At 39.0% G+C, this 144,179-nt stretch overlaps 1 protein-coding gene across 2 annotated transcripts; it reads left to right on the top strand.

The window, feature by feature from the left end:
- The first annotated feature begins 66,629 nt into the window (after positions 1-66,629).
- NECTIN3 (nectin cell adhesion molecule 3) lies at positions 66,630-118,417 on the top strand. 2 transcript variants are annotated; one of them, XM_065649317.1, is made up of 6 exons: positions 66,630-66,926; positions 93,141-93,479; positions 99,411-99,707; positions 101,650-101,767; positions 106,907-107,058; positions 115,690-118,417. In XM_065649317.1, the coding sequence occupies exons 1-6, from the start codon at positions 66,707-66,709 to the stop codon at positions 116,280-116,282; spliced, it is 1,719 nt and encodes a 572-aa protein (XP_065505389.1). In that variant the 5' UTR covers positions 66,630-66,706; the 3' UTR covers positions 116,283-118,417. The 2 variants fall into 2 exon arrangements, with proteins under 2 accessions (XP_065505389.1, XP_065505399.1); XM_065649327.1 differs by lacking the exon at positions 66,630-66,926 and adding an exon at positions 70,552-70,616.
- Positions 118,418-144,179: the final 25,762 nt, after the last annotated feature.

Raw genomic sequence — 144,179 nt, 5'->3', positions numbered from 1 at the left:
GCTATCATTTCCATTTGAGACATCCCTTAGCCATGGAAACAAATCACCAAGTCAACTGCAGTCTCGCTTCAGAAGGCTACTTTTAGAATGGGACCCCAGCTCCAGTTTTATAGTTCCCATTTGTTTGGGGGCATAGGTTTTCATTGCTATGGAAGCAAACAAATTTTCAAATGCTGCTTGGGGTTTGTTAGTACACTAATGAAATACTCTTAAAAGTTTGTCAGAGACCGATTCCCCTTTCATCTACAGAGGGATGCTTGGCATGCTGCTACTCTTCCCACATTTACCTTCATTTAGGGAGACAGCTGACACTGCAACATTGTGCCACTACAACATTGCGCCACTACAACATTGCAGTTATAATTAACAATTTGCATTTGCATGGTACATTTCTGATTGTACAGCAGATTCAGTTCTTTTGTCTATTAATTTTCACAGAAACCAAACATAGCAGTGTAATTATGAATAACTAACACTACATTTTCAATATTATCTTATCACATCTCATCTTATTTTTGCACTTTCTTTTCTGGCCTTGGGTCCTCTCTGTTTCTCTTAGAATTCCACTTCTTAGCTATATATTCTTATAGCCTTAGTAATTTTCCTCATTTACTTCTAAGTTACAGGTGTCTGAAACCTAATAACTTATTACCTTCCTGAAACCTTGTCTCCCTTAATATATTTCTCATCCACCTGAGAGAAAGGCTCAGAGCTCAGGGAAGTTGCTGTTCAATTAGCCTGTGCCTGAGATAACAGAGGCCAAAGGTAGTGTGCTTAACTTGTTTTGCAACTACTTCCTTCGTGTCCACAGCTTAACCTGACCTACCTTGAACTTTTCTCAGCTCCAATCTGGTTATTAATCAGTGGAATCACATCTAAGAGGTTTTGATTGGAAACTTGCCTTTTTGGTGGCCAAATGAATTATGTTAAACCTCACGGAATTCTGTTTTGATCTTTTAACTAGTAACGATGAGGGGGTTTTTTTACAATAAAATTGAAGTAATGATTTATTAATGGCATGCTTTGGATTGTTTCATTCTTCTTTCAGTTGATTGTATCTATTATAGCTCTCTCATTTTTAGGTACTCTATATTAGGTGATTTTAATATATTAATAAGTGGCATTGAAAATCTTGGTATTCCTGTAACATTTAGCAACAGGTAGATTTTAAGCTAGAAAGAAAAAGTTTATTTATTTTATTTGGCTGGAAAATAGCAGTTTTTAGGACACACTGTATAAATAGCCAAACATATTTTAAGACATTTGAATTAACAATAGTCTTTCAGTATTACCTAATATTATTAAAGATCTTAAACTAAAATAGAACCTAGGCCCAGCTTATAAATGGTATTAACTTGCAAGTGTTTTTTTACTATCCGAAAGCTTGAAGTGGTCTCTGAATAGATTTTCTCTTCCTTTATGGACAAGCTTTTACCCATTATTTTCACTGCCTGATTTTCCTGCATTCCTCAGTTATGAAAGGGTGTATTTATTCAGATGTAATCTTTTCAGACATTCAGTTCATCAGGCTGATTTACCTGTCTTAAACAATAAATGGAGAGGTATGGCAACAGATAGTGTACATGCTACAGATCAGCTATGAGCTGCAGGTTTTCACTGTGTCCTGTCTCATTAAGTATTGCAGGTGTACACAATTAATTAATATGCATGAATTAATAACAGATATTAATGAACTTAGACCTTCACAGATTTTAATCTAGCAAGCTCATCTCAAAAATCTTGCTGTAGTAATGCAGCTACAGAAGTGGAAAACAGCCATAAATGCACCCTCACACCAATCGTAGGATATATTCTACCTTTATTCCCTTTATTCCAAGTTGTCCATACAACCACAACAAAATTTCAGTACTAGTTCAGATTACATCAGGCGTTTATGCTATTCTTTTTTTTTTAGCCCTTGACAGATTTTCATGTACGAAGAGCACTCCTGCTGTCCAAGATGAGGGACCTCTGAAAGTGCAAAACAGTACATCTGGCATGTTACACTGTCTGCATTTAATGAAATGAAGTCTAGGTACCTCATTCAAGTCTAGCTGCTTCAGGAAGCGTAATGTTCCTAAGGTACATAGGTAAGGGCCATTGACAAGTGGTAGGTAATTCTAACCATCCATCCTTCATCCTACAGTCTACAGATTTTTAAATAAATTCTCGAGCAACTAGCAGATAAAATATATGTGCATATCTTTGTGTTGTGAGAGGAGGAGAAAAAGTGCAGCGAGTCAATGTTATAAAGGATCAAAATGAATAACTAAAAGCAACAGTAGGAAAACAAGGTGGTTTGTTTTTTATATACCCTTGCCTATAACACTTCCTTGGTGCTAAAGAACCATTATAATCCTTCATTATAAGCCAAAGTTAACATAATATAACAAGGCTTTTCTGAAAGTTTACTAGCTTTCTAAAGGGTCACCTTCTTAAAGTCATTCCATGACTCTCTCAAGCGTGAAAAGTACAGAACATAAAGGCTATAATATGAAGGTAATGCTGTAGAGGGAAAAGTACAGAATGGTCTTTTAAAAGAGTTTGGTTACACTAGAATCACTGAACTAAAGGAAAGCTTTTATTCAGAAATGGCTGATATGAAGATCCTTAACTAAATTTTTTTCATACTGTGCTCTGAGAGGAATTTTCTGTTGCTTCAGACAACAGGAGTTTCTTCTAGGAGTTTGAATATCAATATTTCATTAACTAGCTTTTGTAAGTGGGAATCGCCTTCAGATGTTAGTATAATTAAGCTAGTTTGAAGGGAAGCACAAATATGAAATTCAAATAGACTTTACAGTTCTCACTTATTAAACACTCCTAAATGAGGTAATGCACTTACCTTAATATGAAGAAGATAAGATACATTTAGAAAGAGCTCCCTATTTGTATTGAAACCACCATACCTATAAATTCTACTTTCCTGAAACAATGCATGACTATGGACAACACAATGAAAATTAATGCAATAACAATCCACTAGTGCATTCAGAAGGAAAGATAAAAAAAAGAATAATCCAGTGAAACTCTTGGTCTCCAGAGATGAGAGCTGTTTCTTCAAAGTAGGAGCAATATGGCAGCAAACCCAAAACATTCTTCTCTGCAGATTGCAAAGGATTCACACATCTACTGATAGATGTTGGCAATAAAATAAGTATTTATATGTGCATAGCACTGAGATTTCAAGTTGGAAAAGAGAAATTAATAAAGAATTGGCAGGTTGAATCAACCTGAAGGGACATCCGCTTGAGTGAAGTTGAGTAAACAGCTTTTACTCCAGAATTGAGCCAAAATTTAAAGGGAAGCAGAAAGGAAGTGGAATAAGATTACCATGCTTTTAAGTTTGGGTTGACAGGTGACAAATATTTCCTTATTGAAAAGAAAAGGAGAGCTGACATAACCATGAAACCAATAGACATGATCAGTGGGTTCACCTAACGTTTCTTTGGGAAGGGGTAGAAAAGCAACACAAAATTCTGAACAGGCACACTGGTTGTCTGATTGTATCAGTCTAATGTTTTGAATTTTTGGTACGATGAATGCGTTGGGTGCCCTTGAGGTGCAATGCTAACGGAAAAGTTCTGAAAAAAAGTTAATAACCGTAAGCACTAATTCTTCATAAAGCCCATGTAATCCCCAAACTGCAGATTCAAAAATTCAGCCCCTGTAGTCTTGTGACAATTTATGTGCATTGATTAGGATCTTGGTTGGTGATTACAATTAAAGGAGAAGACAGAGAACCAGAAACAGGGTTTTCCTTTTAGTTTTTTAAGATGTCCTTTCTGCTGCATTCTTAATTGATTCTTGTGCCTCTATTTGGCATCTCTCCTCCAAACCAAAACATGCAGATTGAAGGTTCAACACCCTATTTTAAAACGGGCTACAAAGCTTGCATGATGTCCTCAAATGACTCAAAAGTTCAATGGAAAAGTATTGGCCTCCATTTCCTTCTGTGGACTTCCGAGCCATGTAACTAACTTCTGAGACTGTGAAAAAGGCAGTGATACTGCTTTTTGAGATTGAGTAATGAAGAATTTGATTTCTTAGCAGATGCAGGAAAGGCAAAGAAATACTTAGTAGAATATATTGAATTTTCCTAACTGGGACAAAGTATTCTTGTTTCCAGTGTCTAAGCAACAGATTATGAAAAAAAAGTCTGAAAATCATGATGGAACATGAAGGAAAGAACTCTACATTTCATTCAAATGACTATGTTCGTATATTAATGATAAATACAAGTTAAAGTAACAGTTGAAGTTGTGTATCAGATTCCTGATTTACAAGCAATTATAACTGGAAATATAAAGCATTTCTTCTTCTTCCATCTTGGAAATCTTGGTCAAACTTACTTAGTTCTGCCTGAAATGATCATTGTTTAGAACTACGCAATTTTAAATTGTTCTGGAATGGAAAATCTGTATTAAATTTTACCTTTAAGAAAAAAAGAAATTATAAAAGTCATGAGTAAAATATAGGAATAATCTAATGTAATCTAATGTAATGAGGTTAATTCTGTAATTTTTTGAGATTATACAGAAGCATAGACTTTTTGGTAACTATTTGAACAAAAATTAGTGGGTTAGTGCATTTTTTTTTGCATGTGGGAAAGGAAGAAAACTCTAGAAATAATTAGAGTGCACTAGCTCTGTCAAATCTACCAACACAGTGAGATCACACAAATCCTTCCCCAGTGATGATATAGATGCACTACTGTGGGGGATGTACTGATACAGAATTTAAAAAAGAAAAAGCATCTCTAGGATAAAATTACTTTAATGTGACATTCCAATTTAAAACTTCCTTTCTAATGGAAAAATACAATTTGTAACTGGCCATGGGAGGAGCTTTCAGTCTGTCCTCAGCAAGGTTCTGTTTGTCAGATTGTTTATGGTTTCAAAGAAAGGATAGGAATATCTTCTTCCATTTCAACACTTCAAGTGTATTTTCACACAGCCTGAAGTTAGGCATATAGCCTTAAAAAGCAGAGTACACTTTATCTCCTCATTCCTTTTCTCTCAGATGTGCTTTCAACTATGGGGAGGGCTCGGGAAAACTGGCCAAATTGGTTGTTTATTTAATGGAACTAACACACTTCTAATTTGGGCAACAGAGCTGAGTCATGGCTCACATAACTGATGAGCTCTATTTTTCTCTTTGTTATTTGCAACTCAGGAAAAAGAAGCCCATGTGATGTTTTTTCAAATGGTGCGGATACTGAAGATCAGATACCTGGTGAGTGGAGCCTCAGCAGTGGAAATATCTTTAGTTGCAAAATTAAACTAAGAGATTATAGCTGTCACCGAAACAGGCTTATGAAAGTATTCTTATGAAATCTCTCCACAGGACTAAAGAACTAATAGGTTAGCTAGCTCCTTAAATAAAAACTGCTAAGTATCAAACCCAAGAATGAATCTCACCAGTAAATTTTGAATTGTTTCTCCAACTCCAACAAAAAGCAAAAATCCTGGATATTTACTTTTTTGTCTCTTCCTAATTGTGTGTCAATCACAGAATAAATTTGGAGTATGAAACTATTACTCAAAGGTTTGCTGAGCCTTGGGCAAGTTATTTGATGTGCCACTGCACATGCATCCACGGTGTATTAAAGAGAGAGTTAGTATGTGGTGCTGGAGGAATGCAATATTCTGTCAAGTGATGCCCAGAAATACCTCCTAGTGTTTCGTTTCAGAATGACAGTGCAATGAAATATAAATGTCAGGGTGAACTCACTTGTTGCAGAGTTTATCTTGAAAATGTGTCTCAAACCAGTTTCACAAACATACTCTAGATTTGCAGAGATTCACAAAAGCTCCTGAGGTTAGGAGACTCTGCTCAGACAGCTGAAAAGAAGCAGCATCAAGTTATTACATCTCTCTCTCTCTCTCTCTCTCTCACTCCATTTCTTTCTGGAATTCATAAATGCAAGGACAAAAAAAATGACACAACATAATACAAAAGAGTTCTGGACATGAAAGGTTCCTTTTAGGAAGGTAATGGGCCAGTAGGGGAAAGACTGAAGTTACCTGGTGAGATACTCCCCTGAGCTGCTGTATGCGTGGGAAAAAGAACAGAACAGTCCGTTGATGTGTCAAGTTATCAGCTTTTAAAATCTTTCACGGTTTTCACTGTTGGTGCCATTTTTAATGAGAGTCTCTTGTATTGTGTCAGGAGAAGAAAGGAGAAGAGCTCTCATGCTGTTCAAGATGAGCTATAAATGAATCAGTATTACAAACAAAGTTATATGACTTAAAGGTTTTGGTACAGGTGCTGTGTACATCATATAGGAGTTAGCAGATGGGAAGGGACTCTTGACAATACGCAGGCTCCTGACAGTATCAGACAAGCCATGGCAAGGCTGCTATTAGTTGTACTGCACTGCAGCACATAGCTGGCTTCAATTCTGGCTTCTGGGACTGAAGCACTGCGGGTGCTGTCGGCAGAACAACTACATATGCAGAATAACCACTGCAGAGAAGAGCAAGCATCCCCTTGTGCTGTTATTTGTTGTTTTCCAACTTAGGATAACATTTACAGATCTCTAGCATTTTATAGTACTGGCTCGTATTAAGAGCATTACTAAAGGTCCTGTTGCAATCTTTTGAATTTTAGGGGTAAAAGAAGAGGAAAAGTTTAAAAGTGACCTTAAAAAGAGAATCTCCTGCTTACGTGCCAAAGGCGAATGACGTGCATGAGCGACTACTCTTCAATTTCCCCACAGAAAAGTACGTTGGTGTTCACATCACAGGGAGGCCTGGTGGATAGCCCTGTGTCCTGCTCTTGGTTACAGAGGTTATCAGTAAACCAAATGGAGACTATTAGCAGCCCCCTACCATTAAAACCAGGCACACGTTATCAAAATGATCCAAGTACAGTGGAGGTATAGAGGTACTTAAATCAATCAGTGCAGATCTGCTGCACTGTGCTGTGGATCATTATACAAGGATTGCCAGGAATGTGTAAGGTAGCCAACACCAAATTAGCTGACTGCTCCTCCAAAGACCACTGCACACAGTGAAAGAGAGTGTTAAACAAAACTGTTGGGATAGACTTGTCATGCATGCAAAGCACGTGGCCACAGAGACCAAAAGTCAGTCAGGTGTACTTAAAACCCAGGACTCTGCTCAGAAATCCTGGATGCTGTTCTGACACATGGATTAGCAAACAAAAGGCATCAGACAAGTCAAAAGTTCAAAATTGCATTTCCACATAGCTCTATATTATACTTGTCTGTACTTTTAATTTGTTTCCTTTCATTACTCCAGCTTTTTTCAAAATAAATTATAAATTAATAGTGAAGGTCATAGAAACTATTTTAATGCAAGATATTCTTTGATTCACTTGTATTCTACAAAGGTTACTAGCTCTTTTGTTGTCCTTATTGCTTATTCTAATATGGATTAAAACAGTCATATTTTACTTTTTTTCTGTCCGGACCAGATTACCACAACACTGTTAAAGAGAAAAATACTTTAAAGAACAAGCGACCTTCAGTTTCATCACCACTATACTAAAAAAAAAAAAAAAAGAAAAAAGTAATATAGCTCATTTTTAAAACAATTCATCATTACGAGGCATGTACAGGGCATGGCCTTTCCTGCATGTGTGGTTTTGCACGAAGATTTCATTTCTTTCCTTAAACAATATGAGATTTCTTAAAACTCCACTATTAAGACAATTAAAACATTTGAATGAAGAACTGTGAGATGATATACTGGTTGCTTTTCTCCAAGTTACTCTGCCTCCTTTTTTCTTTACACCACTGGCAAGTGTGGCAGATAGAAGAGACTGGAGGGAGGGAGAGGCTGTAGTTAACAAAAATTATAACTAGCAGCAGACACTGGTAAGCATAAACAGAACTTGATTTTAAGGAGATTTTCATTAAAAATTTAAGTTGAGTCAAACCTGCTTACAGCCCTGTAAAAGCATAAACAGAGCTGTTGTCAACTCTTTCTTAGTTTCAGTTCCATGCCTGCTTGCTTGGTCTAAAGTTATTTATATGTTATAACTCACAGACTGAAGCCTCTTTTTCAATTCTTTGCATGTACTTTATTTGCTTGTTTCCAGTACTTTAACACGTTTATCTGTACATTTAATAGTTACAGGATTTTAAATGAAAGCTATCAAAATGTCTATTATATGTCTATAACAAATGTCTATTTAGGCCCACTGATGAATGGGGTGGGTGCCCTGGTGACAGAAGATACAGAGAAGGCAGAATTACTGAATGCCTTCTTTGTCTCTGTCTACTCTGCCAGAGGCTGTCCTGAGGAGCCCCGTACCCCTGAGGCCCCAGAGGAAGGCAGGGCAATGGAGGAGTTTGCCTTAGTTGATGAGAATTGGGTTAGGGACCAGTTAAGCAATCTGGACATCCAAAAATCCATGGGTCCAGATGGGATGCACCCGCGGGTGCTGAGGGAGCTGACTGAAGTCATTGCTGGACCACTCTCCATCATCTTTGCCAAGTCTTGGGAAACGGGAGAGGTGCCTGAGGACTGGAGGAAAGCAAATGTCACTCCGGTCTTCAAAAAGGGCAAGAAGGAGGACCCGGGCAACTACAGACCGGTCAGCCTCACCTCCATCCCTGGGAAAGTGATGGAACACCTTATCCTTGGTGCCATCCCAAGGGGAAGTCATGCTTGACCAACCTCATAGCCTTTTATGAAGACATAACAAGGTGGATTGACGAAGGCAGAGTGGTGGATGTGGTCTACCTTGACTTCAGTAAAGCATTTGACACCGTCTCCCACAGCATCCTCATGGCTAAACTGAGGAAGTGTGGACTGGACAATTGGGTAGTGAGGTGGACCATGAACTGGCTGAAGGAAAGAAGCCAGAGAATCGTGGTCAATGGGAAGGAGTCTAGTTGGAGGTCTGTATCTAGTGGAGTCCCTCAAGGGTCGGTACTGGGACCAGTATTATTCAATATATTCATCAGTGACTTGTATGAGGGAATTGAGTGTACTATCAGCAAGTTTGCTGATGACACCAAGCTGGGAGGAGTGGCTGACACACCAGAAGGCTGTGCTGCCATCCAGCGAGATCTGGACAGGCTAGAGAGTTGGGCGGGGAAAAATTTAATGAAATATAACAAGGGAAAATGTAGAGTCTTGCATCTGGGCAGGAACAACCCCAGGTTCCAGTACAGGTTGGGGAATGACCTATTAGAGAGCAGTGTAGGGGAAAGGGACCTGGGGGTCCTGGTGGACAGCAGGATGACCATGAGCCAGCACTGTGCCCTTGTGGCCAAGAAGGCCAATGGCATCCTGGGGTGTATAAGAAGGGGGGTGGTTAGTAGGTTGAGAGAGGTTCTCCTTCCCCTCTACTCTGCCCTGGTGAGACCTCATCTGGAATATTGTGTCCAGTTCTGGGCCCCTCAGTTCAAGAAGGACAGAGAACTGCTGGAGAGAGTCCAGCGCAGGGCCACAAAGATGATTAAGGGAGTGGAGCATCTCCCTTATGAGGAAAGGCTGAGGGAGCTGGGTCTCTTTAGCTTGGAGAAGAGGAGACTGAGGGGTGACCTCATTAATGTTTATAAATATATAAAGGGTGGGTGTCACGGGGATGGAGCCAGGCACTTCTCGGTGATGACCAACAGTAAGACAAGGGGTAATGGGTTCAAGCTGGAACACAAGAGGTTCCACTTAAATTTGAGAAGAAACTTCTTCTCAGTCAGGGTGACGGAACTCTGGAACAGGCTGCCCAGGGGGGTTGTGGAGTCTTCTTCTCTGGAGACATTCGAAACCCACCTGGACGCCTTCCTGTGTAACCTCACCTAGGTGTTCCTGCTCTGGGAGGGGGATTGGACTAGATGATCTTTCAAGGTCCCTTCCAATCCCTAACTTTCTGTGATTCTGTGATTCTGTGATAAGCATTCTCATTTTATCAGATGAGCAAAGTGTAAGGGCAGTTCATATTTCCATAGACTTTTGAAGGTGATCAGGATCAATAAGAAATACTGTGTTAGTTTCTTGTGCGTTTCTTCTATATGAACACATTTTACCACAGGATGTTTCTGGCAGTTGGTGCTGCCTGTACTACTGGCACAAGTGAACTTGATTTTGCCCTTGGTTTTCTTGTATGAAGGCTATTCAGTCTTTTCCAAATCCAGTTGAGTTGGCTTGGTTTGTGTAACAAGATGGATTTAAAGCTTCTTTATTTAACAAAAAGTTACCTAATTTTCTTTATTCATCAACATGGACATAAAGTGAAAGCAGATGGAGCTTATTTCAAACATGTCCAATATCCAGATTGCTTTCAATTGCCAAAGTGAGTTTTATGGAAGCCCAGAGAGACTATGAACTATCATGAAAGGCTGCCTAGGCTAGAGGTACAAGTGGACAAGCATCCATGACTGCAGTGCAAAATCATAGCCTTCTGAGCTTTACTTCTATTAGCTATCCCAAATTTGTTAAACAAGTGCTTCATTTTGTATGACCTGCAGTGCTTTCTGCAAAAAGTACAGATTATAAGCCTAGTTTAAGCTTTTAAGCTTTTAATTGCCAATAAACAACTCTTGGCTCATCTGACTTTTTGCCATATTAGCAGACTTTGTTTTGCTTCCAAGTTTCATTTGAGCTTACCACTGATTCACAGCTGCTGTCAGCAGGGGTGTTTTTGATACAGTGGCTCCGGAGAAATAACTTAGGAGTTTTACAAGCAAAACTTCTAAAGAGCTACATCAGGACAATTATCCAAAAGGGTTATAGGGTCACTGAGCTCTGAAGACCTGGATGGGTTGAGGAGGGGACTTCACATACATAGGTGGTAGGACGGACATCTGTAGATTTGTTGCAGGAGGCTACCAGAGAAGCCCAGTGACATTGTCACGGAGGCACCCCAAAATAAGTTTAGGTGGACAACAAGGTCCAAAACAAACTTTATTCTGGCCAGAAAAGTACCGCAAGTAAACCAATTAGAAACGGGGTTTATACAATTAGTTAGCACTCCGATAACATAAGATACAGGTTCAGATATTAGGTTAGGAGTTTATTTGGGGTGCAGCAAAATAAGAATAATGAGGATCTACAGCGTGCATATACGCACTCACAAGAAAACAAACCAGAGCCCTCTCTGCCCCGTTTTGCCCATAAGAGATAAACACTAGCCTACTGCGGCCAGGACTTTACACTCGTCTGTCCCAGACGAGGAATTTACACTTGCCTACCAGGCAAGGACTTATTAAAGCATATATTCAGTAATTTATCACTCACCCACATGCGGAGGTGAGGCGTTCCCCATCCCAGGAGGTTACCTCAGATGGCTTCTCCGTCTAAGGGGAGGGACTCCGGCAGCACAGCAGACCCGCAGCTCCGAGGAGACCACACAAAGGGGGTCTCCGGTGGGAACCCCATTTATAGTCTGCTCAGATCTGGCTGTGGGCATTCCAGAAGCTTCTCAGCTTCTCTGGGCTGTGGGCGCGCTTGGCCCCTCCTCTGCTAACAACCCTGCCCACCGACTCTGGGTCTCCACAAAGAGCCAACAGCTGCCCCATTGAAGGCCCCAGTTCTGAGAGGGGGATGTGCAACTGCCACACCAGTTCTCGGGGTAGGGGGGGAGGTGCAACTGCCAAGACAGACATCACTGAAATTCAGGTATGGTTTAAAGTTTTGTGTAAATTTTATATTGCAGAAAAATAACCATGGAAAAATACCAGTGTCCATCAGGCCATCAAACAGGGAAAAGGTCAGAAAATGATTCATTTGCTTACCAGACCCATGGGTGAGCCTCAGGTGATGATTTTACTCACAGTAACAGAAGGACAATATTTTCTAATCTGTGTAACCAGGAATTTAATCCCTTATCTTTGCTGGTATAAATGTGAGGTTTTTCACTGTAAGCTTGTGTAAATGTATAAAACAGACTAAAATAAAACTGACAGGCAGTAAGCATTCTGTGTTTTCCCAACACTACAAAATGCAAACCCTCAAGGACTGGCAACTCAAAACAAATTAGACGTTCTCAAATGTTGGTCTGTCTCTCCAAAAAGGGACAAGAATCATTCTGAAATAAACATTCATGAATAATTCTGATCTCCAGCTCAACTACTTACTTGTTACTTGGGCAAAATCTCAAAAAGTAAGCATTACTGTTCCTTCAGAAGAAATATATCCTGCTCTTTTAGTAACTTTTTGAATATTATTAAAATATTAATTGTTAAAATATTAACTTTTAAATTTTGCCACTCATTTAGGTACCACCTAAGGGACTGTCCGCTGGTGCTCACACTGAACATGCTTGCTGTGTAACCAAGAGCATGGCTAAAAACACTTGTGGTTCTCCTCTTAGGTATCAAGACCATATTTGTGCACCTCATCTGATGTAGTCCAGTGCTCAAAACCCATTCAGGAAGGCTCTATTTTAGGATTCAGATTCCGCCTTTCAGATCTTACTGGACAGTTGTGTGACCCCTGATCTTCTGGTTCAGTTGGTTCTTCATTAAAAGCTTGGGATTCCCACCGAATGAGTAGGATAGAAAGGGTTACTGAGGACTGTTAGCATGGCAGCAGGCAGAATTTTCTTCCAAAATGTGGAAGCAAAGGAGCAGATGTGTTGAGGAGGGATGTATTCTTATGAACTGCACGATATTCATGGATGACTTGTTTGGTGTCTCCACCTTGTAGTGTCAGAAGCTATTTCTGGTAACACACCTCCTTTCAGCTCTATGCTAATAAACCCTCCTAGTCCAAGCGTGTTCTCGCTAAGGTTAGTGTATCAGCTCTAGTAACTTCTGCCAGCACAACAGAGGCTTGAAACTAGTGAGACAGCAAGGAAGGATTTTCCAGCTATTGGACTTCTGGGTCACACATTTATTTCCTCTGCAGAGTCCAACCTAAGAAACACCTTTGGCATCTTAGACTGTGCTAGAGTGGGTGAAGATGAAGGGGACAGAGCTTAGAGTCTGGTTTTTGTGGTTTTGTTTTTTCTTTACCTGAAAGAGGCACCTGATGCTCAAGGAAAGGAAAACACTAGTTAGGACTGACTGCTATTTATGATTTTAGGGAGCTGTGGTGCTAATTTATGCTATTGTCACTGCCTGGAAATTTGCTTTCTGTTCTACAAGGCTATGAAAGTTCTTCTCATGTACCCTTCCTACATCAAATTATGGAGACTACCTGCTCTCTTCCTAAAATCCAGTCTCCCATTGGGATCACCTTTCCCAGGTAGGTGCTACTCATACACTGGCCAACGAGATCTGCTTTGGGCCCTCAGTCTCTCTGCCCACCATACCCAGTGGCCATGCACCATAAAGAGATCCTTGGAGAGGCACAGGGAGCAGCTCACTTTCCCAGGTCCCTGAAACACCTCCTCATCTTTGCCATCAAATTCTCCAGGCAGCCTCTGCTGTGACAAAATCCAAAGGTGTCCTTCCTCCTCTCTGCTCTGAATAGGCAGAACACAAGCAAAGAGCGGTGGGCTGCTCCTGACAGATCTGCAACTGCCCTTCACCAGCCTGCTTCGCAGGAGCTATGGCATCAATCCTTGGAGTAATTTCATACAGTGGGGTTGGGAAGTAACACAGATACATTCCTAACGTGGAGGCAGTAAGTAACATCGGTTCTGCCGACTTCATCAGTTTGTATTATATATTTACAGTAAAATAAAGAATATCTGAGAAGCTGCCTGCCTTTCTGGCAAGCCGTGTGTCAGCACCAAGCATGCTCTTGGGAAGCAGAGTCATGCCTGAGGCCATTAGCAAGCATCCCGCAGTCATAATCCATGTATGCTCTGGGGCACTTCGAAATAAAGACCATAATAATTCCTATGCCTTTAAAAAGAACTACAACTTCCATATCATCTCATGTCATGCTCATTTCAGCTCAGAAATACTAACCCTGAGTAGCCCTTCTCTGGATTTCCCACTAGGTTTTGCAGCTTTGTCCAGCCTTCATGTTTCAAGATGAGTTTTGTTCTGAGGCTTAGGTGTTACCTGCCACAAGAAGGCTGGAGTCGCAGCATTGGTTCTACTGAACATGAACAGAAGAGCTTAGTATTACCTGAGATACTTTCATCACTTTCATAGTGTTCTTTTCTTTATGCTGTTCAGTTGCAGGAAAGAAAATAACAACAGCAAAAATTTCTTTTGCCCGGGATAAATGCTAGGTAGTGACACCAACTTACTCTTAAGCTGGAGAGTCAGATGGTTGCACCCTTGGAGATCCGTACAGAATCTCTTTACCATTACATTTCCAGTAGTCAATTTTTTTAAAAATAGTGACTTTCTAATGAGAAACAGCATGTAGCATTGTTAAGCTTGATTAGGCAAATTTAATTGGTTATAGTTAGTGCATTTGTGCAAAAGACAAATACTCAAACATGGTTCTTAATCTTTCAGTAATTTAGAGTAATTTAACTAACCATGAAGTCTTTAACTTTTAATGGGCTGTATTTCAAGTACCTTCCCCTTTTGCCTCTTCAACTGTCTTTTAAACATTTTATACTTCCATTTCTGACAACTGTGACCCGCAGTTTTCACATCTCAGATAGATATGGCTATACACCTTTCCCAGAGCTGGATGGTTTGGGTTCCCTTCCTATGTACCCTGGTATGAAGTACATCTTTTATGACTATGTGGCATTCTCTAGTTTAGAGTTTTATCATTCTGGATTACATCCCTCCCAGATGTAATTAGTTTCTCAGCACACCAGCAGTGCTTGCCCTAATATTTATCTCCTTCCTCTGCCTGTTCATTAAGCTGCTGCATTCACATAGCTCCTTCCACTGTAGGGGTCTGCAAGAACATGGTAATCAGAACAACTGAACCTTATACCATAGAGCTACGTCAGTGTAACAGACTTGTATGAGTATTTTAACCTTTTTAATCATCACTTTCCCTCCAGGAACTTATCTTCCTTTTTTCTAAATTCACTCTGCTTCATTCCCAATTTGGCAATCCTCAGTAGAAAGGGGCAATTCAGCAGGACACTCAACATTTAAACAGTCAGCTACAAGTATCTACCAAAGAACAACTCTCCTTAAAAGCAATTTCTTTCTTGCTTGTTATTCTATACTTCCATCCTAACTGTTACGGAACACTTCAATACGTGCCTACTCTGGCTACTCCATTCTAGTTCTAATTTCCTCTCAACAAATACCATTTACTCTTGTTCTGTTAATGGTTCTCCTATTTTTATCTTATAGGCTTGCATTAATTCTTACTTAATGGTAAAAGGTGAAAAATGCCTTCTGATGCCTGTAATTTCATTTTCTATTGTATTTTATAAAATGCACACTTCAATCAATCAACTTAAACCTCATATCATTTGAAGTGTGGATTCTAAAGAACAAAACAGCCATGTGAAAAATGGGACCCTGCTTCAACTTATTCTGTATAATTCAGCCCTAATCACATCCTAACTGAAACCAAATTTAAATCTACAGAATTTTGCTTTGTTGCTATTGAACAGTATGTCCATACCTATGGCTCTTGAAAGTGCATCTATACAAGCCACTTGCAACTAAACAAGCCAAAGTTGACTGTTGAAAGGGGCTGAAGTCTTCAGTTAGCTAGACCTGTCCCCCTGCCCTCGAAATGGCACAGAAACATGACTTTGCTAAAGGGTAAAAGTCTTCTAAATTTCCAGTGTTAAAACCACAATTTTAATACTGACCATGGGTTGTTTTTTGTTTGTTTGCTTGCTTTTTCTTTTGCAACTCAATAAAGAATAAGCAATACCAACACACACTTACTGATCAAAGTGGCACCCAGGTTACTACATGATCTATCATTACTGATAAGTTTTCTGCGTTTCCATTATTTTCAACCTGCTTCTTGTAAACCATGAGAAAAAATGTGTTCTACAGCATGTTCATCATAAAAAAATAAGAAAAAAAAAACCCAGCACCAAAAGGCATCAAATTCACCTTATGCTATCATATACAGAGGACAGAAAATGTTCCTGTTCTATCTTCTCATCTCTATTTTCTCTTGTGGTACATTTTTAAATGTACCTGCGCATTAGACATATGTAATCCTATTATTTCTGAAAGGTTTAATTAGTATATGAAATAAAACTCCTGGGTATTATACTGGTCATCCCTAGTCTTGTGTAAATGAGCAAGCTTTTGAAGCAACAGTACATAAGTTTCCCTAAATGAGGTTGAAGAAGTCTCCTAACTGCAATATACAGTGTCATTATTTCTTCATTCTGTACAAGAACACCTTTGGCAAATTCTAGAATTGTCTATAATAACCTTTGCTGCAGTCAGGCTTTTCTCCTTTTATGCCATAATAGACTGAGACTACTAGTTTACAATATTGCCTGTCATGCAAGTACAAGGCCTGGCCTTTTGTACTGTGAATTTTATTCCATTTTTCCTATATCAATTTAGTACAAAATATCCCACTTTGGTTTTCTGTTAAAGATGCCTCCAAGCTTTGTCTTAGTGCATTTCATCACCATGCTCCTAGTCATTTTGCCAAATTTATTCAATATACATATTGACTGAAGGCCTCCTGACTGATTTTTGCAGAATTTAATTAGTTAACTCCCTTTGACATTTCTAACACTTTCTGGTTTCTTCTCTTCAGTATGGATTACCTGTTTTACATCTCTTCTACTAATTTCTATCTTTGCCTGCCTTGAACCTTTATGATTGCATTGATTTGCCTTCTTACACACTGACAACTGCCCTGTCCTCCAATAACCCATGTTCACTCCTTTGTTAGGGCAGCACAAAAATGGCTGGAAAAAAATTTCCTGTCAAGTGTCCAGCTTCATCACCTGATTTTTTATCCAGCTTGGAAAGGGTTAGGGCTATTTAGTAAGACTTGGGGTTTTTAACCTTTACTGATTCTTTACAATGAATTGCAGACCTTTCTCTTGATAACAGCATCCAAATTGTGTATTATATTCCTTTCATACAAAACTTCACAAAAAACCTGCTTCATTAATGGTCTTTGATGCCTGTGAAGGAAAATCTCTATGCAACTCAGCAACATCAAGGTGCTGTAAAAAAGCAAATCCTCTAAGTGAGCTATTAATATGTTTCCCAAGAGAAATAATGAACATCCAGTGGTTCCTCTTCAAATAGACCAAGAAACTGTTTTGAGTCCTGTTTAGAGAGTTAATAGGAACTCGATAGGTCAGTTTAAAACTTCTGATGTGGATCACTGTTTCAGTCTTTAAAGAAAAGTGTCTAGAGGAAAAACTTATTTTGTATTCCTGTGTGGTGGCATTGCATGGCCTATTGCCTGACACTTTAATGATTTCCATAGTCTATGTGAAGTTTACTGCCAGGCTATTCTTCCATTTGACTCCTTCTTCATATCTTTAGTTAAGGGCTAAGATACAAACCATTATTTTAAGCTACAAAACCAGTTTAAACCGTGAAGCTGCTGCTTTTTGAAGAACTGTTTGTTCCATCAATCCATTACACTTCACATCTTGTCAAAAGCAAGTGATCCTTAATCAGAGTATGTAAGTGTATATGCTAGTGTATAGTTTTGAATTCTGCATGTTCTTTAAAAAATGATACCACTTACTTTTCTGGTATCAAATTGTTGCCTATTATCAAGCATTTTTTCCTTATTTAAATTTTCTCTTTAATCTCAACCTGCAGCATGAGTTACCTTGCCTGTTTCCACTAAATGAGGTGAAGTTTTGTGTACAACTGGTGTTTATTCACAACGTCAGTTCCAGGTATCCCTCATACAAATCGACCGCACCCATGATGTTGACACTTGTTAAGCAAAACAGTTTCTGAACAAGTTAACTATTGAAGTGTCATACAGGAATCAAATGGTTGATTACGATTGAATGACAATTGTCACATTTTCCTTAAATAAAGGGAAAAAAATAAAATATTCCCATAAAAGTTTATCAGGACTCCACAAATTCAGATACCATTTTAGAAGCTCATGCTGTGGCATATAACCTTCTTTTCAAACTTTCCCTACCTGTTCCTTTGTGGTCTCCAAGGTTAATGGAAAATAGCCTGCCTTTGAGCAACAAGTTCCCTGTTCTTGAGGGGAAACATACCTTATCTACATTCAAACTCAATATACTCAATAGAAGTTGATTTTCCATAGGATTATATATTCAGCACTTTCTAAGATGAATGTAGACCCACACATTTCCGACAGAAAGCAAGAAATAAAATAAGCAGTTTTCCTCTTATTAGTAGCACCTTTTCAACTTTTACTTTCTTTCCAAACACTATATGGCAGAACTAACTGGCCTTCATCTGGCAGCCCCATCACCTCTTCTGTAGGGTTCAACCCCTCCATCCGAGGTCGAGAGCAGGCTCAGTACCCTACAGGATACACAAACTCTTCTTCAGTCTTGCAGACCACCAGAACTGGGGCTCTTGATGTCAGGTCGCTTGTGCCATCAATGACCACTCAGCAGTAAAGGGTGCACTTTCTCATTCCTCCTGGCACAGTTTGTAGGTGGGGCTCCCTTCTTGTAACCCCAGCTACCACACTAGGAAAACACCACTGATGCCCTCTGCCAGGTTCCTCCCCACTGCCTGGTATGCCATGTTCATCTGCATACTTTGTGTACAAATACTGTAGTTTATGGGTTAAATATCTTACTGCATATCACGCAGTCTCTGTGTGTGATTAAACACTGAAAGTTTACATTTCCAGTTCTTTTTTCCTTTCCACTCCCAGGATGACGCTTCTATTCATTCTCAATTTTCTTGCTTTACAATGCGCCCTGGAAAACCCGTTCATCTAGTTTTTCAGTTTCTTCAATTGATTAACTTTTCTGTTGCTAAGCCAGGATCAGGACTGCTTTCTGGTAGCTCTACTCTGTCTTCTTGCTCACTAAACTTTGCAATATGATCGATTACACTTGAATAAACTGGAGAATAATGGTAGAATAAGCATTGTTTGGTGGCCTGACACCTGACCATTACTTCTTTTTGCATCAAGTTCCCTACAATCATGTATGGCTTTCTAGAACAATAAATTTAGTATTCAGATTGGAATAAACGGCTATATCTCTTTAGAGAACAGAGATCTGTAGTTTTTAGTGGACATCTTAATGTATTGTCTTGGAACTTGCCTAATTTTCTCTTTTGACACAGCCCACAGTTTTCATGCCAGGCATTAAATGGCAATAATTGGCATATTCTGGCAACCTGAATGATACAGGATCATCCTACAGCCAGCCTGACTCCTTACTTTTTCCTTTTTTCTGAGCAGGTTTCTAGCCAGGCTGCATTGCTATCCAAGCCAGAGGGAACAGGCTGGGATGAGCTTGGATCCATGCCATAGCACAGAGGTTCTGCCCGAGCGGCTGACTAGTGACATGGAAGAGTGCAGCTGAACCGAGGATGCTGGCACTGCACAAAGGTGCTCCCGTTATGCTCAAAGCATGAGTGGTGTGGCGAGTTCTCTGAGCTCCTTTGCCTCTGGATTCTGGCAGTCATCTCTTCCCAGAAGCCTGGGCTAGCACTTACACAGGGGGACCCAAATTTTAAATTCCCTCATCTCTTCCATTCCAATGCTTCTAGACATTAATGTTCCCAAAGACTGTCAGCTACCTACCCCCACCAGTAGTCAACCCTCATTAATTTTTCTTATAGATTCTTATCACCCTCTGAGCCATGTTAAAGAAGTTATAATTCATACGCAACAAAGTTTTTACTGAAGGACTTAGTTTTAGTTTTGCTTAATGGCATAAAAGCTAGAAACATGTATTTTTTTTCCCCTGTAGAGCTTTTAGAGCTGTCAGAATTAGTAGCTTTTAAGCATTGCTTCAGGTATGTAATTTTCAAAAGTTAAAATCTGACAATTTAACTTTACCAAAAATTCTTCTTTAGTCACCTGAAGTCTAAAATGTTTGCCCTTTCCTGCTCTATCCTGGTCTTTAAAATATGGTCAATTTGCTTAACCTTTGTGTTAGCTACATGCATAAAGCTGTATTTTTAACCTTCCTCAGAATTTGACTACACAAAAAGTCACATTTAAGTTTCTGAGCTTCACGGGATGGGAGGGCAATGTATGTTAATCTTCCAGTTTAACCTCTTTTACAGCATTACCACACATTTTTTGTGATAGTTCTTTGGGCATTAAAACATATAATTCTTTTCCTTTCACTGCAGTGGTAGCAGTAATTTTTTTAGCTCTTGTTAAGTAATAGAAAAGTCAAACCATATTATTCTTCTATTACTTCTAGAGATGCAAAAATACAGAAAAAAATTCTAGCTTTTCATGTCATTCGGGGAGGGAAAGACTAATTTTTTCTGATCTTTAGTTTGTGGTGAAATTGTGATTTGTAATTGGAATGTTCTCTCAAAATATACTGGAAATATTAAGTTGTAGAAATCTTCAACTCAAAATAATCATAATGAACACAATAATTTCAAGTTTTAGCTTAATCAGGCATGCTCTGATTGGAGAAGCTAACAAAGAAAATATGAGGTATGCTAGCATTACCAAAACAGGAACAGAAAGCTTTCTCTATAAAATGTCTACTCTTTGCATACTGATCATTCATTAGAGCACCAGAACTTTTAATAAAGTTTGAAAATATACTGACACATTTGGTTAATCTTTAATACAGTGGTGTGCTAACTAGACCACAATATGCCTAAAATACGTCGCATTCATTTTGTAGGCTTTATCTCTGAAAAATTTTTTTTCTTTATCTGTATGCTTGTGCTGCTGCTACTTACTTACTATTTCTAAGTCCTACAAAAATGACACCTCTTTGTCTATAAGCCAAAATAATTGGTACCTTTCTGCCCCCCTGACAACATTGCTTTTCCATTTTTTTAAAGATTAAGATCACTCAAAACCAGTGAAACATACATTACATATCCTGGCATTCAGTATTGCTCCATCTTTGGTACCCACATGATGACCCACTAGTTTTCCCCAAGACCTTCCTCCCTTTTCCAGCAAAATTCTTGCAGTCCTTCATGACTTCTGGAAACATTCTGGAGTTCAAGTGATAGTTCCGCCGTGTTCCATTTAAAACTCTACAATATGCACACTGAAGCTTTCCTAGTCACAGGCTTGCCACTTACCATATTTATGCAATAAGGTAGAACATTTGCATGAGCCTTCTGCAACTCCAGATCACATTTTAGGTCTTAGCAACTCAGAGACTATTTCTACCTCTTAGTTTTGCTAGAGTCAAGTTAGTCTCAATGGCTGCAATGACACATTAATTTTGTTGCTTCTTTGCTCCTATATCAGCAATTCAGGAGTCATCTTCCTACACTATCCTCATCCCATAAGATGCTTCTCTTACCTGTAGAGATTTTTTGTGTCTAGAAAGAGATTGGATGTCACATGCTATTTAAGGGCTAGTATATGCAGACCAGTAATTTCCGTCTCTTTGCTCGTGCCTCAAGAGTACTTCTTAGGTATCTAGGATGGTGGGGACGAATTTTTCTGGTGTTTGTTTTTCAAACTTACAGTGCAACGTGACTGCAGAGGTTGGCCTCCTCCTTGCCTCTAAGGAGAGGAGGGTGGGACCAAGCCCTTGCAGAAAACAGATATCACATGCTGTGTCGTGAATACAACTGCACAAAGTCACCAGCAAGATGACATGCCTCCAAACTAGGGGCAACCTCTCCTAAAATGGGATTGAAAACCCAAAAAGAACACATCATGCAGTGTACCACCTGACACTGACAAGCAGAAAACATCAAGGGAAAGAATATAACAAAATGCCAAGTACAACGCAATACTCCATCTGGTTGTAGCCTCCTCGATTCAGTCCCTAACGAGAAAACTGCAATCAGCAGGGGTCCCCCAGTGCTCAGTTGTGCAAGTTGTTCATCTCAAGGCCTGACCTTCCGTCCAGCAGAGTTATCCTCCATGACTCTGGCAATCCTTCTGAGCTCACTTAGATGCATTTTTTTGTTTACAGTATCCCATGCAAATGACTTGCATACGTCAGTTGTGTTGTGTCACAAAGTACTGCCTTCAGATTGCTTTTTAAACACAGTGCCTGATGATTTAACTAGACAGCCTGTAGTTCTGGTATTCAACAAACAAACAAACAAGCATCAGTTCCCTATTATTTTTATTCATGATATCTGTAATTTTACAGTTCTGAACTTCCACAGAGATAGGACAGAGACAACCGTTGGAGAACTGCTTGTCAAGGCTAGATGGGTTAAAATATCATAGTGGTTCTAAAGTTATATTGATATGTCCTGCAGCATCAAATTTAACACAGAAATTTAAAATATTTTGAATCATAGTCACTTAGAAAAACTAATTTTTCCACAGCTACTGCAAAGATTTATTCATCCTTTTCTTGTATTGCAGGTTTTAGATCACTAACCTGATAGCCTTAGTGTGAAAACCAGCTTTTTGACACGTATTAGAAGGTAAAATTTCCTCAAAAAAAAAGAGCATGTAATTGCCTATTTTTCCAAGACAAAAGTAATAATTACACTGCTAGGTAACAAAAAGAAAAAAAAGTTATGTTGAGCTTCCCAAAGAATAAGAGTTGTAAAGTTATAACTATTGTCTCTACACTCCTTTATGAAGGTGAACTACTGGACTTATTTGCATTTGCTTTTCCTCACAGTGGTATTATCTATTTACAGTCAGCCATTTTTCCTTTTTTAAAGTTGCTGATATGGTAGTTATCAAAATGAAAAGAGTCACTCATCTCTTGAAGCCACGGGTTCAGGTTTTTTCTGGCTCAGGTACTTGCCACACAAGGCATTCCTCATTTTTAACTTACTTTACTGCTAACAGATAATAGTGTGCTATTTCTGAGTTTCAGCTCTCAAGGACAAGCTGGCATTTAAGGGCTGGTGACTCCTTTGCATGCTTCTTTGTGCCAGACCTAGAAAGGCTTGTGAGCAAAGGAAAGCTGAACTGCTACCTAACCAATGATCCTTTAACTTATAGCAAAAGTGACTTTCATCACATCCAGGAGGAGAGTTGTAACTTATCATAATTTAGCAGGACTTGCATTTTAATCTGAATATATGAAAGTAATTCGAGGCTCTGTTTTATGTTAAGATGCAGTGTAACGTACGGGTTTCTATGCTTGTTTTATTATGTGGATTTGAATAGATCTTAGGCAGCCACTATCTCTGTCCCCTTTGTGCCTCAGGGTTTATTAATTGTGAACAATGGGTCACTGTCTCTGAGAATGAAGAGAGGCTAATGCTTCCTAAGTACATTATTGCCTATTCATTTGCCCCTAAAATCATTTGGCTAAATTTCATCTGCTCTTCCATCTGTGAAATCATCATTGAGCTGAATGGTGATTATGCAGAGTTGCTTTTCAGTTCTTCATTACTATTTAATAGCTGTGCTGTCTTTAAAAGATTGCCTTATTTATACTAGAGCTCAAATACTTGAAACAACTGTGGCTTCATCTATGATGAACCCTCTTCTTTTCTCCTCACTGAGTTGCAGTGGTGGGAGCTCTAGAGTAGATCTACTACTGGAAAGCACTGTAAGTTTTCTTGTCTCCCTGTATTCAGACCTGAAATGAGCAAGTTTAAGCTTGTCTCTCTACACCAAAGCCACCACTGTGGGTGTTGAACTATAGGTGAAACTGAGCTAGGCTTGAGCAGGGTTGTAAGGGACAACAAATAAATTTTACACCATTTCCATGTAATTTATCCATCATCCCATTTCTTCTTAATCACAGTGACCTTCTCTGGTCATAGAAAGCCTTAGATAAAATGAAATGAACATGAACTTCGATCTAGTACTCTGTTTTAATGCTTGCAGAAGTACCAAGACCACACTGTGAAGTTTATTTCTTTACTGTCTATATTAAAACCTCATCTGTACAGAATATTTTATTGTGTTCTTACTTGGGATGTATCATCATATTACCATGGTTTTGTCTTCTTTTGACGCTAGTTTAAATTTGTAGTATATTTTTTTTCTGAAGCTAGCCTTTTGGCAAAGAATTACATTCCTCTATTAATAAAACTGCAGCTGATTTCCTAGCAAGAATAAAATTTAAAAAGCAAGTGAAGTCTGCATTATCCTGCTGGTCCTAGAACAGGCAGTGTCAGGTTATTAAGCTGTTAACCATGACCAGCCTGTAACAGGTACATCGCATTCCTAAGCCACAGCCCAACCTGAGCCAACAATCCCTCCCTTATATTTGATAATCACTTGTCTCATGGCTCATCTCCATCAGTAGCTTCAGGGTACCCTTTCTGCACAAAGATGAGTACTGTCTTCTAAGGCTTTTTGGCCACTGGCAGGCAGATCGCTGTTTTCCAGATGTATGCTATTAATAATGAACAAAAAAAACCAGAAAAAAATCACAACATTTACTTGAAGTTGTATATATTTTACATTTTACCTCATCACAACTTACTCTCACATTTGAGAAGCATGATAACAAAGCAACTGATTTTAATGTCTTTCAAACAAATGAGACACAGTTTTCAGCTGCGGGGAGAAAAAGAAAAAGGTCCCCATTCAGGGAGGAAGAAAGAGTCATTTTGTTCCCTGCCACAGGCTTTCCTACCAAATAGAATTTAGGTCTACACAGCAAAATCAAACAAAATCTGATTGCAGGAGAGTTACACACATTTTATGCAGCATCAGTAGATGTCTTATGTCAGGCTTATAACTCACTGAGCATCCTGGGAACCTGCTCTGGGAACAGGCTCTTTCTGCATTTCACAGTGAAATTACTGTAGAGCTGGCATAGGCAGGTATGTATATGCCCACAGTCCCTCTTTCTGCTGTTTAGATAGATCATTAGGGGTTTTCTTCAAGAAGACATAAATACAAGCATTAACTTAATTGAGGATTTGCTCTGAGTGGGTATAATCTTAGAATAAAAAAATCTTCCTAAACTTCATATTTGGACACTTATTAAGCTTTTGGTAGACAATAATGAGATCTTCTCCTTCAGGTCACTAGTAAACTATCTCAAAATACTTTTATGATGTTATATTTGTGTAGCTATTAATAAACCAACCTTGAACTAAGCTATGTCTTAAAAGTTGCCCTTGAATTTCAGAGAGTTACGTCAATGGTCAACTACATTTAAAAATATTTACATATATCTTATATAACAAGCCTGAAAAGGTAAATATTTTTTTTCTTTTTCCACAGTCCCTTGTAGGTCTGTGCAAAGCTGTTTCTTTTTTAAAGGCAAACAGCCATATTGGTGGGAATTATGCCCGACTATTGATTATGAGACAGAATTATTTTAGGGAGATTATTAAGGCATATTACAAGCTTACTAATGAAAGTTCATATGTGTTGCTTACTGATCACACTTCTAGGATGCATAGAGATAAGTGCAATATGCCCTGTAGCTCATAATGGTGTGAGCTTATATTTTCTTGTGCATAGACATTGCAATGCTGACCTCCATTTGGCTCTGAAACAGCCAGGTCTCCAGAAAATTTGTCTTGGCAATTCAACTGCAAGAAGCTAAACAGATTAAGTATACATTTTATCTTGATCAACTGCTGGGAAAATTAATATCTAGTTTTACTCTATGGGATCAAAACATCTGCCCATAAAGAGAGTAAGGAAAAACTGAATTTGTTAAAACTGCATATCTATTACTCAGTCACAGTGGGAGTGAGTCAGCACCAATGAGACCACAGGAGTCCTCTTCATAATTCCAGTGCTAACTGGGTGTAATCAAAATGTAATCTTAACTGGTTTAGTCTATAGCATATCCTTCCTTTCCTCTACCTCCAGTAAATGAAATTATAAAGCTTTTCTTGATGTTATAACTCTATTTGTCTTTACAGAGGTACATTTATCAGTCGAAGCTCAAGTTTCCTTAAATTTGCAGGTAAAGGTGCCTGTCTTTTATTAAGGCTCATTTTTTTCATAAAAATAGTGTCACTATGAACAATCCTACAGGTTCAGTTTTGTTATTCTGTTCAGCTTGGCTTCATCTTTACTACTCTTGACTAACATCCAGCTGTTTCTGCCAATAACACTTTAATCAAACCTAGCTATCAACCTTATGTATGCCACAGATCAACAATGTGAGCTGAAAGTGACCATTAAAGACATCCATATAAATGTAATTATCTTTGCACCAAATGTCACTGGGCCAGTTGACAGCTATGCTTATAGCATGTCACCGTCTTGTGAAAAGAATGCAAGTGATGATAGTTCAGCTCCCACTATTGGCAAACAAGCTTCTCACCTGCTTCAAAAGAAGAAATAAGGACTTTAAGGAGCTTTTTTTGGTAGGGCTGTTATTAATAGTGAAATTTCTCTTCTAGTGGTCTCCAAGATTGTTATAAAGCGTATTTATTCTGCTATTTGTGTAATATTACAGTGACTGGCAAGCTAATAATTTAGCAAGATCTTTCTTCCAGCCATTGACAATTAGCCTCTCTTTAATGGTCAAAACAAGTTTACCAGGGCTCCTTGTCCTTCTTAAATAGGCATAAAATGTTGTTTTGCCCTTCTGACATCTTGCTTAAGATTGCAGCAGGTTGGAAACCACCTGGTTACTCATGTTGTTTCAGACAGGTTTTGGTGGGCTGCAGTTACCTTCTTTCTGCAAATGCTTTTTTGGTCGATTCTTGACAGTTTATCTACAGTGCTGTTATTTGCTATCCCACAGGTGAATCAAAGGGATGCATCCACTAACAAGGACATGGCTTCAATAGTCTTCCAGGTGATCACTGCAAATTGGCACATCCTAATGCCCTGTACCTGCCTGACCACTTTACCTGTTGATTTTATCTCTTTTTGGGTTTATTAATTATTAGGTCTTATATCATGCATTAGTGAGAATTTTAAAGTATTTAACTCTCATGCTATGGCAAAAACACTTTTGTCCATTTAAGAAGGGAACTATTTTATTTCAGAGTTACCAAGACAATCAAGGACCTGAAAAATACTTGGGTTTGTAATTCATGTGTGTAATATGTGACACTGTGGAGCATTGCGGGACAGATTAGTAGATTTTAAAGAATCAGTGTTACCAGAAGTGCAGAAGGGAATCTGTTACTAAGAACTTTTTTCTCTACTATTTGTTAACCTGGCAATTTGCAAAAGTCTTATCACAGTTATGAGCTCTAACACTTCTCATCAATAACCAAGGAAACAATATATGTTATTGAATATATATATATTCTCATAAATCTATAGTATATTTTACTTGTAGGAGGCCTAAGAAAGCCAGGAAGTTTCAAGTAAAAATCTCTAGTATTCATTTAAATGTCACCCATTACACCAAGTAGTGCAGTCAACTTTCAAATAAAACTAGAATTTTATCAAGAATAGGATGGCAAGATTTATTTACAGACATTTTGTGATAAAGTATTGAAGTTTTACATATTACCTCAGCACTTTTAAAACAACTAACAAGTAAATAACAATAGGTAATGTCCTGTCAAAGCTAGAGAAAAAAACAAACACACAAAATGCATGCCTGCCTTCCTTTTTCTTTTTCTTCCTACTTCTCTGGGAAACCCACTTTTGGGTCTTATCCTCTCACCTCGGCACAAAATATACAGCTAACTCTGCAGGTCTGGCTCAGTGCATCTCTGGCCTTTTAATGGTATGGTGGGATATAATGCCAGCTGTTGAAGTATAATATACAAAGATGTGGTTTACAGTGAAAAACAGTGGGGGAAAAAAAAAATATGCAAACCATGCCAGAAATAAAATAATCCTATATCCTAAATCTCTACACCACAGCTTTCCTTTCAACACTAAGGTTTGAAATTTCTAGACAAGGGAAACGAAAGAAAAAAGTTTTTGTATTAATTTTAACAAAAATAAGTCATCAGTGTATTTCTGCCCTGCTATATCAAAACAAACTTTCTGCACCTGTCCTTACTGAAAAAGAGGTGTTCCTTTTGTGTCTGATTTTTAGTGATACAGGTACAGCTTTCCACAGTGCATCCTGGGATTTGCTTTGTAACTCTAATGCCAGTTGACTTTCAATAATGACAGTGCAATATTTTTAGATGAAGTATGCACATATGCTTTTGCTTTCTGATTTCATTGGAGGATAATACTTTAAAAAACAAAACAAAACAAAACAAAACCAACTAACCAAAAAAAAAAACCCACTTCTATATTTAAGCAAACAGCTATCTCACCAGAAGCTTTGTTGTATAGGAAAGTTTATAGAGCATAAGAAAATGTTTTGAACATATTAGAGGAAATGAATTATAATGTCTTTGTGTCAATCTTTGAAACATATACACACACCCCCAAACACATGCTTAGCTTGGGGCAAAAATCTACATATGTTTCTGATTCTGGTAATGTTACTGTCTGTTTGGAGGATATATTTCCCAAACCAGCACATACCTTCCAAACAAACTCAGACTGCGAACATAGGTTCTCACCACAAAATTTCAAAATATTTACATCTTGGAAGCCAAACTATGGAGCCAACTAGTTCACCTCCAGTTTATATTATATGACTGTGTAACTTAGAAGTGAAGTCTGAAAACTGAGTTGCATTCCTTACTAATGAAGCAATTGAAAATACTTCTGCAAATATAGCATCATGGCATTTCTCTGTCAGTCATTTACATTTTAGCTGACCGGTTTTCTAGGGGAAGCAGTGATTTCAGGTCTGCTGTCTCCATCAGCCACCTCAGATGTGTCAGTCAAACGACTGCGTGTGCTCACCCTGGCTGGGTACCCCGCACAGGGTGCTGTGCTGCAGCACCTCAGCAGCGTCCCTGCGCGGGGTGCTGGTGGGGGTGGCGGGCACCTGCCCCAGCCAGGGCAGCATGTGCTTGTCACCTCTGCCACACTGTTAGCTGGCTACCTTGGCCCCAAACTCCAGGGGTCTCGATGATACGCAAGAAAGTACCTTACATTTCAGGTACGCTGAATTTTCCGTTTGCTCATAAAAATGAAATTACGACTCAAATTTTAACTGAAATACACTACAAAGGCATTTTTAATAAATAAAATTGAAGTTTATTTCAAATTTTTATAAGCCAACATCAAAATGGTGTTTTGCTAACACACAGCATTTTTCGTACACGTAGCTCAAGGTGATTCCCAGGAGAAGACACTCTTCTTTATCCCCCGTTACATGTGGCAAAATCATACATCAAATCCAACATGGGGTTCTGTGTTTCACATAGTAAGTCAGTAGCACTATGCCAGTGATCTTCAGCTGTGGAAGAAGGGGTGATACCCAGTTATCCCTCAAAAGCTTAGTATATCAAATATATCAAATATTCACTAGCAAAATACCTGTCAAATGTGTAGTTCCTTTAATTTTGCTACACTTACATGTGCAACTAAAGGAGAAAGTCATCTGAGCACAATTATAATAGGCAATATTTGTTTCAACAGAGGTGAAACACAGATCCTTTCAAAGAGTGCACACACTATGTTCATCGAGAGGACTGAAGAAAAAAATACAAAACCTAAGAAATTGAAAAAGGAATATTCCATCACAAAATAAATAAGAATGGGAAGAGGTTACCTCACTCAAACGAAAAAGATAGCTTCCTCGGAGAATGAGATGAAGCAGTAGTTTAAATCTAGAACAGTAGGCAAAACCCTATTATCTAAAAATTGACCTTGTATGTGGGACATTTTTCTTAAGCAAGAAGTTTTCTGACACCCCTTTTAATACCTGGGAGCCTGGCAATATTGTATTTTGCTGGCAAAAATGACCTTGCCCTGCCTTCATGCAAAGCACATGCAAGTTTGCTTTCTCATGTAGTGAGATGGAGCGAGTCCTGCAGCCATGTTGAGCTGCTGAATCCAGTCTAATGATGCCTTTCAGCAGGGCTGAGCTCAAACCGCTGGAGAGATTAGGAGAGGGCACATGCCTGGTTGCATGGAGGTACTCCAAAATGACTCCAAGCAACTAATAAGCTTAAACTAACTTTAATTCAGAACTGAAACGAAACGACAGAAACCAATGCAAGTGGGAGAGTTAATCCAAAATCAGTCAGCACTCCAACAACATTTAATAAACTGCAGGTTCAGTATACCAGTTGGAGGTATTACCGTACAAGCACAAAAGAATTATGATCCAGAGCATGTACACACTGACTCCAAGAGAAGCCTCTCTCACTCAAGGGTACCCAGAAGAAACAATCATTTGCCTGGGGTGGACAAGGACTCACTCAAGTTTATATGCAGGAGAAATGATCACTCACCAAGGAGGAGGTGAGGGCTCTCAGTCCTGGGAATTGTCCTTAGACGATGCCCCTGATCTAAGAGGAGGGCTCCAATCACAGTCCTGCTGCTCTGAGAAGACCACTCCAAGGGGGTCTTTGGTGGGGATCCCACTTTATAGCCAGGTTGGATCTGGCTGTGGTCATTGTGAGCATGGTCCAGAAGCTTCTCCGGGTCTGGGCACCTCCCTGGCTGAGGACTCTGTCTGTTGAGTGAGGGTCTCACCACTCCTGCACCCCCAACTGAGGGAAAGTGAACGTGAGGAGTCACTGTGCCCTGGGAAGAGCCTGCTCCTCAGTAACATGGTGGGCACAGAAAATCTGTCTCTTTCTTTTCTTTCCGTACTGTCTTGCCTACTCAATGTTTTCTCTCTTTTTTAAATGAAATCCAGTTTCCTCATTCATGTTCTTGTCTGAGTTCACAAGTTGTCCTGGCTCTCCCATGGTGCTAGGAGGAGAAGGATGAAGGAGATTCCTATTAAAGCTTTGGCCAACTTGGCATCTTGCCACAGGCTGGACCAGGAATTGAGAATCACTGAAAATAACAGGCTTCAGTGTGGTTCACTTTGGCAGCTGCCACCATCAGTGTTGCTGGTCTGTTTTCCCCTGTCACACTGGAGAAATTCACATTTACAACTTCCTCGTACTGTGCAGGGGCTAGGTATGAGCGACGAGAGTTTGCAGAGCCCTCTTTTCAGATTTTTTTTTTTAATTAGTCTGAATGACGAGAAATATTATACAGCTCCAGCATGAACCGACTGCAGTTTTTCATATATGCACAGATCGTATCAAGTTCCTTGTCTGAATATAGGCCGTGTAGAAATCTCCCAGGCAGATTAACAGCCATGTTTTAATGTCCTGGATTAACAATGTAAAAAACAAATGTTATACATATATCCTTCCTAAATTAGCAGAAGCAGAGTTCCCCAAATTCACAAGACTTACATAGACAAAGTAAGCAACACAAAACAGAAAAATGTTTTAGTGTCATTTATGCTGTCAACAATTTTCAATTCCATTTTGAAAAGACATCGACATAGTAAATGGCTTTGTCAGAATGCATTGACAAGGGAAAATGTCATGTAATTGAATATCTTTGTTTGGACTGGAGCTTTTTGCTCTTATCAGGACTGATTTATCAGTTCACATCAGAGAAGTCTCCAATACTCTTGGAATGATGTGTTGTCTTTTATTATCTGGATGAGCACATATGGTATCTCACAAAACTCAAGATAAGGAAAGTGTTTTACCACTGTACATCACCAATGATCCATCTGCAGCAAGAGTGTAGCAAAGAGATTATTCAACAAAACTGACTCTTCTATGTAGACTTCATTTGAAATTTTGTTTACAGAAAAGCAAAACCAAACAACTTGTAGAACAGAAAAATGCCGAACACAGTGGTCAGCACCATCTCCTGCCACTCAGTGATGAGGCGTATGACAGAGAATGATACTTTTCTCTAAAAGGCATAAAGATAAGAACTGCCTGTGGGATTACTCACTAACTTGTGGAAGAGTTTTTTTTTCTGGGGGAACATGAAAAGAAAATGCCTGTGCCGGCTGAACCTCGACTACTGTTTGCTTCCTTCTTCAGATGTCCTTGAGGTTATCTCCAGAGCCAGTGTGAATCTCTACAATCTTTCGGACTTTTTCTGTCTTTCCCCTTATGAATACTTAAAGCCACTTTATTTACTGATGGTTGTGAAAACTTTGAAAAGCCCAACATCACTGGCTTGAGACCCCTTCAAGTATGCACAAGTTGAAACTTCAAAGAGACCAAAGAACTGCTGAAGGACGGCAGAAAAACTTCAAAGAGTAGAAAGTACAAATTAAGCTAAAAAAACAAGAACAACTTCCTGGTCCTTCAGCCAAGTGCAGTTGTGAAACAGTCAAGGGAAACAACGGAAACTCCATTAACTAGAAAAACCTATAAAAAAGCCAATGAGTGAATTAAATCCATTCTATGACTTGTTTCATACCCTACATGCATATCTCCCACAGTACTTTAGATCAGGCTGTGTCTACATTCAGAAAGTTCTGATACCTTCAAGTCAATTTGGAAACTAGACATCTTCTGGTAGATGTCATGATGCCAGCAAAACCATTACTGTGGGCGATTGTTCCAAAAGAAAAGATCTTTACATAATTCAGGGAGCTGCCAGAGAGATTTTGGCCAACAATAGACGTCTTCCTATCTGCTGGATCTGGGTCTACATGAGAGGCTTTGTTAGCAGAGCTACATAAGCATCCGTAGAAAAGGCTTCAGCAGTTAGACCTTCAGAATAGCTGAGCTCACATGCAGTAATTCTGACCCATGAATAAAACCCATAAGACTATAGATTGACTTACCAGCATGGTACAGTGTATTCGTGCACTAAGTTTCACTTTATTTATTAACACAGTGGAAAAAGTATGCCTTGTTTTATGCAGTCCTGTAATTCATCTTCAGCAGAATTACAGCTTCATTTTTGCACATGAACGAATGCCAAGCCCTGGCATTTTAACATAATCATTTCTATCTAATTGTGATTCTAGCAAGACTGGTAAATGTGTACACATTTTACACGTAAGTAATGAAACACTGGCAAGAGCTTAAGAACACAGTGATGAATTCATAATCTAAAGCCAAGCTATGGTATACTAGTGTAATAAGAGTTCATAATTCTTTCTGCAGGCTAAGGAATGTCAATAGGCTGCTTCATAAAATAATGAATGTTTGTAGTAATAATTTCATGGGTTGAATGCAATTTAATAGCTTTTATTTCCAATATAGAGTTCATGAAGAATATCAGTGGTAAACAGGTTCTTATGAAACATGTCCTGTCAGAAGTACTATTAAGCTATTATTGGTGTGTTGGTTGCAGTTTTTACATGCTGTTACTGTTTATGTGATGATCCGGTTTCATAAAACTTTATGTGCCAATTAAAAGCTGGACATTTGCAATGGCTTTACTGAATATTCTTATTGATCAGTTAGGAGCTGGCATGACTCTGGGTTGCAGTAGTTTCATGCTTGCCCAATACAAATTACTTCTGAGTGGCTTTTGATTTACACAGTGAGAATCCATAGACACTTCACATTCTTTGCCTCCATCTGCCTGTGTGAATTTGTGGTGTCAGAAGGTGTCACATTCACCACCCAAGGGATCAATTTCCTAGTTATTCAACAGGGACAAGGCGAGCAACAGCATCCCACACACAGGCCTGCCAATGTGCTCAGCCTTGACCTGCCCCTAGGGCAGAGCAGATAATGCATTCTCTCTGCTGTTGCCTCTCTAATAAGAGCACCAAGAAGAGTGAAAATCAGTGCTATTAACACTCTTCTGCTAAGAAATGGACCTCAGATCTTCTACCTGTGATTTGAACCGATGACATAAAGACAAAGACTTTGTATACTTTTATTGAACCTTTGAGATATCTGGGTTCGGCATTTAAGCTATATACTCATTTTATATTCAGTATGTCTCTGACACAGCGAATTCAGTGATATATTCAAGGATTTTTTTTCAGTAGCAAAGCTGGCCATGGCAGTTCCTATTGCCTATTGCCACTCCCTCACAATACCCCACTCTCTCCATTGTGTTTTAACAACTGTTTGTGCAGTGAACCGGGTTTAAAAACGGAATGCCATGAAAAAATTACACAAGGACAAAGTGAAAGCTACGTAAGCCAGTGCTGATGCCAAAAGAAAAATATATGCTACCGTGTTCTTGGTTCATCCTGTACTAGTTCTGATGAAGGTGGTCCTAAGTATTTAAAAATTAACTACACTGAATAGTACAGAATTATTTTTACACTCCAAAGCTTGCAGAATAAACCTATATAATGAAGTAACAGATCATTCTGCAACTGTCATAAACTTATGCTCTGTGTACGAACAACAAAAAACAAACAAGAAACCATTAAACTGGTAGTGAGAAGGATGCAGCAATGTATGACAACGACAGCAGGAGACTGACCTGAATTCTGACTCAGCTCTGCGCAAGTCATTTACAAGTGCTTCATTTTTTCCTTAAAAATCTAAATAAAGAAAAAAAATCACCTTTCACTGTTAAGAAGCTCTGAACTCTAGAGGAAATGAAAGGAGTTATATAAGTGCAAATTACTGTGCTTGCTCATTTATATTAAGAAAATGTCAGTTTTTCATTAAATGTTTTGCTTTGTTCAGAAGAATGAGATCCATATCTTGATGTAACAAACCTTATTGAGCCCGTTCAAATGTCCAGAATGTGTGATTCATTCGCTGTGTGCAGCAGCATTAAGCTTTGCAATACCTATTTCTGTGCCACATAGTGAGATGGGCTATGATCTCAAAGCCTGGCAGCCTAGGGCATGATTCGAGCTTGGATGGGAGATCTTACGAATGCGTGTTATATAGTCTTTTTGCCTCAGCAGGTGTCACATTTCCCTGAGTCAGTGTTGAATTAAGACCTTTATTTGTCATTAGGAAGCAGTGTGCTTTTGGAGGTGCCCTTTACCCAACCACAAAGTAGTACCAGGAACACAGTCACATGGGCAAACTTCAATTTCTGTGGTGGTGTTTTATCAGGGATACTTGTAGGGCTCATAACCCTTATTAGCTGCTAAACAACATCACATACTTGTTTTCTTTTAGAGAAACACCAAATACTATGAGGTCTTAACTACTTTATCTTATCTTAATCCCCTTGGAAAACATATACAGGGTTTCTACACCTCTTGGCTGTAAGACTAGCCAGTCTGCTAATTCCTACACAGTGTGTCTTGCCTGGCCAGCCTGTTGATCAGTGTTTCGGAGATTGGTAACCATTCTCTCTTGGTCTGTTCCATTTTATTACTCTCTCTCATCTCCATCCCTATTGGGAAACCTTAGATTTGTTCCTCCCTAATCCACTTCAATGTAACACCATCCACTAACTGACTCACCAGTTAGCAACCACTGTCCTGTTTTCAGGGCAGCTGTTTCCAGCTGTCTGAAGTAGGATTATCTGTAGAGCCAGTCCAGAAACATTTAGGGACTGTGCATTCCAAGTAGTCAGACATTGCCTGCACATACATATTTTAATTTGCTATTTAACATCCTCTAATGTGATGGATAGTGATATTGCCAACAGTAAAAATGAGCTGTACTTACTATTATAGAATGGAGACAAGAGATTGAAAATTTGAGCAGACAGCTCCTCCACACCAGTTACAACATACTAAAGACAGAACAACAGGACAGAGAAAATAGTCTCAACCTGCTCAAAGTAGTTTTGAACCTACTTTGTGACCTGCCCCATCCAAGTGCTGATCTCTACTCTAGTGCATCAGAATAGCCTCAGAGCTGCCAACATCAGCCACTTAGAGCTGCAAGGAGTGAATCTGTCTTCACCGGTGACATCCTACTAACTTAAGACATGCCCACTGGGCACAGAAAAACAATCTGGAAGCAGAGTGGTAGCTCTGGATCACCTGGAAATCCAGCAGTGGAGGGGTATGCTCTGAGGAGACAGACACACCACACAGGGGAGTCATGAGTAGAAGGTTGTAAAGCGGTTTGTATCTGACCTCTAAATCTCTAATGCAAAAAGTGTTTCAGAAAAAAATGTCATGTAAATATAATGTATTATTAGGTTTCATCTAGTGTTACTTAATTTCTCACTTTTCTATTGTTTATGTTGCAAAAGGTAGATGTGCTCAGTATACTAACAAGAGTAACTAATGCCAGTGTGTCATTTCCAGTGACTTGCTTTAGGCACTCAAAAGCATGTCCTGTTCCATGAGTTCTAGCAAGTATGCACATTACCAAAGACTTCCCTATAGAAAGCATCTTTGTTGAAGCAAATAATTCTTAGCTGCTTAACGCTTGCTGTGCAAGTTCTTGGACTTGCTAGTTCTTTCATACCAAGCTCAAGAGAGATCTAAAATCCAACTTAAAAAGGCCAAACACCTGCAAATGTTCAGTGCCTGTTAAACCAGTGTTATTGAAGTATCCTCCTTTGGATCCACTGGTGAGGCTTTTGCAAAACCTTCAGAAAGACGGCACTCCTCACTTTTCCTTCCTTAGGCTTGCAAAGTATTTATATGCTTATGGCTGATGGCTTCCCTGAGATGTTTAGATGAAAATTAACAAAACCATCCATGACAAGATTTTCAAAATTTTGCATGTCCATACCTCTCACTTCTGAGATTGGAGAAGGGATTTACACTTGAGCTTTAAATACAGGTTGGGTAAAATTGTTTGGCTGTGTCTGTGATGATGTGCATCATCACAAAGGATTCTGAACATGGATTACATCAGTGAGGAATGTAAACAAATCCTTCAAAAGGACAAATGAAGATAAACATACAAAAGAATATTGCCATGTACTTTAGTTGCATGGAGATCCAAGTCTGGAGTTACAAATGAAGTTCTGTATCAGTTGCCACCTGAAGTGCATTCTGAACTGAATCCCAATCTGAGAGAAGGCTTCATTTTGTCCTCCCCTACATCTGCTCTCATGTTTGAAATCTTACGAAGTCAATAAGCAGGTCTCAGCATTACTGAACCCAAGACTATTCCCTGAACAGGCTTCAAACTCAGACTCCTTGTCCCACAACAGCAGAGCTTTGAATGCTGAATCCATGTGCCAGAAATACCACCAGGGTTGGGAGCAAAGTGGCATTGCATCTATCAACTGTAGTGCTCACTTATGGCAGCTTATACTGATCATGCAGTTACAGCATTTTTCAAAATTTAGTCTTCAGTAGCTGTAAAGTGAAATAATTGTATTGCATGAGTCAGGTAAATGTTTCGGTAATGATCTAAATAGCTGAGCTTTGGAACAAGGCTAAGTTTTGTTAAGAAACTGAGTTAACAAGTCTCAATTCAGCAGGGAAAAACAGGTATGAGTAAAAACACCTAGGTGAGTCCTAGAAACAGCTCTGTCCCAGGGCAGGAGCTGTATGTCTTCACACACCAAGTGACTCATCAAACAAGAAGTCTGACTCCTGTCCATGGCTGAAATTGCTGAATAAATTGACAGTTATTAAGCACAGTTGCAAGTTGTGAAGCTATTAAGTTGGTCCCCTCTGCCATATCTTCTGGTCGTATTTCGGACAAAAAAATAGTCATCCTTAGAGGAGAAGCCTGAGGCTATCTGACCGGGTTAAAAAGTGGTTTGCAAGCACATGCCACTTTATCGACTTCTCTTTCATTGTTACTGGCAGCAGGAACTTGTCAAATCAATATGATTCAAACATACCAGCCCACAGACTTGTGGGGTTTATATTTTTATCAGGAATACATATGTGTGCTTCTTCGTGCTCTCCTTAGCTCATTTTTTTCACAGCAGGGATCCTCTCAGCATATTTGGGGTGGAGGCACATCAGCACACTACCGCCTCCAGTGAGTACCAAGAGGCTTTCCAACAAGAAGCCGATGAACCCGCAGGACTGGAAAAAGATAAATGTGGGAGGGGAAGCGTGGGTCTGCTTCATTGCAGCGCTGGCTTTGGAGATCATTCCCCAGGCAGCTGTTTCCAAGAGGCTGCTTGCCCCATCTCCCCGCTGCCGGAGCACCCATGCCGAGTTGGCTCCGCAGCTGCCGCAGCACCAGCCTCCTGCCAGGACATGGCACGGGGGCTGTGACACCGGGCTGGGGCGGTGAGGGGGACAGCCGTAATTACTCATTAGCAGCAAGGGAAATGTCCATGGAGAGACCACTTTGTAGCCATTCTTTGCCTTGGGGATGTCCTGTAGCAGTCACTGCACTGCAGGCCTAATTTATCGCCACCCTTAGGGTGTGATGTTTGCTCCCCGCATGTCCCAAGAGAAAACAGAGAAGACGCATACTGTCTTCAGTCATTTTTTTCACGTGTCACCACACACAGTGTTTCTCTGCCGAAACAGACCTTGGGCACTTTTGCAAATTTCGGTCGGTCACTTCCTCATGCTTTGCTGAGTCTGTTTGTTTGCAGTTTGGAATTGCTGCTTCATTCTTTGTATTGTTTCCTGCAGTGAGTGGAGAAGGCATGTTACCCTGCAAGCTAAAGGTGGTGCAGGCTGTTCTCAACAACATCACTTTAACATAAACCTGTGCAGATACAGGTTTTGTTATTTTGTTTTGAGCTTCAGGGAACTTTCCTAGTTTTGCTGCTGCTGCTTCTACAAAGCGTGCAGCTCTCCGAAATGGCTGTCTGCCTGATAGAAGCTTGCTTTCAGGAGACGGGAACTGGCATTTAACATTCATTCCAGTACAAGACTTTAAAGGAAAAGGTGCTTTTTATTCTCATGTTCACATACAGCTTTTTGTTTGCCCTCCTAGACTGAAGAAAAGGTTAAAATTAGACAACTGAAAGGCAAACAGGACACTTCACGTGCACGAATGCTGTACCTATTAGAAAATAAATGACTGGCTTTTTTTTTAATTGAAATTGTCTTTTTTTTTTTTTCTTTTTTCCTTGTGTTTTCCTCTTAATAGGGAAAGGAGGATAAAATGAGGGAAATAAAAATGAGTCAGAAAATTATGAATGACATCTAAATGAGTTGCATGGGAAAGTTAGAAAGTTCAAAAAATAAGGGCACTGAATTAAGATCACATGTATTAAGAAGTAAGTGTAACAGAATTAAAGCAAGATGTAGATTAGAAGTTCACATTTCTTGGGTATAGCACAAAGGAAATGATAATTGAAACCAAGATTTGGGGAGGCTGCAGTGCACATTAAAGTTAATATTGGTTGAAGAGAGAGAAAATAAACAGCTAGGCTGAGTTTGTTTGAACTGAAGTGAAGAAATAAAGAAAGTGGTTTCTGATTGAGGTATGATTTCCAAAGGAATGCAGACAATTGAGGATCTGAAAAAGCTGGTACACTGATGACAAGGCAGGAGGATTAAAAAAAAATATGCTGTATTCTACTTGCCTGCTTTTGCCGCTGAGTGCATGAGGCCTGCCTGATCCCTTGACAGCACAACTTCAACGCAGCTCTGAAAGGTGCAAGAGGAAAACAAAGCTGGGGTCTGAAAACACACAGACTGCTCAGGGAGCACATGCAGAACAATGAGTCAGAGCTTTTTCATGTGAGAAAAAGCAACATTGGGCAAGGCGGGGAATTACTTTCATGTATTTTGTTGCTGGCTGACAGTTCGGTTTGATCTATGGTTAATGTAAAACTTTTGGACAGTATTTTCAATCTTAGTTGTTTAAATTAAGGCTTTTATGTCCATTTTCAGCACAGAAATGGAGGACACCTGTTTTTCGAAGGTGATGACTTCAGCGAGGTTTGTTGTGGCTCTGTCAATTCCCAGCTACCTGCCAAAATACAGATTTAGGAGCCCAGCTGTAGTCATCCAAGTATGAAAAGTCCGGCCACAAAACCTGCTGCTAAAGTGTGGGTGGGTGCCTTAAAAGTTCAAAGCGAAGATGTGGAGAAAAACATGATACAACAACTTTTTGTTTGTTTTTGAGATAACTGGGCTGATCTACATGGTTATTTTATGTGTGTATTACACCACTGCGTCAGTATGTGGGTGTGCAGCAAAACTCTGATCGCTCACAGTTCCTCTGAACAGTTGGGTTTTCTCTCATCCTCCGCTAAGTCAAATTAAAACTTTGGCTTGTTAAAAACCTAGCATGCATCTTTTGGTGAGAAAAATTAGTCACTATCATGCCGTGGTCCAACCCCGCCAGCTAATCTCAGGGTAATAGGGGCAATGTGGGTCAGTGAGCAACGCCAGGTGGACAAGGCAAGCGTTGGACCAGTGTTCCCGGTACAGAGCTCCATCCCCAACCCAGCCTGCTTCTCACACAGCTCTCATTTCCCTCTCCTCAGGTAAGGCCCCTTGAGGTGTGTCAGCAGGAAACAGATGAACTCGCCCATAAAATGCAATGTGCTTTCTCTCCCGAGGTATGGTCAAAATGACTGATTTATTCCCTGCCCTTGCTCTGTGTGATGTCCAGCACAGACAGACGTGTTGTGGGGGCAGGAGAAGGGAACGGGGTGAAGCAAAGGGATCTGTAGAGTTTTCACCTGTTTGAAGTTTGTGCCCCTGGGAACACAATGCATGACGAATCCTAAGATTGCCTACATTGTTTATTTTTTATATATTGTCTTAAATATTACTTTGTTTTTCTATACATAGGGAACGTACAAATGGCTCAGGTAGTAAATTAAATAGTTATTTTCTTTCCTGAATTTCATTTTATTTGCACTGCTCTCTGGAGAATAAAAGTTCCTGTAGGCTTCCCTTCTAATGAGATGGCAAAAGCCTTTTACAATATTGAAACATTGACAAATGAGGTGAAATTATATATTAAAACAAACAAACAAACAAAAACCACACAAAACCAAACAACAACACACCAAAACCAAAACAAACCCCAAAACAAAACCAAACAAAACAACAACAACCAGAATAGTAGAGGAAGTACCATTTAGTTCTTCTGAGACAACTGCCATTAATTTATTCTACACCATTAAACTTTGACTTGTTTAAAACCTAGGATGCATCTATTTGTGAGAAAAATTAGGTTATTACTCCTTATTGACTCATGGCTTTTTCACATCATTGGCACAAACTCTCAGTCGAAAAAAAAAATGATGAAGCTTTTTTAATAGGTATTTCTAAGGTTTATCTGAACGAGATGTCCAGTTCAACACTTATTAATCAATCAAGTCTTCCACGATCCTTGAAAGGTCCAGATTAACATATTTATTTTACATATCAGCATTTGAACACCTCTTCATGTAGGGGGCTGGAGAAAATGAAGAGGACCAGAAAAAGAGAACAAAGAAGTCCAAAGAGCATATTTAATTGTCCTGTAAATAGCTGATAGAGGCTTTTGATAGAGACATCGTCCACATAAGTGCGCTAAAAGCCACGCTGAATATCCTTCAGTCTAACCAGCTGCAGGATGAATTGAAGTACCAATTGAATAGATGGTTAGCCAGGACGTGATATCCATGTTCGAATCCCTGGATTAGTCTTGCAGTTTACACGAGGCAATCCCTGAGGTCTGTGTTGTAACTGTTTCTCATCATCCAAGGATTTCCTTTGGATTAATTAAAAGATTAATGCCTGGAAATCCTTTGCATTTCCTTTCAGCAGCATAAGGAATCAGTGAAGTTATTTGCCCAATTAAACATCTCTGTTTGACTTTCCACCCTTATTTTAAAAGTTTGACAACACAGATAAATTAATATTAATGACAATTGTCCACCCTTCCTTGGTTTATCTGTGCTTCATCCTTAGCTGCTGCTGTTATTATACGATGATTTGGGATTTTGTTTGTGTTTAAACTTATGTAAATGGAAGTGCAAATTGGACAGAGTGCTGCAGTTCCTGACATGCAGCCTATAAAACCCTCATTCCAGAGATTCTTCTTGTTAAACGCACACATCTGAACAACTTTCTCTTTACAAAGTCCTCTCTAGACAGTGAACTACTGCTCTCCTTCAAAAATCTCTATCAGAGGATCTTTCAAACAGCTGACTGCTTTAAAATCCTGCTATTGTCCCTACCTGCTACAAATAGCTTAGCCAACTTTGAACCAAAACCTGAGTCTTTTTACTGGATTATGCATTGCAAAAGGCTTTGGATTATTTTGTATGACTGGACCCCTTATTTATAACAAGAAGATTATAGTATTAAACAATAAAGAATTTTTAGACTCATGAGGGTTCGGATCTTTTAATTCATTTGCTAAAAATTTCAGGGTAGAAGGCTCCTGATAATCTTCTAGTGCAGTTGACACCACAGTAATTGGTACATTTCTGAACAATAAAAAATACTATGCACAGCCCCTCTCATACTCTAGGTGGCAAAACTAGTGCCACTCACTTTTACTGTATATGTACTCACTGCAGCACTGAGGCTTGTTAATTTGGCTTCTAGTTCAAAAAATGCTTGAGAACTGATGAATTTTAGCAGTAGTTATTATTCTGTTATCAGCCTTTACATATGGCTGACTGGCTCACAATCCTTCTATTTATTCATGGTTATTTACCCATGGGATGGGTAAATCAAATGAAATTCACAGTGGTAGAAGAGGGTGCCCAGTGAGAAATCCATCATGCAGGAGGTTCCACAAGCACCAGACTCGTGAAGCTTCATTTTCTGTGAAGTGTTGTCTCATGGCTGACTGTCTTTGGCTTTTTCATTCTGAGCTCAAGGTGAAATTTCTGCCATGGATGGACATTTATCACACCCTCTGATGTGTGCATTCTCATGTTCACAATAAGGTAGGAGCTTAAATGGCAGCGTTTATGATAAAAAGGCACAGCAACGGTCTTGTTCACCTCTGTGACCACTTATTTTCTTAAGATTTGTAGGAATTGAACTATCTTTTAAACCTGTATCTCTCTATCAAAGATTATTGAAATTGGCTGACCAGTTTAAATCCACTCAATGGAGGGAAAAATACAGTGGGATTATATTGCCCTGTTTCCATAGGAAACAGAGCTAAAAATTAAGTGGCCTATTTTATATCAGTGGTTCAGATGAAGTGTGTTCCAGCACCATGACCCTGATGAGGCGAGGAACAGAAAGTACTGGAGTCAGACCTGGTGTGAATGAGAGGAGAGGAGGAATCTTGCAAGTTTTGATGATGGCCCGTGTAGCCAGGCTCGTATCCGCCTACGTGGCCAAGGGGATATGTACAGGTCTCTGAGGCTCCAGTGATCTTTGCGAGCCAAAGTTTCTCCGTGAAGAGATGTTAGAGGAAGAATTAACTGAGATCAAACAGGCAAACGAGGAATTGGTTGGGAGTGAATGCAGTCAAGCACTGCTTATACCAAATGTGATTAAATTGGTACCCACAAGGGCATAAGTACTTGAGTAGTGGCAGGAAAGCATTTTTTTCACCAGGGATGAGGCAGAATGCCCTCCAAGAAAGCCAGCTACTTTATTTATACCATCACTGAACTCATCTCAGGAAACCTTGCCCCACAGGAGTTTTGGTCCAGCCTTTTCTTTAATGAATTTGATTCTCACAGGATAGTAACCTGGAGAAATTTCTATTTACTTGTAGCAACTTGCTGCTACACCGTGCAATCTGCATTGCCTCACAATGTCTTCTCTTACTGTAATAGCCAGTGACCTTGGAGTGATTTGAACTGTAAATAACTTCTGGGGCTTATCAGACAAGAAACAGTGTGCAGAATAATAAAACCTTTACTGCACTTGATACTCTGGGAACTCCAGGTTAGCCTCACCTCCAGTGCGGCAACTAACTGCTTTCTCAGGAAAAACAGCAGCAGCTCCCTTCCCTGAGACTAGGATCCATGCTTTGAGAACAGATGGTGGTGCTACTTTTTATGCCAAGCATTCTGCACTTCACTATTTATTAAATTGGCCAGAGCAGAGCATAAGATCAGCTCTCGAATAATACATGTGAGCTGGGATGTGTGCACTGTTCACTCTGAACCCCCATTTATTCTGAGGACCTTTTATGCTGTTAAGGAGTGGAATACGCACATGACTGCAAACCAGGTCCTCTGTGATTTTTCCTCCAGCTGATTTGTCTTTAACTTGGTTTCTGGTTTATTCTTTGATTCCTTTTTATTTAAATCATTTCTGGAAGATCACAGCAATTGCTTTATTATGCCCCTGGTACAGATGGTGTCTGTGCCTAAAGCTGGTGGAGGGGAAGCACTACTGCTTTGACTTCATGTCTTTCTGGTGTCCCCTTTGAATTCCTCCTGTGATTTAGGTACACAGTTCTTCATGATTGCTTGATTTCCTCCTAAACTAAGTGCCAAAACTCCCATGCCTTCACAACTAACACACCCATAGTTTCCAGCAGAGCAGAAAGCAAACTTTCTAGCTTCTCCTTGACTCGTCTCCCCAATAGTGACCCAATATGCTGGGACACCTCACATGGGTTACAGATATTTGCTGTTCTAGAGGGAGAAATCAAGACATTTAGGTGCTCGATATTTCTTAGGATTCAGCCTAGTTGCTACCATACTAATCTTCCCAATTTCAGCTGCCTTGTCAGCAGTGTGATATACCACAGTATTATGATCTACGCTGAAAAAAAAAAAAAAAAGAGGCCAAACCGAGCTAATACCTGTGAAGCTGCAGGTTCTGGAAAAAAACAATTCCTGTTATTGATTATGGCTATTTGATATTTTTGTGTTTTAGAGATTGCTCCGAAAGAAAAGTATGACCCTGAAATAGAAGTTTAAAGCACTTCAGAATGGCCTCAAGTGCTTGACAAATGCCGTTATGCATAACCTGTAATCACTGTCTAGAGGGGGGCCTACTCTGCCCTCAGCTGTGAAAAATCACACACCGTGTTTCTTTACAAATGCCTGCAATTGCAGCGGCAAGGCTCCTGAGAGACGCAATACGAGCCACAGGCACTGGAGCTCCGGCCTGTGAATGTCGACTGCCGAAAAATGCAAGTTGTTTAACAGAGCCTATGCTCTCTTACCACTTTCGCATTCACTGCGAAAGCCTCTCTTCTTTTTCCGCTTTTACCTTTAAATAAAAAATAATTCTGCCTTGTGTTGCATAATATACCGTGTTTGTGTTTTCAGTTTGAAGACTGAAAACGGATCTTGTTGCAAATAGACATATGTTCTGGATAACCTAGCTCCTTAAGTAAAGGGATCCCAAGCCTACAAAGATCAAAGTGGCTAAGAAAATGATAAGTTAGGGAAGTTGTTTAGTGGTCAAAGTCCTAGATTTACAACCCAGTGGATCCTGCATAATTAAAGCAGGTCTCTTACAATTGGTTCCAAAGTCACATTGGTAAGTGGGTTGGAGGACATGCAGGATGGGTTTACTGAAACTCCACCACCTCTGGAAACAGCAAGCAGCGGTGGGAAGGAAGGGAGAAGGCAACCAGCTGAGCTAGTGGGGCAGCGGTAGAGGAGCTCTCACCTAAGATCTCTCATTTTGCTTTCTGTGTGGCTGGAAGCCATGCTTATTTCAGTTTAGCTAGTCCTCACTAGCCAAAAGACTTGAGGAAATCAACTCTTTTCTTCTTTAGTCAGACTCTGACTAATGCACAGACAGACCATTGCACAGCATGCTTGTTAAAAGGAAAAATTATGTACTGGGGTGTTGGCATAGAGTTGGGTTTGCATGGGGAATCAAATCTTCCAAACAGGACAATCGGTCACTGGCCAGTGGCAATGGGGGTGTCTGTTGCAAGGGTCCTTGCAGCAACATCTTCAGCTGGATCAAGAGAGACCCCTCAAACCACTGTTTAGCTCAGTTTTTATAAACGAGCAAGCCATGGTCCTACATGACCAGCTCAGCACATGCATATGTCATTGCTACTCATACACCTTAATTACATTAAAAACATCTCTTAAATATCCTATCTACAGACATAAGACTGTACCACATAGCCATTTCTGGATGAATGGTTTCTCTTGTCTATTTACAAATGTTTTATCTATATACAATCCAATCACTTCTGCAGCAGGGACACTTTGGGACATTCCATCCAGGATGTTAATAAACACATTTAGGCATACAAATTAGACGAGACACTAGTAGGAGTTTCCTTGGGGATAATTTCTAGAACTGTTCAAAATTCCCACCAGACGGGCTACAGTAACAATCAGTCAACTACTGTATTACAAAGGTCCAGCCAATCAACCAGTTTCTAGCTGGTCCATTGTCTCAAGCCAGTCCATTATCTCATCTATGATGAGGTGGTTGGGTATTCCTGAAAGACCCAAGGAACTGATGATTTGAAAATACTTGGTGTGCCTACAGACATAGCCCTGCTACCCAGCTACACTGCAAATATAACTAAAGAACAAGCTTGATTTTCCTGTTTATAACTCACAACTTAAGTCTCATAGCTCCTGCCACACCTAGCTCTCTTGGATGTAGGAGGGAGAAGATGTGGGATAGTTTTCCTGCTCTTGATGATAAATCCTCTTATGAATTAGAATCCCTTTTGCAAATACTTTTTTCAGCCAAAGCTGAGGGTGTTCACTCAGATATTTGTCTTCCCTCCTTCTAGGTAGAGGTGGGCAACTGAACTCTGAGCTGCAAGCTGGAATACGGTTTCTGATTTCTGTATTTTGAAGGGAAGATAACAGTTCTAGAATACCTGTTATTTCCTCTACTTTGAGAAAAGAATTGAGAGCATGATCTGAACTTCCATTAGGCTGCTTTAATTAAAAACATATTGAGTTTTTCAATTCTCAACAAAGCTGAAAAAAACTCGAATTCAGTCTGATAATTTTTCTACTGGAGATACGATTTATTAGTATGAAGTTAGCTTCATATTTGAGAATTACAGTAACCTATAAAGTCTATTACTCTTGGTACTCATATTTCATAATGAGCACATTTCTAAAAAAAGCCAACCAAAAAATGGTCTGAGGACAGGAGGAGAGTGTGGGGGGAGAGGGACAGGGAAGAGAAGGTAGGGAAAAGGAATTTTCTATGTATTTTGATGTAGTAGCACTTATTTTAGCAAAACTACTCTGTTTTACACTGAATGAGAATCTAAACTGACGTGACTAAATCAGTACGTAAGCTTCTGACTCATCTAAAAAACAAAAAAGCTGAGCACCCAATGATCCTGGCACTTTATCTTTTTATATGCATTTATGTAAAACAATCATTAAAGGTTTCTACAGTAGTACATTTACTTCTTCCTCTCCAAATAATTACATTCCCATGGTAATCTTTCTTATCTTCAAAGCTTTTATCCTAGCTTTACAGGATTTCTGCTGTACAACAGCAGTGTTCACGGAAAGCTATCAGCAATGCTATAATTCACCTGTAGATATTCCAGTAAATGTTCTTTGAGACAGTTACCTTCTAAGATGAAAGATGTAGTGAGTGAGAAAATAATATGAACCTTTTCACTTGGACCTGGACTCTGCAAAGTCTTGATCTCCCTCAGTTTTAACTGTTTGAAACAGGAACTTCCAATACTCGATTCTGCAGTAGAAGTGATCTGCAGCTTACAGAATCAGATACCTTGTTTTAATGTTAAAGTGGCTCAAGTAATGCACATGTAGCCAAATTACATTCCCTGTTTCCAAATTACATGATTGATTTGTATCAAAACAACAGAAAAAGTTTACTTACAAAGTCTTAACCATATGTATTCAGGCAGCTTTGTCTTTTAGCATGAATGTTCATCAGAGTGTCCAATAGCTTTCCTGTAAGATCAGTGATATTTAACTCTGTGGTTAGCTAGTAAAGTATTAAAATAAATTGCTGAATGCAAAATAAAAGCAAGAATAATTGTCTAGGGGTACATACTTCAGTCATAAGCATGTCACTTGACTGGATGAAAAGATTCCTGATACAATTCTTGGGGAATAACTCCACTTAATTCCTTCTTCCTTTAGCAATTACCCTCTGAACAGTACACCAGTCTGTGTACAGTGTTACATGTGATTTCACAGCACATGTCATTAGCTTCTTGGTTTTGCTTATTGCCAACCCTATATGATAGGATCCATGCACTCACTTAAAATACAAACCTATTGGAAGTGATTCTTATCTCAATAATTGGCAACATAGTCATACAAGAAGAAATCAGTTCAAGCTATATATCTCACTTTTTAAGCATATCTGCATTGGTACAGCTGTGAAGAAATTATATTCAGCTATTTATTAAATCACTTCAGGTAACCAGATGAGTTTGCTGGAATGAACAAATATAATATCAGTAAAACAGAGTAGACCTTAATGCACATCTGAAAAAATGCTTTTATTATTTTAATGTTTATATTATATGAATAAACCAGTTTCCTTATGGTATGTTTTATACTCACAATCGGTATAAGTGAAGGAGATCAGAGTCCTAGCTAGCTAATTGTCTTAACTAAAATTCTTTCACCAGGCTTTTGGTTTCTGCTTTTCTGTTCTTGTTATAACAAACATCTTCACGTTTGAAGTAATAAAATGCCGTGCATTCCCATGGACAAAACCAGAGCTTAAAGCTCAGAAAAGATTTTGCACAGTCCACATGTCAGACAAACTTGTACAGGCTCAAATTGCAACAGAAGACAAAGATCAGAAATTCCTAGTGCTCTGTATATACGCATTCACTAAAGTTGTTTGTAATTCTTGAGTAATATCGGTAGGATGTTGTATAGGCAGAGAGGAAACAATGAGCAGTTTATAAAAATCTCCTTTACTAGGAGTTTGTGAATACAAAAGCAAACAAAGACAATGAGAAGCCTGCATGGAGATTCCAAAGCTATTTCAGTCATGGGAATGCAAACATGGGTCAGTCTTGTTTTTCCGTAAGATGTGATGAAGTGACTCATAATACAGAGACCAAGCACAAATTAGCATGGTATTACAATGACATGGATGCTGAAAATGCGAGAATTATATACGAATGAAACACAACTCTCAAATTACCTCCACGAAATCTGCATAAATAAATGTTTGTGTGCATGTGCAATATGTGCAGACTCCCTCCCCCTATCTTCTAGCACAGAAAAGCTTAAACATAGTTTATTTTTTCTTATGCTCTTTTACTTATACGTTTTCTTATGCTGCGTCACTTTGTGCTCCCTGCCCCCTAGATTCCCACAGTAAGGTGGAAAAGGAGGTTCCATCAAGAAAATCCAGTGACATTAAACTGAATGGTGAACAGAAGTGATTTTCATCTAGCAAAGAATTTACCTAAGAAGTTTACTTTCTGTAAGCACCAGTTCTGCAACAACTATCATTCAAATGATAATCTGTAGGTGGGGGGGAGGGCACTGTCTTTTCTAGGACTATATTAAGTTGTAGGAGTGCTTCAAAAATATTGCCCATTATAGGGCTGGGGTCCTAGAACTCTCCACTTCTTTCCCAAATTTAAGGCTCCTAGGAGAGCTTTAAAGGATGGAGTCTTACGCTTAGTCTCTGTTCTAGCCCTTGGGTGTTGGGCACCCCCTCCTCCCCACAAGCACCGCGGGGTGAGGTGACCTGCCACAAACTCCCACACTTCCATGCTGCAGGAAATATTGCAAATATTGCTGCTGCTGCACACTATGTTAGCTGCTTTGTACATCTCCTGGGTCTCTGTGAATGGCAAGATAATAAAGTGTTTTTCTATAGAGTGCTTGACTGTGCACTTACATTTCTTACACTTATTCTGAAGTCCTGGACACAACTGTGATATAATTGACGATGATGGCAATGTAAATTACAGTCTGGATAGAACTTAAAATATCTAAGATACAGATTATGTTTATTATGATGTGGCTTCAAAATTATATCACTATGGTTTCAGAGGTATGATAGATATCAAGACTAACACTAACTCTGAATCTCTGATGCCTGCAGTAGCTTTTTAGGTCTGGCTTTTTAGCACACAGATTGCAAAAGGAACATAAACTGAGTTCTCGAACTTCATTCTCACATACACACGGGTATTAAGTCACACTAGACACTGAATTCCATTTTCAACCTGGTAGTTTTTTAATTTGTCCACATACTACTTCATCATGATGAACATAAATTAGACTCACAGGTTTTACACAGGTATTCACCATAATCTTTATTATTAAAACACTTTCTTATTTTCACTTACTGTCACTGTGTGGAAGGTTGCAATTCTGTACAGTCAGTACTCTGAACAGTAAGGAAACATTTTAAAAATGCATTTTAAAATGAATATCACTTAAATAATAAAGATTTTAGCTGCTCTGCATGAGAAGTAATGACCCAAATTGCAATAATAAAAATAAGCATCTGGGGTGATGCACGTAACAGGATGATTTTAATGTGATTTGTCAAGATACTGTTTTAGCATGAATTTTGGGGGGAATATGCATCTATTTAAACATCGGTATTCTCTATTTTTTTTCTAAGCCTACTTTTTAGGTTCCTGAGTAAGCAGTGACCATAAATATCAATGGGATTAAAGTTTTTAGAGCATACTTAAATAGCTATAACATATTCAACTAAGACATCTTTCTGAGCCAATATTTAACTAATTCTTTATCATGGCAACTAGATATCTTTTCTGCTTAAGTTGCTATGCTTTCTAGACAAACTTGTCCAAAGAACTCAAGTTTCTGGTCATCAATGATCATGAAAGTAACTAATGAATTAATTACAAGCACAGATTTCAATATTCTGGTCAAACACTATTTTAGAAAAATATGTTTCCGTTAAGCCCCCCTAAGTTTTTGTTTGGTTTTATTTTTCATTACGTTTTTAAAAACGTCTCAACAATGCCACCCCTTCCAAACACCCTAGCCTTAGCTCTGTGAAGTTGATCTCATAACTTAGAAGAAGACTGCTGAGGACCTCAACACCTGTGAAATGTCACCATGTTTCATAGTAGTTTGGTAAGCTTTTTAATTATTATTTTGCTTTTTGTTATTTTCTTTGGTACTTAGTTTTTTTCCTTCAACAGAAAATATCTGCACTCTATCAGAACATCAAGACATATTGTTCATCTCAATATAAATCTTAATTGTGGTAAAATGGGAAAAATGCTCCCTTTTGGCAAATCCAGAAAAGACATTAAAACAGTCAGTGAAGTCAGTTGATACTGAATCACTACTGTTTGATATGGGTATGAAATTTTCCTAATAACCTGACAAGTGTTACATGGCTCAGTTACAGGAACTACAACTCAGTGTCATGGCAGAAGTTTTTGTGTATGGCACTAAGCTGGAAAAGAAATCAGTAGGAAGCCAATAAAAAATTACTGAGATTGTATGTCAATGTGCACAGGTCTCCAAAATGTTACTCTCTCATAAACTTCATCCTCCAGTGGAACTAAAGGGTTTGTCATGTGGATTAAAAATGTAGGGATATGTTTTGTAAATTACTTCTCTAGTGGGGTGCCAGAAAATGGAGTTCACATTTGAGATGGATGCCTCTGAAGGGAGAAGTCTTAGAGTGGGAAATGGGTTTGTAGCACCATTTTTATAATTAGTTAAGGGCAAACCTCAGAAACAGCTATTTTAGACGTGAACTCATGCACATGTATGGTTATGTCCTCATACACGTGGAGAGAACAGTACCAGCACACACCATTATACCAACATCCAAACAAGCCTGTTTGTGCTTTGGAGCCTGACACTCCTGAAGGTGTGTCATTTTAAAAGATGCATATACAAAAGCTGCATATACATATTTGTGTTCGGGATTTGTGCTGGAGAAAACCTCAGCAGGGCAAGAACTCTGATGGTTATTAGAGCCTCCAAAGTTTCAACACCAGGCTGCTTGTCACTCCTTCTGTAGTCCATTAAATTGTTGGTCTCCACTGCCAGTCCCTTGGTGCTAACGGTGTTTATGCTCTAATGGGATAGCAAAATAAGAAAAAAACCTGACAGGAATCTAACTTCAGTTAAGTGTAAGTGAGTGAGCAAATTCAGAGCTTCCAAGAAGTAAAGCTACTGCATTGCTTGTGCATCTGAGAAAACAGGAGTCACATCTGGCAATTAGCGGAGTCGGTACTGCACAACGGAGCTGCTCAAAGTTTCAGCGCTGGGAATCAGATGGAAGAAAATCCTGCACTTTCCCTTCTGCAGCTGTTCTGAGTCTGGGCTGGTTACATGCACGGCACCTACAGCTGGCATTATAGCACAGTCAACAACGCACATACCTAGTAGCAACCAAAGACGGTTGTAACGTTGTTCAGAGAGTGTGCAATATCTCTTTGCCTTGTATACTATTGCACTCATTTTCGGTTAAATTATGCTTGAATACTTTTCAATCTCCTTTTCACACCTATGCAGAGGGCACTAAGCTTGTCTTCAGTCACATAAAGTCTGCCCAGGTGCATAATTTGTTCTTTAGAAAAAGACGTAAACTTCATAGGACCTGCATAAATGATGATGAGTCTTAGTCCAAAATATATTCAGGACTGGACTTCCCTTTCCCTAACTTGTATGCCTATAATGCAAATGTCTATACCCGAGCTAGTTAGCTCAGGCTTTCCAGTTGTCCAAAGTGAGAAGCAGACAGTTTTAGGCATATGTTCATCTACCCTATTTTAGTTGTCCACTTTAGGATGAGATGAATTGCATCACAGAAATGCCTTTTCCTCTCTGTTGTCTATTAAGGAAATCCAGACTGATGATAATAAATTTACATTTCATCAGATTAATCTCCCTATGCTTTTTAAGTCCAAGAACGCCTTTTACAAGACACTTCTTCTAGGTGTCCATGGTGTCATCCTGAGCCTTGGAGTCCTTACATACAATTCATGTGACAATTTAGTGGCCTTAGATGGGTTTTTCTTATCCTGTTGTGAATTTTTTTTCCTGCGGGATTACACTGGGGAAGTGACTGCTTGCTAAAGTACTAAACTTTTAAAGAAGTTATCACCTGTTACATGTCTTCCATGAAGCCATATAATATACTTCCAAGAGAGGTTGTCATAACCTTCCAAAAGGCAACCTTGGCTGTACATACAGACTGGGGAACAAGAGGCCGGAAAGCAGCTCTGCAGAGAGGGATCTGGGGGTTCTGATCGACGGCAAGTTGAACATGAGCCAACAGTGTCCCTGGCAGCCCAGAGGGCCACCCGTGTCCTGGGTGCATCCAGCACAGCGTTGCCAGCCGGGCAGGGAGGTGATTGTCCCGCTCTGCTCTGCGCTGGTGCGGCCTCACCTGGAGCGCTGTGTGCAGCTCTGGGTGCCACAGGATAAAAAGGGTATAAAGCTACTGGAGAGTGTCCAGAAGAGGGACACGAAGTTGGTGAAGGGTTTGGAGGGGAAGCCGTGTGAGGAGCGGCTGCACTCACTGGGTTTGTTCAGCCTGGAGAAGAGGAGCCTGAGGGGAGACCTCATGGGGCTGCAGCTGCCTCACAAGGGGAGGAGGAGGGGCAGGCGCTGAGCTCTTCTCTCTGGTGACCAGTGACAGAACCCCAGGGAATGGCAGGAAGATGTGCCAGGGGAGGTTCAGGTTGGACATGAGGAAAAGGTTCTTCCCCCAGAGGGTGGTGGACACTGGAACAGGCTCCCCAGGGAGGTGTCACGGCCCCAAGCCTGACAGTGTTCAAGCAGAGACTGGACAAGGCCTCAGACACGTGGTGTGAACTGTGGGGTTGTCACATGCAGGGACAGGGGTTGGACTCAATGATCCTTGTGGGTCCCTTCCAACTCAGGACATGATTCTATGATTCTATGAAAGGATGCTAGCCATAAGCTGCACCTGCATTGCCAAGCACCTATGCAAGGTTTCCCAGAGGTAGATGGACATGCCATAGGGATGCAGCTGGTTGGTGGGCAAGTCCAGTTTCTTTAGCTCTGTTCTCTGCTTTGCCCCAGGAGGAAGAAGCTGTCTCAGCCACTCAAAGGCTGAAACTGGATCTGTTGCATTGCTGAGGTTCCATCTACTAATTACCTTGAGGATTATGTGTAAGGCCTTCAGCTGAGTTTGGAAATGGTCTGGAGCCACAGGAAGGAAAGAGGCATGAACCTCTTTCATTTGTAGAAGTCTGAAGCCAGTCAGTAGAAGGTGCTACACTTTACAGCACATGAATTTGTCATCCTCACATACAGATGCAAATTCTGTGAATTATAGTAACGCTACATGGAGATAAACAGTGCAAAAATCATTGTTCTGTTTATTTTTTTAATTAGCCCAGTGAATTTTATTCATATAAAATATCTAAGTTATGCATTTGCACCTACATGAGTTTTTTAATATCGTGAGTTATCTGCTCTGAATGAATCTGATTAACTACCAGCTGAATTTTACATGGAGAGCAACAAAGTTCCTTTTGCTAGCAGGAGAGCTGGTTTCGAGTGTTCAAATTCTTGTTTAGCGTGATCTATGGGTAGTCTGGAATCCTGTAACAGGACGCATTTTGCAGAAAATAGCTGGCTGCCTGATAGAGTCAAAAAGTAGCTGCTGCAGCAGTAAATCTCTGCCATAGTTTTGCATAAAGGCATGTCTAAATGGGGAAACTGAGCATTATATTTTAGAAACACATATGAAAAATGAAAGTGTCACAAGTGACAAAAAATGGCTATTTCACCTGGGAAGGGATATATATATAAAATCAAAGCCTGCCACGAAATTTGATTCTATGATACATTTCAAAATTGGGAAAAAAACAGCAGATTAATGTTGTTTGTATATTTTCAGCAGTCCTGCAGTCACCTTGTACTTAGCATTGGCCATGAAATGATGGCAGAATCAAACTTGGTAAATATTTATTTAGCTCTAAGGTATTAAGACTAATCCCCTCAGTTTTCCCCTCTGTTTTCCTGTCACACAAATGTGAAAAAGTTGGCACATGCAAACTTTAATTCACTACTAACTCAAGGGGATATAGAACCATTTCAACTTATAGAGGTGCTTGCATAAGCAGTTACAAAATAATTATATTTTTGCTGTATTACAGGAGAAGTTGTTTAAATTTTGCAGTGCAGTGGCTTTTAACTGACTGGTGAAGCACAGGTCTTCTGTACAAAGGCCTGACATAATGTCTTTGTACCCCATCATTTCGCAGGGAGAATTTTGTACTGAGGATTTCTGTGGGACAACCAGGAGCCAACAGATGCTTGGTGGAGTTTCACCGAATCGGCTTTACATTAGTTCAGAAAAAAAGTAAGTGAAAGAACATGGTCCAAATCCTTTCTTTTTTTCTTTTGCATCAGCACAGCTTCTTTAATAGTTAACACTTGTACACCCTGGAATCATGCCATGCATCTTAACTCTTCTTTACCCAATTTATTAGTTATGCGTGTTGCACTTCCATGCCAAAGCTCTGACGTGGGGCTCTGGCGTGCTTCAAATATGTCTTCCAGATACCCACTTCTGAGTGCAACCAGCTTTCTGCTGCTGTAGCTGTCCCATTCTGCTTCTTCAGCAGATCTCCAAGTCCTGAAGAAATAAAACGAGCCCATGCCTTCCCTTGTATCTACCTATACAGGGTGGCCTTATGCCACTCTTTCCATGAACTCTGTGGGCTCCTGATGAGGTCCTTACCATGACAGTTTTCTCCTGCAAAGCTGTCGCATCATACCCTGTACATCTTTCAAAGGATGGAGTGAATTGAGCCAGGCCTCTTCAGAGCTCTGGCCTCATTTCTGCTCTAATATTCTTCAGTTCTCAGGACCTAGTTATGCTAGTCATGCATTCACACATGCTGTGCCCACCTTTACTTGCTGTGTTACCTATGAACATTGGAGAAAATATACCAATTACATTGTCACACAGTTGTGGGGTTTTCTTCCTTCCAAAATGTAAGTGGATCTAAATGGATCTGCATACACTGAGTTATTGACACCTACGGTCATTACTAATACAGCAGAGTAAATTATGATTCTTTTTAGTTAAATAATTACAATAAAAAATAAAGGGAAAAGTCTTCTGCTACACTGAAATCAAAATGGACTTTTTCTGTGTATTTTTCATTGAAACATTGCATTTTGTTCTCAGATTATGTACTTCTAATTATTTCGTCTTTAAAAAATACAGACCACTCGCCAATGAAAAATGTTGCTTGAAAGGAAAAGCCAAAACGATTCATTAAAAAAATGTCAAAATAAGCAGTTGGTGTTTCTAAAATGAAACATTTTAGGTCTTTTTATACTGCTTCCATATTTTCCAGTCGTAATTATTTGCCAAATTACACTTATTGGTGTGAACAATTTCAGTCACTTTAGAACTGTACTTTCAGTGACTTTTCCAGTAATTGAAAAAAAAAATCTATCCTTGTTGTTATAACAATAAAGGATGTAAAAATATTCACTGTAAAATGGAGCAGGAACAATAGACACAGTCATAACAGATGAATAAGAAACAGTATTTCTGTTCCAGGAAAGTAGCTCAGCAGGCATTTTCCAAGCTGTCTACACTTCACAGTTGTGAGTGGTCTATAGCTGTATCTGAAAGCAAGTCTTCTAGCACCCCACGTAAAACCTTCCTTACTCTTCCAGGTCGAGGTTCCTCTCTTGCCTGAGTTAGATTCTGTATTTGAGTCCCTGATAGCATATCCCCACATCAGTACTTCAGTGACTTCTTTCTTTATCAGTGCTCATGCTGTTTTCTCTCTTTACTGAAGATGTCTAATATAGTAAACATAATTCAGTAAATAGAATTTTACACGTTTCAGCTAACTTTTAGTCTTGAAGATTCTCATTCGCACCAGAAATTCCAGCCTTTTTGAAAATGGCATATACTCTCTTGTGAAAAATCTGATTTAAATTCATCTATATTTTCTGGTTAAAAAAATAGTTTTGGTGAAATTTCCCGATTCCCTATAACCAAGTCAGATCAGGGCTTCTATATTGCTAAGATTAACACACAGACTGAACTCTACATGTGTCAGTGACGTTGTTTTGTCACACCTGCCACCAGCCACATAAAATAAAGTGTAGGCAGAAGTCTTCCCAGGATAAGGTCACTCATAAGACAAGTTGCATCTAATGTACCCATTTAGATAAATGTATACAAGCGTAAGTAGAGAAATGCTACATGTTAGAATGATGACTGGGTTGCAACCATAATTCTGTTTTGCTTAGAACCCAAGAAATGTTCCTCTAGTAACATGTAACTAGAAAACCATAAATTACTGTCTGTCTTTTACCTCTGTGCCCCTAATTCTTAAAAGATGTACTTATGTATTACTGGTCAGAGATATACAAATATTTAATGGCATAAATCCCTGCTTACAATACACTGAAATCAAGGACTATAGCATTTTTCCTCCTGGAAAGGAGTTGCACAGTACACAATTTATACTATTTTCCACATACATGAGAGAGAATGCAATGTCTTCTGTTTATCGACTGAACAGGCAGAGACAGCATCAAAATCATATTTTCTTCTCATACAACCTGCCAGAATGCCAACACCCCAGTTCTTATGCATGGTTCATATCCTTACGAGTGAAATTGTTTATTATTGTCTCATGTAAATTGGTTTCCTCCCTCATTTCTAAGATTATTAATAAGAACATAAGCAATAAGAATACAAGTCATTCTGATTTTGGAGAAGCTTTTTTTATTCAACTGTCTTTCTGAGGGCTTATGACCTTGATGAAGGCTTCTCATGGGAAACTGAAGTGATACAATCAACAAGTGATGCAGCTAAAAATGGCTGTCAGGGCTTGGACTGAGTATTTTAGATAAGTCTCAGCCAAGGATCTATGGAAAATTTGATTACAATTGGTTATACGTTTTGTGCTATCAAAGTGTGAATATCTTCTGTCCTGGTGAAAATGCACTTCATTTCTCATTGAAATCCTACATGTTTTTGTGGGTTAATTTCTATGTTGGCATTTATTCTTGAATGCTCCCTCTCCCCAACAAATCTGTTAGAATCACTGTGCTACTCAAATAATCACAACTATTTATGCAGTTTATTTAAACCTCATGCTAGTAAAACCTTTCTAAAGCATTGCACCATTATTCAGCTCATAGAAAACCATCAGTTTCTGAAATGCTTAAAAGAGTGAGATTAGGGGTGGTAGGGCTTAAGGTTGATTAAGACTATCTGTTACTTCTCTGTATTTCCTATTTTATTTATTGTTTCATTCAATTGATTGCAAGCAGAGGAACAACATAACTGACAAAACTAAAGAGGCTCTAAAGCTAACATCAAATGGCCATTTCAGCTTGAAACGATTAAATTAAATATCCAGACCACTCAAGGCTAACGGCACAAGTCCATAGTGGGAACGTGGAGTCTTCTCTGAAAATGCAGTGCATGAACTGGATGCTGTCTCTCCTGAAACCACGTGAAGCCCTTTACACAGCCAAATTGTAAATACTAACACATTTTTGTGTTCATATAAACAGGTAACAAATGAAGAGACTAACAGAAAAAACATGCAGTTCCACAAACTTGGTTCTTACTCTGCAGAACGATGAGATAATGGGACTGAGGGCTCTCACTGCCCAAAAGTGAATACAGGCACCATCATGGTGCTTTGTGACGGGGTAACTCCAGGAGAAAAATCCGAAAAATGGGATTTGTCAGATTGGCATCATTCTTCATGCTCATCAAATTGTTTAGAGAGCTTAGCTGAAGCAAAAAGTGAAACAGGATAGCAGCTGGTGCAAAAAAGATCCTTAACATTTGATAGATGACGTACGTGAGAGAAAGCATGGCTCTTTGGCTGAGGGAGGGAGAATTGCAACAAAGACCTGAATTTATTTTTGCCATTCTACCTATTATACCTAGGATTACCGCAGAAAACAAAGAAATAATGGTGTTGTTCCTTTCAAGTGCAAAGCGTGACTGACTGCATTTCATTCTGCTCTATTCCTTCCATAGATTAAAGCCCAAGAGTTACGACTGTGTTTTCACAGCAAAATATAGATACATGAATAAATCAGTAAATAAAAATGATGATTTGCTGCAGGGCAGATGTTAACAAAGCACTTGTGGTAATGAAATTGATATCAAAACCATTTGTAAACAACTCTAGGATTGGCAACCGTCAAAAGCCAAGAGATTCATATTTAATGCTGGTACTTTTCTCTACTTCAGATGTATTAAAAAAAGAGACACCATATGCTCAGGGGTGGGAATAGGGTGGGTATACCAAACTAACATTATATAGAAACTATAATAAAATCGCTGTTGAAGAATTGATCCCACATGACATGCTGTTGAATGTACTTGGATGTAAACGAGCTGACAAAAATTAGATAATTAAATATATAATTAGGCCTTGGAAATTGCTGTTGAAGGATAGCATTGAGGATGCGACTAATTTTACAAGGCATTAGCAGGTGTGAGTTTTTGGTCAGGTGAAATATGCTTTATAGCCTTTATTTCTCAGGGTATTTACATGTACATGTAACTTAGAGCAAGTTTTCTTCCTTTTAATTAGATTCTTCTCATACTTAAAGATACCAGTTAAGCCCGTATGCTTCCTTGATTGTGTCTGCTAAAGGATGACATTAGAAGAATGTCAGGTGTTTCAGTATTGTACACCTCACTTAAGATATTCCTTCAAACTGATTTATTTTGCGTAAACTGAAAAGAGGACTTTCATATTTCTGTGGCAGGGTGGCCTGTTTTGGATTACTTAATCCTTTCTGAGTGGATTACTATAAATTAAGGGAAAAAAATTCTCAGGCCTTGTGAACTTCTAAATAAGGTGTAGGTATACCCTTGCCCCCCTCCCCTCCCCTGACAAAAATAATATTATTCCAAACATCATTTTTGCAGAATCTGGAAACATTTGTGAATTTGGGACAGTTTCCAGCAAATGGCAGAATGTCTCATTCTGGAAGACTGAAACAATGAAAGACTAAATATTTCCAAAATGAAACATTGGTATTTCACATTTAAACGACACATTTGTTTAGAAACTGACCTAATTTGAAGGGGTCAAAAAGGTTTATAAAAGCCAAAAATAAAACTTTTTTTTTTTTTGGCACAACTGAAATGACGTTTTTCCCATATTTTGGCTGGATGACCAAAGAAAAAAAATCCACTATTCATGTGCCCTTAATCTACACAGATTTTTCCCTTGTTATATAACAATTTTGATCATGAGGTGATTTCTAGGTAAAAGAGTTACATAATTGCAATTTAGATGTAGTCACTATCAATAAAGGCGCTCTTTTTCTTCACAGATAAAAGGGTATTAATTTCTCTATAAACGCAGCTTTCTCTTGTATATGGGAATAGTTGAAGTAGTGCAAGATATTTATGTAGATGAGGACTTCAACCTCAGTGATGCTTTCCATGTGCACCAGTGTACTTCTCTTCGTGTAATGACACTCCCTAGGACAGAGCAATGAATGCTCAGGTGAAAGCCAAGCTTTAAAGATCTTCTGTATGCTTCTAACAGCATCTATTAGAAAGCTGTATAGAAATGAAGCACCCTATGTGCTCGTTTTTAAAATTTAATAAGATTCCTTCAGTTTACAATTTTTTTTCAAAGTATCAAAAGTGTGTAGGTGCATTCTGGGCTACTCTTTTTAGGCTGAAAGTAGAAGAGCAAATTCTGAATTTAATTATACATGTAAAAGTGTAAAAATATCTGTCTAAAATCAGTGTGCATTCCTCTTTGCCACACAAAGTTTTAAAATGATCTGTATGCACTCAAAAAATCATTCAGAGACGGAAACCTTCATTTAGTTTCATGCCGACACTAATTTTTATAGATACTAAAAAATGGCATAATATAAACTGCACTGTATGCAGGCTTCATACAGCAGAAACCTCCAGGTATAATAAGGTGACTTTTCCTTCTCCATTCCATGGTTCACCATGGCATGTTTCAATCTTATGCTGGTTTTTGAATTCCCAGAAGTTTACATGGTTTCAAGTACAAAACATGGACGCAAGCAGCAGGAATACAGCATGTTACTGCAGTTACCTTGTGATTTTACCTTGATGCATCTTTCATACATTGCAAATTGAAGCTGTATCGCTAGGACACAGGCAGGCACAACCTTTGGGTTTGTGTACTCCACTCATCACACTGTGGAAAACCTGCTGCCTTTAACAGTCAATCCACAGAGGAAAAGGAAGCGGAAAAGAAGAAAAGCAAAGTAACAAGATTACACCATTTATAGTAGTTAAAATCTCACCAAGATGTGCTCATTTCTAAGGATAAGAATAAGTGCTCTCAAGGAAAATGAAAGGACTAAGGGAGGAGCAGTTAAGAAGATGAAGAGAATAAGTCTGAGAAGAAAAAACAGCAAGTTCCTCCAGGGAATTCTAAACCTGCTTCTTCTCCCATAATTAAGTGAAGCTAGTGTAGCAGAGCTGATACTAAAAATGAACAAAGGTTCCCATTAAAATGAATGTTAAAACTCCCTTTTCCTTGAATCAAGAACTAACCTCCTGCCGGGGCTGAGATCATGTCAGTGAATCGGGACAATGAAAATATCATTGTGAAATGTAGGTATATGCTATAAAATTGTGACCTTATTGGGATATATACACACATATATTTTTTCCCCAGAAGTCATTTTGATCCTGTAGAAAAGCAGATTCATTTCAGGTTTTTCTAGTCATGAGAGAAACATCTACTGGGATAGCAAGAATCCTCTTACAGAGCTGAACAAGGACTATCTTGGTAATTATCCCTCCTCCACCACTGTACCATGCGGAGGCTGGATGAAGTGGCGGGTCAGCAGCTCTCCCTTGTGCAGGGAAATCAGCCAGACCATGGAGGTGTGCCTGGGGGTGTCATTTTGGCCAGTGGAGAGACCACTGTCATGAGCAGGGAAGAAGGACTGCAGTATAGGGATGTCCAATTGGCACCCAAGCAGATCGGCAGCACCCTGGGCTTCTGGCTAATAGTTTTGGCTAGAGAGCAGCCCCGGGGGGAGGGAGATAAAAAGCGAGATTTAGCATCCTCCCTCTGCTACACCAGCTACAGACCAGGGTATGGTCCTCTGGGTTTCTTCCTCTCTTTCTAATTGTACCACAATGCTACTGCTTCTGAAACATCATGGCAACAGCTCCCCTCCCCTCTCCTCCTCACTCCTCTCCTCTCCTCTCCTCTCCTCTCCTCTCCTCTCCTCTCCTCTCTTGCTCTCCTCTCCTCTCCTGCCATTCCCTTCATTTTTCTCTCTCTCACATTACTGTGCTCTTTTTGCTCATTTTAAGTGTACTAATGCTTGTACCTAGAAAGAAATGTGGTAGTTTTAGAACAAAACAAGCAAACCGTGCATTTGTCCATACAGAGACATATGAATCAAGGGTGTTTTGTATTTATTAGTATAAAATATCACAATTCAATATAAGTATACATAAATAGTTACAGAAGAGAGAAAGGCAAAAAAACCAGACTTACGGAAGGAGAGCAAGATACTACAGTAAAGGGAAGCAGAGCAGAAAGAAAACAGAGGAAGCATTGTCTGACTTGCAAATATTCGTTCGAGAGGAATCCTTAAGTTTTCTGTCCTTTTTTTCAATAAGGTAAGTGGCAAGCAGAGAGATCTAATTGGAAACCATGCCGTTTCCTCATCTATTATTTTTTGTCTGTCAGAAATGCATATGAGGAATTTACTGAGTTGGCTGGGAGTCTTAAACCTCTTGGCTGAGACAACAGGAATCTCAAATGCATTGTATATAGGCTGGATGGTATGGACTCGTAACCATGGGTATGAAATGTGTTTAGGGTGATTATTGGCAATAACTGCGTTACTCTTTTGTGAAAAAAGCACGAGCTTCGTAACTTTTCTGAGATACATAAAAGTTCTCACACAAATGTGTGAGAGCAGGGCCACTCTGAGTACAAGAGAATCAGTTTTCTAATTGTACTTTGCAATGAAGAGGGAGTCAGTCACTCATATTTCTCCTTAAAGGGATAGTCTTTGATTGAAACAAGATTTAAGTATGTCATCTTTACTAAGCAAAGTACTGGGAAAATGGATTTTAAAAATATCATATACCATGCGACTGTATATATGTTATTCTTGGCTAAGCTTGCTTATGATTTGAATCAAAATATTATGATAGATTTTTCTATGAGGTGACTAATCCAACTTTACAATATATTCTTAATCTTAGTCATTTCCTAATAAAAGTCACAGTTATAGAGCATCCATCCCCCCAAAATTCCTAAGTGTATCCAGCACTACTACAAACAAAATTTACCCACAATAAGCCAAACTCTGTGCATTTTGGGCTGCTGCCTGAGCCCTTCCCAAACCCCTTCAAGGACGACCAGAGCACCAAGTCCACCGCTGGGTCAGGAGACGCAGACACATAAATATGCAGCCCACAGTCCCCAAGCCTGCTGGAACCACTGTCAATCATGCCTGCTGCACGGCCTACAGGGATGCTTTTCTGTGGACTTCTAGAGAAGGAATTGAACAGGCATCTTTCTCCGCACAGCACAGAAAATAGCAATTCTGGCGGTGGTTTTGTTGAGGCACAACCACAGACACAACTGTTCTGACTTTAGCTGAAGGATGGATGCAGAAACACAACCACCTGTTAGCGAACCGCAGAAACTCTGTGTAATAACAAGCCAAGTATCTCATCCAGCTGGAAGCACATGGAAAAAAAGGCAGGTTTTGTTTGGGGTTGGTTCGGTGTGGTTTTATTTTAAAGGGTCATAACGGGTGGTGGTGCGCAAGCATTGCCAGGGAGGCCCCATCCCATCCATTCGAATGGAAGCGAGAGTTTTCAGAAAAGCACATTGTTCTGCCACAAATCTATTTGCCGATTCCCACTGAAGTGAATAGCCCTTCATTCCAGCAGGAATTTGCGCCGTCACTTCAAATGTTATGCATATAAGATAATTTCACACTGCTCTAGGACTTTGTTTTCAAATGATGAAAAGGGTTAAGAAGGGAGAAGTAAATGCTTGCCAAACACCCTGGTCTAAATTAAGGGTAAGGGCTTTCTTTTTCATGACGGGGGGAAGGGCAGGTGGGTGGACAATGGCCAGAAAGAGAGGGAAATATGGACTGGAAATGAAGTACAGTCTTTTGTCTTTCCACAGCTCAAAAATGCTTTTGAACAGGACTGCTGCCAACTGTGGAAAACCATATTTTTATGGAAAAAAATAGCAAAGGATTTACAAGAACCAAGACAGTGTGTCCTATACGCATTTATACAATATTATGCAAGATTAATTGTTGGGAGCATCATGCCTTCAGGAGTGTTCTAAGCATCGGGGAGTCAAATTTAGCCTTGATATCATGAAGTCAAATTTCCTTTTGTATCACAAATTCCCCAGGATGCCTGATTACAACAGCGCTGAATCTGGCAGTGGAAGATGTTACCTACAGACTGGGCATGGTTCTGTTTAAATATGACAAACTGCATTTGCTTCCTTAGCCTGCATGAATCGAATTGATGTACATATTTTGGTGCTAGACCTTCAAAACATTTTATTTTAAACAGACTTAATGCCTTTTGTTGTTTTGGAATGAGAAGAACTGAAAATATTCTAGCAGATGACAATTTGATTATAGTTGTTACAAATAGGATTTTAAGGGTTGCACTCTCAATTACGCTATGGTCCCATTATATTTCCTGCGCATCCTAAGAGTGCTTTAAACTTGGTGTAAATGTAATTATGAGATGTAATTTGCTTTGACTATTAACTATAAAAGGGGATTTATCTATATAGGACTCATCTATACAGGGAAATGCAATAATTACACCCAATTACAACATCTACCTGGAATGTAACATCAGCAAAGCCATACCAGTATAAATTATTCTGCTACAATTACGCTCATCAATTTTCCCATGTAAAAAGGCTCTTAGCATAAATAAAAATTGGGCTCTAATGATTAATTCAGTATTATATTTACCTAGGATTATTGGCATGGTGGAATATACTGGTTTCCACAGAATCAAAACAGCAAAGAGTCTAACAACAAAGGGCCAGGCTTCAAAAGTATCAGCAGAGTGGGAAAACCTCTTTTTTTCCTTTAAACAAACTGTCATACGAATCTGTTTACGCACTTTCAGACAAGACCCAGTGTACCACCTGAGCAATCCTGAGTCCTAATCCCAGAGCAAATTGGCATGAGAACAGTTTTGTACTGGCTGAAGATGAGATTTACAGATTTACATTGATTTCACAAAACTTTGAGAGTCCTCTCCGTTATATTGGTTTGCATAGCAAAATGTTGATGAACATCTAATGTCCATCATGGCTAGCAGTTTGCCTCTAGTAACTCTTTGCCTGAATTCTGTTTTGTTTTGCAGTTACAAATTAATGAGGCCAGTTAATTGGCAAACATTCAGTGTAGCTGAAGACCGGATGAACATACTATTGTGAGCATCTGATAAACCTAACCATGCATAGCTTTGAGAGAAACTGCTGTTCATGTCCACCATTAAAGGAAATTATTGCATATTACACTATATTGGGGAAAAGGTAGGGCTTATATGGAACCTGCTCCCAGTAGATGTCTCAGCAGTAGGTATGGCATATGCAGCTATCCAATATTTTCCTTGAAGTTTTGCAAGGATAGTGCATTTGAAATGAAAAAGCACACCTAGATTGTAATGAAGCAAGACTCTCAACCCAATTCTTTCGAGCTTCTGTATTTTGCTGTCAAAAATCTGATTTGGGGATACACCCATTGACACTGTGCCCACATCACCAACATTCAGATCAGTGCCGAGATGCAGCAAAGAAACTGTATTTCCTAGAAGAGTTGCCTTTAATTTTGTGACCTGATTACAGCCTGCTTTAATTCCAAGACAGCCCTTAGCTGGACTCCTGGGACCTTGGGCAAAAGCACAAATCCCCTCCTCACCTCCAGAGTGGCCACTCTGCCCTGTCACCTCAGTTACAGCACTGGTCTCCGCCTGTGGCTGGGGCACCACCGCTCCCTGCGGAGCAGCTCTGCCCTCATCCATGACAGCCTTACCCAGAGCAAAGCTATGTGCTGTGCCACAGCCAAGAATCCCCGCAGGCGCTGGCGTGACAGAAACCCTCCCTGCTGCCCCCGGGCCCCCCAGGCCCCTCTGCGAGGGCTGCACAGGGCCATATTTGGCGATTTCTGTGCAGGGCTCACGCTGCTCCCTGATGGCTTCAGGCCCCCCCACTAGTTCTGCCACAGTCTTGCCTTCGGGTACAGCCATCTCTCACGGGTTTAGGATGGGGTCCGCATCTTTTCGCACCCCTGCACTCGATGCTCCCTCGCCTTGGGCTGCCGAGGCGCCGACACCAGCCACGGGGGGAGGTGCTGTGGGCACGGGTGCCCCTGCCCGGCACCCCCGGGGTCACCAGGTAGCGCACTACGTGCCTCTCACGAGGGGCCAGCCAACGGCAGAGTAACGGACGAGGGGGCGGCGGCGGGAAAGTTTACTGTTGGCAAACCCACGGCGATAAAGCCGAGCGCCCGCTGCCCCACGCGGGATCGGCTGCGCCCCGGCCCCGCAGCGGGCGGGGTCCCCGTGGAGGAGGAAACGGTTCGTCGTACGGAGGAGAGAGCTGCGCCGGCCGCCCCCTCCAGAGGAGCCCAAAACGGCCCTGACCGGACTCCCGGCGGCCGGGCGAACGGGAACGCCCGTCACCGCGCCCGGCGCAGCGGGCTGCGACCAGTCCCCGCACCGTCCTCCGGGGGACCCCGCCCGGGGCATGCGCTGCTGACCGGTCCCCAGGCCGCGGAGCAGCCGCCGCCCGGCCCGGCCCGGCAGCGCGGGATCCCACGGCCGCACAGCTCCCCTCTCTCGCTGGCTTCCCGTTGCCTCAGCCGGGCCCGCGGCCGGCGTGTGCCGGACAGCGGCTGGGTGGACGCGTGGCGGAGCTTCCCTTCTCCGCAGGGGCAAAGCGGGCCGGGAAGGGCGGAGGAGGCCGGGCGGCTGCCGGGGGCGGCGGGAGAGGCGAGCGGGAGAGGGCGGGAGCGGGGGCCGGGCGGTGAGTCAACCGGGGCGCGCGGCGCCCCCGACCACGCTCGGGGCGGTGGCGGGCGGGGCGGTGGAGGGGGCGGGGCGGGACGTACCAACAGCCCCCCCGGGGGAGGACACTCTGGTACCCCCCCCTCCCACCAGCTGCCCGCGCCGCCCGCGTTGCCAAGGGGAACCCCTCCGGCGCGCGGAGCGTCTGCGAGTCCACAGAGCGGGCCGGGAGAGGCGGGGTCGAGGCGACTTGTCCCCGGGCGGGTGGAAAAGTGGGGGGACGGGGGTCGAGGTAGACGCGCGCGGCACACACCTTCCTCTCCGCCCTCCCACCCCCCCCCCTTCCCCGCGGCGGGGTGGTGTGGCCCGCTCTGAGGAGGGCGGGGAGCGGCGCGCAGCGCCTGCCTGCTCAGTGACACACGCACCCGTTGCGGGGAGGCGGCGGCTGGTTGGGGAGCGAGGGAACGGGCAGGCGGGTATCGTAGCGGCGGCGACTGGGAGCTGAGCCCGGAGCATGGCAGAGGCCGAAGCCGCTGCGGAGGCTGCTGCTGGTTTCCCCCCTTCGCCGGCTCCTCCCGCCTGCCGGGAACTTTTTCCAGCGGCCGGCGGCCGTGCCTCCCCTCGGTGGTGGTGGTGGCAGCGGCGGAGGCAGCAGCGGCGGCGGCTCCGCTCGGCGGTGCCTCCCGGGCCGGGGCTGGGGCTGCTGGGGCTGGTTTTCTCTCGCTTCTGCTGCAGTAAGTGAAACTTTTTCCCGTTGGCGGCCGGGGCAGGGCGAGGGGGCGGGTGGAGGGAGGAGAGAAACCCGAGCCCCGGCAGCGCCGGGGGACTCGGCCGAGTTGGGGGAAACTTTGTGTGCGCGGCCGGCGGGGCGGGGTGGCGGTTGCCTGCCGGCCGCCCTCCGGACGGGCATGGCGGGGAAGACGTGACCGGGTTCACGGGAGTTTCCCCCGAGAACGACTGTGAAAGAGAGAGGCGAGGAGGAGCCGGAGCCTGCCCCGAGCCCGGGAGACCCCCGGGCGCTTTTCTCCGCCTTCTCCCCGAGAACCACCTCCCCCGCTAGCGCCGCCGCCGGGACTCACACCCGCTTCGAGGCCGTGGCCGGCCGGAGCGGGTGCCGGCAGGGCCGTTGTGCCGGCCCGTTGGCTTCACTTGCCGCGCCGGGGACCGTTACGAGCGCGGGGCCCGGGGACGGGAGCCGCCCCGCCGGGCGCCTCTCCGCGAAGTTTCTTCGGCGGTCGGCTCCGCGCCGCCCGGCTGGCTGGGGCGGCCGCAGCCCGGGGCGGGGCGCCGGGGCGAGTTTGTCCGCCGCTGGTCCGGTGGTGGGGCTGGGACATCTCCTCCTCTCCCCCGGCCTGACGGGCGGCGGGTTTTCCGCCGTAATTCCCGTCCTGAACGGCGGAATTTCGCTTGTTTGCGGAGATTCACGGCTGCTCCTCCCTCCTGCCTGTGGGAAGGACAGAACGGCGGGTCTTCGTGTTCTCCCGGTGTACTTCGGCGGAGGAAGAATTCGCTCTTTGCTTCTGGTGTTGCTGGCTTCTTTCGTTGTTTGCTCTTAATTAGGGTGAAATCGGTGCTGGTTACTGTGGGTTTATGGTTTTAGATCGCTTATCTCTTGTTGTGAAAATGTGTGTACGCTGCATCACCCTCATCTCGAGCAGCTGCTGCTGGGGCACTGCGGTGCGGGCCCCCCATGTGGTTTGATGTGACCGCTCGTAGGAAAATGCTGCCCCCACCCCTCCTGCTTTTTTTTATCTGTGGAAAACAAGAAAGCAACGTAGCAGTTGGAAGCGAAATCGGAGCAGGATTTTTTGTTTTTCTTTACTGCATGCAACGTAGCGTGTATAGTGTCATCTTTACGGCAGTGAAAGATGAGGGGGGGGGAAAAAAGTGGACTTGGGCAAGAGCTCATCAAAAACCATAATCCTGCTGTTGTATTCCCAGTGCAGTAATGAATAGTTGGCAAGGGTATTTTATTATAGGCTACACCGTGTCCTTTCCCTTGAAGGAAACAGGAACAAGTTAGAGGAGGTAGTCTCTGGAGGTTCATGTGATAAAAATACTGAGGAACTTGCAAGCTATGCCACCATAAAGCCATTGTATAGTATCTGAGAAATCCTTTTTCAGGGAGGGAGTTGAGACACTGCTGCTGTAAGATTGTGCTCTTGCATGTAATAGTCTCCCCCCTCTGGCAATGATGTAGCTTTCAGAAAAGATTATTATTACTAATTTAAGCTTAAAGACATGCATTTGTTCAAAGAGCACCCTGTGAAATTGTGTATGTTATATCTGTCCCTAAAGAAAAGCAACGACGGGAAAGACAGAAGGGTTTATTTCGGAGAAGGAAGAGTAGTTCACTGTCATTCCTTGTTCTGATGGTGAATCTGTTGCTGTTTCACTTTACTGAGAGCTAATGTGCTCACATGAATTTAGTTGAGAGGACAGATGTGGTCCTAACCAAGCTGAATAATGACTGCAATGCAAGTTACAGCATAAGAGTTCTGCGGGACTGGGTGATTCTCTTGTTAGCCAGAGATTACTGGGATGCTTCTTTAGAGAAGATGAAACATATGTTTGTGAGATGGTCTAAAAGTTGGATTGCTTATGCAGAAATTTTTCTGTGTTGCATAGAGTATGTCCTGGCTACAGGATCAGGTCTCTAAATGGGTGTCTTTCTTATTTTTTAATAGATCATCAGCTATTAAATGAAGTTGCTGTTGAAAAACTGAAACAAGATCTATTGCCTTATTGTATGTTCTCTAGATCTACTTGGCTGACTGTTTTTAAAAAAGTGTTAGAGACCTGTTTTTCTTCCTCTTTAAAATACATCCAACAGTTTAATTTCTCAGACATGAAACTTTGGAGCTCTTAGTTGATGACAAACACACACTTAGACAGTATTGGTCTTTTTTGTGGTAAACTGACTTTTTCAGTATTAGGAAGGTGCGGCATTTCAAAACCTTAAGGCTTGAAGACTTAGTTTTCATAGGGTTGGCAAACTTCTTGCACTAGCAGTGTTTTTCCTCTCCCTTTGTTCAGGGTGATTTCTGCTCTTTTCTGATTAAAAATGTGAAGTTGAAGACTTGGCCTAACCCTGCCAAGCTATTTTTACATGTAAGTATGAAGATAATAGTAACAATGAAGTGAAGAGCATGGATGTGCTGTGTCATGCGCTGGCTTACTATTTTAGACTCGATGAGTGTAATTTAGATGTCAGTCTTCCCAGATTACTTTTGGCATATGTGAACTTGACTGATAACACTTCAGAACGTTTGCCAAAAGTGGGAATGTTGTATTGAAATAATGTTCTTTTTCAAGTGCAAAATTTTGAAGTATAATCTATGGATAAAAGGAGGAACTTAAAAAAACTACTAATGACTTTAGTACTGTGAGGTAAGAAGCAGGGGAAGATGATTTTTTTTTTGTCAATATCTTAGTTTTTAGAGTACTTTATTCCCCCCTGAAATTTCCTACAATTGTTTTCATTATCTGTCACTCGTGAGTGTGAAGGAAAAATGACAGTGCTTGTTAAGAGTGCTCGTAAATATATTTTGAGCATGATTAGATGTTGACGGAACTCAAAATTTCTGAATACTGTTGGTGACCATTCTTCCTACTGCTCGGTCATTTCTGATAATGCTAGCAGAAGGAAAAATTGAAAACAGCACTACAAAAAAACCCCTGTGTAGAATAACTTCACTGTAAAATCTGATCAGTTTTTATGCAGTCATTTTGACTGACAGCTGGAAATGATGAGTTATTTGATCTATAATTCCTCAGACAAATATTACCAAAAAAACCTCCAACACTCAAACAAAAAGAAAAAGAAAGGGGAAGAAAAAGAGCAAATGCATGTGGAATCTGAAGTAACAGCAACTCCAGACTCTGGTGGAGCTAGAAGGGTTGGATTATAAAGGTTTGGATAATACAAGTGTAGGATGAATGAAAAGTGAGGATGCCAACTACCGTTTTTGGCTTCTACTGTGCAAGAACTCCCATATATATGAAAGTGAAGTGTAATGTTATTTGAGTTAAGATCTGAATGCCTTGAGTATTATAAAAGAATTGTGATGGTTGTTTAGCCACTTGTGCTACATAAAGGTTGAAGAGCTTATTGATTTAAACAATGTGTTTATCTCTTGCCTCCTTAATTTTATGTCATGGAATTGGAAGATTGCTTGATATTGAACAAAAGAAGGCTCTAGCAGGATTTATATTTCTTTTAAGATCACAGAGTTGAGTATCTTGTTTGGAAAAATGGTCAAATCTAGGCTGTTCTCTCTCCTATTACCTTTATGTAGTATTGCTCCCAGGATGGTATTGGGAAATGAAGGACTGTTCTGTAGAAGGAGCAGCAAAATATGTGCCTTTACAGAGCAGCTGTGCCAGCTGATTACCCTTCAGGTGCTGGTGTTAGAGCTTTTAAGGTATGCAAAAACACAGATGTAAATGTATCTGCTGTGAAATGGGAAAAGGAATTGGGGATATGTTGCTTCAGTAAGCAGTGTGTGGGGCTAATAAGTACCATTTGTGGAGCTCAAAGAAAAATTGAGTTAGAAGCTCTAGAATTGACAGTCTAAATCTCAATTTTTAGGAGGAAAATAAGTAAGGAATGGAAGTAGGGTAAGAGAAGTACGAAACCTGGTATACAAACTGGTAGAAGGTAATTTTGCGAAGTGCCAACTACTTGCAGTGCTGTTAGTAAATGTCCCTTTCTTAGTGTTGATTCAGTTGTCTGTTGAAGAGCAATGAACTTGAAGAGTATTACTTTCCAACCTGTGTTGCACCATGTTGTTGCTGTGGAGCAGCTTGACCTGCTGTCCTGTGGTTGAATGCAACTTTGTCCAGAGTTATCAGAACGTGTGGCTACAGACTGGTTAGGTAAGTCTGCAAAGAAGTGAGAGTGCTGAGATGGCTTGTGTCGTCCACTTGCTCTGGAGTCCTGGTATGTTGCCTCTTCAAGGTGAGCTGTGTGGTGACAGATTAATTTGCTCTAGCACTGTTTGTGTTTGTACTTGGGCTTCTTGTTTCCAACTTCAAATGAATATGTTGTATTGAATCAGGATTATTTGAACTTTTTTTTTTAATCCCGATGACTACTATATTGACTGGTATATAGATACTGGTGCAGGCATTGCTGTGAGGAATTTTCTTAGGGACCTGACAATTGAATACTGAGTGGCCGATTTTCTTAGTGGAGAATAGCTGTAGGTGTGATTAATTATTATTTGTTATGCCATGTGTTGTTGGTGTTTGGTTTTGTTTGTTTTATATGATCTTTAAAGGTATGTTCTAACCCAAAATGTTCTGTGGTGGTATGTGTGGTTTTGTGTGCGGTGTTTGTTTTTTTGTTTGGTTGGTTTTTAGGGTTATGCTATTTAAACCAAGATTTTTTGAAAAGTACCTATTTGAAGGACGTTTGCATTCAGTGCCTCAGATATCATAGCTATTTGAAATGCAGTCATGTATTTTTATTGAGAGGATGGAGAAGATGATGAATGATTGGATTGGGCATGAGATAGGTTGATCAGGCTTTCTTGTTAGAGGTAAAGGGGTCATCAACAGTGTTCACTGTTCCTGGTTAGAAAGCAGATGGATTGCGTAGAAAAGAGTATCATGGAAGTATGGGAAGAAATCCCAAGAATAACCAAGAAAGAAAAGATTGGAATGAGTGAATGTGGATAAAATAAAAGGAAATAGATGAGAAGCAATTAAACAGCAAAATGTGCAGTGAAGATGATATCAGGGAAAATGAATATTGTTTTTCCATCTATAAAGTGAGGAGAAATGAAAAAGCTGTTATGTGAGAACTTGTCTTACTCCCTTGAATGTGAAAAGACAGTGAAGTTGTAAAGTAGTGGGTTAAAACGAGGTGTAGTTATGTGTAAGTATGACTCTTGAGAGGGCTCACAGCCAATACTTACCATGGTTCTAGAAAAGCTAGACTGATGGTTGCTTACTGCACAACTTGGTACACAGGCTCATGGTGAAGCCATTCAAGGCACAGAACATCATCTTCCAAGTCACAGTAAAAACAGCAACCAAACAAACTGTCTTTAATTACCCATTAAATGGATACTGCAAATGTTATTTTTTTTCCTCATTCTTTTAAGGTAATTAACTTTTAGACTTGGTACTCTTTCAAATGTGAACTCAAAAATTGGTCTTTCTGTCCATGAGTTACCAATAGAATAAAACTAGCAGCAAGAATGAAAACCTTTCAAAGTCTTGAAGCTTTATCTCTGTCCTTTTACCTGTGTTTTCCCAAGTGTGGGGAAATGAGTAGGTAAAGTTTAACATCAGCATGTTGTCAAGAAAGTCACTGTTCAGGTAGTGAAAAGTAATGAGCTTCCAGACTATCCTCTTTTATCACTACTGCATTCTTCTGGTCAGTATTTTTGCTTTTCAGTTGTTTTTTCGAGTAGTGTGCAGAACTAAAAGCAATTTTAATTTTATAATACTTCAAAAAAGCATGGTTTTGCATTCTCAACTGAAGGCTAGTCAAGTGTGTCTTGTCTTGAGTTGACTGGTGTACTAGGATTACCTGCAGCAGTAGATGACTCTTGCTGATTTCCCCTTTCTGTCCCCACTCCTATATCAAAATTTTCATTATCTGTCACTTAAGATACCTTTATATGTCTATGGGGATCATTATTTTCTCCTTTTCTATTAGTCAAAGCTGCTATAACATGACAGTTTTTCAACTTGGCCTTAGTATATCATCTTCCTGGGGTTAGTTTGAACACAACAGAATGTTTTCCTTAAGTGACTGTTGTTTTAAATACTTAGAAGGTGCTAGTGCTATCACTGTAATGCAGTGGCACATGCAGAATTTGAAATCATTGAAATGGCAATCTCCTGCCAAAAAAACATACTCACTGAAAGTGGAATAAAGGTTATTCGAACAGGTCTCCATAGTTGATGTGCCTGCAGATCAGGGGAAGAAACAAACTAAGATTACTTGATTAATGTATTAGTTACTTTTGCATCTATTATTTTCAGTAGCCCTTGAGTTAGAAGATTACAAATTAGCGTTTGACTTAACTTTTTCTTAATCCTGTTTCATGTGGGCATTCTTTGCCCACTTCTGTTGCTGCTCTTTTACCTGCAATACCACCCATGCTGCATATGGTTAAGCTCTAAACTAATTATTGCTGGGACAGGCGCACTTAAGAGCAGCCTATTGGATGAAGGGGTGCTGGAGACAGAATGTGAAAAAGTTAAGAATATGTTCAAGTTGCATAACTAGCTTTACTTGCTTTTTTTCAGTGTACATAATCTGGTAGAACAATGGCCATTTTAGTCAGGCATAAGTTAAATTACACCAAATGCAAGGAAATTGTTCATAATAACAGAGAACTGAGGGGACAAAACTTTTGACTTGTATTAACTTGCAGTATTTTTTTCCCAAATTCCTTCTTTAAGTTCTCCTACATCACCTGTTCGCCCTTGCCACAATAAAAATGTATTTAGTCAGCTCTGCTGAAGATGGTTACGAGAGGTCAGAGAAGCAAAAATCAAGAGCTGTTAAGCTTAATTGCATTTTTGAATGTATTTATAAAGATTGATAGTATTTGCATTATAAAACCCACTGATTGGCCCTTTTCCAGTGATGCTGCTTCTGTGCTTTAAACACTTCCACGCACTCTTGACTTCAAAAGGTAAACTTTCTTGAAACAGAATGTTATGACTTCTTTAAGGTACTTTAACATTTAAAGAGGCACTGTAGATCTAAAGAAATCAACCATGAGAATGTGATGGTTGTGACCACACCATTAATCGCTACTTAGGAGGTGTAAATGCATCTTGTTGAAAGTTTCAGTGTGTTATTGGTAGCTGAGGTAGCACAAAGTAGTCTTCCTCTGGTAACTGGCAAGTGCAATATATGCATTTATCCAGGATATCCGGTGTAGGAAGAGGTATACTGAGTTCTGCGTAGCTGTGTTTCAGCAGTTTGTGGTATCACAGATAGTTCAAGCTTCTGCATGTAGCTTATATGGCAGGGGGTTTGGACTAGACAATCTTCAAGGTCCCTTTCAACCTAAACCATTCTATGATTCTATGTGTATGAGACAAGTTTAATGGCTGTAAAATAGTAAGGCTTTTGACTATAACCAGAGTAATTATCACAGTTGATGCGTCAGTGTTTTTACGTGAACATTTAATAACTTATGTTACCTTCTGACAAATCAGAATATAAATCTGTTGTTGATTAATAGTTTTGTGTAAACTTCATGTAAGATCTTCTAAAAATTCTGCTGAGAGTGTTCTGCCTTGCTGAAGACTATGGGATTCTAGGGAACTGTTAGTGAAAGTTCCCTTGGTGGTGTAGTTTGAGAGAGCTACCTTACAGCTGTGTTTGCCAAGACTCCAGAGGCATGGCTTAGGTGTGATAAATTGATGTGGCTGCAAATAAGGTGAAAACTGAAGTGAAGAAAACGAGTTGTCTACACAATTTGAGACGGCTCTGGAAAGAGGTCCTGAATTGATTGCTGTAAGTACATAGGACAAGACTGTGGACAAAGGAAGAATGGTGAGTGTTATGAACTTGAGTGGCTTTTAGCAAGGTTTCCTAAAATGTCCTTGTGGCCAAATTGGTGAGATATGGTTTAGGTGAGTGGATTATTAAGTGGGTGAAAACTTGTGTGTACTACTGGACTCAGAAGGTTCTGTGAAGTCCACCTAGAGGCTTGTTCCTGGTGGCATGCTTTTAAGGATCAGTCCAGGGCCAGTTTGTCTGCATTCTGTCCCCTCTTCCACTTCCAGCAAGTTTGTGGATGCTACCAGATTGTGAGGGGCAGTTGATATGCTGGAGACTAGGGCTAATTGAGTGGGACACCTACAGGCTGGAGAAATAACTGGCAGAAACCTCATGAAATTCAACAAAAGCAAATGCCAAGTCTTTCTGGGACGGAATGACCCCATGCAGCAGTGCAGTTGTGGTCCTAACTGGTGAAAAGCAGCTTTACAGGAAAGAACATGGAGCCCTTGTGGGTTTAGTATGTGCCTTTGTAGTGTAAAAGGAGCATACTGGGCATGGTCAGACAGTTCAAGCAAGCAATTATTCTCTACTATTCAGAGCTTGTGAGACTACATCTGGAGTACTGTGCCCAATTTTGTGCTCCCAAATACAAGGCAGATACTGAGGTGTCTGCGGAAGGCCACTAAGATAGGGAGTCAGGGGCTGAGAAGAGAGTTTGTTCAGCTTTGGGAAGAGTCTAAAATGGGGGATCCTAATTGCTGGCTATGACTGTTTAATAGGAGGTGAGAGAGAAAATGAAGACAGGCTCTCCTTAGATATGCACAGGGAAAGGGTAAGAGGCAACACACACAAGCTACACCAAGGGCAATTCAAATAATGTCTTAGCAGTATGTTTTCCTACACAGAGAATGAAGCACTGAAAGAGGTTGTAGAATCTCTGTCCTTGAAAATATTCAGAACCTGGCTATAGTATGACCGTCAGCAACCTGATCTGACTTCAAAGTTGGCTCTGCTTTCAGTTGGGGGTCAGACTGGACAACCTCCAGAAGTCCCTTTCAGTCTAAATGAGCCTCATTTTGTGCATGGGTAGACAGGAGCTAGTATACTACAGCTGCGATCCCTGGAAGAAAAGTAGAAGTGGTTGAAAGTCTTTTTCTATTAAGATTAAAATGACAAAAGTCTGAAATAAGATTTTTCTCTGAAGGAATCAGACTGCTAAAGCTTATCTTAAAATTAGATCCCATTGTTAACTCCTAGTGTAAGTAATAACTTCTAGAGAATATCTTAAAGACTTGCTTCCATGTCTTCTGTTACTGCAATAAGTAGCCAGTAAAACCAGTCCCTTATAGCACAGAGCTGAGTGGCAGTGTGACAAATACTGACAATGTAGTTTGGCAGTGAATAGAGCAGCTATTATACAACATTAATACACTTGGCTATCGGCTACCAAGGCTTACTGTCCTAATGCAGTTCCTGGACAAAAAGGGTTATCTTGCTGGAATAGCTTGTAGTAGAGCAGGGATGTCAACTCATTTTCACCCGGGGCCACGTCAGCCTCTCGGTTGCATAGTTACGTTTATACAGTCCTAAAATTACATTTGGCCCTTTGAAGGCAACCGCGAGGCTGATGTGCCCCCCGGTGAAAATGAGTTTGACAACCCTGACCTAGATCATGCATTGCTCATATGGTGGTAACTCCCACAAGTTACAATAATTTTGCATGTAATAACAGATGCTTAGATGGTCATTTTGGCACCATCAATTCAACATCAGTGAATAAATACCAATAGTCTGTACCTATCTATATTAAAAAAGGATTTCTTGGTATTACAGTTGTTTCCTGTGCAAAGAAAACAACAGCTGCTGTTCAGTGATTCTGAGATCTTTTGGATTCTCTTGTGAAATCAAGATACTTTGGCCATAAAATTTTTCTAGTGTAAAGTTTGCCAAAATATTTTCAAAGAACCTAAATATAATAATTTGTCCTGACTGTCTACAATATCATGTTGGTTTTTTAAAATGAGGTATTAGAGTACAGTGACAGTTTTAAGGGCTGAGGGAGATTTTTGCCTCAGTGGGAAAGATGATAACTAGGAAATATCTGTGAAAATAAGAATTTACAAAGGCCAACACTAATGTAATTGGAAAGCCTTTTGCACTGAGATGTGTGTGACATTCACTTGCCAGCTAGCTGCAGTATCAGACATGCAGGCAACATCAAGAAGGTAAGGGTTGATGGTCTAAGTCAAGTGTGGCCTTAAAAGCTAAAAAAAAAAAAAAAAGCAGGCATCTGCATAACTTTGTAATGTAGCGGTAACATATCAGATCTTGTCATGGGCAGCTGAGATTTAGGCATGAAATTTTTAGAGTCTGCAGATAACATTTAAACTTCACAAATAATTTAAAATGGGAAGCCAGTGTTTAGCTGTCTTCCTGAACTTATGAAACTTTGCAACTTTATGTGGTGCAAAGTACAGCCTCCCCTCTCTTGAACACCTCTGTTCTTTCTAGAGTAGGTGATATGTAGGAAGACAACATATCAACACTGGAGCAGTGGATTGCTTAAGGGAATAGGGGCTTTCCTAGGGATTGATAGTCTTGTTCCTTCATCTAGGACATCAGATGTCAGTGTTCCTGACCAGTTTTTAATTGTTTTCTAATTTCAGTGTAGGAGGTACAATTGTGGGGGGATGGAATGCTGAATACAACTGTTGCTATATGCTTAACAGAATTTCAGGTCCTTCCTTGAACTTAATTTCACACACTCTGCCCAGAGAGGGGGTGGGGGGGAACAAAACCACCACCACCAACAACAACAAAAAAAACCAAAAAACAACCCCCCCAAAACAAACAAATAAACAAAACCTATGAGAAAAAATAAGAGAATATTCTGTTACCTGGGTGCTTATTTTAAGAAATTAAGAATTTTTACTTGTACAGAATTTTTTGCTAGCTTATCCTTGAGCTTCCTGTAAGGACTCTGTACACTCAAAACACCAAATGCAGCAGGCAGTTTGTCTGAATATGCCATGTTCCTTTCTCCATTTAAAGCTGGAGCAATGTCCATTTCTGCTTGACTTCATTTTTTTTTTTTTGCTTTAATGCTTCTCTATAAAAGTAATATCCCATTAAAAAAAATTAAACATGTTAATGTAAAAGTTTTTTCCATTGTTTTTGTTTCCCCAAAATGTCTGAAATGTCCTGTGTAGTGTGTTTTGTGTGGTGTGGGGTTTTTTCGTTACCCTCAGGAGATGTTATTTGTGCTTCAAGCTTCTTTCTTAAGTTTAATAAGAATTTCCTAGACACTGCCTCTCTATATGACACAGCTTTAAATGGCCATCATTTCAGCTTGTTAGTATCAGCCAGCATTGCTGGTACTCTGTGTTAAAAGTAGCTCTGGGTTTTTTTGCTGATTTGTTCTATCTTGTGTTTATACGGAATGAACTTACTTGTCTAAGACAAAGGAGAGCAATCTGTGTACTCTTTGTTGTTACTGACCAAACAGTTCAGAAGTCTTTCTTCCTCCTACCCCTACTTTTGAGCAGGTAAAATATGGCTTAGTTCTAGAAAACTTAAGCATGATTGCTTTTTATTAGACTGTCTGTTTGAACATAAAGTGAAACAAATTGTGAAATCCAGAAATTGGTGGTTAATTGTTTCTCAGAGTCCATAGACAAAGGCAAACTTAAGCTATTGTTAGTAACGTACGGACAAGTGGACTCTGAGAAGTGCAGTGTAGTATGGGAAGAACAGAAAGTACACGAAATTATTAAGTACTGATGTAGTACTTACATGCTTATAAATATAGGCATGGAAATATGCCAATTCTTGATTTAGATCTTTATTGCTTCTCATAGCCAACTGAGTTGCCTGTTATTCCAACAAGTGTGCCATGCGGTCTTAATATGTAGATTCTGGTAAACTTGTGCAGTTTGCTTATGCTTATGTCAATACTGGGAAGTGTCTGAATGATCAGGTATTAATTCACAATTACAAAGACTTGCAGTTATAGACCAGCCAGCTATTAATACTTCAATACAATATTATTGGCTTGAAGTTATCTGCTATAACATTACCTTAGTTGCAGTGTGTGTTTGTAACTTTGCCAGGCACTGAAACGTTTGCTACTTTAAATGAAACTAAGAAAGAAAAACAGTTCTTTTTTCATTTCTGGACCTTTATGTAATAACCTAATTGAACTAATGGCAGAAAGACTTGCTTATGAAGATATATCAGTCAGCTATTGCTTTTGGTAACATGCAGGGTCACATTTTAGTTTGCTAATTCCATAGGTCATGCATTCTGCAGTATCTGCAAGGCGTATCAGCACAGTGGTACCTTTACTGTCTTTTAAAAAGGTATCAACAGGGAGATGTTGTGAAAGTGTTTTTAAAAACTTATTTCTATTTAAGAAAGCTTTTTAACTTATTGGCTACTAGCTCCTATTTGTACTGCTAGGGGAGTACCTAAAATTGTAGTCTTAGCACTTTTAGTTATCAGACAGAGGACATTAATATTGCTTAGTGGTTTCTTCATGTTTGTGGCTAGTTCTGTGCATCTGAATAGTCTCCTGTGTGAAAGACCTAGTTGTTGGAAAGAAAAGGAGTGTGATAGTTTTCAGAGGGAATTTTTTGTGAGGTTTGGAGACGCCTGTCTCCTCACCTGATTTGGTGTCTTTAGATCTTTTTTCCTCTTTCAGTGCCATTGGATCCAGGATGTTATGGAGAGACTAAGTCTGGTATTTTGACTGCTATGTTTTGCATATATCCATATAGTCACCCATGATTCTGCCAAGGGTAACCCTGAGTATTATCAAGAGTGACTAAAGAACTCTGAGAGCAAAGGCAAAGGACATGAGTGCAAGTTCTCAACCTGGGTGCGTATCCCAGTGAGGATGAAAGACTTGAGTAGGAGTGAACGCATCTTGCTGTTGTTGGAGGTAGGACTTGCGACTTCTCTGACTACTGAGATGTCTTTGAGGAACAAGATCTACTGAGCCAGAGTCAGAATCTATCTGACAAAGCAAGATGGGAGTTTTCTTTCCAATTGGAAGGCTATAAACTAGGTATGTTGAGCTGTCTTCAAATTTTCTCTTCTGAAAAGAAGACATGAGGAACAATAAAGTGCCTGAGGGTGGCATGATGGGAGAGTGTTTTTTTTTCTCTCCTCTCCCCTTGTGAAGGCAGCACAAAGGAGAACTGTGCACAACTGCAGACTTATGACCTCATTGGGATTCTGGCAATGTGGTGGGATATCTTGCATAACTGGAGTAGTGCAATTAGTTGGATCCATGCCTTTCAGGAAGTTGAGAAAGGTAGTGCTTGACAGAAGAGTGTATAGAATGCATGGAGCTTTGCCACTGAGCAGGTGACAAGCCAGTTAAGCTTATGGGTAATGCTAAGGGGACAGACCAAAACAGTTGACACTATCCGCTACTGCTGGCCTGATCAAAAAGTAGATGGCTTCTTTAGGCATCTGGAAGAAGCCTCGTGATTGCAGGCTGTGGTGTTCATGGGAGATTTCAGCCACCCTGGTGTCAGCCGAAAGAGCAATAGGGCTGGACACAAACGTCCAGGAGATATCTGGGGTATGTTAAAGATAACTTGCTGATGCAGTTGATCATGGGCTGACTAGGAAAAATTCTCTACTTGATCCATTATGCATAAACAAAGAACTCGATCATACAACAGGTAGTGGCCCTGTTGGCTGAAGTAATTTTGAGACTGGAGTTTGAAATAGTGAGAAAGGTGGTCAAGATTGATACTAGAATCATAACCCTGGACTGTAGAAGAAAGATTTTTATCTTACTTGGGGATCTGCTTGTAATGTTCTGGTGGGCAAATATGCTGAGGACAGCTGACTAATCTTCAAGAGAAACCTCTTCAAACTACAATAAATGTCCACTGCAATGTGCGGGAAGTCCAACAGGTCTGGCAGAAGGTCAGCATGGAAGAACAGAGAATTCCTCACCGAGCCTCAAATCCCAGGCCGTGTTAAGCGTGACAGCAGGTTGAGGGAAGGGATCCTTCACCTCTTTTTGGCACTGGAACATTGTGTCCAGTTTGGGACTCCCCAGTACTGGAGGGACACTGAGGTACCAGAGCGAGCCCAGTGATGATCTACCATGTTCGTTGGGGGATGGTGCACAGGGTGTGTGAGGAGGCTGCAAAAGCTGGGCTTGATCAGCCTGCAGAGGGGAAGGAGCCTTTACTGCTGCCTGATAGGAGCATGTCAAGAAGGTGAAGCAAATCAGTCTTCAGAGATACAGCACAATCGGGAATGGGAACAAGCTGGAGTGTGGGAAATTCAGAATAAATTTAAGGAAAAAGTACTTTTCTGAGGGAGATCATACACTGGAGCAGGTGACAGAAGTGGTAGAGGAATCAATCTGGAGTCTGGAAGGAAGTATGGGAGAGCATTTATCTGCCCAAACCTTCAGTTAGCAGTCACTGTGGTCTTGCTAGTATCTTTTTCTGGGCAGAATTCACATCATGGAAGCTATATTTTTGGGCGGTGCTGGGGGATAGCAGAATCTTGTCTGTTGTGCTTCCTGGAGTGTGAAGTACCCTAATTAAACATAGCTACTTGCTGCTGATAACAAGGAGTTGGAATAAAGATGAATTACACAAAGTTACGGAAGACCTTATGAAACTGAGTGATTTCATAATGAAACAAGCAGAAGTCTAGATAAATGTTCAGTGATACCCATGAGGCCTCCTTTGTGGAGGGCAGAGTAAACTTTATATATATACATATAGAAATCATCAGCTCAGAGGTGATTATACTTGGAAGCAAGACTTTGGGTATGTGATAGTCAGTTCCATGAACTGATTATTTTCTGTGTTAGTTATCTTTAAAAAGGTGTGGTAGGCAAATCAAGTGTTGAAGTAAGGGAACAAAACAGAACATGCTCTGCCAACATGTAAATAAGTTGGTTGCTTACCTGTTCTTTGAATAGTCTGTTCAGTTTTGGTACCTTGATCTTAAAAGCAAACAACAAAAAAAATTTTAAAATGACTGCTTTTAGTGTTTGTTTTTTTTTTTTTTTTTTTTTTTGCTTGGTGAGAGCATAAAGCCTTAGTATGACAAGCTATGCTGTTAGGTTTCCAGGTGATGGGGAACTATATGTGGAGTGCCGGGAAGGAATCTCAATCTAGAACTGCCATCGTGATCACAGTGTCTTCTCTTTTTGAAGCATTTTATCAAGGAGATATAGAAAGATGAGGCTACAGAGGTGGTATCAGTGATTAAACTCCCTCCTGCCCCAGTCTGCAATAATTTATGTAAATGGTTCAGGGCACACATTTATTTTGCATTCAAATATCAATCTTTTTCTGTCGTCTTTTCATCTATACAGTGAATTGTATGAGCAATCCTGCTCAAGTCAGGTTTGTCTTTGACTTAAGTGCTGCTCTCACCTGAAGGGAAATCTTCCAGTAAGCCTCACCTCCTTCAGTGGCACAGCTGAGCATCTCGCATCCAGTTTTGAATGTTGTAGAATAATGGTGATTTATTGCAAACTTGAGATATTCAAGCTATCTCTAAAAGTTTGGACTGTGGACTGGAAGCTGTGTTATCTTCTCAGTTTTGCACTCTTAAGAGGAAAGGAGAGGCTGTCTTTGCCAGAGGTCTTGCATGAAGGCAGCTGCACATACAAAGTATGAACTAGGTAGTATATTGTTTTGCAACATGTCTTCTGTCATATTATGTTGGCATCTGTGTTGAACTTAAAGTGTAGTAATGCTAGTTTTGGAACTTCTGAACTTGACTCTGAAGAGCATACTAGAATTAAAACCTTTTAAGAATGAACTGATGTCCAGAAAGTGGCAATTCTTGTGTCATGGATGTAATTGCCTCTTGGTATAATGAAAGGTAGTTGGTAGTAGGTGATGGGACTGACTTAAGGGCAAATGAAGTTCTATGTACTTGATTTACAGAAAGCAGAAAAGCTGAAGCTGACTAAAACTGAGTGTTTTGGTGTTACTCTAGATCTCCTGAGTAGAATTTCTGTCATCACCTTGAAGTCACAGCCCTACAAATAAGTGAAGAAATTGAGCTTTTAAAATAATTTTTAAGCAAGCAACACTAAACTGAAGTCTTAACCTCAGGTTGTAACATGTTAATGAACGTAACTCAGAATGAGTTACTTTTCTCAAAGCTGAAGGCTGTCTGTTATTTCTCAGAGTTTTGTCGTTGAGAATAAAAAAACTAGTTTTGAAGTGATTTAAGGATGTCACAGTGACCCAGTTGAAGACAAACTGATGCTAACAGATTTTGTATGGATTCATATACACAGCTTTGAAGAGTTAAAAGCTTCTAAAAAATACATGACAAAAGCTGAATATCTGCTTGTGGATCAGAATACAAGAAATAAGTAATAAAGACTGATTAGCTGCTGCCCCTCTGAAGAAAACCTTTACTCAAAAGAGTAACTGGAAAGGACACAAATAGAAGAAGCAAGTGATGAAAAACATTTGGTGAGAAATCAGCTATTTAATTGATGAGGTTGAATATAACATTCAAGTTAAAGCCAAAAGCAGTAGACCTGAGGAGGAAAAAAAGTAATTGAAATTGCTCTTTGAGTAAATATGTGCTAGCTAAAAGCACTGGTGCTCTTGAACATGGAACTTTTGGTTTCATAAATTTTAAGTGCTACTAACTGAGCATTAAAAATAAAATGAATTTGCCATCTTAGATGTCTTCTGAATTAACTTCTTTTATTTTTTTGGTAATTTTGTCCTGTGTAACTGTTAGTTCCTTGATTTGCAAAGGAAGTGAGAGTAGTCTTGAAATACAGATTGAAAAAATGTGAATCAGCAGGTTGCTAGTTAAGAGGACTGGGAATGAGAAGACTTTTAAAAGCAATGTAGTCTGAAATCTTCTCAGAGTAGTGAGGTCTGAGTGAACCAGTCATGAGAGAGCAAGTGGTGTAAGTGTATGGAATGGACAGTTGCAAATAAGCTCCTGAAAGGAGGGCTTGTAACTGAGTCCATCAGCAGGTGTGTCATATCAGATAACAAGAATTTGAAGGAAGACCATATTATTACTTTACTAAAAATGCCTGTTAATAATCTTATAGTAATTAGACCATCAAAATCCTCAGACTAATCATGCCTCTACCATAGTGCATGATCAGTTTAGGTTAGTTTGGATGCTTGTTTTTTACAAAACTAAACATCAAACTTTTGTACAGGTTGTGGAGGTTTACTATTTTGGCTAGTGTGTTCATTTGAGGAATTCAGTTTCTGTAGCATTAAATATTTTCTTCAGCAAGTTTTGTTGTTGCTTGTTTTGTGGTGTTCTTTGTTGCTTCAGTTTCTCCTTCCTAATCTCCACAGGCATACTCAGCAGTGCAGGCATTTTCTTTTTGCAGTATGAGTACTTCAGGATCTTTATTGGGTTACCTTCTTTGAGAACAATGGTTTCTTCTTTGTGGGTCATGTTTTCTAGGCCTTTGAGCACAATTTGTTTGCTTTCAGCCTCTAAGTGGCTAATATCTGAAATATTATGTTCAGGCTGAACAGTTCCAGATGGAGCTTCACTGATGTTGGCTAGAGCAGAGAGTTTACCTCTACAGTAGCATGTTCTAGAGTGACACTTTCGATTCTCAAAACATAATTACTCTATACTTGCTGTAACTTTCCAAATAGTCTTTGCTCTCTAACGAATTAATTAACATTCTGTATCTGTTACTTGTACTTGTTCCTGCTGACTACTATTGTAATTTGGACCCATTAGAATTTGAAGCTTTTTTCAGACTGGGAAAGATTTGTTATGTGGAACTTCACTTGTTTTTCTGTGTCTAATACAGTTAGTTGGCAGCCCCATTGAGATACAGAACAGAAGCGCAATGCTCGTTTTGACCTCCCGCTATATCTGTTAGATATTTTGGTTATGTGCTTAAATTCGATGCCACATAGGAGAACTTTAACCTTTTCCTCTAGATCAGTTTGTCAGAAATATTGACTCGACTTTTGTGTTTCAAAAAATTTTGAAGATTGTCTGGGACTCTTTAACAAACTTATCAATCAAAGGTTTGAGTTAAATGAATAACTGCTTTTTTGATCTCTTTTGATTTTCCCGTAGTATATTTATACCTATTGCTCTGGTACTTGGGGAATTAATTTTATTTAAATGAGAAAGTGAAGCATTTTATGATGTTTAGAGAGAGTGCTGTATATTTTTGTGAATCACTTTTGAACTGCTTGTTTACTCTTACTACTAGTTTTTTTGGGGAGTGGGACTAGGGATGAGATGTTTTCCTCCAGTCCTGCTTTTGAGGCTGACCTATTTTTTTGGAAAAAGAGCACCTCATAGTTTTGCTTGTTTCCTTTTCAAGGGAGTGGGATTGAGAGGTTTGTCTAGTTAAACAGAGGTTGGAATTTTCATTGCAGAAGATCTTCCAGCTGCCTCATAGCTTGCTTCACTTATTAGTTCAACATGTCTTGTAAACATCTGAATGCTTAGTATCAGGATAAACACAAATGTCTTAATTTGCTGTGTGTTAACAAACATAGCAGATTATAATGTAAGAGCATGTAAAACAGACACTGATGCTAGAGTGGTTTAAGTTGAAATTCCATATAAAACTCTAAAGTTCATGGGACTTTGTAAACATTCTTCGTGACTAGTTAGATTTAAAGCTTTAACCTTATGAAATTGGTTTTCTAAGAGTGTCCTTCAGAACTCAATTTGAATCATGTGCCTAACCTTTTTTAAACTTTCCTTTAGTGTCTTGGATTGTATTTAGTTTCCTGCTGCTTAATACTAAAGCTCTGTGCAGCGTGGTAGGAAACAGACTGTGCAGGGGCACTGTCTGTGCCTTATGTGGATGTAGTGAAACTAGAGCAGAAGCACTAGTTAACGTGAAGAAAACAGCATTGTAAGAATAGTGGGTCACAGCCGTGCCTGACTTAAAGTGCAGAGGTGTGGAGCTTTCTTTGAAGCTCCAACTCATGACTGTATGAGTTGGGCTCAAGCTATGTTAGTGTGAAACTCTGAGTTTAACTACCTTTTTTCTAAGGCTTTGTACTGCACTGGAGTAAAGTACCTCTTTCTAATCTGTTTTCTTGCTTTCTGTAATGAAAATGTCAATCTTGCTGATAGTAAGTGTTTATTGTGGCGCCATAGAGGTTTGCATACTTTATCACCTTGACCCATCTGTATTAGGATGAGAGTATTTTGTCCAGTATTGTATTACCTGGCCTTTTAACAGCTTTTGGTAGAATGGTGTGCTATGTTATCGGCTCTATGCTTGTAAGCAGCAGGTAGAGGTTCGAAGTACATTCTGCAGAATATCCTATGATAGCACTTTGAAAATTTGTCTGTCTTGAGCATGATGTTTTAAGTAAAACCCCTACTTCAGCAACACTTAATTCTTGATCGAGACAGTATGGAAATCAAGAGGTTTTTTTGTGTGTTCTCAAACTCGACTAGTTCCTGTGGCCAGTGTCTTTAACTACTAAGTTTCTTGACTTTTTTTTTTTACAGTTTTCAACTAGAAATGATGTTCCCTTTACTATAGCTTTTGTAAGCATGTAGACCACAGTCACCTAAATGAGATCTGTTTTCATGTTAGATCAAGTTAATATTTTAGCCTAGTTTTGGTCTGTTTCTAGGTATGGAACATTCAGAAGTTAATAGGTGCATTTCCAAGTGATCAATGTGTGTGAGCGACAGTACTGATATATCAATGCAATGGGAGAAACATAGGAATATGTCATTATTTAAACAGTTGTCATAATGTTCCTACTTTCCTTTTAGTATTAGGCAAAATTGACCTCTGGATTCAAAAGACTGGGTCCCTTGAACATTAATAACATGAAAAAGCAGCCTGAGATGGCCTTTCTCTGCAATTAACAGCTAAGAGGATTTCAGTAGTCTTGGCTTCAAATTGCTCAATTGCTACACCTCATTTTACCAAAATTTTTTGCCTTCTGGTAGGCTTTTGTATGCCTGTTATACTGTTGTAATAAAATCTGACAAGGTTTTAAGGATTGTTCTTCTAAGATGGAAAAAACATACCTCTGGTTTGCTTAAAAAAAGGCACCCCCCCAAAAAAAAAAAAAAACCCACAAACAAAAAAAACCAAAAACAACCAACCAAAAAAACCCCAGCAAAACAAATAAAAAACCCCCCATGATTGCCATACAAAAAAGGCCACTTGAGCTGACTCTAGTAAATGTAATGTTTACGGAAGCCAACCTCATGCCTTATTTCTGCTCCCAGCCCAACTTTCCCCCCCCGCCCTCTCCAACTTTATTGACAAACTAGCACTCCACTTCCAAGTGAAGACTGTGATAAAGCAGATCCTTCTTAGGTAAGAACATCGCTAGGTTGTAATACTGTTTCTTTGATGTACGTGCCTTTTTTTTTTTTCCCTAAGTGCTTACTTAATAATTCTAACTGCAAGCTAGAGTTGAAGCATTTTGTACTACTTAATCTTGAATTTCTTCCACTCCTTGGTTCTGATCTTTTTTTTGACACAGTAATTTGATCATGCTCTGGTACTCAAAAGACACTCACTGACTTCTTCCCAGTAATTTAAGCATATATTTTTATAAAGCCTCAAGCTGAGGTTTCAGGCTTGTTTTCTGCAGTGTCCTTAAGTGATTTGATTCTCTAGCTAAACAAATCTTAAAATGCCACTAGAATGTGTGGTTTTGCTCTTGTTGCCTCTGCATTGCCACTTGTGATTGACTGGGCAGGGAATGCACCAATATAGAAGGCTAAATCAAGAAGAAAACAAGTGAGTTTTTGTGGACATTTGGTGGGCGTTCCTAGGTACTGAGCGCTGATGCAGGAGAGGGAGGGCTGGAAGAATGAGTCTAAGCTTTCTGATGTTGGCTAAAATAAAACTGACCCTAACAATAATGCTTAGCCTGACCTTAAGAGTGTTTCATGGGAAGTTCTGCTGACATAGCAAATTGCTGTCACCAGAATGGGATATTCTTGTTGTTCTGCTCCACTCTTGATTGGAACTCTTCTTAGTTCCCCGTGTTAGTGTGTGCTAAGGCCAGATATACCCATGAGCTGAATAACTTGCTGATGTAGAGAAAAACTTTTAGGTTTTCTGCTCTTCTGCAGTTTGGCTTTGTCTTGTGGAAACAGTTGACAGCTAGTGCAAAATAAGTGGCTAGGAATTGTTAATGTGGTGTCTCTGTCTTGCCAGTGGTGTGCTGTTAAGCAGGTAACAAAACAGGTTGCTTTTGTGATGAGACTCATACATGGCTGTTCCATATAGAAAATGTCTAAATCTACTGTTTATTACAACAGGTAACAAGGCTGGAAGGGTGGAGACTACTCTTATTTCATAGCATGAGTACTTTGTTATATTAAGAAGGTCATTATATTTTCAAGATCCTATATTTCCTTGATCTCTTTTTTCAGTTAGAGAAGTTTGGTTATGGTTTACAAGTAAACAGCTTCTGTTAACATGGTCAATATTTGATAGCTCCTACTTCTGTGGTTTTTTCATACTAGAAGTGAGTTTTAGGAATTTTGTTTGTTTTCTTTAGTCTTCAACCTGTTTTTGACAAGTGAGAATGGTAAGTGCCTTGCTGTTCTGAATAAGATTCTTGCAATGGTCTCAAACTGTGTTCACCAGCTCTCCAATGTAAACCTCGTAAAAACTTTGTTTTTGAAAAAAAGATCAAATCTGGTGTTCATCTGAAATAAAACAGCTTGCACAATTCAGACTGAGATACATTTGCAGTACTGGGCCGTGAAATCTGGTCTGTGGTGATGTGAAGGACGAGTGGGGAAAATGAAAAGATACTGCAGCTAATTTTGGGGAGGGAGCCGGGGGTGTCAGAACTCGAAGGGCCAAAACCATGTTCCTCTAGAAGGTGTTTTACCAAAAATATTAGAATAAGAAGCTTATACTTTCCCTCTCTGCACTCTCAAATGAGAAAATCCATTGCTCGGCTTTGAAATTATTTCATCATAAGATTTTAAGTTGAGGTAGGGCAGTCTCCTGGTATAAGTGTGGAGCCATGAATAGTAAATGACTTTTTTTTAAAAAAGTCCTCAAGTTGTTAAAATTAGAGAGAGAGGAACTGCCACAGTTTGAGAAGCTGAGATTTGGACTGTCAGTGTCTGCATGCAATTAACAGGGTTATCTGTGAAATAATTTGAGTGTCTTATTAGCATGTATGGAAATAGATTGGAAAATAGGTGTGTCAAGTAGATCACCTAGGGGGATTAGCCACCTACTTAACTCCTGTTAGCTTTAGACACAAAGTAGTTTTGTGATAGTCTCAGATGTGAAGTATTACCAGCATGGATTGAATCACTGATCAAAAAATCCGTTAGTGCATAGGGACTTCGCTAAAACTGAAACATCTAAAGGTACTGGAGATGGCAGTACCTTGCTGCATATGAAACAGTACTTGGACAACCTCTTGCTGATCAAAACAAGGTAAATCCCCTGTCTGTTGCATGTATGATCTTAACAGTAGTATGAGTGTTTCATTAAAGGAGGAAGTGTGGCAGACTGGTATAGACAGGGACTTCTAAAACATTTGTTACAGGCTGAATTAGACAGTTGGGTACAAAGCTTTGAAATGAATGGGACTGGTTTCCATACTGCAGTATGATACTCAAGTGATTATTGTAACTCACCAGTAAAACTCATCTGTTAGTGTCTTCAATAAGTGGGTTATGCAAGTACCTCATTGCATGTTTCAGACATGCTGGAACATATGACCTGTCAGGTCACACGTGATTGAGGAAATAAGAGAGGAGACATAAGCTATTTTTTCTGTCTTACAAGTAAGCAAAAAGAAAAGGGGAAGAAGACCCACAAAAGCTATATCAAATCTAAAGAAAAATATAAGAAAACGTCATGATGCTGTTTTTTGCCTTGAAGTTATAAAATAAGAACTTGAATAGTAAGTGAATACAGATTATTTCCTTAAGGGATGCTGAGAGTGATGATAAGCAAGGACTTCAGTATTGTGCAAGTGAAGATGGTCAGATTTCAGTATTGGATTTCAAGAGGAGGAGAGCTAGGCTTTATTAAACAAGTAGATGTGTCTTATGCATCAGTACCTTGGATCAGTTAAGGAGATGAATAATGTGGCCTTAAAGTGTCTTGTTCTTCAGAATTTTGTGCATTGTAAACCTCTAAAGCTTTAGTTTGGAGTAAACATGTAGCTGTTACTCATTATGCATAGATTAATTTTTTTTATCTTGGGAGTCTGAACATGTATCGGAAGATGAGAAATGTGTCAAATTTGGTGTAATGATCTACTGGCTCTACTTCCTTTATTGGAGAAGGTCAGCAATAAGATGTAACTCTTGAATGTTCTATAGCTGCAAGTGTGTGTATATAAGTATATATGAGGCCTGCTCAGTTTGGTCTGTGAATCCTGAAAGTAGCAGTACTAAAGAAGTTCGACTTCTGAAATATTCATGCGCTTCATGTGAGAACACAATGTTCTCATGGCACAAATGAACTGTTTGAAGTGTTCTTTGGTGGAAAAAATGTTTTATTTTCATATCTTAAAAAAAGGATAACCGTTAGTTAAGTAGAATCATGTCCTGAGTTGGAAGGGACCCACAAGGTTCATTGAGTCCAACTCCTGTCCCTGCGTATGACAACCCCACAGTTCACACCATGTGTCTGATGGCGTTGTCCAGTCTCTGCTTGAACACTGCCAGGCTTGGGGCCGTGACACCTCCCTGGGGAGCCTGTTCCAGTGCTCCACCACCCTCTGGGGGAAGAACCTTTTCCTCATGTCCAACCTGAACCTCCCCTGGCACATCTTCCTGCCATTCCCTGGGGTTCTGTCACTGGTCACCAGAGAGAAGAGCTCAGCGCCTGCCTCTCCTCCTCCCCTTGTGAGGCAGCTGCAGCCCCGTGAGGTCTCCCCTCAGGCTCCTCTTCTCCAGGCTGAACAAACCCAGTGACTTCAGTCACTTCTCATATGGCTTTTTCTCCAAACCCTTCACCAACTTCGTGTCCCTCTTCTGGACACTCTCTAGTAGCTTTATATCCTTTTTATCCTGTGGCACCCAGAGCTGCACACAGCGCTCCAGGTGAGGCTGCACCAGTGCAGAGCAGAGCGGGACAATCACCTCCCTCAACTGGAGTATTGACTTTTTAAATGTACTCTGACCATCTTTATGTAGCTAAAGCTTCTATTTCAGGGGTGTCGAACTAATTTTCACCTGGGGCCACGTCAGCCTCGCAGTTGCCTTCAAAGGGCCGAACGTAATTTTGGGGCTGTGTAAATGTAGGAGTAGTTACAGTTCTATAGTCCTAAAATTACGTTCGGCCCTTTGAAGGCAACTGCGAGGCTGACGTGGCCCCAGGTGAAAATTAGTTCGACACCTCTGCTCTAATTATTGGAAGTAAAGTTGTCAAAAAAAAAAATCAAAACAGCTTGTGTGTTACACTATCTAGAATGACTTTTCATTTCAGTTTGTTACCTTCCCAGAGGTCCAAGCAGCTTTTATGGAAGTTCACTTGTAGGACTTTCCTGTACTAAATTTGTTGGAGTTGTATACAGATGATCATTATATTAAGGTTCAACACAGGTTAAGATTCAGTAGATTTAAGTATTGCAGATTGCTCATTTCTGAACAGAAGTGTCTTTTTTACTTAAGTGACATTACAGGATATTTATATTCTTTACATTCTGAAATACATTGCAGAAATGTAACTTGTGAGCCTTATTTAGATAGAAGGTAGAAAGCAATAGTTCAATACTTTCTAAGGAACATTCCACCTTATGCTTAAATGTAGCAATGACAAGCGGAGACAAAATTTGGGGGAGACTTCTGTGTGTTTCAGTGTTCAAATAGTTGCCTTCTTTCCAATGTCTGTCTTTACAGTATGTATTAGTTCAAGCGGCATAAGATGACTAGACAAAATGTTCTTTCATTGCTTGTGGGTTAGTCATGGTAGGTACTCTCTATATGAAACTTAATCCATTTTTGAGTTTTCTGGCTATTTTGTTCCCCCTTCACAAGCCTCTCTTAGTGACTGGCCTATCAACAATCTTGGTATAACATTCTGGCTTAGTTAGATTTATTTGAACAACTTAGTGGTTTCATATTATTGGCTTTAGTTACTAGTTTTGTACTGGAGAAATCCATAGCTTAATCTTTAAATCACTTATTTAGGTGACTTCATTGACTTAGTTATGGTTTGAACACTGAAAAATCAGTTGATGGGAAGTGGAAAGCTTTCAGCAATGGATTAATACAAAAAGGCATAAAGAGAATTTTTTCCTGAACACGTGGTTTCTCTTTTGTAGGAACTTGTTGACTGAAAAGGCAGCTAATGTCTCAAGCTGAATGACCTTTTCATGCTTATGAAAATGAGACTACTAAAATTTGGACTTGAATCTTCTTCCATGGGTGAACTTTCTCAGTAACAGCTTGAGTACTGATTTGATAACTGAAGAGAAAATCAGAGCAGTTGAAATGACTCTGTTAAAACTAAGGCACAGTAATAAGAAATACAGCGTGGACTCAGACTTTGATTCTTTTTCATAGTGTTAGTTTATTCCAAGAGAAAGAATGATTAAAGTTGCTGGAGCATCTGTTTGGCCAAAGAAATTGTCAACCTGTGGTTTAATGAACTGCTTTGTCCTGGTGGATTTCCTTTCTTGAAAGGAGGTCCTGTAAAATGCGAAGCTCAGAATGCAGTTGGTACTGTTGAAATTACTTTAAGTATTAAATAGAAATACATTGAATTTGAAGTGAACGCTGGACTATACCTACTCCTGCATATGTACTCTGTTAATACAGAGGAAAGATCTAGTGTGAAGACTGCAGTACAGTGTAGCAGAAAGATTGCATATGTATGATAGTACATATCTTTATTGGAAACTAGGATAAGGAAGCTGAAATTGTTTTCTGACATTGGCTGTAACTGTTTGTGGGGGCTTTGTGGTTGAGGGGGGTTTGTTTGGGGTTTTTTTGTTAATTGTTCCTTTTCTTTTTAAGTAGTTACTGGCATGGTAAGTGGTAGAAGTTTCACTTATGCATTTCCCCTTAAATTATCTTAATTGTGAGTATTATACTTCTGAAAGTTGAAATAAGTGCAGTAATTTAACTTTTTACCTGATGCTCTGGATCAATAATGACTGCTAAAGTGCAGTGTTCAATTGCTGTGGTTTTTTTAGTAAATCTGATTACATGCAATACTCATATCTAGTTAAATTCACAAAAAAAGATACACCAGTTACACAATTATTAGGTCATTTTTATAGAAAGTCGTTTATTAGTGATAGTATTCTCTGAAGAACGTTTGATCTAAACTTAGCTTTGATGTTTCTGCTTAAAGCATGCTTTTGTAATGCTGCCACACTGCTGTGAATCAGCTAGAATATGGTTATTCACAACAAAGTACGGGGAATTCTCTTTGAAAAAGGCAAGCTAATTACTGAAGAAGGTTTAATGTGAAGACTGAGGTGTAACCTCCTTGTGTACCAACTAACAATTGCTTTGTTTTTAGGTGCCTTAGCTGGACCAGTTGTTGATCCATATGTGACAGCAGTTTGGGGGAAGAAGGTTGCACTGAAATGCATAATTGATGTAAATGAAACAATAACACAAGTTTCTTGGGAGAAGATGCATGGTAAAAGTTCACAGACTATTGCTGTTCATCATCCTGAATATGGAATATCTGTTCAAGGAGAATACCAAGGAAGAGTGTCATTTAAAAACTATTCACTTACTGATGCAACAATCATCTTAAAAAATGTAAGCTTTTCTGATGCAGGAGAATATATTTGCAAGGCAGTTACATTCCCACTTGGAAATACACAGTCATCAACAACTGTAACAGTACTGGGTAAGTGAACTTCTTTATGAAAGGAGGTCAAATTAATGTCACAAACTTGTTAGTGAAATTATGTAAACTTATTAATACATTTTATTTTACTTTCTAATGCAATGACAATACAAAAAATGTATTTGCTAGTCTTTAACAGGTGTCTTGGTGGTATTACTAATTTGATTGAGGAGACTTCTTTTGGATCTTGCTTCTTTAGAACTTGCTCTTTGATTGTCCAGATATTAAAAATAAATAAGCAGTTTGTATTTAGGCATTGTGCTAACCTAAATGTTTGGATAGTGTTTTAGAACTTAAAACTGGCAATGCTGATACTAGGGACTTCTGTGTATGTGTGTGCTGAGAAGCTGCCAAACACAGTTTTAGCTTCTACCTTGCCTAAATCCCCTCGTAAATTGGTTGTTAATATGATAAGTTAATGTAACTGCTTAGGGCTGGCAATGTAAACTGTTCTCTGTACAGTGTAAGTGTAAAGCAAAACTACCTAGACTACTACTGGGAATTATGGGAAGAAAGTCAATTTAAGCCCTTGACTGGTTGTGGATAGCCATAATGTGAAGCTTATACAAACTCAGTTTTTCACATAAACTAATTTTGTATATCTTGTTAAGGGTTCAGTATTGCTGTCATAAAGGACTAGTGTTGAAGCAGAGGTAGACTTAAGTGGTAGTACAGTATGGGATAAAATGATTATTCTATCATGAAACTTGAAATCCTATTGACTTCCCTCTACTTGTAGTATTATACCTTCTTATAATGTAAGTTACTTTATCCATGGAAAGTAGTCAAGTGGTATTTTCTGCAGTTGAGGTGGTCCTCGATGACTCTATTTTTTGTAAGGAAAAAAAAGCTTTTTAAGATTTTCTTTCATTTCTTTCATCTCTGCTTTTCACAATAGTAGGATACAATATGAGAGTAAACAGATGGCTGTAGCACACAGTATGTAAACTGGTTTTCACTACAACGTGGAGTAAAATAAATGCATCAGAACAAGTGGCTTAATCCAATTCAAAACAATTAACTTGGCCAGAAGAAGTTCTATGTGATAAACAAAGCATATGGCCTTATGGCGCTGTCTTTCTACCTTGTCTTCTGTCTGTACTACAAGTGGTTATGTCTGTGGCTGTTGTAGTAATCTCTTGACTTTAGGTTTCAGCTATTGTGCTTCGTCAACATACAGTGGAAGGTTCTTATTGTTTTCCCTCATACCTTCTGGTCAGACCCTATTTCTGAGATTTTTTTTTTTCATATCATTTTAGTAGTTGTGTCCATTTTGCCCTTCAAATTTTAGATTTATGGAGAACATAAGGAACAACTTGGAAAGCAAATGTATGGCCTCTGTGTTTATTCTATGTTTGAAAATGTAGGAGGACAGCAACTTGCTTGATAAGATATATATTATCAAAAATTACGGTTAGAGTAGGTAAGTAAGTATTTGTCAGGCCAGCAGTGGTCCTGATCATAGTTTTTTCATAGTTGATGGTGTATATGGTTGCTGATAGTTGTAAGCGTCTCTGACTTGGTATAAACCTCAGAATTGCAAAGCCCAGCTACTATTTGCAAAGATGCCTTTCTGTCCTAATTAGCAGCTGCCTAGCTTGCATGTACAGCTGGGTAGCCAACACTCTGGACTTCTGTGTTCTTTGGCCCCAGCAGGGTGTTTTCTGTCCTTTTGAAAACTTGTTGCTACACTGACATCTACACTTAAACAGTAAAAATACTGGGCAAGTAATGGTTTTCAGAGTTTGCATGTAACTGAATAACTTCGAGCTTTACTAGTCTGAGCTCAGCAGAGTCTTAAAACATGGAATAGCTCCAATCAAAATTTAAAACCTGATGTGACTTAAAAGCAGCTTTATTCTGACTGCATTCTCCCACTGTTCTAAACAAACTCTCACTTAAGTGAGGAGAGAAGTTCATGTCCTTGGCTGAAACTGTTTCCAGTCCAAGGTGCAGTGACTTTTTCCCTAGACCCTGTCTGTTCCTATTTAGCAAAGAATTTGTTTCCTTCCTATATGTAGTGGACATATGTAACTTAATCATGTAGTAGAAGCTTGTACAGGGTAAGGCAAAGACACTGAAGGCAAATGGAGGAAAAATAACTACATGATAAAATATCCTGTATTTTGCCAGAGTACACTGGTCACTTAAGACCATATTTAGAACCCCTGTCTTATGCTGCTTCAGCTTAACAGACTTACTATGTGTGATGACCTTGCTCACTCCAAGTTTGCTTCACTTTGTGCTGCATGTTGTCTTAAGGAAATACACAGTAAAAGAAAAGGTTAAGATAGTGAAAATATGAAAATGCTTTTTGGGTCAAACAGGTGTATTGGCCTTGTCTAAAACTTTGGTTCTTCAAAATTACCTTGTTAAACTAGGGGAAAAAATGGAGAATTGTATGCCAATCTGTTTCTTAAGATGCTGACTAAACTGGCTGAAATGGTGTCTGAAGGCAGAAAAGATGTGTGACAGGGTGGCTTGCACAGCTAATGTTACAAACTTGAGCGTTGTATATGACTATTTAAAATACTTGATTCAGTTTGACTCTGTCTTGTTAAGCTAGGCTTCTTAGCATGGGTATTGATAAAGTAGATCTTGTTCTTCTGCAAGCCAGCTCTTACCAATGCTACAAGTGAAGAATGAGTTGCATAGATTTGAATTTCAAAGGTAGATGTAGGTCTCACCATGAATAGATCCCAGACACACTAATGAAGGAGTTCTTACAATAAGTATTTAAGGGAAGATGTATGTCAAACAGTACGGCAAATGGATCCTCTCAGTTCTGATAAAGTAATGAATGGTGTTTGAAAAGTGCTAGTTGATGACATGTACCACACAATACTCTAGGCCAAGAAAAAGTATCAAGTAGAGAAAAAATAAGTGAACTTACTGTCTTAAACAAAAAACACCACCCAAAGTCAAAGAATTAATTAGTGAGCATGATAAGTTACACAGAAATATAAGGCTTCTGGTTTTGTGGGGAGAGAAAATAAAAAGTAGAAATACTCTTTTGGAAAGAAGTTATTCCAGTAAATGTCAGTTGTGATGAAAGAAGGCCTGACAATTCCTAGGGGCGTGCTGTTGCCAAGGAATTAGTGAATTTATTGTTAAGTGGAAATAATACTATTTTTGTTGTAATTATGCCAATTTCATCCAGATCTCCTGTGCACAGTGACAGAAGAAAATTAGTTTTAAAACTAACAGAAGCAGTTGAAAAAGGCTTATGAAGTACTTAAATCCAAGAAGAAACTTCGAGGCCTGGAAACTTAGTGCAATAGGATTTAAGACTCTCTTTTCTGGATGCCTTATGTTGTTTTTCTGTAAAGAAGTGTAAGGACTTGTGCAACAAGGCATCTCTGGTTGTCCACGTGAATGTAAGGGGAAGCTAGAGTACATAGGGTTAAATTAGATAGTGATCATGAATCAGTAAAAGGGATAGCACAGACGTTCAAGCTAGTTGAGACTTCCTAAACAGCTACATATCTAGCTTCCATGCTTCACCCACCATTTCTTATAACTCAAATATAATTCATGCCGTAATATTGCTTTGGATTTGCGCAACTATTCTTCTCTTAAAATATGAATGAGATAATCCATGTGAACTGACCTTTTGATAACCTCTGTCTATTTGGTCAGTGTATCTACTCTGATTATTTAAAGGGAATGGGGAAAACTGCCACTGCCCTTGAACTCTTACACTATGGAAGCAGGTTCTTTCTGGTTTTGGATCTTTGTGGGTTTGATGGCTTCCTTTCCCAAACTAAGTGTTATTGCCACCTTCTTTTCCATTTGACCTGAATAGAGCATAATGTTTCTACTGAATGGATAGAGCAGCTTCTCTAACACTTCAGTATGGTTCATGTGGCACACTGAGTGGTCCTGGGACAAAAGAGGACTTCTGTAAGAGTCTGTGTATATAGAAGTTACACTTAAAACAGCCAGCCCAAAACCCACAAAAAGCACTCCTAACCCACACTTAGTGTAATCTTTTTTCCAAGTTGAAAACAGAAACTGTTGCCCAGTGTGAGAGGTGAGATGCCCGTGGCCCCTTGTAATTAAGGATTCATTCTCAAGATATCTATCTTAATCCATGAGTGAAACAGCTATTAATAGAAAGGCTGTAGAAAGAGTAACTGGATTTCTGCTGGTTTTGCCTCAGTTGCTGGGACAAAGTAATCCTGAAGGATAGACTACGGAAATGAGTATCTCAACAACAGTTGCTTTCCACTTTTTAGCATGTAGCTCTTTGTTACAGTTGGTGTGTAGTCCAAGAATAATGATTTATGGGAAAATGTGACAGCAGAAGCCTAACCATTAGTGAAGTATAAGAAAAACGAAAGCACCAAAACACATTGGACTTATTCTAAGTATATTTTATGAAGTCAAGTTGTTTTGAATAGTTCAGCTTTGTGTTTTTCTGACAACTGTAAAACTAAGAAGTACACAAGGCTCTGAAACTAGCCAGTCTCTCAAATTTCAGATATCACTTGAGAAAGCAAAGTATGCTTTTTCATAATAATGATAAGAGAAGCTAGGCTTTTTGGAATCTATATTCTGTGCTCTGGTTACTGTCACTTAATACTTGAAGCCATTTTTTTCTTTAAAAAAAAAAGTGAAGCAGCATACTGAGTAGCATACTTTGGGTCTGGAGATCTCTGCTACCTTAGTTAAGACTTCTTGTTGACTTATGTATCCTGTCACAAAAGGGTAGAGGAAAAATTCTGGGGTAGTGTACTTTTTTTGAGGAAAATTCAAAGGAGTAGAATATATGAAACTTTATTTACAGCTAAAACAATTTGAGTCTATAAGTTCTGGCATGAAAACCTAATGGTAGCTTCTAATTTAACTGATTTCACTATGGTGGGGATCTGGAAGGGGATACAGCACTAATTACATTTAGTGTCTTACAAGCAAAAAGATACTAAAGTTGGGTGTTTACTTCTGCATTTCAGTAATACTACAGAAGCTATTGAAAAGGTTACTACTTGTGATTTGGGTGGAACAAGGTAGTAATGTTTGTTAAATCAAGGAAACCAAATTGTGGATCAAATAACAAACTATATAATGTCCAGTCCTCTTTGTTAGGTTCAAAGGCTTTTTTCAGATGATGGAATGCTTCATATATACATCAGTTCAAATATCCAAACTCATTGCAGAAAGCTTTAGTTGTTGCTAGTGTTGGAGAGCAAGGAATCAAATTTTGAAAGAAGCTGTGTTAGAGATCTAGAAGAGGTTTATTTACAGTAGGGTTGCTAACAAACCACAGAGGGTAGGCATTCAGAGAAATCTATATAGACAGAATTTTATTTATATAGAGAAAAAATTATTTGTATATCTAACATACAAATTTTATATAAAATTATGTATATTTGTGTGCATGTTAATCTTTTAAAAATATAATGTGTATATATAATAAAAATCCATTTTTAGAGGTTAACTGTCCTTTTCAGCATGGAATCAATTTATATTATACGTACCAACACTGAATTAAATAGCTTTGAAGTGGCACAAACGAACAATATAGATTAATACTTTAAAGTCTAATGCTTGGAAGTGCAGCAGAATCTTAACTTTTTTAAAAAAATCATGGTATAGTTTCAACCTAATATCTTATGCTGTCTGTCAGACACTGCGATTGGAGCACCATAGTTGACATTTTGAACTTAACACCTTGGAATTCCCTGTCAATGCATTAAATGTAGTGCATGAGCAACATTAAACTTTAAAGAGTGGACAAAGGTGAACAGTATCAGCAGGCCAGAGCTTTGCAGAGCTATCATCTTTGACATATGGCATGATCTTATTTCTAGGATATCTGATTAGCATGGCATTTTGCAAATGGATTAGATCTTGTCTCTTTTACAAAGCAACAGTTTTAAAGATATAGAGTATTTCTTGTTTAAATTTACTTTTTTTTTCCTTTCCTAGTTGAACCTATTGTGAGCTTAATGAAAGGACCAAGCCCTCTAATAGATGGTGCAAATAGGACAGTAGCAGCAACTTGTACAGCAGCTGCTGGAAAACCTGCTGCAGAGATTGAATGGGAAGGAGGTCTTGGTGAAATGGAATCCAGCTCTACTTTGTTTCCAAATGAAACAGTGACAGTTGTCAGTCAGTATATGATTGTCCCTACACGCTTTGCAAGAGGAAGACGTATAACTTGTATTGTGAGGCACCCTGCTTTGGAGAAGGAGATGAGATACGCTCATGTGTTGGACATACAGTGTAAGTATTCTGTAAGGTAGTTACTACTTGGCACATATCTTATGACTACCCTCTTTATTGGTGTATACCTTCCACAGGAAGGATACGAGCACTTACTGCTTCAGGAAAAAAGGAAAAATTAAAGCTGTATAGAAAAGCATGAGGTAAGAGGGTAGATCAGGCAGGAGTAGAAACCTAGAGTAACTGTATGGAAAAAAAAAAAAAACCAAACAAAACAAAAAACCACACATGAACCATGCCCTGCACGGCCCACCTCCCCCCCCCCCAAAAAAAAAAAAACCACCAAAAAAAACCAAAAACAAAAATGAAAACAAAACTAGTCACAAAGCTGGGATACCATTATATTTCTACTATTTGTCTTGGGTGTTGGCTCATGGGTAAACACTATTATTCATGTTTATGTTTAACATTGAAAAGATTACAGACAAGAGCAAAGTCAGTTGATCTGTAAACTGTTTATATTGCTTTACAATTTCAGCAATATTAAAATTCTAATGAAGGTTCATGTTTGAGATGACAAGTTGAAAGTAGATGTTAAGGGGGTCAGTAAGTTATTTTCAAATTGCTCACTAAGCTTTTTCCACTCTAATTTGCATAAGGAAACAAGAACATAATATATAAATTCCTAATGTTGTTATTCAGCTTCAGGTTGTTTGTCTTATTCAAACCAGTACCAGGCTTGTTGAATAAGTTTATTGCTTTAAAACACATGAGTATGAAGTGATATGGCTTAACAATGCTGCTTAGCTAAAACCAATTAAGACAAATACCTTTAGGCATGTGATCCATTTTTTTGTTAGACAATGCATACGTGACCAAAACAAACTATTTTCAAGGGGTTTTTTTGGTGTTCTGTCTCAGTTGTGTTCTGCTTTAAAGTTCTTAAATCATAGAACTCTGACAATTCAATTAGAAGAAATTTAGTGGCTTGAAAAAGGAAACTTTGCTATTTTGGTTTGACTAAAATCTCTTCTGGGTTTGTTTTTGTTCTGTTTGGTAAAGAATCACTTATTTGGGCATAAAATAATGATTAGTACTTGTATTTTTTTTAATGTTGAAATGAAGTTCTAGATTGAAGTGCCATTGATACAGAAACAGAAGTAAAGATTATTTGTTCTCATTAGCATATCAAACAGTGAATAAGAGAATGAAGTTCCATATTTAAAGTGAAATGAGGGGGCAAGCTGGTCTTAAACTTATTTTTATCTGAAATTAGTGCTAAGGCATTTTTCAGAACTTATGACAAAATTGTAAGCGACACAGCAGCAAGTGAGAAGCAGAAATTTTATGTCTGTTTTGTCTAGTCTACCTTTAGTCTTCTGTTATGCTTACAGCTTTTGTAACTATTCCTTCATCTCTACTGTAGGAACTTACACTAAATCATACCGGTTCCTCTGTTCTCTGGGTTCTGAATGTTTCAGCTAGGGCTCTCTGGCTTATCCGAAGTGGCCTCCTTGCTTTATAGAGGCCCAACAACATAATTCTACATTATAATGCCAGTGGATAACTTTTAACCTTTTTAACTGGCATCTGAGAACTTTTTGCTGATTTCCTCATCACTGAGCTTCTCAAAGTGCTGGTTCTGATCCCTTGCTGTATGTTGTTAGTGAGAAGTAGCTCTAAATTACCATTCCTCACTTCTAAAAAAACCCGATTAGTTTTTTCTGAAGTCCTCTCACTTCCCCAAAGTGCTATATGTTTGCTGAAACAGGATAGTCGCACCGATTAAAACAACTTACTATTCCCGATCTGATTCACTGCTGTATATTATACTGTAGCTTGGAATTATATTGGTGTTTTCTATGTATTTTGTTAGTGGTGGTTTTTATATTAAACAAAAAACCGAAATCTACCCTCTGCTCCAGTGAGCTGACCGTTATACACAATTCATGTTTAAAGAAAATATTGTTATTTTTAAAAGGTTAAATCTTTTTTTTGTCAGATGCCCCAGAAGTTTCCATAACTGGCTATGATGGAAACTGGTTCATTGGAAGAGAGAATGTTCAGCTCAGATGTAATGCTGATGCAAATCCATTACCTATGGAATTTATGTGGACCAGGTAAATATTTATAAAAAGGGGCTTGCTGTGTGATTGAAGTGGTATAATCTAAGTTTCCAGTAAAAGCCTGTTTTGAAAACAAGAAGTATGACTTGTGTTGGTTTGTAATGGTATTATTCAGCCTTTTAAAGACTGATACAAGGAGGATACAAGAGGTGTGTGTGTGAATATGGGTAAGTGGATATCTTATAAATTTACAGGACTGAACAGGGTGTCATTACTCTCAGAATAAAATCTTTTGTAGTTACTTAATAAAGTAGACTACACTGTATATATTGTAGTATATAGAGCAGAGCCCAATAAATATAGTATGGATCCAACTGTTTTTTCATTAGTTCTGTTTATTATTACTTAAAGTACAATGTAAACACTTGAACAGGCTTTTGTGTATGTACATTTTAAAATCTGGAAATTACAGTTGAGATGGCAAAAACTGCTTATTGAGTTATGAGATTTGTCAGGTTTTTCAAAAGTGCTCAAGCAGTTGCCAGGACACACAAATGCAGTGTTTTGTGTAGCGATGGAAACTAGGTCTTGAACATAAGTGTCTTGTGAAAAAAAAAAAAAATATATATATATATATAAAATCCTTACATGTAACAGCTGCATTTCATGAATGTATGGATTGGGTGGACTCTAGTCTGAAATTTTCTGTTTTGCTTTTGGAGCTCTGGACGTACTTTGGTCAAGAGACAGAGGAAGACAATAAAAACAAGCATAGATCAAAATCTGTCCTGTGAAGAGAAAAAAAAAAAAATAAACCTAGCTATTTTAAATTGATTTGTTGCCTGTAGAAACAAAGGAAATAACTTCCCTAAGGACAGTGTAAATTTATACATAGCTGTGTTGTAGTGCTTCTGTTGATAAAATGACAGGAATATTTACTGATGTGAAGCTGTAATCCATTTCCTTACCTTCTCAATGGTAGATATAATTTAGTGTATAGTAACAGTAGTCATAATGTGGTTTGAAAATGTGCTATTGATTTGGAATTGTTCAATGGCAGTTTGACAGAAAAGTAAAACATTACTATAACTCATAGAATCATAGAATGTCCTGAGTTGGAAGGGACCCACAAGGATAATCAAGTCCAACTCCTGTCCCTGCATGTGACAACCCCACAGTTCACACCACGTGTCTGAGGGTGTTGTCCAGTCTCTTCTTGAACACTGTCAGGCTTGGGGCCGTGACACCTCCCTGGGGAGCCTGTTCCAGTGCTCCACCACCCTCTGGGGGAAGAACCTTTTCCTCATGTCCAACCTGAACCTCCCCTGGCACATCTTCCTGCCATTCCCTTGGGTTCTATCATTAGTCACCAGAGAGAAGAGATCAGCGCCTGCCTCTCCTCCCCTTGTGAGGAAGCTGTAGCCACCATGAGGTCTCACCTCAATCACCTCTGAGCTGAACAAACCCAGTGACTTCAGCTGCTCCTCATACGGCTTCCCCTCCAAACCCTTCACCAACTTCGTAGCCTCCTCTGGACACTCTCCAGTAGCTTTATATCCTTTTTATCCTGTGGTGCCCGGATCTGTACACAGTGCAGAGCAGAGCGGGACAATCACCTCCCTGCCCAGCTGGCAATGCTGTGCTTGGTGCACCCAGGACATAGGTGGCCCTCTTGGCTGCCAGGGACACTGTTGGCTCATGTTCAACTTGCCATCAACCAGAACCCCCAGATCCCTCTCCCCAGATCTGCTCTCCAGCCTCTCATCCCCCAGTCTGTATGTACAGCCAGGGTTGCTGTGTCCCAGGTGCAAAGTCTGGCACTTGGTCTTGAACTTCATGTGAATGGTGATTGCCCCGTTCTCCAATTTGTCCAGATCCCTCTGTAAGCCCTTTCTACCTGTGAGAGAGTGTCAACAGCTCCTCCCAATTTTGAGTCATTGGTAAACTTACTTAGTATTCCCTCAAGTCCTGAGTCTAAGTCATTTATAAAGACATTGAGGAGTGCTGGCCCTAAGATGGATCCCTGCAGAACCCGCTAGTAACTGTCCGCCAGCCTGACGTAACCCCATTTACTAGAACCCTTTGAGCCCAGCCTGTCAGCCCATTGCTCCCCCACTGTATTGTGTGTTTATCCAGCTGTATGCTGAACATCTTGTCCAGGAGAATACTGTGAGGGACAGTATCAAAGGCTTTACTGCAATCCAAAGAGATCACATCATCTGGCTTCCCTTGGTCAACTAGGCGGGTAACCTCGTCATAGAACAAAATTAAGTTTGTTGAGCAAGACTTTCCCCTCACGAACCCATGCTGGCTGGGATCAATGACTGCGTTGTCATTCAGATGGTTTTTAATAACTCCCAGAATAATCTTCTCCATGATTTTGCCATGCACAGAAGTGAGGCTGACAGGCCTGTAGTTGCCAGGGTCATCCCTGTTGCCCTTTCTTGTAGATTGAGACAATGTTTGCCAGCTTCCAACCATCTGGGACCTTTCCAGGTTCCCAGGAGCATTGAAAAAGTCATGGAGAGAGGTCTCGCTGTGACATCAGCCAGATCTTTAAGCACCGCACCCATGGATGAATCCCATCAGGCCCCCACTGACTTGTAGGGATTTAGCTGGAGCAGCAAATCCTGTACAAGATCTGGATTGATTGGGAGTTTATTGTTCATGCAGCCATGTTTTTCTAACCTAGGGCTATGGGGGCCCCCTAGTCCGTCTTTGGTGTTGAAGACCAAGGCAAAGAAAGCATTAAACATCTCGGCTTTGTCTGTATCCCTGTTAATGAGGTGATCATGCTCATTTAGTAATAGGCCAATGTTATTTCTAGTTTGCTTTTTGCCATTAGCTTTAAAAAGCCTTTTCTGTTGCCTTTCACAGTACTGGCCAACTTCAATTCTACTTGAGCTTTGGCAGCACAAATTTCTTCCTTACAATGGCGAGCAGCATCTCTGTAGTCCTCCCATGTTGCCCAACCTTGCTTCCACTGACAGCTTTTCCCCTGTATTTCAAGAAGATCCCTGCTCAACCAAGCCAGCTTTTTGCCTTGCCTGCTAGATTTTCGACGTTTTGGAGTTGCCTGGTCCTGTGTTTTTAGTAGATGTACTTAACAACCAACACAGATGGACCCCAACACCCTCAAAAGCTCTTTCCCAGGGAATCTTCCTAAGTAGCTCTCTGAGCAGACTGAAGTCTGCTCTCCTCATGTCTAGTGTTAAGGTCTTGCTGGCAGTTTTCTTTCTATTAGCAAAGATTTTGAACCTCACTGCCTCGTGGTCACTGTGGCCAAGGGAGCCACCAGTTGCCGCTTCTCCCATGAGACCCTCTCTGTTAGTGAGAATCAAATCCAGGAAGGCACCTTTCCTGGTAAGTTCCTTGAGCACCTGTCTCAATCTTAAAAGCAGCCATTGAAATCTTAAGTCAATATTGCAACTAAGTCTAGTGAGAATGGCATGGCTACTCTAAAGTAGGTTCAGTAAAATGTGTGCTTTCCATATGTGCTACAGTAGGCTTCCATCCAATGCTTGGCTCAAAATTGGTGTGATGAGAAATTTCAATGCACAATTCCTGTGTTTAGAAAAAGCCTGCTGAGCTTTCAACAGCAGCATCACTTGTTTCTTCAGATGAACTGAGTTCTCAGTTCTCTCATTCGAATTTGAGAGGTATGTAAGAACTAATCAATACAACTTCTCTTTCCAATTCCAGAAGAAATACACATATTTAAATACATTTAAAGCACTTCAACCTTCAGAGGTCACTTAAAGTTCCTAAGGTTAAAGCTGAACCAGCTTTTACTAGAAAAGCTTCATTTTCTGGGATAAAACTAGTTGCTCGAATGAAAAGTACACAAGAAGCTGTAGTATTAATGAATGAAGAACTTCAAGAGGAAAAAAGTTCTGTGCAAGAGAAGGACAGCTTGAGTGTTTAAGGAAGTGGAAACTAACTATATTGAAATTGTGTGCTTTCTTACTGGTTTCAAACTATAATAGCTTCTAGAACTACTATACCAAAAAACTTTACCTCTTGGAAGCAAAGGTTACATTGTATTTGCTAGAATAGTAATATTTTAATGGTCAATAATATTTTAAAATGTTTTGTGTATGAAGGCTTTTAGAATAGAGCTTTCAAACCAATTAACTATTTTATGTGTTTTTGAAATACTTTTGGTACTATGAATTATGAAGTGCATGCTTAATCACTTGTAAACTTTTTATGCTGAAGCAATTCTGGGCAATAATAATTGTCAGCAGAGCAATGTTGTCTTGAACCTACATTTGTTGGAGATAACATTTAGTGTTAAATGGGAGGTTTTTTTCATTGGTGTGCCTATTTTAAAGTGTCAGGTGTGGCTTTTTGTTCAATACTACTTTTAAAATCATACTTGCAAAATACTTCTAAGATACTGAGACCTGGTCATCACATGTTTGAATGTTGACTTAGTCTTGCTTAGTTGTTACTAGATTATTAGATAAAAGCAAAATGGGATGCAATGGCTTGAAATTACACAGGTGTTTAATGGGCAGCTCTGTTAAAGTAGTTCCAGTGCCCTTGTTCTGTGCTTACACAGTTGATACTGCAATCACATGCAGAATGCTACAGGGAAGTGATAGATTTGGAAAAAACAGTTGATTGGAAACAATATATTTAACCAGTTGTTTCCCTGAATGTATCACCAAGCACCAAATTTGGTTTCAGTGCTTTAGATGGAAAAGTGATGGGGATGAGAAGAGGCAGGTTGAGAGGAAAGAAACTGCTTGAATTTTTGCTCAGAAATTCTAGTCAAAATGTCCTGTAAATTGTGTACTGACAAATACTTATTGTGACAGCTCAGCTGGATGCAAAAGAACAGGTAGATAATCATGACAACAGTCTAAGTGCTTCTTAGTTTGACTGTTAGTTTTCAGAGCTTGAGTTGGATTGTTCCTCCAAGTTGAGATAATGTTTTCTTAGTTGTGTTGGTGTTCATTTGTAGACAGCTTCTTAGTGCCAGCAGATTTGGCATTTAAAGGAGTTGGCACAGAAATTAAATGCGAAGTGTTCAGGTGGACACTGAGGATATTCAGTAAAAGCCCACTGACAATGTCAGGGCACAGCGATAAGGTCGCTCTCTAGGCTATTACAGATATGATTTTTAAACTAGTTATATTTAGATTTTAGTCATAAAGATTCACGGTTGAAATATAATTTTTCTTTTAGGTTGGATGGACAGTGGCCTGAAGGATTGCTATCTGTCAACAACACTCTGCAGTTCAGTAACCCATTGACTTACAACTACACTGGGACTTATATCTGTAAGGTGACTAATGCCCTTGGTCAGAGAAGTGATCAGAAGACCATTTACATATTGGGTAAGTCTTCTCAGCAAAGACAGTGCGTTAACTTGGATTTTCTTTCAGTCAGTCGTTGAAATGGCAGACTGAATAGCCAGTTGATGCATAAAATATTTGCACCTTTTAATTGCTTGAAAAACTATTTAAAGCATGGACTTCCGAGGTACAGTAAGACTTGGGATTAAGCTGATACGTAATAATGGCAACATACAGTGAAAATTCTTAAGGCTAAGCTAGTTCCTATAGTGTTTCTGAGACTCTGTCTTGGTAGGTGAACTTTGTGGGTTTTTTTTTTTCTAGTATTAACTTGCGTTTGGCAAGACATATTGACTGCAATAAACAGTACTTTATCTGTAATACATTGAAAAAACAGATGTTAACGGGAGGGGAACAACTACATTTAAAAAAGTCAAAGATTCTCTGCTTTAAGTTAACATTATGTTCTGAGTCTCTGCATTGTATTCCAGTTAAGCATTGTCTCCTTTCTTCTGGATGCAGATACCCAGTAATCATAAAGTTACCTCACATGGAACTTCTGCTGATCTACTTTATATAATATGGCAAATTTGTATGTGTTTTTAGCACCAGTGCTGTTGGAAAACGTTCTCGTATCTATTAATACAATGTAGTTAATGTTTTACTGTGGCACATTCTTTGTGAAAGAACAACATGACCTACAGTCTATGTGAGTAGTGGTGTACAAGTATGAAAAAGCTCTCCAGATTTTCATAATGGATTAACTAAAGTATCTAATGCCTCACTTGATCAGTAAGTGCTAATATATTATAATGGCTTAAAGAAAATAATGCAAACATGAAAATTAAATCTTCATTCTGTTCTGTGGTGTCACTGCTTTTCAATAAGTTCTTGACATTAGTTATTCCATGATGTGAATTAAGTGTTGGAGTGCATGTTACCCAGTCACAGGATACAAACATAGATGCCTTCTTCGTAAGAACTTAAAACTAAATATGAACACTGAAGGGTTGAGATAAGAATGTAAACTTCAGATTAAAACTGAGGCTACAGGATGTTTGAAGCCACATCTATCAAAATTCATATTTGATAGTTATCTGCATCTTCAGAAGAAAGGATAGTGTTTCAGTCAAACTGACATAACTACACTGCAGGCTATTCTGGAAGACTAGTAAGTTCTAATTAACTGACTAGTTAATGAGCTAGTTAACCTCTAAATAGTTTGAGACAGTGGAATTATTTGTAAACAAATTTTATATAATTCTATCTATTGAAAAACTGTTAAATGCTGCAAATGAATATGAAAGTCACTTCTGTAAGAAGTTACTTTTGGATGCTTGGTTCTAATGCTGCTTTTATGGAGAACAACTCATGGCTGTGTCTCAAAACAGTTCTCAAGACTGTCACACTGTAAGAAGTATCAAGTAAAAAAAAATTTAAAAATCATTAGATTGGATGAAATATTCTCCTGGAATGTAATATTCAAATATACTTACTCAGAAAATAACAATACAGTTTTTAGCTCTGTTCTCAGCCCTACTCTAACTGTAAAGAGAAGGGAAGTTTTTTTAAGTCCAACAGTTTTCAAGTTGTCAGATCTGTGAATACAATATGCTGTAAGTAGAACTCATGCTTTCTACCATGACTGTCATGCATGAAAATATAAGACTATCATTTAAATTATGTTTGTGACTAACAGACTAAAAAGGGGCCAACTATGAAATCATATATGATGTTTCCTAAGATGAATCAATTTTTTGAAAAAGCAGAATAGAAATATGCACCAGGCAAGCTGTAGTGATGGCTTATATTCTAGCCTATGGCAAATGCAGCATAAACTAACTTACTGCAGAGATAGTTAAGCTGCAGTAGTTGATCTTTGTGGACTGATGGATACTGTTGAGGTGTGTGCTGGTTTTCAGCTTTGTTCAGCAGCTTTGTTTTGCTGCAGTAACTTTATTGCAAATAGTAGAAGTTGACTGTTTTTAGGGAGAGTCAAAACTGAACCTCAGCTAGCTAGAGATCATAGAGGGTCGTGGTTCTACAAGTTATGCATACCAGTGAAAACAAATACTTTAGCTGACATTTAATTTCAGTTTTTAAAAAACTTCTTGTTAATCTTTGATTGTGTAGCATGATCAACATCTAAGAAAACACAGGTCCTTTTTAAACAACTTAGAAATCTAATGCCGTATCGCTACAACTAATGCAAGCTGTAATGTAAGTTTAACAATGAGACAAGCATTCAGAACTCTGTTCTACATACCTTAGAGAAGATTATGCCAAACCGATTAAAAGCACTGTATAAACTTTTAGTATATAGGAGACTTGATTAATATGAGAGAGGTGAGGCATTCATAAAGCATCGTACCTGCATTTTTTTCAGAAATTAGTATTAAGCACATTTTGTTGTAACTCTAAGAATAAGTTTTCAGTGCAACTGGCTCTTTAAATAGCTGAAATACTCTTAAAAGGATGCAGGATGGATAAGTGACTATGAAATAGGAAAACTGTTGATTGTAAATAATAGTAACTCAGATTACTCTACAGAGGGAATATAAAGACTGATGTCAGGAGTACAGAAAATAAGACTGAAGTAGTAAACTTTAAGTCAAACTGCTTACCACCTTAATATTTGACTTAACTGAGCAAATCTTATCTAGTAATGGTGAGCATGGCACTGCTGTACTATAGACCAGTCATTTAATTAGCTTATTTTTCTATCTTAGCTTTTTTCCGTTGTATAAAACTTGGCAAAAATATAAATGGAAACTTTGAGGCTAACAAAGCTATATGATCACACCGTCTTTCAAATTTTAATTATGAAGCTGTCAAAGAGGATTTATGAAGTTTAATGTTTCTGAACAGTCATGATGCTGGTAGCTGTAAAGCTTTTTAACTGCTAGAAAAGAATAACTATTAAGTTGAAAGGTGTTGTAGGACTGGAATGTAAGATGAGCAAAAAAATGCTGTTAGTCCTAATATGCATTGTTAAAAATAAAGCTGTATTTTTAATAAATTCTATTGTGTTCCTAACCTTTATGTTAATACTCTTGAAGTGGGGATGGGAAATAGAAGTAGTTGACAGGGTAGAGTCACCAGCTTTTTTTTACAGGAAATGATACATCTTTATATGGATAGGGAAATGCTAAAATGGTGTTTAAAACTAGAGACTTTTTAAGATATTGGGTTTATGGTACAGATATCTTCACTGCTTCTTACTTTTCAGTGATGTAAAGTTAAACTTGGCTTGTGTTGTCCAGCAAAAGCAAGTCATGCTCCTTATGGACTTGGGTGGTGATCAAGTGTTGCTAAAGTTCCTGGCTTACTCTAAGAGCAACAGATTTTCCAAACCAAGCTGTCAGCTTGATATGTAAAGCACTTCATCTTGTAGTATAGATTCACTCTTTTTTTTACACAAGAGATCAAACTTTTTCTCAGCTCTGTGTTCCCTCACCTTCATACTGTTTACTGAGGCTTCCCATTTCTTCATTTGCAAGAAAGAAAGGTGACCTGAGAGACTTGCATTCAGATAACGTTTTTGCTTCCTCTGTCATCTTTTCAAATGATTGCCTTTGGAAAAGTCTGCTTTTTGTTAAAAGTAAAGCCAGCCTTTGTTAGCCAGCAATCCTGGCAATTCTAGGAAGATGTGACTTGTACGGAGTCACCTTCTTGTAGAGTGGATATTGTCAGGGTTAAAACAGCAGAGGCTGATAATGAGTTCTGCTTTGATTCGTCATATATATAGACCTCTCTTCTGAGACAGCATTGTGAAGACAGGTACTCTTGTATTTTCTAAAGTATATATTGGAAGATATTTTGATAAACTACTTTTTTTTTCTGCTGTATAGAAAAGAGGGTCCCAGGATATCCTAACTGCTAGCTTGCATGCTGGTATAGTGGGCTTTGAACTTTCAACATTGTTCCTGAATATTCCTGGCAAGCTTGAGGTTATGTTAATGATAACAGTTTTTCTCATGTCTCAAATAAATGCCAAAATGTTCTACTTGGTGCACACACATCCCAGCTAGAAACCACAAAAGTACACTGAACTTTGAAAATGAATCATTGATTCTGATCAAAGAAATTATTGGTTGCTTCAGGCTGAAACCAATCTTCTTATCTATCATGCTGCCAAAATGGGAACAAACTGAAGATAATCCTAAATAAAATGTTTAACTTCAATGTGGAACCTGTGTACCCAAGATACTTTGTAGGGAGAGGATTACACAGTGTCCTTAGCCACTGCTTGACCTTTACAGTGGGAATGGTTGGAAAAACAATGATAAATTTCAAAGTCATTTAATCTCAGAAATTCAGAAAGACTTCTTTCATGGAAAGGCCACTTTCCTTGCTGTTATGGGGAGCCGCAACATAAGCTTTTCAGCAGTTGAAAGAAAGGGCTGTTTTTATAATGCCCAACTATGTAAAGTTATCAAGTACTTTAATTCTTAGGTACTTACCATCTAAGAGAAATTTAGAAATAACAGCAGGTTAAGAAATAGAGGTAAATATGTCTATGCAAACATACATATAGTACATATACAGGCAGACACTTTCCACTCTATAAAATGAGAACTACAAAGAGAGAGATTGTAATTTGGGCAAAGCCAACTCACTTTTGGATTATAAGCGATGGCAGGTTCTTGTCTTGCAGAAGGCAGAGAAAGCGATGTGGGAGTTGAAGTGTGGATATTGACTAATGTGGGGTTCATGTTTTGTTTTTTAAATGGGGAGAACCAGACTTTATCATGTTTTTTGAATTAGACAGACTTTGACTGTCTGTATTGATACAAAACTAGCCAAGGCATCTTCCCTGCCAAAACTTAGTTTCCGTAATGCTTGACAAATTTTAGCCAAAGGAGATGTGTGCCAGTATTGAATTTGCTGCTTCCTTATTACAGAGCTCATCACCTTACCCCAAAATATTTCATAATAGGCTAAATTCAAAATGGTTTGTAGTTTGAAAATATTGTGCTCTCCAGTTGATTTTTAAACTGGTGTGTTTGTTGATACCAAGGTAGCACTTAACCTAAGATTTTGAAGCTAATGGTCTTGTTCTAAGGGAAATCCATCCATCTCTTTGCCCGTTCATCTTTCTGACACTTGGCTTCTTGTTAGCTTTGAATTCCCATGGAAGCAAAGATGGGGTCTAGACATTTGAACGAGAATGTACTGCAGGGGGATTGAGGGGTGGGATGTAGTGTTCGGGGAAATGAGACATATCATGTAGTTGCATGTTTCTACTCAATTGTAGAAACTCATGGGCCCACGATAAGTTGTTTGTATTGCAAGAGCTGGGAAAACTGTGTCAAGAATTGCAATTTATGAGAAAAGTAAAAATATCAGACTGAAGCTGCTGAAAGTTGGTACTGACTTTCATGGGAAACATCTGGAAAATAAGTAATAGAGGGGAAAATAAGCGTATGGTACAAGGACCACAGTGCTTTGTTTGAGAAGGTATTATTAGAGGTTCATTTGAAATAAAGAGCAAATCTTGCTTGTCTTGATAGAAAACTATCAAAGCCTTTGAAACAAAACAGGAAAACTTGGTGTCTTTTTATGTATGGAGGCAGCTGATGGGTTTACTATTTCATACTAGAAAACAAGTTTTTGCTTTCTTCAGTTGTCTCCTATCCTGTTCTAATGAGGGTGGTAGCTACGTAATAGTAAAAGAAATTTTGGGGGGGGTTTCTTGTCCTAATCATTAGTACAGGGTATACATAATCAGGATTTGAACAGACCCAGAACACAGTAAGGGAGAAAACCAGATATCAAGATGTATTTAACCTAGAACCAAATATTTTTCAGAATTTCCGCCACTTTAAGCTCCCTGGCCTGGATGGATACTTCATGTTGTTGTGGTTTGTGCAACAACACAAGCCTCCATCAGTGAAAGAGATTAGAGATGTTAAACATTGGGTCATAAGTAAAATGTTAAAAGAAAAGAATCAGTAGGAAATTGATGCTTTTAAGTTAAGTGATATTTGAAACAATTAACTTAAAATCAAATTGAGCTGAATGTTTTGTGGAAAGCATTAAGAACGCAAAGAAACATGTTGGTGATGACATGAAATGTTATAACTAAACAGTTTGTTGTTATGAAAGAATATAGTCTTTTAAACCAATGGACGAGTGGCATTTTTTTTAATCTGAAGATTGCTTGCAAATCACATCTCAAATGCTAAATGTTATGGAGTAGAGGTAAGGAACTCTGGCATTCCTGATCTTAATATTGTTTTCTATTTGGGAAACTTGCTTGGTGCAGGAAGTTAAAAAATCTAGTTTTATATTCAGAAAGCTCTGGGTGATCAGAAGTTAACTTCACATGATCTTAGTTATAATTGGCCTTCAACAAGGAAGGATGATTTTAATTTTGCTATTTTTCAACAGTAAAAGGTACCGGCACAAATAGACAGTAGAAGTATTCGTGGCATGGTTATGTGTTCTAGGAATACATATAAGCAAATGCTGAATACATACTACATCTGTAATGAATTTAAGATTAATATGTTAACTAGTGCTTGTAGATAATGCGGCTGGACAACCTGACAGCTGGTGGATGAAACAGGTTTTGAAGGAAAAGCTTTTCATAAAACACTGGTATTTTAATATGCTAATAATAGTGTAATTGCAACTTAATTTCACATATGTGATGGTTAAACTTGCCAGAACGCAAATACTACGTACTTGTGAATGTGTATTCTATATTGTGGGTATGGAGGATTAGAATTAAGACCTCAATATCAGAGGCAAATAGATGAACAATTACAAAAACCAGTTTAAAAAAAATATATATATGGCCTGGAAGAGGATAGTGCTGGTACTGTCTGAAATTGTATTTTAAGCTAACAAATATTACAAATACATTTTAAAGGAAGAGGGGTTTGAGTTTAACTTCTTGACCTATGGATTTGTGGGACATGGGAACACTGGTAAACTTGAATTATTTAATCTCTACTTCTTTGTTAAATTATTAAACTCATTTAAAATCAGTTTTTACTAAAATTGTAATCCAAATATCTCTTGTTCATTTTGGTAGTGCATCTTCCTTGTTCAGTTTCCTGTCTTCTGTCAAATTAATTTCATTTATGTATAGCTCCCTAACAAATCACCACTTTTACATAGCCAAGTAAAATAATCACATGCTTTGAAAAATCTGTATAAATCTTTATGTCAAGCTTAAAATGGTGCATTCAGCAGCAAGGTGCAGTCTGAAGTTCATATTTCCATATTTTAGTGATCATGACAAATATGGCAATTTTATCTAGTCTGAGATAATTGTATGGCCATCTCTGAGTAGTAAGATTAAAAATCATATTTATGGATCTTTAAAGTTATGGTTTGTCAAATAACTGGAAACTTGACAAATCCGCAGTTCTGTCTGTTTTACTTTCTGTAGTGGTAAATTTAGGATGCCTCCGTAATATGGTGGTAGTAGTTCCATGAATCTTGCTTATGGGAATTTAACTAAATAATAATATGACATAATAAGCTACTTGACTGTCAATATAATATTCTCTCTAAAAGATTCAAGCTATAATAACATTCAGTGTTTGTTACTTTACTGATTTTAAGATTACCTTGCATTGGCCAAGGCAAAAAGCCGGTTTTATTCAGTGTGGCACAGAAATAGAAGCTGGAGTTGCATGTGACATTTCCGTTGACTGGGATGATCTCGGGAGACTTTCTCAATGTCATCAGCCCATCACTTGCAACCTTGTCTTCAATACAAATGCATACATCTCCAGTAGACCTAAAGAACAAATGAAAAAGCTGAGTACTGGAGAAGCTTGGTGTCTGGCGATCTCTTTTTTTACTTGCATAACCGAACATTAAATTTTGAATTTAAATTTTAAAAGTTGATATATTGAGGAATAAATATTGAAATTTATTTGTGCATGAGGGATCAAATTGCTTTTAGGAGGAATTCATAGAAGTCATTTTTACTTCAAATGTTACAGGGGTTTTTTTTTTATTTTAAAATCCTGAAAGCTCCTTGCTCAAATGTTACTCTGAGATTAATACAAGCCAGTTTTAACTATGCTTCTTTTACTAATCCCAAGGTGAAGCTGAGTAAGTTGTATTAATGCAACAAATGTTTTTCAAGAGAATAGCTTAAAAATCAGTAGTTCATGTGTTTCTGACTGAGCACACAACTTATAGTTTTTCATTCTTATACTCAGTGTCCTGAATAATTTCTGAACTGGGAATTTCATGTGGAATAATTGGCTCTGTGGCATAACCAGTTAATTTGATATGATATTTCTAACTGCTGGCTGGTAAGATATAGTAAACTGCTTGTGTTTTTCCTAATAGACAGCATTCTTCCATAGGGGAGGTAGAAAATGAACTGTGAACATCTGAGCAGGAAAGCTGCATCTCCTTACTTTGAGGAGGTCAAGCAAGATGTCTACTTAAAGATTGTTTTATTTTTTTCTCTTCATACTTCTATCCTGCTGCAGCATAGCTCAGAACCACGTGCAGTGAAGCTAGTTCAAAGCCTGTGGAAAGTGCAGGACTTTTTGTAGCACAATGAACTTGAGAATGAAAAACTATTCTTGTAGAACATACCCATCAACTTTGCTTTCTTATAAACCCTTAACTGATTAGCTTGCATTGACATTCTGTGCCTTTTCTGTGTCTTGTCTACTTCTTTGCTCTTTCCATTAGATCCTCCTACTACTACCACTCGACTGCCCACGGTTCCCTGGCATCCTTCGACTGATGGCATCACAGGTTTAGCAACAGAACCTAGAATAATAGATTTCCCAACATCAACCTTGCCAGCAATGCAGGAAGACACTTGGGGTACCGTCATCGGTAGTGCGGTGGGTGGGGCGCTCTTCCTCATACTTGTCAGTGTTCTGGTTGGAATTATCTGCTATAGGAGAAGACGGACGTTCCGTGGTGACTACTTTGCTAAGAACTACATTCCACCGTCAGATATGCAGAAAGAGTCTCAAGTAGATGTTCTTCAGTCAGATGATATGGATTCTTACCCTGACAGTATAAAAAAAGAAATAAAGCATCCAATGAACAGCTTAATATCTAAAGATTATTTAGAAGACCCTGAAAAACCAGAGTGGAACAATATAGACAATATTAACAGGTACCAGGAGCGTTATGAAAGACCGATGGATTACTATAACAGTGGAACATTGGGAATGAAGTATATGGGTGGTGAATGTTATGATGACAATGAAGAAGACTTTGTTTCTCACATAGATGGCTCGGTAATATCTCGGAGGGAGTGGTATGTGTAGTAACCACTGAAAACTAAACATGTACCTACAGTTCATTTCATTGGCTGATCACTTTCGGATTGTTTATACTTACACAAGAGGAGGAATAAACTTTTTGAAACTAATTTTTTTGAAGGTTTTTATATTGTGGCTTGACAAATGGAAACATTGAGTCTGGGGAAAATGTATTTGCGCTGCTTTCTTTCCCAATGCTGTACTACTGTTTAAGATTTGAGTTTTACTGCAGAGTGCTTATATTGGTCTATGTCAGAGGTAAAAAAGACTAAATTAAAGTTGCCATTCAAAATTGTTGAAGAACAAATAGTGGCTGTCTTGGCTCTCTGATTTAAAAAGAAGTTTACCTAAGGCAATGATCAAATATAATCTTTGGGGGCATTTACTTTGCAGATTAACTTAATTACTCTGATCTCGATACCATCCATGGTAAACTTAATGCTTCTGTATAGCAAATACTTTACCAAGTAAAATGAGTTACAGCAGAATCAAAGCTTTAAGGGTTTTCTGCACAAAAATGAATACCTCTTAGCATTTTAATGAGCCTTCTTGTAACTATGTACTTAAAAGAAGTCATTGCACTGAAAGTAACTTATGAACAAGATTTTGAGGAGTAACTATATAAACAGGTCAAAGGCTTGTCTTTGAATGAAATGAAAAATTATTTTTTATAGTCGTTGATTTCTAAAGCGTATGCTAGTGTGTGTATATACATACAGTAAGATATTTTGTTAGGCCTGTAATTGGCAAGATGTCAAAACTCATTAATGAATACAAGACTTTTTGCAAGTACACAGGGTACAATTTTAGAGACCCGTTTCTGAGGCTTTGTGAGAATCTTACAATGGAATTTGAAAGCTGGAGAATTGGACACAGCTAGGAAGACTCTAACAGATTTCTAAGCTGGAGGCTGATGCAAATTTGCTTGTTTTCCCAGGTGCCAATAAACATGAAGCACATTAAAGAGGTGTCAAAGCATCTGCTAGAGTTTTTATGACCAGAAGTTAAAACAGCGGTTTTACGCTGCTTCTGAATAAGTTACAATGCTTGCTTTGAAGAGGGTAACTAGAATTTCAGATGATTAATAGGGAAGTGGACACTTGCATTGCTACTTCATATAGTGAAAACACACTCTCCAATGGTGCAACTACAGAATCTATGAAATAGGAGTTTAGATAAATTGTGGAGTCTCTGTACCGCAGTGGATTTGTTTTCCCTGCAAATAAAAGATATTGATTTAACATGTTCTTCATAATGACATTATATGTGGGACATCTCATTTGACATCTGAAGTAGTTCTACTTTGTCTTGAGCAGGTTCACCAAACTAGTTCTGCTGATTATGTAGGGAGGAATGAAATAATTTTAGATGAAATACAGAGCAATGATAAATTCATAATTAGACTAGTAGATCCTTTGAAGTGCCATTTTTAAGTGTTTAGCTGGAGAAAATGAAGCTGATAAGGCTATTAGTATTTGAAACCTGAAAAAGGAAAAATCTCTGCTACCTTTGAAATGTGCTGCACAATTACAGCTGTTTCATGAGCGTTCATACTGGGAGGTCTTTTCCATCCTCATGGTAGCTTACAACATTTAGAGCTTCACAAAAATAGTTGCATTGAGTGTTGTAGACAATACACTGTGATTGCATATGACTGCATGTCTTTAAAAAAGATTAAGACAACAACTTTATTTGAAATTCAAATGGCAAAGCATCCCTAAACAACTTAAGTTCACATTTGGATTGATGAAGTAGTGGTACATGATTGACCGAAGTCTCAATAACAATAGCAAATGATATTGTGTATATCTGTAGTTTGAGTGCAAACACAAGGGAAGGAGTTACATTTCTAGCAGAAGGTTCTCGTCCAAATTATTTCTGGAATAAAGACATCGTACCTCTCTTCAAATAAAAACTACTTGATATATCATCTTTAAAAGATGGTGTTACTTGGAAATAAACATAACCATAAACCTGTTCTCCACATGGGATATTTTGCTTTTGTCTCTGTGGATTTTTTTGTTTTGATTTTTTTTTAATATATATATTTAATTCCTATGGGTTAAGAAGTTGAAATGCGTTGAAGTTGATAATAGGGATAGGACTTCCGTGTGTTGCAATGTTTTGTACATTATGTCTGCTGTATAAAGAATTGATTGTAAGTACAAGTGGCTGTTGTGTGAATAAACTTTTTGTTACGTTCTGGAACACAGGTAGTGTTCAAAAATGTTTGACATATATTCTTAAAATTGCAGATGAAAAAGCATAATAAAACCAGAGGCTGGGTAGAAGAGACTTAAATACTTAAGCTGTGCAAGATGGGCTTTTTAGCATTTCCCCTTGGAGACCCTAAGCTTATAAAATGAGTGCCTTTAGAAACTATTTTTAAAAGTGTGAACCTTGAGAATATTAAATATGGATAGTTACTGTCCAAACAGTTTCACTTAAAGTACAGCTGATACCCTCTCCAGGATTCACCTTTTTTTTTTTTTTTTTAACAAAACACAGCACTTCTTGTTTTCAGTTGCTGTAGCTCTGCTTTAACCATATTTCTTGGAGTGAATCAATTTCCATCTTTCTGACCAACTGATGGTTAAAATGCTGTGTAGCTGGCACCCTGCATCTTAAGCATTCCCTGGCTTTTGAGTTTGGCATGGTAGTTTGAGTTTCTGGTCATTCATCTTCTTAGATGTATAGAATTTTTGTGCCTACTTCTTCCCCAAAGCAATTAAGAAAATCAAATTAAGTGAGCCCTGTGGTAATTGCATACAGTTCAGTTTCCTGTATGTTGCTGCACTTTGTGGGATGTTGCTTTTTTTTCTGGTGTTTGCAAGTAAATGGGTGGTGGCTATTGTCATCTCACCCAAAATGGGATTCAGTGGCTGAACTTTTCATTGAAAGTATAGTACTTTGATGTTTTAACATTATAACAGAATTTGCCAGGAAAAAAAAAAAGGCACTGTAAAATTAGTACAGTGTGTGAAACAGTCAAGAAACTCTTTGGTCAAAGTCATAATCACCAGACTAAGGTGTCTTCATGAATTCTGGGTCTAGCAGTGTATATTAGTTACCTCTAACTTTCTCACTTAAACAAGGGGGCACCCAGTGTAAACTAAACTTAAGCCAATTAAAATGCAGTGGTTTAGTGAGCCTTCTACTGATTCATGTGCCTGTTCTTCAGGAGAAATAGGAATTATGGTTCTTTGGTATACAGACTGGTATCAGACAGACAAGTGGATCTTATGTCAAGAAAGCTGTTCTGTAAAATGGAACAATGATCATGAAGGTGGTATGTTACATTTATCTTCTGGAGTGGATTAGCTTCCTGCAAGCTTTGTTAACCTGTGACTTTATTGCTCAGCTTTAACAAAGTCACCAAAAATGTTTATTTCAGTTTTGTTCAATATACATTTTTCCTGCTACTCAAGCACAACTGCAAGATTGGTGCCAGGGGAGTGTTGCTGTCAGGTCTTTCATATGCAGTGAGAGGACAGAAAACCCTTTATCTTATTGGAAACTGATTATTTTAAAATGATGAATGATGGAAAAGTTGACTTTGTCCAGTTTACCGGCATATGAGCGGAACAGCATTAAAACTACGAGTAATTGATAAAACAGGTTGGATGGTGGTTTTGGATTTTTTTGACCAGTGAGTAGAATATATAGCTGAAAAGGCTCCTAAAATTCCCTCTGGTAAGAGATTAGAGGATGGCTGTGTGGTATTTGGAGAAACACAGCATATGATTATTTCTGGAGGAAAACAGCTGAAGTAAACTGCATTAGGAATGTGGTATGGGTATAGATCTGTGTTACTTTTAAACTTATTTGCTGTTATGTCTCTGATCCAGCAATAAGTGTAGATCAGAGCATTGTTTCTTTATGCTACCTATATTTTACAGGTAAAAGTTTTAGTGAAGTTAATGTGAATTATTCCAACTGCAACTTTTTGAGAAGCCTGTTGGTGCAAGTTTAAAACACTGAGGTTGGTGACGTCGACTTTCAACATGATAGCAGGTTTCACAGTTTGAGATTTAAAACTTACTGAATTCCTAGCATGGTGAAATAAGTGAACTTTAAAGACTGACAAGGGTGTTAATTCAGTGTGAGAATAATTAAACTTTGGATTTGACAGTGCTGAGGTCAAAAGAAAAGTGCTTCTAAAAAATTCTCTACCCTGTTAAAATTTTATTTATAAAAGTAACTTTCTCATAGATTGAAGCATGAAGTCTAGAGACAGATGGTCTTAGGGGTTGCTTTTGTAAGTGTAAGCAAAATATTGGTGTGTTTGCACATTCATGGCTCCTAGTGGTATATTTTTTTCCCCAATTTTGTTTCCCTTTTTCCTTTCTGCAAACTTCAGTGGCTTTAAAGAAAAATTGCCAATAAAGCCATAGTTGTCTAGCTTTTTGAATTAACACCTCAGTGGCTCATGTAAGTGCAAAGCATGTGTTCTGTGACTTCATCTTGCCTTGAAAACAAAAGCATGCAGCTAGTATTTACTAGAAGTAGTTGATGAAATTTTTGAAATCATCATAATGATTTGTGAGCTTTCTTAATTCAACCAGTTTTTTAACTGGGTGACTGAAGCCAAAACTGCAAGAGTGGTAGCAGAGGACAAAGCTTTGTTTGGTCATGAGAAGAAGACACATTTCTCAGAGCAACACTAAAGTAGTGTATCTGAGTATTGAAAGTATGTGAACTTCTTAAATATGTAATCTGTGCTATCACATTGCAGATGTGCCATTTAAGCAGACATCTTCTGTTGCTGTAGCAGGGGCTGTGATTGGAGCAGTCCTTGCTCTTTTTATCATTACCATCTTTGTGACAGTGCTGCTGACCCCAAGGAAAAAAAGGCCATCGTATCTTGATAAAGTGTGAGTATGTGTTGGATTTTTTTTTTAAACCAAAAGTAATGTGCAGAAAGTGTTTGTTCTATACAGGAATTTAAATGTCTCAGTTTCCTTAGCAGCTGTTCAGCTGTTATAATTTCAGGACTGTATTTTCAGGGTGGAAAGATGTAAAATCACATGCATTTCTAAAAAAAAAAAAAATGAGGAAGCTAAGAATGACTTGAAAAGTAATACATTTTTTATCTCTTCAAAAGTTTGGTTTTTTTAAAGAAAATTGCTCATTGATGGAACTGGAGGGCAGGGGAGAGGTCCATCTTGTCTGACGCACAGACCACTAGTTTATCACAGTTGTAGGTATAACACGAGAGCAAATTGACCATGCTTTGCAGAAGTGAAAGTCCACTAAAATGTATCCTGATGTGTGTAAAATGAAGCAAGCACCAATAGATGTGTGCTTAGAAATTACTGACTTAATGTGCTTTCTGGAACATTGGTTGTTTCTTCACATCTCTGGTGCAGACACGTGGTTTACTTTTTAAAGCATCCAGTATGGTCAAACGAAAACAAGCAAACAATAAGTCTGAAAAGATTCTGTCAGTTAAAGTGGATGATGTCTAGACTCTGTTTGGAATGTGCATTAAAAGTGACAATGGCTTTGAATATCTGTAAATACAAGTCTTCCCACACATGCTGTGTATAGTTTGCACTTAAACTGAATGAGAAATGAAAATGTCTGTCATGTCTGTATGTACTTAATGAGGACTAGAACAAAATAACTTCCAGCATCTAGCATAAAATAAGTTTCAGCATTTAGATCTCTTGAGCTAGCAACTGAGTACTTTCTAACATGGTTAGAAATACTGCTTTCTTGTTTGTTTCTCTGAAATTCTTTAGCCAAAGCAAATTATACGGATAGTGTTAAACATTTTAATTATTTTTATAGCCATTTGCTTTCACTGAGAAAGTTAAAATAGAGAAGTGCTGCATGTAGTAGCTGATTGTAAGGCTTTCTCAAAGGCTTTTCAAAGAAAGGCTGTAGTAGAAAACGTTGCTCCAGCTTTATCTCATAACCTAGAAATGATAATAGATACCAGTAGTGCCTAATCCTGCTTAACTGGAGTGTGTGTGGGGTGGGAGTTCAGTCTGCTTAACACCTTACAGGATAAATAACAAATTATAGATGGTGCTTTTCTACAAAAAGTGCGTGGCTGAATTATTGCCAGTGGTGGATCTGTTAACGTTACAGTGTTCCATATATTTGTCATTGTTGTCTGACAGGTTTGTGTCCCCAAATGTTCAGTGTCAGATGATTTGGCAGCTAAAATAGATAATATCTAACTGACCATTCAATTGGACTTCACAAATATGACATGTCATATTTCATTCTTTTACTACAGGATTGATCTTCCACCCACTCAGAAACCATCCTCATGTGATGAAAGAGCATGCTCTGTACCACAGAAAGAAGTTATGCTTCGGGTGAGTGAATGGTTATATATATATATATATATCTTAAATTGAGGTAGGAAAAGTGTTAACTTCCCTAATTATGTTAATTTAATCTGATTTTGCTTTCCTGGTAATGTAATTTGGAGTCTTGATTGTTGGTTCTCAACCATCTGAATCTTATATCCTTGTTACTAAACTCATCCTTAAAGGTCAGGATACTGGTAGATAGATCCTTTTTGTATCTCTAATAGTGTTTGGCAGACTCTGATCCTTTTGAAGTAGAAAAAGCTGTAGCTGAAATTCTGTGGTGATGATGAGAATACGCATAGCTTTATAAAACAATCTTCATACGGGGGAACAAATATACTTGGTAACTTAACAAGTTACATCAGCATCATCATCTTCATCCTTGTTAGTAAAAACTGCTATTCTTTTAAGCTGATTAAGGTTTGAGTGGTGGGGATACATTGGATTTCGGGCTTTGGCGTGGCTAATTTACCACAGTATAGCTACGATTCCCAGTGAAGATCACTAAATCACTTTTAAATGCTTACAATTATGTAACTTCTAATTTTATATTCTTCCTCGAATTTATCGGCAACAAAAGACACCGTACTAATTCTGTGACAAGTACTTGTATTTTTCATCTGCTCTCAGGGATAGCTTCATGTGATCTGAAGTAAAGCTGTCCAAACAAAAGAGCAATAGGCAGTAAAGTTCTTTACCAGTATTTAGTGTTTTTCTGGGTGTAGTCTGATATAGCAGGATCATAGAGACAATAAACTGGAAAGCTAATTCTAGCAAATGAGACAGTTAAAATAAGTGGGGAGCAAGGAAGGATAAGGAACCGCCCTTCTTAGGTGCCGCGTGGCTTTGCACTGGATTGGGCCGCTTGTGAAACTCCAGGTCAATTCAGGAGGCTTCACTAGGCAGCACAGAAGGGACCTGTTCATGTGAGACAGCCTCAGTTAACAGTAGTGATTATTGCACTTCATATAATGAACTAGTCTGTTCACGAAAACTGTAGATCCTGACTGTAGCCCATGAAGTGTCTTACTTTTTTGATCTATATTAAAATAATCTGATTTTTAGATTTCTACTTACACTGAAGAAAACTTTAATCACTTGCTAGTGTTAACAAGAATTATATTGTAATTATTCTTGATGGAATTTTTGTTCCATCTTCATTACTTTGTATAAGTAATGTTATTCTAACCATTGATGTGCTGAATTATAAGACTGAGATAATTCAGGTAGTCACTTGTTTATAACGAATACTGTTTCTCCAGTAGTCTGGTGTACCTTTGCAGTTTTAAGGACCTATAGAAGCCTTTTTTCTGATAGAGGGATGCCCTAGGAAAAAAAAATCACCCACCCTTAAGATGGATTTTGATTAAGTTCTTAGTAACACTGAAAAATATTGTAGATTTTCTTCATGTGATTGCTGGTTATTAAAGCTCACCAAATATGAGTTACCAGTAAAAGCTTTCCTCTTTCTCATGAAAGTAATGTGTGAAAAGAATATTGTGTATCACAAATATTATGCGAGTAATACTTGCTAGTATTGTTGCTGAATGAAGCAATAAACTTTTCTGAGATCCATTGCTGCCTTTAGTAGCAACCTGATGATTATATCATTTTGAAGGCATAAAACATTTTGTTGGTAAAAAATGTAACAGGCTTTTGTCTTCTGATCTTGAAGGTGGTAGAATACCTAAGATGACAAAAAAAGTCAATGTTTTTCTGTGCTCAGGTTGAGCATCTTGTGCTGTGTAGTAGCTCTTTCTCCTGTCACTACAATACTCAACAAGTGCAGTACTGATGAATCATACTTCTGCTAATACATTCATATGCTTTAAGTATTCTCGTAAAGGATTATCTTACAGAATCAGAAGATACAGACTATTGTGTTATTTGTTCGTCTGTAGTGCTGCTAGATGCTAAAATGACAACAAAAGGAAATGCAATTATCCTTTACAGAACTGCTCATGAAGTATACCTTATTCTTTTCTTCTTCTGAACTGTCTACTGTCTTTGACTTCTTTCTTGGTTTTGATTACTGTGCCTTCTGTTAGTGAATACTTAAACTAAGAAAAGCCGAAGCTGACTGTAATCTTTGATCGTATAATAAAATGCTTTATCTAAATATATTTTGTAAATAGAGAAAGGGCCCTAAGCAGACTGAATCGAATACATTTCCCTTGAGCTGGATAAATAGAGTTTTAAGTTGGTTTTGGAAAGGGAGGAGAGAAATCTAGTTCTTTCTCAGGCTAGATGTTAACTATGCTTTGTTTTAAAATAATAGATGTTGGCATAACGTTGTTAGTGTACCTGTTCTTTTTCTCTTCCATGGAACTCCAAAACTGAGAAGAGCTGGAGGCAGAGTCTTCCTAGCTGATACTGCTTATAATCAACGTGTACTCTCTTATGCCTGAGGCAAGAACTTCTGCTTTATCTAATAGAAATAAGTGTCAGCTTTAGCCAAGAAGTCATTGGTTGCGTTGTTTGGGTGTAATAAGCCAATACTTGAATCGCTGTAAAGAGGTAAGAGGCAAGCTAGGAGCCTGTCACTATGTCTAGTCACATTTGACTGAAAGTCTGTACTAGCCACATAGTTTGTGTTCCAAATGCTGTTTGAACTCATTGTCTAGTCACAAATGAGAAGCACGCCGGTGAATCTCTCTAGATAGTTCGGATGCAAGCTTCCAGTTACACTGAAAAGAACTGCAGATGAAGTGTCACTGCACTGTCAGCAGCAATAGATGATAGAATTTAATCTGAGTGGAAATGATAGGGCTGCATGAAGGTGCAAAGTTAAGTTAAAAGAGAGTGAATTAAATGGTGTCTTCTGCATACTCACAGTAACTGAGGATTGAAAGTGGATTGATTCTGTTTGAGCTGATTCTGGCAAGTTGTTTTATGTAATGTGCAATTTTTTCAATTATCTGTACAGCTATTGTTCAAATCATGTGCAGTAGCTTTTTGAGGATCTTGTGAAGTATTCCACATGCAAGTGAATAAGCTGAAATTCTGCTGTTTGTGTCCCAGCAGTGAATATTTAACTAGATTTTACCCATATCTGAGTAGATGGGTGTTGGTATTAAAATGAAGGGGGATGTTGTAGACGTTTGATAATACTGGACAGACAATGTCTTTCATAGTTACTCCTTCAGACTTGGAAGCTTTAAGTATACATTAGCATTTATGTCCTAACATTAATAATAAGCTCCATGTATGTCAAAGCACTGTGTAACTGAATACTTAATAATTTCTCTGTACTGGTATTTGCATATAGCAATTTATGTATTCATGTGAATCACTTGAGAATTGATAAGAACCAGTTCACTTGTGGCCCTAAAAGAGAGAGACAGAAGTCCAAACGTAGGAATACGAAGTGGAACAAAAAAAAATGGTAGTGTCAATATTTTATTTACTATAGGTTCATCTTTATCAACTTTTTTAGCAACAAAGTTGCTGCATTTGTCATGGAAATAACATTCTGTTACTCAGAACTATTTTTTGCATGCAATGTGAAAGAGCAGTGAGCAGCCCGAAGGCTGTGTCCTTGGTGAGAGAGGGATTTCTACTTGGCAACTGAGTTTTGAGGAGGATCAAGAGGAAGTGGAACAATGGAAGAATTCCAGTGGCTTAAAGAGGAATTCCTCTGTTGCATAATATTTATAAAAGCAGTGGGAAAGAAGTGCACAAGTTCAGGCAGCCCTTTGAATCATTGGAGTTAATTTCACTGTATTTCAAATAATATGTCGCTAAGAAGCAAAACTTTTTTACTTGCCTAGAAACACAACTGAGATGGCGTCTTTGACACTGTGAAATAACTGAAGTTATGGGTAGTTGACAGGTGCTTCTGAAGGAAAGAGGAAAAAATGTTGTTTGGTATAATGCAATGCATGAATGTTCAGAGTTCTTGAAACATTCAGAAATTAGTAAGGCTTTTTTGTAGCAACAGAAATAAAAGTAGAGAGGGGAAATTGCATCCCTGTAGGTAATTCTAGCCGTGAGAAGACTGACTTTAGACTTGCAACTTGTAAGAACACCTCACATACTTAGCCAAGCAACCCTGTCAAACACTAAAACTCTTTAATGGTAATATTTGTATTCATATTGAACATGAGAAAGAAGATGGTGAAATTGTATTAGCACAGTTAAAAGCATATAACACTGTTTACTAACTTATTCTGGATCAAATTTTAAAAGATCACTCACGGTACTTCTAAACCTAGTGTCATGTTGATTCATTTCCAGCCTAAACAATTCTGTGATTCTATAAAATGTAAAGGTAAGACAGTGCAAACTCTTGTAAGTCTCAAAGCACAACACCCCAGATATACTGCATAGAAACATTGTAACTCAGCACCAGTTTGCTTTGACAGAACCTGATGATTTTGGTTCTGTCACTTGCTTCACAGCAGGAAAAGGTCCAGCTCCCGTTTCTAGCAACGTTGTGGTGCTTTCATGCCATGCAAGATGATTTCCTTTGTCTCTAGTTTTAATTCAATAAATACACCCACTGGAATTTCCCATTCTGGTTTCCAGTGTTTATTTAAATCATATCTGTGTCTGCTGTTTGTAGAAATTCTAGAGCAGGCAGATTTTTGTGCTTACAGAACATTAGCCTTTGGTGATGTCAGGGTTCTTGTTCCCCACATGTTTCACCTTATTTTGTGGTGAATATATGGTCTTAGCTCAGGTCTGAAAGAGTAATGCCTCCTGGTAAGCAGAAAAGCTCATTCTCAGTATAGATCTACAGATTACACTCTGAGACTTGAGGAGCAAATGGCTTTAAAGGCAGGGGGAAACAAACAAACAAAACAAAACAAAAACCCAAAAAACAAAAAAAACCCCAAACCTTTTAATGGAATTACAAGACTGAAAACATCACAAACAAAACTTTGAAAAATAGACCTGTGAAAAAGAATGTTGGAGGAGTGAGGAAAGTAGAAAACATTAGATGAGTTTTCACCTTGTTTCACAATGAATTTACAGGTCATGTTAAAAGCTAAGTAACTCAAAATTGCTTCAAAACTTTAACTAAATAATGAATGTGGAAAAGTAAAATGTGAAGGGGAAGGAAGAAAAAAAAGAATGAAACATTACTGGAGATTGGTGGGGTTTCTGCTGTAAGACCAGCAACCCAGCTTCTTTGTGCTGTCGCTGCCACTGTGGAGCTGTTGGGAAAAGCAGGAATTAAGAAACAAACAAATATGCAATTGTGCAAAAGCAGTTGCTGTAGCCTATCATGCCCCTAAACTAGAAGCTAAGTGTGGCATAGAGGGAAAAACTTAATAGGAGTGATGATACCATAGTGTAAGCTGTTACCCTAAGTCATAATTCTCAGATAGCATTGCTTGGTATGATTAAAATTTGCCATCCATTAACTCAGGTGATGATTAACTGCATGTTTAGTAGTTTCAGTAACAAAGTTAATCCATCATGATGGTGACAAAAAAATTTGGAAAGGAAGGGAGGTTTTTGAATCTTCTGTTAAGTAACTGAAATCATAATCAATATATTGCTTAGCTCTAATGTAAAAATTGTGGTGTAATATTAACTTTTTAAAAGTAAACTAATGCTCATGTAGATTTATTGTTGAAAGCTAAACTGATTTTTAGAAACATAATTATTACCCAAAGATTTTGCCAATATATCTGAAATGGAACATGGGCGTGTTGCTGGTATGGTTGTGAAAGCCATCTGAGGTGTGAAAGGGATAAGTGAGCTGACTGGCGGAACTGGGCAAATGGATAAGAATCACCGTATTAAACTCAAAGCAAACAGAAATCAAAGTGTTACTTCCAAAATGTTTGTGAGAACAGTATTGGTTCTTGATAATTTCATAAATGTATCAATCTACTGCAGTAATAATATATGCAGACCTCTGTTTACATTACAGATTTAACCAGCAGGTGTTTTCAGACATTGCTTTTAATATTCAGGAAAACTGTTTGTCTTGAATGAGGCTTTAAACTCCTACTTATTCAAACTTTTTTCCTACAGAACAGGCAGGAGGGAAAATTCCTAGTCTGTAATGTCTCAGTTGTCTGAACGCCTAGAATGGGACAAATGATTTATAGTTGTTCTTCTGTTTTCTCCCTATAGTGCCATTAGGCACTAGTGTAACTGTAAAAATATTGAGTTTACATGCCTCTTAGTGAAGTGTTACTTCCCACAAAGGTGGGAAGTGGTTCGGATCAAAACTGACCCCTCTGACAGTGAGCTGACTCAATTGTAGGAATGTTTTCTGGTCATGAGGAAGTGTTTTTAGTTGTGCTAAATCTTACCTGGAAAAAGTACCTTTATCTGCAGAGATGCAAATGTACAGTTGCAGTACAGTGTTTATTTTGTAGAACTAAGGTTAAGAAGAAGAAAGTGCAATTTCTGATAGAGTTTAAAACTGTAAATGCCTAACAAAGAACTGAGTTCCTTGGGATTTGAAAATAGGCATTCAAGTGTGCTGTCTGTAGCATGTGCAGTGTATTCATTAGATGGAGCCCAGAAAAAGGGCAAGGAAGCATTTCTTCCTGAAATGGGTAGAATTTGTCTCCTGGATATAATCAAATTAGAGGTAAGTATATAAACCTATGCAAAATGACAAGTTGCATTTTAATTAATGGGTTTGTAAATAAGTTAATTTTTTTTGTTAGCCCATGAATGAAACTCTTACCACTTGCAAGGGCGGGGCATAGAGTTTCAAATGATTACCACTTGATAACCCATTAAACTGTTTGTAAATTTTTATGTAATTGTAACATGCTGCCGTTGTGAAATACGCTGCTTTGAAATTGTTTCCATCTTTTTGAAACACGCTGTACATTGATTTTGGTGGTGGGACTGTTCTTTGGGAACCAAAGAAGGGCAAATAACTGCAGAGCAAAGCTACTCCAAGGCTACTTGTGTAAGTAGGAGGGGGAATCAGGGAGCAGGACCCATCCAGTTGTCTTTTTTTTTTTTCCGTGTCCTAGCACAGCCAAGGTTTCAAACGGCTAACGGGCTTAATGAATTGAGCAATGGACTCCTGTTTGAAGAACTTACTGCTGTACATGGCTATGTTTTTATTAGCAAGCTGTGCTGAACAGTAGGAGCAGACCTACAGTTGCCATTGAGATGTACAGTGTTCATGAGATGCACGTTTAGGGGGATTTTACTTGCTATTAGCTATTGTCTTGTCCTGTGAATAGAATGATAATTAGTTCCTGATGTACAACTAGTTATCAGGCCTTGCTAGACCTCTGATATAATATTTTGGAGAGATACGCTTTGAGAAACAAGTTTTAGGCCTCACAGAAAAAGGTAGTAGTAAAATGTCTAGATAGTGTGGCCTGTTAGCTGGAAAATTGGAGGCCTGTATCTAGTGGAGTCCCTCAAGGGTCAGTACTAGGACCAGTACTGTTCAATAGATTCATCAATGACTTGCATGAGGGAATAGAGTGCGCTATCAGCAAGTTTGCCGATAACACCAAACTGGGAGGGGTGGCTGACACGCCAGAAGGCTGTGCTGCCATCCAGCGAGACCTGGACAGGCTGGAGAGTTGGGCGGGGAAAAATTGAATGAAATATAACAAGGGCAAGTGGAGAGTCTTGCATCTGGGCAGGAACAACCCCAGGTTCCAGTATAAGTTGGGGAACGACCTGTTGGAGAGCAGTGTAGGGGAAAGAGACCTGGGAGTCCTGGTGGGCAGCAGGATGACCATGAGCCAGCACTGTGCCCTTGTGGCCAAGAAGGCCAATGGCATCCTGGGGTGTATTAGAAGGGGGGTGGTCAGTAGGTCAAGAGAGGTTCTCCTTTCCCTCTGCTCTGCCCTGGTGGAATCTGGAATACTGTGTCCAGTTCTGGGCCCCTCAGTTAAAGAAGGACAGGGAACTGCTGGAGAGAGTCCAGCGCAGGGCCACGAAGATGATGAAGGGAGTGGAGCATCTCCCGTATGAGGAAAGGCTGAGGGAGCTGGGTCTCTCTAGCTTGGAGGAGACTGAGGGGTGACGTCATTAATGTTTATAAATATGTAAAGGGTGAGTGTCACGAGGATGGAGCCAGGCTCTTCTCGGTGACAACCAATGACAAGACAAGGGGTAATGGGTGCAAACTGGAACACAAGAGGTTCCACTTAAATTTGAGAAGAAACTTCTTCTCAGTCAGGGTAACAGAGCACTGGAACAGGCTGCCCAGGGAGGTTGTGGAGTCTCCTTCTCTGGAGTCATTCAAAACCCACCTGGACACATTCCTGTGTAACCTCATCTAGGTGTTCCTGTTCTGGCAGGGGGATTGGACTAGATGGTCTTTTGAGGTCCCTTCCAATCCCTAACGTTCTGTGATTCTGTGAAATTAGTTAGCAAAACAAACTTTTTGAGACAAGGTGTAAATAATGAAAAGCATTGCCTTTGTTTTGGGTAGTCTGATTAGAAGTTTAATTTTTCACTAGGAAGTACTTTGTTTATCAAATTAAGAAACAGAAATGTACTCCCTTCTGCTCTCAGTAGTCTACAATTAAATTCCTTTTCAGTTACATACTTTTGTGAAGTATCAGACTCAGCATTTATCCATATGATGCTTGTGAAAACTTTATACTGTATGACTGACTTTGGATTTTGTGTTGGTTTTAACCTGTGGCTTATCTAAAAATCAATGTCATCTTAAAAAAACCTTTTTAGTCTTTCTGGAACATGCCTATGCTTAAATAAAAAAGTACAAATTAAATATACGTAAACAACACTTACTAAATTGACAATAGCACATTCTTTCTGCCAGAGACTAGCTTGTAAGAAGTGTTCTAAATGGTAGTCAGTTAAGACACTTCGCAAGGTATAGTGTATTTTGTGATGACTGGCATTTTTGCATAAACCAAACATGTTCTGCAGTGTTGAATTTTGACTCGTGTCCACTGTCACTTTTATTCTTTCAGAAAGAACATTTTGCTTTGCAAAACCAGTACAGAGAGAAAGATGCTGGAAACTTGCAGCACATGGTAAATAATAAGATGTCTTGAATTCCTGATTGAAGCTTTGATTTCATCTTGTTCCTTTAAATAAGCTTAAAGTATGTTTTTCCTTAAGAGCAAAGTATTTGTCCATCCTAGTCAATAACTGATGAGTGTGTGGGTTTGCTGTCGGTGAAGTGGAAAGAGTCAATCTCATTTTAATATCCTGTATTTCCTAGATAGTTTTGCTGACTAATTTAAATACATAAACACTAGAGCTTTGAAGTTCTAGTTGAATAAAATAACAAAGCGCAGGAGTGCTGACAGACTTCTTCATAGTTTGTATTTTGCTTTTGAGATTTGTTCAGCCTTAAAATCTAACTTCCTCTGAAACAGAAGTTTGAGGTTAACTCTGAGTAGTTACTAACACTTCTGTCATTTGTTTGCTAGTGACTGGAATTTTTAAGTTCATGTTTCTCGATTCATAGGACTGTTTTGGAGATCATGCACCTTTTACTTAAAGTTTAACAAGAATAAGAATTAGTGGTTCTGTACATGAACTATGAAACTGATTACTTCTTGTTTGTGTTTAGAAGGCTGTGAATGGAAGACAACTTACTTGTGATGTCGAAGAGCCACAGGAACAAGAGGGTCTTCAGCATACGTATCCTGCTTATCAGCAAACATACTACAAAAACTGGAGCAGCAGATACCCACAAAACTCAGGATCTGGAAGAGTCTACATCAATCCAAGGGAGCATTATGTATGAATCTACCCAGATGTCTCAACTTCAAGATACAAGGGGTTTAATACCTGTCGACTGTATAACCAATATGTCTCATTGTTTTTTATCTCTAAAACAATTGGTCTTTTTTCCTGTGGGAAGAAATTGCATGGAGAATTTTATGTAGGTAAACCCTGTGTAATTTAAGACTTAACTTACTTTCTAGCCTTTGGTATGCATTCATTTTTGTAGTTATACCAACCTGCCAAAAGAGCAGAGCCATTTAGCTTTATTAACCTTCATAGTCATAAGATGTATAAATTAGATGAATTGGTTGACACATGGCAAAATGTAGTTAAACTGTTTCCGTGGTTATTTCTGGGAGCATTTTGTCCCTGAATGGATACTTTAAAATAAACTCGCCTACGTAAAAGTGAGTAAGTACAAGCAAGACAACTGAATCCCTGGTGACATAAGCAGTCTCAAGCTGAGAGTCATTTTTTTGCATCTTAGAAAATTGGTATAATTATCATTTTGACTGGCCTTAGCTATTGATTTCTCAACCAGCTCTACCTCTCCCAGTCAAATGAGCAACTTGGCTACCTCTCAAATATTGACTTACTGTTTCATAACGTATGTTGCATCTTCCCACCTTGTTAAAAGTGAAACAATTCCCTTACATCAGAAACTTTTTGTTTCATATTGATCCTGGATGTCAGTTGATACTCTTTCTGGTTGTAGTTTCACAGAAGGTCTATATGAAACTTAGTTTTAGGAAGTAGATGACTAGACAGACAAAACTTCCTGGAAGTGTCTTATACATAGCTGTGTCTTACCTACAAATTGCAATTTAATAATTTTCCAAGTATGACTCCCATGTTAAATGTTGCAGAGTGTGGTGTCTCGCTTGGTAATAAATAAGTTTCACGTTCTTTGATTTCTTCTCAGTTTGCATTAAAACTGTCTACAATGTGTTCTTACATCTTAGCAATAAAAGGAAAGCCTCAGTAGACTTCAAGCAGTTTTCAGCACTGTCCTTTTAATCTTAACCAGTCATGTGAAGTAACTGGAGAATGTCCTAATGTGTTATCAGTGCTAACAGTATCCCACGTGAAATTTTACGAGTGTGGGGTAATGGTTGAAAAATGCGCTCAGGATCTTTTTAGAAAAATGAGGTTTCCTTTGGATTAAAAAAATAAATATTTAGCAAGTTAAAAAAAGTGTATAATGTGTTAGTGCTGAAATGAACTCACAAGACAATCTTAAAATATTTTAAGATAGCAGGAAATAAGACACTGACTAAAATTTGCTGGAGAAACTTAAAAGACTTGTGTGTATTCTGTACACAAGTCCACAACGATAATTTTCAGTCAGATGACCTGAAGACAGAATGTTGAGAAGAATGGCTATACTGAACTAGCTATTGTTACAGCATTTAAACTTCTGTGATACTAGCGTTTCCTCTGCCGATGGTTGGATTTTTCAGAGGGAAGAGTCATAGTTGTAGAAGCAATAGAATTGGAAGCTGGTATAGTCAAGTGTGCTGCAGGCAGGATGCCATTATAAAACCTGTATTCAACCTGCATTCATCTTCATAGTAAAAGTTAATGAGATCACCATCCACAATAGGGCTAGGTAAATATTTTTAGTTTGTTACAGGTACCAGCTAGAAGATTATGCCCTAGGTGCCTGTGTTCTGGACACTCTACAAGTAGACGTTAACTGTTCTCTTACTAAGCATGTTTGTGTTATGTGGATGAAGCTGACAGCTGAAGCAATGGCAAAGAAAAAGGCTGGAGAGAACCTGTTTCTCAAGAGCTTTCTTTGAACCAGTGTCGAATTGCTTTTTCTTAAGGATTGAGCACATTCATGTAAATTGAGCAACTGTTTTCAACTTTAAAGCCTCCCGCTGTATTTGAGACCTAAAGAAGGGCTTGTACGCCCCAGAAATATATTTTCCAGTAATGTCAGTTTAAGCAGCTACCTCTTTCCACAAGTGCTGCCTCACCTGTCCTCACATTACTACAGCTCCAAAAAACATCTGCTGTCAGAACATGAAAAGTGTCTTGGCAAAATAGAATGATAGAACATTGAGATGAACTATACTGCTTGAGATAATTTGATCAATATGACTAAGCAAAACTTGATACAAAAAATATTTGGATATATATTATAGGGTGGTTCAAAACTCTGTTATTGTGATAATGCTTCCACTACATTCATTAGTATGATGTGGTATTCAGCAGGTGATCATTTTGGTTCTTATTGTGTTGGCAGATTATGTAAAAACCAATTATTTGGGGTTCAGACTTCTTCTACTGCTTTTTATATTTGCAGATACATTATTATTTGGAGAGTTGAAACTTTGGGGGGAAAAAGGGAGGAAGGAAGAATGGTATCAACAAAGCTGTAATTGCTGTTTTGAATTTGTAAAAATAGCTTAACAAAAAAGTCATCCGTGTTGCTCAAGTTGAGTATCAACAAACTACAGAAAGCTGGAATTGCAAACTACCCATCAGCACATAGTTTGCCCTAAAGTCATTAGGGAAATATATTATCATGCCTACCTGTTAGAAATGGTTTCTTTGTAATCTGTTCAGGGACATTTAGTGTGTTAGATTTTTTTTTTAAAATGTTTTTCATAGTCTTAAGTGGCTGGACTTTGGGAGGAGGGAATTTGGCATAGAATGCTCTGAAGAGAACAGAAAAATATCCGCTGATCAGGATTTCCCACAGAAAGGATTGCACATACAGAAGTAAGTTTGATCTGCTTTTTTAAGATGTAGAAAATGTCCTTTTTTATTTTTGTACATTTTCAAATGTTTGTATTTGTATTTTGATTTGAATAAAAACATTCAAAATAGAAACTATTCCTATGTTTAGATTTAAGATTGTGTAAGGTATAGAAAATGCATCCACTTTCTTGATGATATGCTTCTTACTCTCTGGTCATACATGTGGAACATGTGGGTTTTTTCCTAACAGTACCACTTCTGAATATCTGTGGTGTTGGATGCTGAAATGAAATACCTTTTCAAGACTTGTTGAATTTAACAGGGGGCATATGGTACTTTGTGAAAATCCAGCACCTAAGTGAACACCCAAAAATCACTGTTGAGGGAGGTAGGAATGGAGGGGAAGAGTATTAATTCACGTCTCTAGCTTTGATAAATATAAATTGTCCTCTGCTCAAGAATATTTTAATTTTACAAGCCAGTCTAATTATAGGAAAAATAAGATGTACTATTTGGCATACATCCAAAATATTTGTGGATGTAATACAAAGGAAAACTAAGAAAATGTACTAATTAAAAAAAGGGAAACAGCACGAGATTATTAAAGGACTACTGTTGTTTGGTCACAAAATGATCTAATGTATTGAGTTCATGAAGAGTAGCGGGAGGTTTTCACCTTCAGAGTTCTTAATTTTTGCTGCTTTCTGGCAGTGTTATTGCTATTTCCTTCTCTGACTGACACAAATTTGGCTGCAGAATGCTGTATTGTTGTATAGGTAAGTGCTTAAAATACGCTATAGTTACTTCTTCAGTGCCACAGATCTGAAGTTACTCTGAACCACTCTGGTGTTGGAAGGTTCTGTGTGTGAAATTGTTTTGGCAACTTAAGTCACATCAGAGATTACTGACTGGGAGAGCTAAAGCTCCAGGAAAAAAAAAAGAAGCCTTGGTGGTTCTTAACTGCTCAGTTGCCTGGTGTGAGGTGGCCTGGAGGCTTTTGTCTAGAGAACTGGAAGACTGGGTTTGGCCTTTAGAAACATGTTTCTTTCCGATAGCAAAGCTAATGCTTCACTGCTGCTTACACATATAACATGTCTTACCGATGTCATCAAAATAATTAAGTTTGACATTAAGCTAGCCTGCATTTTTAGTGTTGTTCCAAAGCTATGCTACCTGATTTCATGCTACTGGTGGGGTAGAGCTCTGGAATACTGGGGAAACTTGGAAGAACCTGCTCAGTGTAGGAAGACATGAATGACCTGGCCAGTTGTTGTGAAAGTGGTTAAGGATAGTTATGCTCTAATGAAGTGCTAAAAAGATATGTAGAAGTTAAGCTAAACTGTTAAGGTGATGACAGCTAGTAAAAAGCAAAAGCTGGAGAGTGGCTGAATCTCAGCAGGATAACACTTTACTGAAAAGGATGGCATTGTTTTTGGTAATTAGCTCCATACCTTCAGCTGAATGATACTGGATGAAAATGCACAAAAAATAAATTGTGAATCTTAGTAATAATTATTCAAACAATGTCAAACCAAGCAGAGATGTGTTAGGCATTTTAATCTGCACTGACAACCCCTCAGTGCAGCTTTTCCTAGTCCTGTTTTGTGATCTTACTTGAGTTGATTTTATGCTGTATCTAAATCTGGAGCCTTCAATTGCCAGTAGAAAATAAATTCTATTTTGGAGCCTACAAGTCAAGCTGTGATTCTTCTGCCATTTGTGTGACTGGTAATCAGGACTGTACAAATGGAATTTAGCTCACTTCTTTGAGACCAAGTTGGAGATGAAGTAGGCTGCAGTTTACCCACCAGCTTAGATTAATTTGAATTTATCGTGCTAGGGCTACATGCGGAATGCATAGAGTATACTTGATATATTAAGAAGTCATTTTAATTTGACTGAGTTTAGCCGCAGATTTATTATATTCCAACTTGAAATGTATTTTTCCACTGAGATAAATTAGAATTATAATCTAACATGGATTTACAGGAAATAACTTTTTTTTAATGCTGGTTGCCAGAGGAAGAAGTTTAAATATTTGCTGTTGCATCGCATCTGAATTTGTTCTGGTTCTAGTAAAACCTTACCTTAGTGGGTTCTGAGTTTTTAGGATGCCTGTGACAGTATTTCAGATATGCTTAGTGCTTTTAATGTACCTTGATAATTTAGGTGTCTTTGACTAAATCCTTGTCTCCCACTTTTGCCTCTGATTCCAGTCCAGTGGCATATGATTTCTGTCTAAATGCTGGGAAGTAACTTCAATTTTGCATCTATATGGAAATAATAATCCGGCTGTATCACTTAAGGATTGTAGGCAAAGTGCTTAAGAGATGCTACAAAGGATTTACCTGTCTCTTTTTTTCACTTGTCGTTTTCCCGATGTTCAATTTTATTTGTTCATTATTGTCTTGGATATCTGAAATCTTGCTCCTAGTGGTCTTGCTGCATTAGATTCTGTCTGTAGGGGATGGTGTATCTGCAGTTTCAATTTTCTGACACTTCATCTTGCCTGTCCAATAAGAAGTTTCTTATAGTTCTCTGTATGACTTGAGATATTCTGGGCTTGAACAGCTCATTAGTTGACAGCAAAATATTTTGAGGCAGTGTTTGCTTGTTTACACCATTCAGCTCATAACAAACTTCAGAAAGTGAAGGTTTTCTGGCTGAGCGATGGCTACGTGCAGTATTAGGTCAGGTACAACACAGCAGTGTACCAGCAAAAGGTGCTTCAGTCCTACCAGTTGCGCGCTGGTCAGGGAGAGAGAGACAGACACCCATTAAAAGATTAAGTGTGCTCTCTCCTGTCACCATAGTGTATTGTACTCATAAGAGGGGGGAAAAAAAGAAGTCCACAGATCTACATAACTTTTCTGAGCTGCTGTAGTAATTTCAGAACAATTACTCTTAGGTACCATTTGTGACAAAAGCTGAATTTCTTGTCAGGTATGGTGGATGAAAACAGAGCAGTTTGATTTCTGTCTTCTGTTTGATTAAATGGTCTCTTTCAAGACCAGACCAGCTACTGATGCAACTGTTCCTATTAAGCATAAAAACTGAAGCTGCCTAGGTTTAATCCCACAACTAACAAAGTTCTTTCCTTCTTTGACGTGAGCAGAGAAGAAAGAAATTCCTGTGGGCAAATAAAATGTCTTTGTATTGATCCAGGTAGCTTTAAAATCCAGATTGACTGGATAATATGATTTGGAGATTGGTTCATCCAAGTAGACTGTTCTCTGACTTTGTACACCAGATGGACCTGCCTTTACATAAACCAGAACCTGCAGGTTCTCCTGCCTGCCCTCTGCAATGTGCATCTGCCTAATTTCTGTTCTTTAACAGGGAGCTTTACAGATTCACAGTGTTTCCTTCAGTTCAATTTGGGGTTATTAGTTAAAGTAATTCAGATTGAAAAGGTCTCAGACACCTTAAGAAAACCTACTTTGTTAATTCCACAGCTTGCTTATCTACTGCCCTTTCCCTACACCTTCTATCCTCCTACATCTGTACGGTTCTTCTTTGCTCAGTTATATATATATGTATTTTTTTTTTTTCCTCCAGCAGGGAGAAGCACCAGTCTTTACCCTAGGATTTCATTTCTCTTTATATTCTTGGCTAAATATTTCCCACTAATGTACCTAGTTAGGACCTTATTAAAGAGAAAATATCTAATGCATTTCTAAGATGAAAAACAGGTACTCTGTACCATTTTTGTCTCATCCTCCTGCTCTGGCTTTTTAGGACACTTAACTAATTTTTGACTCTATATGGAAATGATTGAGATGCAGTGTTGCATAATTTTTTTTCACCTCTTTTACATTCTATAACGGCATGAGACGTACGTGTGAGAAATTTTCAAAGTGGAAAATGGGACACTTGTCAACATCTACTACTCTTATAGTTGGAAAAATGACGATACAACATTGCAAATGGTTAAATCACCTTACTTTTCAGGTGATAGATGACATAGAATAAGCAAGTAAAAGGACAAACATGGAATAGACAGTAATAGCTTGGAGGAAACAGTCCTCTGCTTATACAAGAAGGCAAAATATATCATTTAGACTACTCTCCCGTTGCTTTCTTGAGGCAGGAGAGCTAGTGAGGTGGCATGTTCAGTACTGGAATTTCATGACAAAATATTGTGACCTCCTGACAGTGAAAATGAGCTCTTTGCCCCTAGCATAATAAAGTAGTGTTAGCAATTGACAAAAAAAAATATTCTCTACCAAAGCAGTAACTGACTTCTCAGTTTTCTGAAACCATTTTAAATAAACTAAAGGTGACAATTGTCTAGAAAGCTCTTCAGTTTCTGATGTATCCTAATACCAGGAGGAATCTGGCTAGTTTGGGTGTTGATGCTACTTAGCTGAATGTTGATGGGTATAGTAGGGTATGAAAAACTCAAAAAGCCACAGTTTTGAGACAAAGTGAGAATTGTCACTTTCAAATGTGTTACTATGAAATTGCATCCAAGTTTCACCATCTGTTTAAGATTGGATCGTATACAAGTTAAATAGCTATATGGCTGTCCCCTAGACCATCAAAAAATTCATCTAGAAAGCTGAAGATAAGGGAATTTCTAGTGTTGCTGATCAGGCTTGAGTGCATGATTTGCACAGCAAGTGTAATTGACCCCACGGATATCTATGTGGAATAAAATGCCTAATGGATACTTGTATCTAAAAGCATTGATTATACAGTAAGTAGCTGGATTACTGTATTGGGAAATAACTCAGTTCTCTTGAAAAGAAAAAAAAAAAAAAAAGAGGCAGGAGGTGCGGGAAGAAACTGCTGTGAAGATCCCAGAACACAAAGTCACATCTTAAAGTAGAAAACAGCTTAAACTACAACTGAATAACCATAGCAAATAGTGACTTGGCTCCTCTTGCGATGGAAGATTCAGGCTTCAGACACAAGTCTTTCTCTTGGAAGAATGTAAGCAATCTTATTGGAAGATGATTAAGAACTTTGCAAGACTTTCTTTGAAAAAGTCATCATCATTTTCTGTCTAAAGACAAAGCCGTGGGAGTGGAAATACACAGATGGAGATGAGTGGATGCTAGAGATGCTCACTGCACCTTTGACTTTCAGGTCTCTTAGGGAAGTGTCTCTTCCTCTTCTGTTGGGCAGCCCAGTAACTTAGGCACAAGGACTTCTGCAATTCAGGTTCTTCTGACATCTGCAATTGTTGATGGTACCAAATTTAGTGCTAGACTTGACTCTGCCTGTCCCCTTGCCCCTTCCCTCTCCTCATCCACCCTGCTGACACTTCTAGCAGTATTTTGAGGAATTTTTTTTTTAAATGCTAATGTTCTAGAGTTAAAGGAACTGATATTGGTGCATTCCTGAGACACTGATTTAAAGAAACTATGGCAGGCTGGAGTATGTTAATTTATTAGCAGACTAATGGATGCTCTGAGAGTGTTTGGAGCTGCTTTGAACCTACTCCAGCACCATTAGACAAGTCCCATCTGAAATAGCCTTGACTTACATTAGAAGGAAGAACTTCCTTATGAAAACACATGGAATCATAAATGTATTAGTGGGGTTTTTTTTGCTGTTGATGTTTTATTACAGTTCACAGCATCATGTTAATAGTCAGCATCTTAATTTGAATACATACAATTCATCTCTTCCCATTCCTGAGAAGACTTTCAGTAGAGAGAAAAAACAAAACCACACACCTAGGTGATACGCAAGTAAATTTGAATCTGAAATGACTGCATTAAGTGCTTATACTTAGTTAATGCAGTTTATATGGGAACTCACTGTGTTACTCTCTGGATATTTTGTAATAGGTGTGTCTGGGAAGCTGTGCACTTACCATCATGTGCCCAATTATAGGTGTGCCAAAGTTTGCAAAAAGTAGGAGAACGCTTTTTTAAAATTACGTACCTTGAAGTTGCCCCAACTCCAGTTGGCCAAGTCGCAGCTGGTGCAAACAAAAATATTTCATAGCATCCATTGATACCACACAGTAATAAATCTTTTTTTTTAAATGTGCAGGGAAATAAATGAAAGAAAATTCTTCTTATATTCCTACACACAAATTGCATATGACAAGATTCTCTGCCTCTTTGTGCATGTGGCTTGATGTAGGTCAGGAAACCATCAATTCCCTGTCACAAACTCCATCTTAGTGTTTCTTGCAAGTTTAATTGTATCAATAACAGCACACTCCAACACAAAATATTTGTTGGATATTATAAGTGGAATTTTGAAATCCTCTAGGAAATGTAAATATTTTTAATATTTCCCCTGAAACTTATTTACTACTTCCTCTTATGAAGATAGGCTTGCTGCTTTTCTGAATTTAAGCATTGTTTTCTTTCCTTGGAGATGGAAATTTCATTTTGAAAGATCAGACATTGTTGTCCATGCTTGACTGACACAATTAAGTCATAAACGAGAGCCCTCTATTTAGGGCTTTATAATAATCTCTCCCTCTCCCTTTGTGACTTTGAGTCTTGAGTCTTCTTACTGAGCTTTGTCTTTTCTATGTGTTTGTGCATTTAACAAGTGTCTTTGTTTGGAATGACAGTTGATGTAGACTTATTGGCATACCTGATGTTTTCTGAAATTACTGCAATATTTGGTGCAAACTGAAAAGAAGAAAAACAAACTAAGTAGAGAGTTGGTACATGCTTCCACGCAAGTGTAAAAAGCCCATTTTGAAGGCTGTCACTGTGCTTTACTAGAGCACTAAAGAAGTGCTGCTAAAGAGAATAGTGATTCTTGAGGACTACTGTGCGTCTAGATAGCACTGACTCTATCTCAGGATAGCTTCAGTTCCATTAAGGAGCTTGTATCTCACCCTGATTAGTATCAGGAAATAATTAAAATGTAATCTGGCTCTCTTCATTGGGGATGTTCTTGAATCCTTCAAAAGGTGTCAAAAAACTGTCTTCAATACTGAGTGTTCCCATAAATAAAGTAACAGGATAATGTGGCCTCTTGGAGATTTTTTTTTTTAATGCATATTGGACTCAATACTAGTAAAAGATGATTGAAAAGTTCTGGATGTTTATACAGACTCACAGGCCAGATCTTCTGTAAGGCTGGAATTCTAGAAAGTCACCATTTGAAGTCAACTGGGGAAGGGATAAAAGATGGAATTCAACCCAAGTGTAAAATGTATCTCTGAGTAGTTTGTACATTAATACAGGTGAGCCGTCTGCCCTGCTGTTTGGGTTTCTCCTACCTAGTCCCCAAACTTAAGTCTTTTATTTACAAATAAATATCAAAGGTATCTTTTTGTGTGTTTCCTTCTGTGAATGGCTTTGCTCTTATTTAAATGCTTTTTGTTCACAAAGTATGTTAAGTGAACACCTGGGGCTAATTGCTATAACTACCTATAATATGTTTTATTTATCTTTAATTAAAACAATAAACATCGGGACAAAGTTATGGTATCTTTCCACGTAGGCCTTTACAGGTAGTTACGAAAGAAAGCTGAGAGTTATTGCCAGGTCAAAACTGCTACCATCATTAGGTCTGTGACTGACTGGCATAAAGAGTAGTTTTCCATTTGTGTGGTCAGTTATAAGATATAGAGGAATGTAAAATGATACGACCATCACAATGCAGTGCTACTGTACCTTTTCAAGTGAATTTTATCTCTTTGTGCATAGCTTTCCCCTGCTTTTCCTATTAGAATGAACACTGCCTGTACTGTGAAGTTGCTTATACTAAACTGAAACACCCTTTTGTCTCCCAAATTGCAAACCCCTGAAAAAACACAAATCAAATTCTAATTTGAGCTGATGTTAATTTTTTTCAGGAGAACTTAGGCTTCCTTTTAGCCATTGTGAGTTCTGAAGGTGCATAGTTTTATTGTGAAGTGAAATACAGTTGCATCTCAGGGTCTTGCACAAATTCTGCGTACCGGATTACTGGAAAAAAATATCCTGGAAGGAAAATAAGTTTGTTTTATTACTGTACTGCTTCAAGTTTGTGTTCTTCCTCAGTATCCTCCCTCACTTTTGCCTTTAGTAGCTGTGTCTCAGAAATTTATTCAGCTGTGACATTTCATAATAAGTCAGAAATTTTTCTGAAAGTGGACTTTTTGCTGATAAGTGAAAGTAATAGTCTAGCCAGAGAATATATCTCTCTTTAGTTATACATCTGTTGATAATGCCGCTTCTCTCCATTTATTTTTGTCTGAGTGCATCTTAGGATGCAAGAGTGATCCGAGGGAAGAAAACAAGCCTTTTGCATCAGGATGGGAACACCTTCAGCAGTTTAAAATGGTATTGTAACAAACTCTTTGTGGATTGAAACATGCTCATCCATGTGGTGTAGTCTGTCACAGGTATAGCAGCCGTGAGTCAGCCCAATAAGTGTCTCTGTATGAAGCTGATGGGATAGCAGGTGGTTTTGGTTGCAATGTCACCAGTCTGTGCCATGCTGAATGCATATTGTTCATCCCACAAATCCCTGCTAAACACTGTGATGGGCTGTCAGCCCTGAATCTACTCCCGTGCTTTTGAAATGAACCATATGGGGTGTGAATGTAATTAAAGGACTACTTCTTTTGCAGTTGCTTGCAGTGACTAAAAATGCCCTGAATGCTTAAGGAATTGCTTAAAAAAAAATGAAGATTATCTTGGTGAACACGGGAAAAACTGATAGGATGTTCTTCTTAGACAGAATTACATATGGTAGCAGAATAGCCTCTGGAGGCTGAGCTGATGGACTGAATTTACAGATGAGGTTTTCTGGAAAAAAGAAAAAAGTGTCATACTTTAGTTTCAACTGTATGCTTGCTTCATTTTGGAAGTCTGGAAAATTTTTGTCACCTCTAGTCACTGCAAGAGACTTGGCAACCACTGTCTTGAATTGAGAGGGTCAGGACCAGGCAGAGTAACTCAACGTGGGGCTTCGCAAATCCAGAGAGAGGGAAGGCAATGGTTTTGTCTGACCTGACACTTACTAATCCAGCCCAGTAGGCAGTTGGGCTTCATTGCTTCAAGAGCATACTCTGACTCATGTCCATGTTGTTAGTCACCAGGGCCCCCAGATACTTTTCTGCGGAGGGCTAACACTTGCCCTATGCTTACTCAGTTCCTGTGATTTTTAACATACGGATCAAGTTAAGCTTCTGTAACTGAGAAATGGAATCCTGATATATACCTGGTTTAATACATGTGTGTACTGTGTGTATAGTTATGCTGGGTAGTGGTCACTAAACTTTGACCTTGATAAAAAATCTTAA

The sequence above is a fragment of the Caloenas nicobarica genome, chromosome 1, assembly GCF_036013445.1.
Source record: "Caloenas nicobarica isolate bCalNic1 chromosome 1, bCalNic1.hap1, whole genome shotgun sequence".
NCBI classification, from domain to species: domain Eukaryota; kingdom Metazoa; phylum Chordata; class Aves; order Columbiformes; family Columbidae; genus Caloenas; species Caloenas nicobarica.
Note: the sequence above shows the minus strand (reverse complement) of the source record. Positions and strands in the feature narration are given on the sequence as shown.

Excerpts from the sequence above, each read along its gene's own strand:
- NECTIN3 (XM_065649317.1), top strand. The coding sequence starts at position 66,707 with ATGGCAGAGGCCGAAGCCGCTGCGGAGGCTGCTGCTGGTTTCCCCCCT. Across the intron at positions 101,768-106,906 it reads ATGGAATTTATGTGGACCAG|GTTGGATGGACAGTGGCCTG; the intron begins GTAAATATTTAT and ends TTTTTCTTTTAG. Across the intron at positions 107,059-115,689 it reads GAAGACCATTTACATATTGG|ATCCTCCTACTACTACCACT; the intron begins GTAAGTCTTCTC and ends TCTTTCCATTAG.